Here is a 104,073-nt window from a genome sequence, read left to right as displayed (position 1 = left end):
GTTCTACCATTCTGCCACTCATTCAGATAGCTAGCTTCCTCAGTGAGCAATTACAAGCAATAGCCTCTACCTATTGTGCAGATATTGCGGCAAGCATTGTTGTGAACCTTTTGGCTTCACCGAGACCTATAGTCCGACTGGCAGTTACCTTCGGCCGGCGAACCCTTTCAGAGGCAGGACTGCCTATGGTTTCGTCACAATACTCTATAATAAGTCTTACTATAAAGGTGCCATAGCCGAAGATATCTGTCATAGTTAGTATGCTTGGTATTATAAAGTTCTTCTCATCTATAATGTTTCGAAGTAGTCCGCTCCTTCTATTGAAGATAGAGAAGTCCCGATCGAGCCCTATATCTAGGATAGCAACTCGAACAGGGGTTATAATTAGATATACATATTATTTATACTCTACCTATAACGTATCTTATAAGCGAGCCGGCCACTTTACCCGCGACGCGTCACTTCCGCGCTTAAAACTAGATTTCTTTTACAATCTAACATGTCTTCTTCGTACAAGGCTAGGATAAACCTAGCCCTCAAAGCGATATAAAAAGACCAAAAACTAAGCATAAGGGCTGTAGCGAAGTACTACGACGTTCGACGAACAACCTTGCAAGACCGACTAGTGGGCCGGCCTGCACGACGCGACACTACGCCCAACTCGCGCCGGCTCACCGATTCCGAAGAGAAGGCTCTTGTTCAGTATATAATTGAGCTATCTAAGCGAGCTTTTCCGCCGAGACTGCGTGGTATAGAAGATATGGCCAACTAACTGCTACGTGTACGCGACGCGCCCTCTGTCGGCAAGGTCTGGGCGTATAACTTTGTCAAATGCCAGCTAGAGCTCCGGACGCGTTATACGTATAGATACGACTACCAGAGGGCTAAGTTCGAGGATCCGAAGGTTATTGGCGAATGGTTTGCCCTTGTACGGAATATTAAGGCCAAGTATAGCATTATAGATAATGATATCTACAACTTCGATAAGACTGGGTTTATAATAGGCATTATCTTTTCAGGTATAGTAGTTACAACCTCGGATGGCCGTGGCAAGGCGAAGCTAGCCTAGCTTAGCAACTGCAAATCGGCGACAGTGATCTAAGGCGTCAATGCCCTTGGCTAGGCTATCCCTCTGCTTATTATCTTAGCGGCGCAGTACTACCTTGCCAACTGGTATCAAGAGTACAACCTCCTGGCCGACTGGCGTATTGTAATCACCGAGAATGTCTGGACTACTAATGCGGTAGGCCTTGATTGGATCAAGCACTTCGACTACTATATAGCGCCTTAGACAAAGGGTAAATACCGGTTATTGATCCTTAATAGCTACGAAAGCTACCACTCGACCGAGTTCGAGCTCTATTGCCAGTAGAATAACATTATCACGCTCTATATGCCTCTATATTCCTCCTACCTCCTCTAGCCACTTGATGTTAGCTGCTTTGGGCTGTTAAAGCAGGTATACGGTCGCTAGATCAAGGACTTGGTATATGCGTATATCAACTATATAAGCAAGCTCGAGTTCCTTTATGCCTTTCGTATGGCCTGCTTTGCCTCTATTACTAAGAGGAATATATAGGGCAGTTCTATAGGGGCTGGCCTTATGCTATAGGATCTAGAGAGGGTGCCTTCGAAGCTAGATATCAAGCTTCATATACTAATACCCCTAACCTTATAGCTGGGCACTATATAATCTTGGGTCTTCTAGACACTATATAACTCTCGAGAAGCCGAGTCATAGTCAACGCTTATTAAGACTCGCATTGCCAACTATCAAAATAGCTCCTCGACTTCAATGTTGGCTGCTATAGACTAGCTTACCAAGGGTACGATGGCTATAATGCACCAGGTGGCCCTCCTTTAGGCAGAGGTATCTTCGCTCCGTAAGGCTAACAAGGCGCTAAGCAAGCGCCGGAGAGCCAAAAAATACATATACGGCTTGGAGGATCATTTACTGTGCAGGAGGCACAGGAGATGGTAAGCCAGGGGGCTATAGATGGGGAGGAAATGCAAGAAATACAGCTGGATGGTAGTGGTACTAGGGGAGGTCATACGAAGGTTCGGTGCTATAGTGTGTGCGGCAAGCCTGGCCATAATGCCCGCACTTGCTAGGCGGTTGCAGAAGGGTTAGATTCATCTATTTCTGATGTAATTATTGTTAGTTCCTAGTATTGTTGTTTTGTGATTGAGGATATTATTGGTAGTGTAGTGGAGAGTGGCCGGCTCGCTTATAAGATACGTTATATTTATTTTCTTTAGGTCTATAAGCTATATATTGGGAATAATAACGCTATAAAATAATGCTTCTAGCTATAGTTGCTATGATTTATTAGATACTCTAATCGGTAGAAAAGTATCTAGCTTCTTCTTAATATAGATATTAGTCCTAGCTTATGCTCTAAAGCCCCTTTTTGCAAGCTATATAAATAGGCAGACTATATTCTTATAGAGTGTTACGAATTAAGCTAATAGGACAGCTACAGGTGGGACAACCCGACGGGTGGCGTAGGGTGCACCCGAACTAATCATTTAGGACCAATAAGAAGGAGCTCTAAGGTGCTCTAGAGAGCAGACGAGAGCTTCGGGAGCTAAGCCAATCAATGCGAGGAAATAGAAGCTCTTGATGGAGTCAATAGAGCACTGAGCTCTAGGGAGCTCTATAGAGCATATGAGAGCACTCAAAGATAGCCAGTATATAGTCACTCGTTCTGGAGGACTCTGGGAGTTCTCCAGTGAGCAATTCAAGCAATAGTCCTTATCTATTGTGCAGACATTGCGGCAAGCATTGTTATGAACCTTTTGGCTTCACCGAGACCTACAGTCTGACCAGCAGATACCTTCGACCGGCGAACCCTTCAAGAGGCAGGACTGCCTATGGTTTCATCACAATATATTATATACAATACTAAAAGAAGAACTCGAATTCGTTAGGCTTAGGATAAAGGAGTACTACGACAAATATCGGCTCGAGGGACCTTGCCTTAAAAAGGGAGATATAGTCTACCTTATTTCCCGGAATTTAAGAACAAAACGACTAAGCTAGAAACTCGACTTTAGGAAGATTAGACCGTTTAAGATTAACATAAAAATCTCGACATCCAACTACCAACTTTCGTTACTATTAACAATAAAGCTATATATTAATATCTTCTATATCTTACTTCTCGAACCAGCATCTAAAAATATATGGCTTATAAAGGATATCGAAGCCAAGGACAAAAAGAAAAATAGGACGTTAAAAAGGTCTTAGATTCGCAAATAGCTAATAGAAGGCTAGAATACTTAATTAAATAGCTCGACTTCGGGCCGGAAGACAACTTGTAGGAACCGGCAGAATACCTTAACTATATAGAAAAATTAGGGGAATTTCACTAGCAGAACCTAGACCGGCCAGGAGAAAGGCATAAAAATCTCCGTATAAGTTGCTTTACCCTATAGTAAAGCCACTTATATGGAGACAAGGCGCAGGTAGGATTTAAACCTATAATCTCCTAGAGCATTCACTCGGATATAATAACTAAGCTATACCATTGAGCCATTTTATTTATTGGGAAAATAGGTAATAAGAACTAGATTGAGAACCCTAGAAAGGAAAGAGCAGCTACAGGTAGTAACGCTATAGACAATACATACTACGGCAGGCGCGACTAAGACCTGACTACCACCAGCTACGAACCCCTACTACCTTGAGAAACCGGAGGGCTTCCACTGCCAGAGCCCTATATGGCCAAGAAAGAAGGACCTTCCCTAACAGCACCTAAATCTATAGGAGCATCCAACTAGTCGAACCCCGCGAAAGGATCCAGTATAAGAGGCGTTGGCAAAGCAGGTGCAGGAGTAGCTACGCGCTTCTCACGCTCCTCACACTCCTTATGCTCTAAGTCCGAGATATCCTGAAGTTTCCGAGACACCACCTTCCTTACCCTCTCCTCCAAGGCACGCTTCTATTTACAGAGGCGAAGCAACTTTACTAAAATCTCCTCCTCCTTACGCTCAAGCTTATCCTTCTTGGAGATAAAAGAATGAACTAGTATTGTTAGTACTAACGATAGATGGCAGCAAAAATAAACTTATATATCCCTAGATCGATGCCCTAGATATTATAGGACAGGCAATTTATATAGTTGTAAGAACCGTAATGTTTAGAGGTGCTAGACACCTGATAATCGAGCCTATGCTTGTAGTATTAGGAACACTTGGGCATTAGGAAATCCAGAAGATATAGTAAAATCGGCGAGATAAGACCGGCGCTAAGTACTCGACCCGGCTTGAGTTTTTCGCTTTCGTATATAGTCAGCTATAACTAGCGAGGATAGGAGGATATAGAAGGAAAAACACTTATAGCTAAGGACTATTAGTGCTATTTCAGAATATAGGAAGAATAAGGTCGCCGAGGCGTCGACCTCAGAGAGGGGATATCGTATTACGAATTAAGCTAACAGGATAGCTGCAGGTAGGACAACCTAATGGGTAGCGTAGGGTATACCCGAACTAATCATTTAAGACCAATAAAAAGGAGCTCTAAGGTGCTCTAGAGAGTAGATAAAAGCTTCGGGAGCTAAGCCAATCAACGCGAGGAAATAGAAGCTCTCGATAGAGTCAATAGAGCACCGAGCTCTAGGGAGCTCTATAGAGCATATAAGAGCACCCAAAGATAGCCAGTATATAGTCACTCGTTCTAGAGGACTCTGGGAGTTCTCCAGTGAACAATTCAAGCAATAGTCCTTACCTATTGTGCAGACATTGCGGCAAGCATTGTTGTGAACCTTTTGGCTTCACTGAGACCTATAGTCCGACTAGCAGATACCTTCGACCGGCGAACCCTTTCAAAGGCAGGACTGCCTGTGGTTTCGTCACATAGAGAATCTTCCTCTATGTCGGAATACCTACCTGCTAGTCTAGAGCTACCGCTAGCCTAGTAGATAGCAGGGTCCCCTATCGAGTAGGCTTTGGTTGCTTTGATAGAAGGATAAAGTTATTACTATTAAGATAAAACTTTGCGGCCCTATTAAAATACTTCTTATGGTTTATAAAGCCATTTTAATTCGTCTTTTCTAGCTCGAATAACTTATTAGTCGCGATCTTATAGTCGAGATTTGACTATACGACTCTATCCTGACATTTACTAGTCTAAAAGGGCTTGCTAAAACCGATTTCGAGGAGCAATACGACTATATTAAAAATCCAAGGACATCAGTAGTTTAGCAGGTTTCCATCTAGGATATCTAGCATAATACTATTATAGGCGTTAAAAGGGAATAATAGGTAGATATATAGGGGTAGTTAGCTAGGTAGTTAGCCTTTATATTCGATAATTACCCTTCTTAGGTATAAACTAGATTATGCTACTTATCTACTTAGTTCGTATTAATTCTAAGTTATAGTACTATCAGTAACGTATCTTATCAGCGAGCGCCGCATATCACCGAGCGCCGCACTCCCTACTACCCTACGAACACCATCTTCAATTACAATACAACAACACTAGCAACCAACTATAATTACATCAGAAACAGATAAATCAGATCCTTCTACATCCTCCTGGCAAGTGCGGGCATTATGGCCAGGCTTGCCGCACACACCACAGCACCGAACCTTCGTACGACCTACCCCGGCACCACCACTATCTAGCTGTGTTTCTTGCATTGCCTCCCCACCTATAGCCCCCTGACTTACCACCTCTTGTACCTCCTGTATAGTAAGTGATCCTCTAAGCTGCACGCGTGTTCTTTTAGCTCTCCGGCGCTTGCTTAGTGCCTCGTTGGCCTTGCGGAGCGAAGCGTTCTCTGCCTAAAGGAGGGCCACCTGGTGCATCATAGCTGTTGTGCTTTTAGCAAGCTGGTCCACAACAGCCAACATTGAAGTCGGGGAGCTATTTTGATGGTTGGCAATGCGAGTCTTGATGAGGGTTGACTGCGATTCGGCTTCCCGAGGGTTGTATAGTGTCTGGAACACCTAAGGTTATGCAGTGCCAGGCCGGGAGGTTGGGGGTGTTGGCGTACGAAGCTTTACATCCAGCTTGGAAAGCACCCTCTCTGGATCATACGGCACAAGGCCAGCCCCTGCAAAGCCGCCCTGGATATTCCTCTTGGTGATGGAGGCAAAGAAGGCCTTGTAAAAGGCGCAAAGGAACTCGAGCTTGCTTACGTGGTTGATATATATACGTATTAAGTCCTCGATCTGGCGACCGTATACCTGCTTCAATGGCCCAAAGCAGCCAGTATCAAGTGGCTGGAGGAGGTAGGACGAATATAGAGGTATATAGAGTATAATAATATTATTCTGCTGGTAATAGAGCTCGAATTTAGTCGAGTAGTGGCTTTTATAGCCGTCGAGGATTAACAACCGGTATTTGCCTTTTATACAAGGTGCTATATAGAAGTTAAAGTGCTTGATCCAATCTAGGCCTACTTCATTGGTAGTCTAGCCATTGTCAGTAGTTGCAATACGCCAGTCGGCCGGGAGGTTATACTCAGTATACTAGTTGGCAAGGTAGTATTGTACGGCCAAGATGATAAACGGAGGGATGGCCCAGCCAAGGGCATTGACTCCCTGGATCAACATTACCTACTTACGGTTGCTAGGCTAGGCCAGCTTTGCCTTGCTACGACCATCCGAGGTTATAACCACTATACCTATAAAGATAATACCCATTATAAACCTAGTCTCGTCAAAGTTATAGATATCGTCATCTATAATACCATACTTGGCCTTGACATTCCATACAAGGGCAAAACCACTCGCCAATAACTTTTGGATCCTCGCACTTCGCCCTCTGGTAGTTATATCTACATATATAACGCGTTCGGAGCTCTGGCTGGCGTTTGACAAACCAATGCACCCAGAGCTTGCCAATAGGCGGCGCGTCACGTTCGCGTAGCAGATGGTTGGCCATATCTTCTATACCACTCAATCTAGGTGGGAATGCGCGTATAGAGAGGTCAATCACATACTGTACTATTGCCCTCTCTTCTAGATCGGTGAGCTTACGCGAGTTGGCTAGAAGATCGCGTCTTGCAATACGGCCGGCAAGTCGACGGCGGATAGTTCGGTCGGCAACGTTATAGATCTTTGCTACGGCGCGTATACTTAGTTCCGGGTTCTTCTGAATAGCCTCAATGGCCAAGATTACCCTAGCTTCATTTGAAGTAGGAGGCATATTGGGTTGATGAAAAAATTGGTGTTAAGTGCAGAGGTGACATGTAGTATAGAAAGGTGCGGCGCTCGGTGATATGCGGCGCTCGCTGATAATATACGTTATATTATAATATATAAGAGTATTACCTTATCTTTCACTATAAGGTTATAGTTATAGAGGACGCTTGCAAGAGATATTACGTATCTGGCTTATAGGATCCGCTCTAGAACTTAGCATTTATTAAGCTACTAGAAAAGACCTTAGTCTGGCTTAAATAAGAGAAATAGACGGGTAGCGAGGTTCCTTTCTAAGATCTTGTAGAAATCTCCTCGATTAAGGAGCTACTAATTACCGTTTATAGAGCTCCCTAGTTGACTAGACCCTCAGTTGTTAGCGACTATACGCTAGAGTAAGTTAACTAAGGTGATAATCAACTCTCGGGCGGTCCGGCTTATCGGAGGTTCACTACTAAGTGACCTTTAACTAAGCGGGGTAGCGGAGATAACGACTAGCCTTGTGATGACTAGATGCAATTGAACAGGGTCAAGCCGGCTGTTGTTGTCATTCTATTTCGTGAATCTAAGGTTGAGGAAAGGAAAGAGAAGTTCTGAGTCGGTGGCTCAGAACATTACAAGAAGATATTCCTGATTTGTGGGTCATGTGACCGGTGCTCCACAACAGCCGTCAATCAGGGAGGTTGTGGGTTCGACCCCCGCCTAGGGCGACACCCATACCGACCGTGACAAGCCTCTAGAGGGGGTTACCCAGAGTTATAATCATTACATTTGTTATCTAATTATAACGTACATGATAAGCGAATGACACAGACAAGCGAATGACATACAAAATCGAACCTTCGCAACCAAAACTCTATCTATCCCACCACAATAGCTCAAAACAATTGAAACTACTTAGTCTCATCTTCTTCAGATATTTCTACAACTATCTGACAGGTGCGCGCATTGTGGCCGGGCTCCCTGCAGTTGCCATAACGCCGCGCACGCGTCTCGGTCCTCGGCTTCCGACTACTACCCGCCTGTGTTTCCTCCTTGATCTATACCTCTATCTCTCTCTGGCCCTGTAAATCCTATATATCCTATACACTAAGCGATCTTCCTTGCCGAAGACGTTGTTTCTTTACCCTCCGGCGCTTGCTTAGCGTCTTATTTGCTACTCGAAGGCTCTGGTTCTCTGCCTTTAACAATGCCAACTGATGTATTATCTTGGACGTCCCTTTCGCAAGGACATCAATAGCTCTAAGAATCTTAGTCGGCGAACTATTCTAATGCCAGGTAATTTGATTTCTAATGAGATTGGTCTATAAGAAGGCTTTAGTCAGGTTGTTTGGCGTTTTAAAGACCTAGGTGTAGGTACTGCTAGGCCGAGAATTCGAGGGTGATAGCGTCTTAAGCCGGATGTCGAGCTGGGAGATTACCTTGTCGGGGTCAAAAGGAATAAGTCCGGCGCCTTGGAAACCTCCTTGAATGTTTTTACGTGTTATTGCCGCCTAGTAAGCTGCGAAGAAGGCGGGAAAGAAGTCCTCCTTAGTAATATAGGTTATACCGGCCTGTATTATCTCCTTAACCTGCTTTCTATATACTACTTTAAATAGGCTAAAATACCTAATATTAGCTAGCTAGAGGATATAAGATGAGTGGGGAGGTATATAGAGAGTAATAATGTTATTCTCTTTACAATAGACCTCGAAGTCGGTCGAGTAGTAGCTATTATGGCCGTCGAGGATAAGGAGGCGATAAACCCTAGCTGTTCGAGCTCTAATATACTTATCGAAGTATTAAATCTATTTAAGGCCTCTCTTATTGGTCGTCCAACCATTCTTAGATATTGCGATAACCTAGTCCTTTGGCAATGAGCTATTCTTATACCAAGAGGAGAGGTAATATTTGCCCTGGACGATAATAAATAATAAGACCACCTAGCCAGTTGTATTAATGCCCTAGATTACTATTGCCTATTCCCGATTGTTAGGCTGCTTTGACTTTACCCTGCTATACCGTTTGGAGCTTATAACAACCATTGCGGTTAAGATAATACCTATCTAAAACCCGGTCTTGTCAAAGTTATAGATATCTGCCTCCTAGATACTATACTTTGTGATTATATTCCGTATAAGTATAAACCAGCTATAAATAGTTTCTAGATCTTTATATTTGGCCCTCTAATAATTATATTACCAATTAAAACGTATAATAAGTTATAATTGCCGTTTGACGAAGTTATAAGCCTAATGTATCCCGACGTATCCTATATCGCGTTCGGCAAGTAGTCGGTTGGCTATATCTTCTATACTAGACAAGCAGGGAGGAAATCCTTTCGTATCTAGGTCGAGGATATATTAAACAATTATTGATTCTTCCAAATCAGTCAACTTCCGCGAGTTGGTGGGAATATCGCGTCGTGATTTCATGCCGTGTTTGCGACGACTTATTTTTTGGTGATCTACATTGTAGATCTTGCCAGCAGCTTGAGCGCTTAGATTCGGGTCATTTTGCATTGCCTGAATGGCTAAGATCAACTGGGCATCATCGTTTTTGTAATGCATGTTTGTATTGTAAAGAGAATCAAGGAAGAAGCTGAGAGATATATAAGTCCGATGTCGTGTGTCATTCGCTTGTCTGTGTCATTCACTTGTCTGTGTCATTCGCTTGTCTGTGTCATTCGCTTATCATGTACGTTAGTTATAACTAAAGTATAAAATATACCTACGTCCTTAAGCAGAACCTTTACCAAAGGGCTATGTCTATGGCTAAAACGAGCACTAGGATGGCATATAAGGCCAAGTTTTGGTTGTTCTTAAGCTCGTACAGACATAACCAAGCTAGGTGCCGTAACATTTAGGAATCCCGTTCTCTAGCTATCATTGTACCATTGGTTTTATATAATGCTAGGTTGCATTCAGCGATTAACTAATGGGTATTGAAAAGGCTGTTATTGACGTCACCCGAAGTAACAGGGGTGTTAAGGTGCTGGAGCATAGAATTAGGTAGTCCCTCCGCGTCGTTTTTGTCCTTGGTCAACTTATTAAGAAGGTTGTCGCAAGCGCCTTTGATTCTTTGAACGTTTTCCGCTTGTACCTTGAAGAAGGTTACAAGGCATGTTTCTGGGTCTAAAAGGTCATTCCCGTTGCGTAGAAACACAAAATGGAACAAGGGTCTAAGGAGAGCTGGGCTTGTCGGCCCTCTCGTTGGCTGGGTGATAGCATCCAAGTCTCGCAAAACGAAGAAGAGCTTTCTGTTCCTGCCAGTCAATACTTGATCCACGCCCAGGTCGTACTTTCCGTAAACGGATGGAAGCACTAACGCCAGCTTCCATGCAGAACGACATCTTTTTGAGACAATCTGGACGCGGATGCTGACCTAGGCCCGTTTGGCTACAACCTTCGCATCAAGATTATCATCAACCTCGGTGACCAAGCGCTTGATGCAGGGTCGACACTGTGCAACCCCCACGCCAAGTATGGCATACCAATTGCGCAAGACGGTGCGGTGCTGTATGTGCTGTGTGCTGCATGCTCCCAGGCTGGTTATGTAGTGTCACTACCCGTTTGCAACCAGAAACACACCCTTGGTTGGAGGGGTGCCATTGCGAAACCCTGGATCACGCCGATGGCGTTATCCATCGGGGCGATGAGCAACTGCTGCGGCGCGCTAGAACCTGCCCGAGTTGGCAGTCAACCCAACGAATCTGTCTCGCCATGTAGTGCGAATGGTAGGCCAGCCGGAAAGAACCCAGACACCCAGCCCCCGACGGGGGGACACGGTGAGGGGGCCATGTTCAAGTTCAGCTACTGATAAGGGGGCGGGCATTTCAGAGTCTAGACCTTCCTAGTCGGAGAACACCGTGGGGAGGGATGTCATGCCGCGAAACATCGATCGCATCATTGAGCTTCTCAAATAAAAAATGCGGGTGTTGTCAACGATATAGATAAGGCTTGCCCGCTGGCCCCGGACCCAGCGATCTGGTCCGCGCTCCCCTTCAGACCAGACCGACTCGAGGACGTTGCAACCCCTACGGATTACGAGAACTACTTACTTGAAAACCACCACTATGCCGCTCAACCTACCAACCTGGCGCCGACCCTTCCGCAGCAGTACCACTACTAGTAGTCCTAACGATGATGACAACCCAGGATACCCCGAAAGCCAAGGCCAAGGCGAGAGCGACGAAGATGTGAAAAGCGACGGCACCCTCCAATACACGCTCGCGAAGGGCGGCAATGACTCGCTGCCATCGTACCAGGAAGCGTCGGGGGCGCCGGTCGAGAGCCGGTCGCCGCTGGGGTATGCGGTTGGCCCTGCGACCATTGTGTTCCTGAATGTCAGCAAGATGATTGGCACCGGGGTGTACTCGACTCGTGAGTCCTTTGCATTTCTATTCTTTCTCGTCTTTTCTTCGTTCGAAAGGAAACAGTTAGCCCTCTCTAGTTTCCCATCTAGCTTCCTGTCTCCTGAGCTCCTCCCCTTAAGATGCGGTCTCAGTCAAGGAGTTGCAGATGGGAGGTGGCTAAAAGGAGGGTCCCAAATTATGTGCATAGAGAAGCCTGGCCCGGTGTCAGTCCGTTCACGGCGTATCGCTGACGGTCAAGCGCATCTGCTTCACAGCATCGGCTATCCTCAACGGCACCGGCTCGGTGGGCCTGTCGATGGTCTACTGGGCGCTGGGCTTCTTCACGTCGCTGGCCAGCCTGTCGGTGTATCTCGAGTACGCGTCGTACTTCCCCAACCGGTCCGGATCCGAGGTTGTGTACCTCGAGCAGGCATATCCGCGGCCCCGGTGGCTGGTCCCGACCGCGTTTGCCTTCGTGTCGGCCGTGCTGTCCTTCACCAGCGGAAATGCTATTGGTAGGTACTAGTACTCCAGATGGGGATATGTCCCTCAAAGCAATAGCACGGCTGACCGGCATGGCAGTGCTTGCCCAGTACCTGTTTCGCATTAGTGGGCATGTGCCGGGGGACTGGGAGCTGAAGGGCGTTGCCATTGCCGGATACACGGCGGCGATATTGGGTATGATCCCGGGATCCGTTCATAGCACCCTGCCACACTACGTGTAATACTCACACCCTCTAGTCGTGATCTTCCATACCCGCTTCTCGTACTGGGTCTCCAACGCCATCGGCGCCGTCAAGGTGCTCACGCTCGTCTTCATCTCGATCACGGGCCTCGTGGTGCTCGGCGGTCATGTCTCGCGCGTCCCCAATCCGCACGCCAACTTCGTCGACGCCTTCAAGGGCCACGCGACGCCCTACGGCCTGACCAACGCCCTGTACCGCATCATCTTCTCCTACGCCGGCTACGAGAACGCATTCAACGTCGTGAATGAGGTCAAGGTGTGTGCTTGAACTTCTTCGCCCACTCGCTCTTCCCTCATCCCGCTATCTAACCCTGAGGGGCCCTTGCAACCAGAACCCAGTCAAGCAACTCCGCCGAAACGGCTTCCTCTCCCTGGCCATCGTGGCGGTGCTGTACATCCTGGTGAACCTGGCCTACTTCGCCGCCATCCCGCAGGCCGACCTGCGCCAGGCCCGGGAGATCGCCGCCTCCCTGTTCTTCACCAACGTGTTCGGCCCCAGCAACGCCATCCGCGGCCTCAACTTTCTGATCGCGCTCAGCTCGTTCGGCAACCTGCTCGCCGTGGCGCTGGGCCAGTCACGGATGCTTCGCGAGTGCGGTCGGTACGTCGTCCCCCTCCACCCTTTTCTTTTCAATTTTCTTTTTTTTTTATTTTTTGTATTTTGTTTTATTTGCTACCAGCACCCTAACGGTCCCCTCTCCAAAAAATCAGACAAGGCGTCCTGCCCTTCCCGCGCTTCTGGGCCTCGACGCGACCCTTCGGCACGCCCCTCGGCCCGTACGCGCTCAAGTACGCGCTGACGGTGCTCATGATCGCCGCGCCGCCCGCCGGCGACGCCTTCAACTTCATCAGCGACCTGCAGGTCTACCCGTCGGCCTTCTTCAACGTCTTGATGGCCGTGGGCTTGTATGTGTTGCGCTACCGCCGCCGCCGCCTCTTCGGCCCCTCTTCGTCGTCGTCGGGAGCTGGGGGGTTCCGCGCCTGGAATGCGGTGATCGTGTTCAATCTGTGTGTGCAGGTCTACCTGCTCGTCATGCCGTGGTATCCGCCTGCGGGAGGCGCCTATAAGGGTGATGTGAGCTTCTGGTATGCGACGTATGTGGTTACGGGGATTGGGATGTAAGTTTTTCTTTCCTCTTCTGTTTTTTCTTTCTTTTGTTCTTATGATATTTATGTTCTACCCTCCCCGCGCCCCCTAAATCATCTTTATTTCCAAGCTGTGCAGGCAACTGACCCAGAGTCAAACCCCCGACCAGTCTCATCGGATGTGTCGTCTACTATTTTGTCTGGACCCGCGTCCTTCCCAGGCTCCGTGGCTACCGCATCCGGCAGGAGACGATCGTGTTCGAGGACGGCGCGCAGAGTCACAGGCTCGTCAAGGTGCCCGTGGACGAGCTTGCGCACTGGGATGCGACGCACGACGCGGCGGGGAGGCCGCTGGGGCTGCAGCGCGGGAGAGAAGAGTCGTCGTGGGAAGTCGGCAAGAATGTGGTCAACGAGAAGGTCGGGAGTGAGTAGTAGTAGTATAGTTGACTGTTGCGTCAAAGCAGCACAGAACAGGCCGCCCCGGCTGGGGAGTGGTTCTTTGTTGGGCCACTTGACCTGGCTTCAAAACGGTGCTGGGTTCATCATTTATGAGATAATCGTTGATCGCAAACTAGTAGGCCCCCCTTCCCTCATTCTTTTACCGAAACGTGACAACCTTCCCAAATGTATCGCCCATGCCCCAAATCCCCTCCCTCAGGCAGCTAAGCTGCACAATCTGCGAGTGGTCCACAAACAGATTCACATCCGCCCCAAACTCCCGCACATACCAGTTAAACACCTGGGGGTCCGCCGCCTCAAACATGACCTTCTCCATCGGCAGGCCCCGCAGGATCGTCTGGATGGCATCCGTCCTCCAGCTCTTCACATTCTCGGTGATCCCCTCGCTCTCGATCATGATCCGCTCGACGCCCGCCTCCTCGATGAAGCGCCTCCCCAGGTTCACCACCTTGCTCGGGTCCGAGGTCCCCCCGCCGCCGCCGAGGGCCTCGAGCTCGGCGGCCGCCGTGTCGCCGCCCGCGCCGAACTGGATGCCGATCTCGGGCTTGGCCGTCAGGCCCTCGGCGTGCACGCGCTCGACCAGCCGCAGCCAGTCGTCCGGCGGCAGTGACAGGAAGCCGCACGAGATCTCGACCACGTCGAAGTGCAGCGCCTTGCACTTGCGCAGGTAGCGGGACACGGCCGCTTGCGCGTCGGATTGTGTGAGGATGTGCTCGATCCAGCCGCCCTGTTTTACACATAGGGAAGATTTGTTAGTTGCTGTAGCGGGGAGAATTAGAGGCACAGCGGGAAAGGGGGTGAGGGGGTGAGAGAGAGTTACGGTGGACACGTAGACGCCATGCTCGTGCGCCAGGTCGATTAGCTCGCGCAGCTTGTCCTCGGGGAAGAGAGAGAAAGAGCCGCCCGCGAACTTGAGGCCGTCGATGTGGTGGCCCATTCTGCGGCGAGTTTCTCATCCATTAGAAGGTGTTCAGATAGAGAAACAGAGAGAGAAACTGAGAGAGAACTGAGAGAGCAATCGCGGGGGCCATAGCCTATAGGACAACTCACGTGTCGAGCACGTCCTTCAGATAGTGCTTGCCCATGACCGAATAGTACGGGCCCCGGATCTCGGTGACGCCCACTTTGCGCGGCTTGGGCGGGCGCGTGTTGTGTCGGACGAAGCCGAAGCCGTGCTGGTCCTCCAGCAGTGTCTTGGACTGCTCGGTCGGGGCGGGATGCTGCGAGCCTTTGGCGAGTAGACTCACTGTGGTCGAGATCGATCTGGCTGCAGGGTGTGTAATGAATGCAGGTGCCGAGCTCACGATGCCCGATTGCAGCAGGCTAGTGAGACGCCGAGATGCCATGATGATGGATTGTCGTCGTTGCCCCTTTTCTTTACTATCAGTACTTCGACGGAACTTCAAGGAATTGTCATCCGCGGTGTCAAAGCCGTTGGTCGTGGTACAAAGGGCTGCGGAATTCCTCGCGGCATGGACGAGGTTTCTGAATCCTCTGTCGGCGGTTGTCTTGTTCAGATCATATGTTACTGTTGAGAGCAGTTAATAAGTGTGGTGGTGTGTTGAGGTGTGGTGCTATGTGACATCACCACCCGCCTTGCTGTTACTTGTTTCGTCAAGATCAACGTTGCCAAAGGAGGGTCGATCCTTTGCACTTCCAACTTCTCAGAACCTTCAATTGCGTTTGAATCATTTGAACGAATGAATTTGTTCGGGAGACTTGGCACTCAAGCAGGAAGTTAGGATTGGATGACTACTAGTATGAATTAATCGCTGTTTACCGAGTTTGCAACACGCGAATTAGTCTGAGAGTAAATCCAGCCTGGCTCACTATTTGAACACCATATTACGGCAGTCTCCCGGAGAAGAGGGACATTCCGCGTGGGTTGTCACGGAAATCATAAGCCAATTAGCAGTCACAGCTCACTATTTATCGCTAAGTAGATATTGTACAGGTGTATACCACGGCATCATCTCGGTCCATTTCCCTCCAACCCCAAAGAAGATGCAGCTCATAGCTCGTCCTTGCCGGCACTATTGGTGTCCCTTGATGAACTCGCCTTCTCATCCGCTTGCACCTCCTCGACATTTTGAGTCTCCTCGGCCTTCTGAACTGCCTCCACACCCTCGGCATCCTCACCCTCCTTCAGCTTCAGCACCTGAGCCTTGACCGTGAACTCCATATCCCGCATGTTCTGCGACCGCTTGGGGAGGCTGTGGTGAACGGGGTACGCCACGACGCCGCCGTCGACCAGCTCGGCGCTATACCTAGAGAGATCGAGGAGCGCTTCTACGCTTCAACGTCAGCCAGCCGAAGCAAAAGAACACTTCACATTACCTCAACCACCATGGAAAAGGACGAAAAAGGACAAATGAAACATACCCTCGCAGCCACTCCCCTCGGCCACCCAAAGCGGCAGCGCCTCATGCAGCGCCCCCGGCGCAAAGATAGCGATGCGCCCCTCGTCCCGGGCCCGCCACTCCTCGCTCACGGGCGTCTCGGCGGGGACCTTGACGGTATCCAACACCCTGGTGCCGGAGAGGGGAACCTGGTAGACGGCAAAGAGCCCCTTCCCCGGCCCGTCGCGCCGCTCCTGCTCCTCGATCCACTCGCGCACCCGGAGCGGCACGTCGGCGTAGCGCATCGCCAGCAGGTTGCGGTCGTAGCCGTGCGGGTCGATGCCGTCCCAGCTGCCCGGGTACTCGCGCGCCGAGAAGACGTCCCGCAGCGCGTCGCGGTACGGCAGCAGGCCCGCGGGCGGGTTCTCGGCGAGGTCGTCGAGCAGAAATTCCCGCGCCGCGAAGGTGCGCTCGACGTCGCAGGCCGCGGCGAATTTCTTTTCTTGTTGTTGTTGTTGCTTCTCTTGGTGCGCGAACGGGTTGGGCCAGCGCCAGTTGTCCATCTTGGCCGGGTGGCCCTTGAGGCGTGGCGGCGACTTGGGCGACGCCGGCCCGATGGCTGTCGCCGTGCACGCGAGCCAGGCCCCTGCCGCGAAGACGGTTTCGAACTTCATGGCTGCCGCTGCGCTACAGTACAATGTCTGGCAGCGGGGGCCCTGGTGGTGGGTGTATACAGGATCCGTGAGCGACAGCAAGCAAATCTATGTTCAGGGGTCTGTTACGACTTACGAGGATTGTGGGAGGAAAGGGAGGAAGTGCTACCGAGGGAAAAAGGGGTGCTAGAAAATTGGACTCCGTCGACAAACGATTCGGCCGCGGCCACCGATTTTATAACTCATTGATGCCAGTCCGTCGTAAGAAAGTGCTGTGCTGTCCTCCGGAGTGCTGTTCCGAGTTTCCGGATCGGGCGAATCCATACGACGGGAGACGCCCGCCAGCCTGCGGAGATCACACCGCAGATGCAGGGGTGCGCGCGGTGCAACTCGTGGTACAGATTATTCAGTGCACACTCTCGCGCGCTGGATTGTGTGTCTACTTGGTGCGTCAAGCTGCGTAAAGTCGGGTGGGAGATAGATGCCAGGCTAATAGACGAGGGAGCACGATCTCGAGATTCTGTGAAGGCTGCTCGAGTCGGGCGCTGGCGGCGCGACGGTCAAGAAGGATAGATCTTGATAAACATGCTTCGCCCGGTCTGGCCACATACTGTATGCGATTGATACTTCTTCGATTCTCGAAAGAGTGCTTCAGTAGAAGTTACTAAGTGCTAAGCAATCTTTGCGTCCGCCGACTGTGATCCACACTTCTTCAAATGAGCGTGATGGTCTTGATCTCCAACCCATGAAAGCCGTCGAAGCCACCACCCGGCCTTCTTTCCTTTGGGTCAGCACCACCTCCCTCGACCCGGACAATCCCGAGGCGCTCATAGAGCTGCTCGCCCTCATCCACGCATTGGAGTACGAGGCCCACGTCAAAATGTTGGGTCTTTGTTGCGTCAAAGCCGATCGCGAGGCAGAAGACCTGCTGGCCATCCGGAGGGAAAGGCGTGTTAAATGGAATGTCCGGGCTGTAAAATGCTCTCCTTCCTCTTCGACTGAAACTACCGCATGCGAAGGACCTGCGCAGCCAGGTGTGTCCCGGCGTTGGTCCCTTTCCCGAAATGTCCTGATCATTCATTGTAGTATCCGAGGTGCCCGTAAAAACCCTTCCCCTCAGGGTAATGGCACCAAGTGACTTCTTGCTATTGGTATGCTGTGTGTGCGGTTTGCTGGCGGGCGGAGCTGGGGACTCAATGACGACTACCTCGACGGCGCCATCGACCCATGAGGGTGAGTAGTAACACGGGAAACTGATTGATGTCCAGGACCATGTTGGTCGACACCGGCTGCTGCTGCTGCTGCTGAACCTTCCATGGTACTTATCAACATACCACGCGAGATCAGCGGGCAGGTTATCCTCCCAGACTCCCGCCATGTAAAGCCCTTTCCGAAGGGGCTCCATCTCCCTTGCTAAACCCAGGATAGCAGCTGGCCGATCCGTAGCGTACGTGAGCTGGAGATGCGTGTAGAAGTCGACAATCTCGTGCCAGATTCGCCACTGGGACTTCAATGTCGAGTCCGCCGCGTCAGGGTTGGATTGCCTGTAGCGAATCGACTTAATGGGTAGCGTCAAATTGATGTCATATACGTCCTCAGGATCACACTGACAGCTGGTGCTTTCCATGCACTCCCAGAACACTTCATCGAAGCCAAAGTGCACTACTCTCCTGGAAAGCAAGCGCTCCTGGAAGATCCACGCTCGCTCTAGAAACGAATAGGCCGATTCCGTGCCCCAGTGACGAAGGTGAGGACATGCCACGCGGAGAACGACTTCCAGGGGGTTTCCCTTCTCGTCGGTCCCGCACAGGCGCTGATCGAGAGTAGGAAGGAGGCGATCGTGACAACCCTCGCATCTCGTGGCGGCGATGGTCAGGAAGGCGCCGCGGTAGATGGCGCACATGGCTGGCGCCTGCTCGGCCCAGTCTTTGTGGTCGTCCTGAATGATACAGAGACTGTCGATCCAAAGAAAACGTACTCCGAGCTTTCTGGTGATGGTAACGACGTCCTGGAAGGACGGAGGAATCGTATCCCAAGGGATGGCGCGTTTCCGGCTCTCGAGTGTTGAGCGACTTGTTGTGAGCGGCTGGGAATCGCCCCAGCAATGACTGAGGCAGATGTAACGCCCGGTGCTGGTAGTGCCCTGTGGCTCGTGGAGGCGTATCTCTCCATCGGGGGACGAGATGTCAAGCACGCGCTTTGGCAGTGGTGTTGCCTGTTCCCTAGAGTCATCACCGTCGCCAAGACGGCAGTGGACGTGGCTCTTGCGGCACTGCTGAAGCCACTTGTCAATCTGGGCAAGTTTTGCGGCGGTCGAAGTGCTGAAGGGCGGTGGTCTAAGCGGCCAGTCACACAAGTTGACATCCTCAGGAGCGTGGAGCTCGACCGTGGCGCCCGGCTTGGAGCTCCAGTCACCGAAAGCCTGGACTGTAAGCCGGAACGAGTGGAATGATCGTCGGGGCGCCCAATTAACGCGGATGCTCTCGGGGGGTTTCCAGCCGTTTCTGTGTCGAGAGAAATGAAGGACAGCCTCTAAGAAGATGCGACAGGTCGGACAACCACCTCGGATCGACTCCTCAATGTCTTCGCGGCCGTAAAAGACATCAGCAAGATTGCCGTTTATGTTGACTTTACGCCTGGGCCCGGCCGGCCGACGTATGACACGGATCAGAGCCTCGCATTGCTGGCAACATTGGCCCGAGCGATGGCCAGCCTGCGTTGCGGAGGAGGGAGGTGTGGTTGCGCGGCTCGCTTGCGGGTCTGGTTCACAACTTGAAATCTGCAACTTTGCCAAAGAGGTTGATGCTTTGCTGTCCATGGCGGCGAGGTGCGAGAGTGAGCCGCATAAAGGTTAACAACAGAAGACAGCCTGAGGTGGTGGCTCTAGGTGGAAATGGCACAGTGCTGCCTGGCGCTGCCTGGCGCCGCCCGAGAGATTGGTCCACGCCTCTTATGCTGTGTGACGGGAAACACGTGAGCGGATTCCAGGATCAAAACAGTACAGCAATGCTCCCAAAACCGTGGATATCATCTGGAGCCCTCGCAATCGATGGTCACGGCGGTCCCACGCTTCCGGTGCATTATATTTCCCAGCAATGGATTTGTGTGCGTGAAGACGGGCTTGTATCCCTTCACGGCCGTGCATGTGACGGTTAAAATGGAGTTCTAGGTGCAAATAAGCCAGCATGTATTGTACCTATCTTCAACACTATTGTCTATGCACTCACAAACTAGCACCCTTCATCCAAAAAGAACGATCCAAGCTCAGCCCTTCCTCTGACAAAAACACTCATACTTTCCAACCCCTCGACTACTAGTAATATCCCCCTCCTCAGTACTAACTAGTCTCCAAATCTCCCCTCAAGGAAGACGGCCGCACAGACGGTTGGCGACGTCGCTGACATAGCTGGCAGTAGCGCCGAGGCCATCGCTCAGGTTGCTCGGGTTGACGGAGCCCGAGTTGTAGGCGCGCAGGGCCTTATAGATGGTATCGGCGTTATCGGCGTCGCCGAACTGCTGCAGGTTCTGCTTGAAGTGCTGGGTGCCGGCGCGGACCATGCCGGTGATCTGGTCCTGCGAGAGGCCGTGCTGGCCTGGGTAGCCGGGGCTGCCGTCGCACTGCATCAGGCCGGCCGTGGCGTGGCCGTCGCCGTTGTAGGTCGTCTGCACGCCCACGTTTCCCGTGCTCTCCTGCATGATAATGGCGAAGATGACACGCTCTTCGACGCCCAGCTTGGCGCACTCGAGCACCGCGTTCCAGATCCGGCCCACGTCCTCGCCCGTGTCGCCCGTCGCGAACATCTGCGGCTTGTTGAGGTTGAAGATCTCCTCGAACGACTTCCACTGGCTCATGGGCGGGAAGTTGGACGAGGGGCCGGAGTAGTAGGTGAAGCCCATTTTGAGAGGATGACAAGAAGAGTCTTGGTCTGAGAAGAGTGGTGGTTGATTTGTGATTTGGTGGTTGTGATGTTTTGTTAGGTGAGTGCTGCGAGTGCTGGATGATGGATGCTGGTCGAAGGGAGAGATACCGTTGGATTTATATCCCTCTTGTCGTCCTCCTTGACACAGACTTATGAAAGGTGGCGTGAAGCTCATGGCCTCAGCCGCCCGTTGTACAGTGATGGCGATTACACATCGTCGTTGCTAGTGCTGAGCCGACGTTCTCATGACATCCAGGTCTGCATCGTCTGGAACTTCCTCTTTCAGCCTTGCTGTCCTCAACTACTAGTACTACTAGTAGTATCTGACCTCAGCTCGGTCCCGTCGCTTTCTGTGTGTGTCGCTGCCTCTCAGCTCCTCGGGATCATTCCCATTACTGAGCGAGAACACCTTGCAGCTGACGAGCCTCACCGGGTAGCCAGCCTCGATTACTCGGCCCATGTCAGGGCACAGGCCCGACTGGACTCTGCGTATATCCCTCACGGTGTCTGACCGTCAGAGCAGTCTATCAATATCCAGGCAGCGATCATTCCGGGGGTATTTTGGAGCGCCTCACGCCCACCCAAAGCGGTAATAACGGCGACGTCAGCAACGAAGTCACATTGGACTAGTCAGCGCCCACACGCCACAAACCATTAGGAGTTCACCGCCGGGATTTTGCGCGAGCGTCACGGTCAAAATTTTAACAAATAATGATTCGCCCTATAGAATACTGATTCCAGGCAGACAGCAGACAACGCGCCACCAGGCATACAGCCATACTAAGCAGCTCTCATCCCTCCGTCAACCAATAACTACCTGTAACTTAGTAGTGAAGTCCTTACAACCTTACCCTGTCACCAAACGTACTCCCAATCTCCCCCCACCGCAAATTCCTAAACGTCACCTCCGGCCCGGGCTCGACCTTTGTGATATTCGCCGGGTTGCCCTCCCAGGGATCGCACGGCCCGGCCTCGCCCGAGTCGAGCCAGTTCATGTTGCCGCCCTCGTCCCACCAGATGCTCATGGCCAGCACCATCCCCCTTTCGAGCGCCTCGCCTATCCCCCGCGTACCGCCCAGCGCCAGGTACTTGGCGGCGCCCGTGGCCCCGCAGAACTCGTCCGTCAGCGAGTCCGTCTTGGGCAGGCCTGGCGCGTCGACCGTGTAGGATTCGATGACTTTGTCGTCTTGCACGTAGAGCCGGTGAATTTTGGTCAGTTCCTTTTTTTTGTTATGACCCTTTCCGTTTTGGGGGGGGTTTGGAGTGCTGGTGAGGAACTGGGTGACAACGGTGAAGGGCCGCGTGGTGTCGACGCGGAAGCGCGCCGAGGCGCCGTAGTAGTCGGTCACGTTGACGCGGTACGGGTTCCACGCGCAGCCGTCTTTGTCGCACACGCCGTCGTCGCCGCACTCGTCGTCGCCCGAGCAGAGGTACAGCCCGGGCTTGTTGCACGGGTGCGGCGCCAGGTGCGTTGCGCGCGCGTTGGCTTCCCAGATGTCCATCTCGTTGCAGCACGAGCCGTGGCCTTCGATGTTGCCCTGTTGTTGTTTTGTACTCTTATTAGAATTTCTTCTTTCGTTGTTGGGTGGGGGCCGGGGGGTGAGGGATAAAGGGGAGAGGGATAAAACGTACAACGCCGTTGATGAAGGGCGTCACAAAGCACTGGGCGTCGCAGTAGCCCGTCCCGTAGTAGGCGCCGCCCGGGTTGAGCTTGCTGCGGGCGCCGGTGGGGTGCATCTCGGACAGATACAGGGCGCTGTTCATGCCGCAGGGCAGCTTGGCGGCGTCGACCTCGAAGGCGAACTCGGCGCCGGCGAGGTGCATCATCTCGTAGCGCTGCTCGCTCTTGTCGAGCAGGTACACGCGCGGCGTGACCAGCCGCCCGTCGAGCAGCTGCTGCAGCCGCAGCGCCGTGCCCTGGGTGGTCACGCCGTACTGGCTGTAGTCTGGGATGCCCTCCATGATGCAGTTCTTGGCGCACGACTCCTTGTCCGGGCAGGCCGTCGCGTTAGGCTTGCTGCCCCAGTCGCCGCAGTTGTTGGCGAGCGATGTCGCCTGGTGGATCGGGTGCGCCAGCGAGTCCAGCACGATGTAGTTGGTCTGCGCCTTGCACCCGCCCCGGTTGGAGCACCGGTACGTCGTGATCTTGGGGTGCACCTCCTTCGCCGACCCGGGTTTCTGCCCGTGGGCCACGCCGAGGAGTGCCGACGCGAGGCTGAGGAGAGCGATGCCACGAGCCATTATGCCGGTTCTTTGGTCGCGCCGTTGCCGTGGCTGGGAAGGGAGACAGCAACGAGACTGGAGGACTAAGGAAAAATACTTGGGAGGAGATCCCGTCCGGTATTAATAAGGTATGTCTATCCATTGCCCCGGACTCTTCCCGCTCCCCATTTTCTCCTCAAGACCCACGGCGCCGCGGAATGCAACCTCGAAGTGGCATCGACGGAAAATCAGAGATCTGCATACACGTTGTTGTGCCTTTTGTCGCCGCTTGCTCGGGTCGCGCTAGGACGGACGCTGAGCCGGAAGACGGACAGCGGGCCCGGGGTTCCGGCTCGGCGCGACCTGGCATCCCCGGTGCCAAGCAGGAATTAGGCTGGAACGGAGGCTAGGAAGCATGGCGTGCCAAGCCAGCCAAGAGTTCGCCCACGGACATTGACCTGCCGAGATGCCAGATACGGAATGAGCTGAGAGCGTGCGGGGATAGAATACCCGGTCGGGGCAAATGGTGGGTTCCGGGACAGCAGCTAGACGCTTTGCTGAAGGAACTAGTACAGGTCGTTCATCGCTCGGGCTGATGTGCGTCAAAGGCACATCCCTGCGGCTGTGGCGAGAGATATATTGTAAGTGGATTCAACGAGGCAACTGCTTAGAGGTCATACCAGAAGTCAATTGCAGGCCGGCAGAATGGTGTGCTCAGGGCCAGGGAGAGGGACATTCATAGACATGTACAGGACTACAGGTAGAATCGATGATTATTATCACGGCGTCGAACAAAACAAGGCACAAGACCACAGGGACAAGAATAGCTCATGACTCCATCAGATTTATGTGCTAAGTAAGTGTCCGGCTAGTGCTAACGAGCGTGTGGTCCCCGAAGAGTAGGCCATCCGGTTGATGTTGAATCTTCCTGTCATATCGCCCTCTTCTCGAACTCCCAATTTTCGCACTGGCCCCCTATCCTGCCAACTAGTAGACGTCAGCTTTATTCCCCTGAGGATGCATCTATGACGGGAAGTAAGGGTCATCATACCAAATCAGATGGCAGGTCTCACCATATGGTGTATGCTACCCGCTCGGAATCTAGCACACAGCACCACCATCGTTGCCGCCATGGCAAGTTCCAGAGCCGCAGTCTCGGATCTCGGTCCACTTGCCGCCGCGGCACTGGACCTGTTTTCAGGAAGTGACAACGCATTAGTATCCATACCATACCATCCAAGGAATTTTGAATTTTCTTTTTGGTGGGGGTTTGAATTGCCCACTCACCACACCGGTCCTGTCGCAGCCGCAGAAGTTGCGGTCCCCGTTGGAAGCCGCGCAGGGGCTGTTGGTGCGCCGCTGGTCGCCGCCGTAGCCGGGGCCGCAGACGTCGCGAGCCTCGATCTCGGGCACGGCCGAGGCAGTGACGGCAACGGCGGCCATGAGGGTGCAGAGGATAGCGGTGACCTTCATTTTTTGAGAGGTGGGATTGTTGGGCTTGTTGTAAGTTGGGTGATGGTTGAACAAGTGTGAGGATGGGGCTGATGGCTGGGTGTCTTTCCGTTGTTTCGAAGGAGATGTCTTCAGATATTTATGTTCTTGTGTACTAGAGCAAGTTCGACTCTTCTGTCCAGCACTCCCGGTTCCCCTTCCGGACTCCCGTCTCGGACTCCCTTCACGCTTCGGCTATGGCGGCACGGCGGTGAAGCTGCGAGAATGGATGGTTCACAGTTCATACCGGTGTCAATCTGGCTGACGGACAGACACGAGATCCTTCTTGTGCAACCAGAAGGAGGAGAACGATGTGTCCCGTTGTACTGAAGGATCCATATTCGCCTACGCATGATGACCCGTATGACATAGAGACTCTGATGAATCAACGCAAGTCAACCCAACCCTAACTGACCTAGGTACGTTACCTAATATCAACTTCTTGCCGCTGCGGCAAATGATATGCGTGGATTGGTATGGCAGCCAGCGGCTTCACCTCGCGAATGGTAGGCATGATCACCAGCTTTCCTTGTTGGGCGGATGTAGAACTGTTGTGTCACCAAGTTCAGCCTGCGATACAACCTGAGCTCGCCTACCACAGAAGGCTGACGGCCACTGTAGAGAATGGCGGTCAAAAAGGGGACCACATTCCAAGTCCATGCGACATGACACTCTCTCAGACTCGCTGACATCAGATTTACGATGGTCTACGTAAGGTACCTGAGAGGATCGGTCCTGGACCTGTCGACATGTGACGGATGCTTTCCGTGAAGGCGTAGCGGACATCTTCCTGTAGATGTTTGGGGACTGACAAGATGATATCGACGCAGGGACATCGACGTCCTAGCTGTCGTTCTAGATCAGCCCTACCCCATCCCATGAATGTATACTGTAGTCTCACTATACTACTATAGCCGGTAACCTGATGGTCTGTTTCTCTACCAAACTATCAGGCACGAAGCTAAGAGCCATATCCAAGCTCGCCTGCAAGTTAGGCTTGGCCCCCATGGCGGAATTAGACGTAGGGCCGATTAGGTTGTACTGCCACACAGTGAGCCCGTCAGCTGCAGAACCTTCCTCCCTCTTGATGTGACTACTACTAGCAGGTACGTATAAGGAAGCAGGTGCCACAAGTGACGTCGTGGCAGCCCGATCTGATACGGGGTGCGGGAAAAATGTGACCCCCCTTTCCGACTGCGACTTTCCATAAGGCATAATGTACCCCCTGATTACCCGACAGTCCTCCTCTAAATTCCGAGCCACTTCGGCATCTATCCAGCAAGGTGCGGGACGGGGAGGATGCCTTTGCATTAGCGCTTACGGGCTCACGCGATTCCGCAGCTGCCCATCCTTTCGTGTAGCACAGTACCGCACCGGCGCAAAACGCGGCGGAGGGCGTGCGGACGGCGTGCGGCCGGGGATCTGCGGGTTACGTACCGTATTAGAACGACCGACCTAGACATGTCCACCGGAAGTATGCTGCATCAAAGCCTGCAACACATCACTGAGCTCCTCGCCCAGCATCCCCCTAGATTCTCTTATGTCTCGGTGGACGCTGTGACGGCGTGGCGTCCATACATGAACAGCTTCGCATTGGGACCTCGGACTCTGAACATGAGCTATGGAGCTGCAAGAAGAATGCCTCGCTCGTGGGTCGTCGAGTTCGTCGCCAACTACTTGCCACGACGTTCGTGCCTGGCTTCTCCCTGTACTCCCATCAAGTAATCACCGCCGCCTGTCGACAAACGGGACGCACTGGCTCCGTGAGGTCCCGGTGACTGCCCAAGTCAGGTCAGCGCATTATCTTCTGGGGGTCAGAGATGCCGTCTAGCAAGCATGCCTGACAGCCACCTATTCTGAACAAACCTCCGTGTTAGCTACTGAGAACTATCTGATACTTCTCTGAGTTGTATGTCTTAGTAATACTTGATATCGGTTGGCAACTCCTAACTTGACCTACATCATCATCACCTACTACGATTGTGCTAGCGTTCCTTGACGCTTCAGCCTAAATCACTCTTCTATTGTTGTATCATTCAACGCTACCTCACCAAGCGTTTCCCCAAGAGTCTCCCCAAGCTTCACCAGCGTGTTCTCGTACACCCGCGCAACGTCCATGAACAACAAGTCTTCCTCCTCCTCATCCTCCTCGAACAGCTCGGCATCTGACTCCACCTGTGTCTCAACGCCACTTGCGTCCTCATCGGCGGTCTGCTCCTCTTCCCCGTCGCCGTCGGCCTCGCGCTCCCGGCTCATGACCTCCACGACCAAGACCCGCGCCTCCTCGACCACGCTCCTGCAGCGCACCATGTCCGTCTTGCTCATCCCCGCCCGGCGACCGCTGTCAAACCCCGGAAGCGGCTCGTGCGTCTCTATGTCCTCGCCAGACAGCAAACTGGCAAAGCAGTGGTCGAGTTTGCGGAGCGTGGCAAACGTGGCGGCGGGGGACGGTGGCAGACCAGCCAGCCATGTGTTGAACTCGCCGGCAATGTGTAGGAGCAGCGGGATTTGCAGGTTAGCTTATACTGCGGATTAGTACGGTTGCCCCTTCTCTGACAGCGAGTCGAGGACAGCATGGGACATACGGGTGCCAGACAGCCAGACAATGTTGATGACGCCCTCGAGGTCCTTGCACAGATCTCGCATCGAGTTGTAGCCCTCCACCTCGCTGCCGGGCGGGGCCTTGCCGGTCCGCTTGAGGAAGCGGCGGGTGATGTGGTTCAGGCGCTCTGATACGAAATGCCGCACCTGGTCTTCCTTTGCGGAACCGGGCCGCAGGGCATGGGTGCGGGGCCGGGGCAGGCCGCTCACGGATTTGATTGTCGATGTGGTGCTCGGCGCCGGGGACGGCATGGAGGGCACGGTAAAACCCCCGGCGCCGGCAAACGGAGAATTTTGGTTTTCAGCCATTTTCGATTCGAGATACGCGAGAGATGTTGGACGGGTCAGGCAGGCATGGCATCGTCGTCTTTGTAGGAATTGGACAGAAGAGAGCTCCAATGGGTCAGATCGTGAACAGAGGAACTCGCCAAGTTCGTCGTTCGCCGGGCCCGATTCGAAGCGCACATCCGGCGGGGTGACGAGCGCCAAGACGCTGCTGACTCCGCGGCGCATGGGCCCACCTATCCGAAAGGGTCCGTGCGTTAGCCAAAAAATCGGCTTGCCTCTACATCAAGACCTTCAACAGACGTGCGTCTATCGCAACCGTCCACCAAGATAAGACAACCACCACCACGATCGCCATGCCTCCCAAGCGTATCAGCGGCTCGCGCCGATCTTACAACCCGATTACTGGGGCGTACAACGCGTTGTTCGTCTCGGAGAACGCCCCCATCGTCCGAAGCGTTGCCGCATTCGGCGTACGTTTCACCGTTTCGCTTCATCAGTGTCTCCCTGCTGACAGACCATCAGGTCGCCGTTACCTTCCTTGCCAGCGGCTGGGCCGGCGCTATTCTCTGGTGGGTACGCCTTCTTCCTAGGCGCGGCGCGCAAGCTGACTCCCTCCAGCCCCGAGTGATCAAACAACGACTCTACGATTTTCGGAGACCAAGGAAGGATGCCAGTGTCGGGACGGACACTTGTGCTTGGGTAAAAGGATGCTGTACGATACGTATTAGACGGCTACTCGGATGCCGGGTCAGGCTGACGAGCTCATGGGCGGCGTTTGGTGGGTGCAATACGATACTTAATACCCGACCAACCTCGTCCGATATGGGCACAAGTCGTTTCCAGCCAAGGATCCATGCCCACTGGCCTCCTCAGTCAGAAGAGTCGCACGCGAGCTCCTTGAGGATCTCTCGCAGGTGCCGATGCGACGGGCGACCAGTATACACAGCCGTCAGGGTCGTGGCTAGACGCAGCTGCCGCCTGTTGGTCGCCGTGATCCTCCTTGACCTCAGAGGAAACACCCAGAGCGTTGGGCAATGTCCAGCAAGAATTAGGAAACAATGTCTATCGTCTTCTAAAGTTGTACAAAGGCAAGCTTGGTCAGCTGGGATTGTGTTTCTTTCAACTTAGGGCTTGGGCCACCGGTTCTTTGAACAAGGACGGACAACAGGGATTGAGCTGAAGCATCCTGAACCTTCGCACTCATTGTTCACTCACTTGAATGGGCATTGTATCTGGACACGAGCGGCCTGTCAAGAGATATAAACCAGAGCACTCGAGCCTCTTCCCATTACCCCCTTCGCGGCACCACAGGCATTAGCCACTACCACGACACTAGCCAAGCGGCAACTAACATTCTCCTAATAACTCTGCCGGACAACTCCATGCCTTCTAACCAAAGCCAAAGCCTCCCTCATCCTCCCCCGTCCCCCGTCCCACCCCCTTCCTCAGTGTACTCACGACAGGGCAGCACAGCTTCCCTCCCCGTCTCCCAGGCCTCTCATGCAATCCCCAGCCACCGCCCGGCAACAACAACCCGAGCCGCCGCAGATTCAGGCCATCCCCGTCCTACTTCCTCCTCGTTCTTCCGCCCAATGCAGCCCTACTCCGACGTGGCGGTCAACCCCTTCGCGGGGTACAACAACAACCACGATAACAACAGTGTCGGTGAGTACCAGGACAGCAATCCCAACCAAGAACAGCAGCTAGGGCGCGGCGGCGATGGTGGTAGTAAGAGCAGCAAGAAGAAGAAAACCAAGGTGACCAAAAGCAGCTGTCTCAAGGTCGTTCCGCCGGAGCAGATGTCTGAACTCACGAAGCTGGGGCTGTACCTGTCGGGGACGACGCCGGAGAAGATGTACAAGAGAGCGATGGAGGACAAGGAGAAGCGGGAGCGGAGGAGGGAGTGGAAGAAGGCGAGGCGCGATGCCGCTTCTGCGGGCGAAGACGCTGGTGAGAGGGGTGATGATGAGTAATGTGGTGGATATGTAGTACGACGGGACGGGAGTTGCTGGTATGAGGTAAGTCAAGTTGTAGTTACACGTAGAGGTGAGTATCAGATAGGAATCCAGTACTTTCCAGGTGTATCATTTTCCTCTTACGTACCAGACTTCGCAGCCTGACGGACGGTTTACCTATCAATGGCCATGTTCGCCTGATGTTTCCTAACGTGTACCTTTCCACTAGCATGGATCTCGCCACATATAGCAAGCAGCAAGGAGGCCAGCAAGCAAGGGCCAGCAGGTGTGAGCAATGCATACACTGCGTTCTACCCTGAACGCTGTATTCTAGCCGCTGATGCCTCTGAATGCAATCATCAAAGCCGCAACGCCCGCCGCAGTCGCTAATTCTGCTTAGTAATTACAAATGCCGCCCACATCCTCATCCATCGTCCACGTCCCCGCCAGCCCCGGCAGCTCGACCTCCTCCGTCGGCGCCTGAACCTGCAGGCCAGCGCCTTCGTCGGGCTTACCAGCGAAGAAATCTCCTTGGCCCTCTGTCTTGACCACCCTGCTCATGAACCGCTTCGTCCACTCCTCCACCGCCGGCTCGCCCGTCTCGTCGCGGGCCTGCTTCAGGAACGAAATAAGCGCTGTGCCGCCCGTGCCCTTGAGGTTCCCGCCCTTCTTGCCAGCAGCAGCCTCCTGTTCGGCGGCAGCACCGCGCGCGTCGTAGGCAATGCCCTGCGGCTGTTGGCGCGAGGCGGTGGCCAGGTTGAGCCTGCGGCGCGTGGCCTCGGGGCTGCGGCTGCGGGCGCGGACTTCGCGGCTCGGCACGACGATGTAGCGCGTGACGATGGCGATGTGCTTGTCGCGGAGGTGGCGCAGCATCGAGAGACAAGCGTCGTAAGCGATGCACAGCGGGCGGTCGTCCTGGTTGCGCTCGACAAAGTCGCGGATGTTGGCAACGACCTGCACGTCGTTGAGGAAGCGAGCGTGCGGGCCTGGCATGTACCGGCGCATCTCCATGATGAAGTTGTGCTTGGGCGGCGGAGCCCGGCCTTCGCGGTCGTCGTCGTTGCGGCTGGGCTTCTTCTCGCCCGTGGGGCGGTGCTCAATGCCCAGGACGATGTCGAAGAACTGGATCAGGCTGCTCTGGGCGTTGCTGCCGCCGGCGTATTGGCGGTACGTCTCGCTGCCGGATCCGTCCTCGTAGAGCACGCCGTTCGGCAGGCCCGCCTCGGCCATGTTCTTACTCCCGGCCAGGAAGGGGCGGATCCGATGATAGAAGATGTGCGGATCGCAGCTCTCGTGCATGCGCTGGAGCAGCGTGGTAAGGTCGTCGAGGCGCTCCGCAAAGGTATGAAGGCAGCGTGTCACGGCTGCCGCGTCGTTCTCCCGCGCCGCGGCGATGGCTGTCAGCATCAGGGGAATGATGGGCGCTCCGCGTGCCTCCATCGCCACCGACACCAGGTAGAACCACGACTCGTCGATGGCGCCGGTGAAGGTGGTCAGGGAGGCGAGATTCTCGAGATTATCGATGTTCTCGTCCATGAAGAGCGGCTTGAAGTTCCAGAGACAGACCGCTGCGTAGGTGGCGACGGGCGGCACCTCGAGGTGTTCGGACACCTTCAGCAGCGGGATCGAGATGGAGGGTGGCAGGCGCTCGCTGGGACTGTCACCGCCCCAGATGTAGCCGTGGGCCATGAAGCATAGCAGCATGTAGGCTCGGCGCCATTCTGCGTCGTGTTCCAGACCGATGGTGGAGAGCACGGGCAGGCGATCGACAACTCCGCGCAGCCGCTTGCTGAGAATGAGAGCTTGGAGATTGGCGACAACGGCTTCCCACTTGTTATAGTAGGGATCCGGGAGTCTCGTCAACGGCAGGACATCCGGCAGGAAGCCATGGGTTGGAGAGATTCCATAGTCGGCCAAGACGGGGATCGGAGGAAGCATACTTCTTTTGGCGCTGACAAGGTGACAGTGGTAAAGACAGTTAAACGCTGAAGAAGCCAAACGGCGCGAGATATTGTAGGATATGATAGGTTGGATGTCAAACTAAGAATAAGTCCTGACGCAAGGAGTATACAGAAGATGGTCTGTAATACTCCTCAGCCGTGCGAGAACTCGTTGTGCGCTGACCATGTGGGAGGAGAGGTTGAAGGAGGAAAGTCCAACACACAATTGGAAACGTGACAACCTTGATGAGTCTCGCCCATCGCGTCTCCGGGGTGTCCGTGGGATGGCTGGTGTTTTGTAATCAGCCCACAAAACGATGATGACAAGTTCGCCCCCCTTCTGTTTCAACAGGACCCTCGGTTTACTGTTCGCCAAGCAGCTAACGTGAGTCTGCGGCATCGGGGTTTGATACTATTGGAGTCGTTAGAATAAAGACCCGATCTTCCAGTTTTGGGCCCTGGTGGGGAACCGGGAAAATCTCGCACTACAGTCACAAAGGTCACCGTTGGCCCGTTCCATGGACCCTGGAGTGCGCCTTCCGATTGCGGCGACGGTGCAGGCTCCTCTCCTGGCGACCAGCAGACAAACCTGTTTGTGGTAGGCTTCTTACCGTCACGGTGTCACCCAAGTCAACACGACGGTGGTGCCGTCATTCAAATCCCAGCATTCGGGGTCGGGATGCGTCCATTCAATTGTGCGGCGACATAGCATGTGCCTCCAACTGGAGCGGAGCTTTCCGAGCGATCCCGGCTGACGCAAGATCGACCCCGCGATTAGCCGAGCCCACGCACCCTTGTGGCTGCGGGGCCGCACGGAGCTTGGGCCACCATTCGCTTCGACGCCAAGCAACTCGGGCGCCAAGACACGCGATTGCACGTCACTTGGCATCTGGGAGTTTCCGCGACAAGCAACGACAGTTGACCCAAGCGATATCATGTGATGATCAGACCGGAATGCGCCAGCGCCAACCAGTACAATGGTCCAACAACATGTCTTGAATTGGCTCTACAGCGTTCTGACAAGTGTCCGTCCCGCCGTAAACTAGGCACATCCCGACACATGACCCCGCCGACGCAGCAGGATGAAACTGACCTCTCTGTCACGCGTCCCAGGAATATCACGATGTCAACCGAACCTACAACGATGTCGCTCAGGCTCTGTCGCAGTATCCGTCTCTGTCGCCCAGGACCGACGTCCACAGTGCGCAACCCCTTTTTTCTCTTCGGCTGAGCCTGGCTGACGAACGGCGCCCCCAGCGTTTCCGAACGGCGTCTCTGCCTTGCTCCTCCATCTGTCAGGGACAATACCGGTGCGGTTCCGCGGCACGACCTACCGCTTCCCCATATCCCTCTGGGTGCCCCACGCCTACCCTCGGGAGCCCCCTCTGATCTACGTAACGCCGACCGAGACCATGGTGGTGCGTCCGGGTCAGCACGTCGACCCACAGGGTTTGGTCTATCACCCCTATCTTGCCGGATGGTCGACGTTCTGGGATGTAAGCCAGGGTGGTGTCTCATGCAAACAGAGCAAAGCTGATTCACAGCTCCAGAAATCCACGATCCTCGACTTTCTCAGGATCCTGCAAGACGTCTTTGCGAAGGAGCCGCCCGTGGTCGCGCGCCAGCAAGGGCCACCCCCTCCGATGCAACACGCGCCGACTCCCCCTCCTGTCCCGCCGCTACCGCCCGACCTCGCCCCGAGACCTGCCAGCCGAGTGCAGTCGGAGGCCCCTGCAGAAGCCCGGCCGCCGCCGCCTCCGCCTAAACCTGGAACACAGGCCCACCCCCGAGCGCGGCCCTCGCCGGCGCCGCCACAAGCGACAGATCCCGGTGTCCCTTCACCTCCACCGAAAATCGGCGGTCCTGCAGCTCAGTCACTCGGGGACGGACCTCCGGGGCCGCAGCAGCATTCGCCGATGCCCGGGCATTCGCGCTACGAGACGGCGCCACCGCTGCCGCCTCAAGCAGCACTTGCTTCACCTGAGCCGAGAGGACCGCCATGGGCTGCACCTGCGCAGCAACCGCCTCCGTCCAACGTCGCGCAATATCAGGGACATCCGCAGGCACCCGGATTCCAGCCAGGCCCTCCTCAGCCTCCCTTCTCACCCGCTGATCCCCGGAGAACGTCGACCTTCGTGCAACCCCAACCATACAACACACCACCGCCGCCCTGGCAACAGGCCCCACCACCTCCTGCCCAGGTCCAGCCAAAGCCGAAGCCACCCCCTCCGCCCGACCTGATGGATGACGACCTAACCCTCCCAATCCCCTCGCCATCCTCCGTCCCGCCGCCGCCGATCCCTCCCAACCCCGAGAAGGACCTGCTGCTGCACCGCCTCGCGCAAACGCTGCACTCGCACCGCCAAAAGGCCCGCGCGCAGAACGATGCCTCGCTGCAAGGCCTCCGGGCGCAGCGCGTCGCCATGCTGCAGGCCACGACAGCCCTGCAGGCCGAGTCGGCGCAGCTCGCCCAGCTCTCGGCGCTGCTCACGTCCAACACGGCCATCCTGCAGGACAGCCTGCGCCAGGCGGATGCGGTGATCGAGTCGTCGGCGAGCCACCCGGAGCCGGACATTGACGAGCTGCTGGTGGCGCCGACCGTGGTGGGGAACCAGCTATACGAGCTCGTCGCCGAGGAGCGGGCGCTGGCGGACGCTATCTTCATGCTCGGCCGGGCGGTCGAGAGGGGCCGGATTGCGCCACAGACGTTTGCCAAGATGACCAGGGGGCTGGCGAGGGAGTGGTATTTGAAGAAGGCGCTTGTGAAGAAGATTGGGAAGGGGATGGGGTTGGCGGGGTAAAAGGATCCCATCCGGAGAGGGCAGGACGATACCTAATTCAACCAGTTGGTACGAATACGATGGGGTAACGTTTGGCTGCGGTGTCATCAGCTGGAGATATAGATACCATACCAGTAGAGCTGCAACAGTCCTACCGCAGCCACCATGCTACCAACACTCGGCAGTCCCTCAAGCTGCGCACTCTCCCAGAAGCTATGGTCTCGTTCCTGGGAGAGCGGGAACTGGTACTCCCTCTGTAGTTCCAACATGCCTATCGTTACTATTATGTCGCAAGTACCAACGGCCTCGACAGGGAGCACCACGATACGAGCCGAGCAGCAAAGCTAAAGAAAATGTATGGGCGGGTTTAACATGTACAGCAAAATGCATCCCGGCAGCCTGCAAAAATGATACACTTAAAACCCCTTGCCTCCTAATCATCCGTCCCAGGCATTCCATTCCATTCCTAAACATCTATCCATAACGTGTTTGATACGACCCAAAGCCCTTCCTTCCTCACTTCCCGCAGCTCTTGTACAATACCCCTGAGCAGGCGCATAGACACTCACTAGGTACTACCTAGCCTCCTGCTCCGCCCTCAATACACGAAGCCACCACCCCCAGCATCAAGATTAAGACCGTGAGAGAGACTGCCCTTCGTCCTCAGCAAAGTCGTCAACCTCGCCGACGACGACGACACAGACGAAGCGCTCGTCTTCCGCGCAACACCGCCATTGAACCGCCGCCGTCCGATATCAAACGCCGCCGCGGCTGCGCGTCGGCCCCAGCTCTGACTGATACTGCTGCCGCCACTGCCACTGCCCTGGGTGTTGGGCTGCGATGCGTGGTTGGCGTTGGCGTTGGCGATAGTAGTCAGATCGCGCGCCTGCGCGGGCGCCGGGCTGAGGACGGGCTTGGCCGCGGCAGTCTTTTCCTTCCATGATGAGCGGGATGCGAGCGAGCGGGTGATGGAGGGGCAGTTTTCCTTTCCCCCCTGGGTGAGTGCGCTGTAGCTTTTGGGTTTTGTGAGGATTGCTCCCGGTTGGTTGGTTCCGGTTCCGGTGAGACGGAGGGGTCCCGGGGCAAGCATGGCCGTCTTGTTCAGGACCTCGACGGACGGGAGTGTCTTGAGGGCAGCTAACGCTGCCGCCGCCGCCGATTCCTCTCTTCTGTGCTTCGAGCTGGAGATCTTCCTGAGGGTGGCCTTGATGGAGGTGCTCAGCTTGCGTTGAACTTGAGGGCCGGGATGAGGATGATGTTCTGCCGTGTGCGGTCCGTCGAAGTTGGAGGCGCTGAACCTGCCGAGAAATGAGATCGAGCTCTTGCGCTTGCCGTACCCTTGGAACACCTCGTCGTCGCCGTTCGACGTCGACCCCTTGCGACGGCTGAAGGAGAGCGCTCGTAACCCTTCCGACCCGCGTCTCAGTCCCCAAGTCGAGGGTGCCTTTGCGTATGGCCGTTTGATGGAACTGCTCGGTGACTCGGGCGTGTTGTCACGTAACTGGTGCGGATCTGCCTCGCGGCCTGTGGGGTGGCTGATTTGTTCAAACTGATGAATTCTATCTCTCACTGGCGAGACAGCGCCTGCAGCTGAGCTATTCGAAAGTGCCTTCATCTTCGGCGGCGTATGGGTCCGTCTGCGTCGTTTGTGTCTGTGTCGCGTCTTGCGTATCTTGTTGGGGCCGGCCAGCAAGATGAAGGAAGGCGGGATATGGCGGAGCTCTTTGCGTGCAGCATCCGGCATTGCGGTGAAAACAATGTTGGGCAAGCTGGGACTGGACTTCATCGCAACAGCATCATTCACCGCTTGCCAATACTGCAGATAAGGAGAAGAAGACGACTCGGGCAGGGAATTGTGGGAACCGGCGACTTCCTTAGGTGTCTCATTGGCCGCGTGCCTTTGATCGGACTGCCTTTGAGCGCTCTCAATGCCTCCGGGGCTCTGGGGTTGAGTCTCGGGTAAGGAAGCCCTGGGAAGCAGCAGTAGCTGCGGCTTGGTCAATTCGCGACCTGACGTCTTCACTGGGGATTCATCGGTCATATCAGCATTACTAAGTGACTCTCTCGCTCTGTGCTTGATCGTCCGAGACAGCTCTTCAACCAGAGCTGCTCTGAGCGCCTTGCCTTCCACCCGCCGAACGGTAGGGGTCCTCGGACATTGGACGACGGGGAGAGGAGGGCGAGTGGGCGTCGGCTCGGAGTCCCTCGCCCCGCGGTCCAACCAGTTGATGTCCGCCTGAAATGGATGTATGCTGTCGGCGGCTTGCCTGTCCCGCGTATCAGACTTCACAGACCTTGCTCGTTCAAGCGTGTTGGGGAGCGAGGTGGTGGAGAAACGACAGCTGCTGGCTTGAAGCTCCCGCTCGAACACTTTGCACATATCTGCGACGCTGTGACTCTTGCCCGGGATGATCCCATGCTGTTGGTGATCCAAGAACAACCGAAGATTGTTGTCGCGTGGGATAGAACGAGGACAGGTTGACGGGGTTCGAGGTGCAGGTGTGCGTACCGGCGGAGAGACCGCCGGGCGAGCGCTGGCGTCTGTATCGATGGCTTTGGAAGCCCGAGGCGCGGACACTGAATGGCCCTGTTGTACCGGCAACGGCGCGGTGACGGCCCTCGTGGCATGGGTGACAACAGGTGACGCGACTGCCTCGTTCCCTTTGTTTGTTGATTAGCCGCGGACGCAACCCTCAGGGATACAGGTCTGACGACTCTCGACAGACTCACCAGACAACCGCTCAAACAGCTTCCTTTTCTCAGAGACCGTGCTCGAACTCAAGAGGCCTCTCATCTTTGCTCCGGGCTCAGCGCGGTTTTCAGGGGTCACGGATTGCCCTCGCGCCTCTCTGGCGGTGGGAGACGGCTGAGGCTTCGTGGGGGACGCCTAGTCCTCTCTATTGCCTCGGTTCTCCCAGCCATGGGCTGCTTCACAGTTGGCTCCCTCACCGCTCGCTTTACTGCTATCAGAGTCTGTGTCTCTGGCCTCTTGGACGTGGTGTCTGGAAACGGTTGAAGGGACTGCCGGCCCAGTCGCAGGGATGTCAGCGTGGGTCGAGCGGTTCTTGTCCAGCGGAAGGACCGTAAGCCGGTGGCAGCTGGCCTGAGGTCTAGTCAGGCCCTGCAAGTTAACAGACGTAGTTGACGGGCGCTTCCCCGAGGACCAGAACGAAGCGGACTCAGAGAGCCGCCGAGAGGGCCTGGACTCTTCCTTGATAACAGCATCGAGCATTTCGAACTTGGACACCAGGGCGGCCAGACCCGGCGAGGCAGTACGGAGGGGCGGTGCTGGCATGCAAAGGGAAGCTGTCCTCTCACGCCGGGCAGCCATGTGCTGACGCGGGAGTTGTGCCGCTGCTTCTCGAATGCGGACAAACTTGGGCGAGCCGGTGCCAGATTGGCCTTTGCGCGCGAGGAGCAACGCCTCTGGCGTGGCCAGCAATTTCGGGGAGGCTTCCGGTGACGGGCGGCTCGGGGGATCCATGACGGTTAATCCAATGCAAAAGACGCAAGGCAATAATCTTTTACCCACGGCGGTAACTACTAGGACACGAAATGACAACCACAGCCGCCGCTCGATGTGACGAGGGAGCACAGAAGAGAGGCTACGACAGCACACTCATTGCGCAGGAGAGCCCGTGTGGGATGCATCAGCTCCGTAGGCTCGACTCTTGGGGAAGGAGTGATATCCATGCCTGGTGGAAAAGGCAGGAACAAACCTAGTCCAGGTGCGGATCATCGATACTGTCCAGGTCCCGTCTTCCAACCTCAAGATCAACCTCTGCCCTGATGGCTCGTTATTCTCTCAGGGAAACGGATAAAGTCATGGCCTTGAAGCCTGGCTGTATCGAATGAAGGGACGCAATACACGAGACCAGCCCAGAAGTAGTTACACAAACCACGCACCAGTCGCAGCGATACAGACAAATGAAAGCAGCGACCAACCCGGCCCAACGAATTCAACGGAACAAGAAACAAGCCTAAACGCAAGCTGCATGGCCATTCACACCAAGAATCCAAAACTGTGTCCGCAAAACGCGATCTGCCCCCCCCTTCCCCGCCTTCATCACCCAACCAAGCAACACCCCCTAGACAGTCGCGGCTCAGACAACCTCCCCGCCTTCCACGGCGCAGTCAAACGCAAACAGTAGCTCACCCTAGGAGCTACCGCTCGGCACGCGCTCCTCCCGCCGCTCGATGCCATAATTCACCCTGACACCACCACCGCCGCCGTTGCCGCGCTCCAGGTCCGCCAGCCCCGCGTCCACCGGCGAGGTAACATCCCCATGCCGATGACGATGATGAACGTGATGATGATGGTCCACCCTCCCCTTCTCGGAAGACTCGGTCGACCCATCGCTGGCGATATGCGTGACCACCGCGCCGCCGTCGCCGCCGCGATGCACGCCGCTGGTGTTGTTGTTGTGCATACTCCACAGCAGCGGCCGCTTGGTGGTGGTGGTCGTGGCAGTGGACAGGCCCGAGCGCGCGTTCGAGATGGTGGTGGACGACATGTCGCCCGTGCGGTGGTGGTGGTGGTTGTGACTGTGGCCGCTGGCGTCTTCCGAGCCCGGGCCGGTGCCGAACGCGGCCGGGTTGGCGAGGCGCTGGGCGACGAGCGTTCCCAGAGGGAGCACGATGATCACCGAGGTCTGGGTGAGCGAGGCGGCTTCGAAGCGGGAGAATTGCACGAATTCCAGCGCGGAGAAGACCACTGCACACCCCGAAAACAGTCAGTCCCCGAAAAGGGGGATGGGACAGTGGTGAGGGGGAAACAAACATACCGGGAACGAACATCAAGATGCCATTGGTGATGACCAGCACGTCCATGGCTTTCAGCCCCTGCAGAGACGGCAGCACGCTGCGGTTGACCCACATGTGCATGACCAGCCGGATGTTGAACAGGAAGCAGAACCAGCAGATGGACGCGGTGATCAGCCCGAGGTAGGCCTGGCGCACCCAGTTCTTCAGGTACGACATGTCGGCGTAGAGGGTGGCCTGGGTCTGGAAGATGGTTGTCGCAAAGTTGAACCCCACCGTCGTCAGCACCAGCGCCAGCGACATGGCCGTGGTCGGCACCCGGTACTTGGCCGGCCACAGCCGCATCATGGACCACGCCTGCACCACCAGCGCCGCCAGGATAAGGATGGTGACGGGGACACTGAGGGCGGTGGTGGCCGCGCTCGTGTTGTAATCGGCGCGGGGGATGGGGCTGGCATCGCCCGAGACGACGGTGTAGAAGTTCACCCAGGTGGAGGTGAAGAATAGGGCAAGGAGGAGCATGCGTATCAGGTTCAGCGTCAGAGCCGCGACGCTGATGAGGGTGGGCGTGCGCTTGAACCGCGCTCTGGGCGTCATGGCGAGCACCACGGCGAGCATGACGATGCAGGCGCCGATCTGTGTGCCGTAGAGGATGGATAGCGAGGTGGCATTGGTGTAGACGAGGGTGATCATGGCCGTGTTGAACGGGACCTGCGTCTGGCCGTCTGCATAGAGGATGAAGGAGGTTTGCCGCGTCGGGTCGAACGGGGGTGTTGAACTGTTGGACGCCATCTCTCCCAGATTTCAAGGACAAGAGGTAGTCCGGGTGTTGATACGAAGATCAGATAAAACGTCTCAGCCCGTGTAGTCCGCGGCGGTGTCAGTCCGATATCTCTCGACACATGCAACAGCGAGTGCGGATGTTAAGTCAGTTGAAACTTAAATGCTCGACGGGAGCAAGCAATATGAGACGCTCAGGCCCATGTGCTGAGTGACAATAGTACGAGAGATTAGACGTCGAATCGACTGTTCTGGGCGTGTCGGAGTGGCTCGCGTAGCCAGCCCCTATTCTGGCTGTCAAAGAACAATCCTAGGAGGAGAGGCCATTTCCCCTTGGCCTAATCCCCCCTCAGATTTCGGGGTGGATGTCTTCAAAGAATACCATCACGCTGTATGCGAGCGTATTGCAAGGGACAATGAGATGTGGTACGTCGCCCAGCCATTCAGGTGCGTAAGCGCGTTCCGCGATAGTCGCTTTCCTTAGGATTGTTCTCCCGGGCCCCCCTTAGTATTGTTCTCAACGCCCGACCCACAATTCGCTGCGTTGCCGATCTCGAAGCAACTGACAAGTCGAATGACGACCGGTGTATCCCGAAGGCCAAGAGGATGCTATATGATAGGAAAATGAAAAGAGACTCCCCCATGTGCCTGGGAGAGTACTGGCTGCCGAGGTTGTGCAACCGCAGCCGACAAGTTCCGACGCTACGTCCGCGACAGGTTTCAGTTGAAATCATGTTCATGGCTACCTAGGTGTATCACTTTCATCAACCGATGACGACATGAGCCTTGACTGTCCGTTTGATGTTGCAGTCATTGAGTGCACCCGGGCTCATTTTCGGGTGGTTGGAATGTGGTTGGATACGCCCTCCGCGAAGTGTGAATCAGCATTCGGTGCATCCTAACCTGCAACGATGGTGTTCAGCTCGGCCCCTGCAGTTCCCTCTGATGGTCAAAAGATGAGGGCTTCACGCTTGGGACGTGGCTACTCCCAGGCCAGGTCGGACGTTCTACCATTGGCATCTCCAGACTGTCGAACAACCGGTGTGGTGCATCGAATGCAGAGGCAGGTGTTGGCCGCAATCGACCCAGAGCTTCACGGCACAACTCCAGGAGTAGCGTCTGTGCCGGACCTGCAGCTTGCATCTCGGGCTATCCAGTGACGACTTTCATCACGACCTAGTCCACGTGTTGAACGAACTCTGCAGCACCGTAGCCGCGCAGGCGCGGGTGCTCAGCGAGGGAGGCGGCAAGCAGCCAATCGGCATCGTTGCCTGTGTGCGTGTCGATCGGCGGCTGCAGCATCTCGGATCTTGCTTGGGCTTGCCCGAAGTCGGTGAGCCAGAGTACCTGAGTACCCGAGAGCCCCCGGCGTTCTGAGACAACGGTGTGACCGGCTGTCAAGTGAGCTGTGGCGGCAGCCAGGCAAACCTACTCTGTGAGCGCAGTCCTGCGGCAATAAATTGTCTGAGCAGGACCGTGATGAGATCGTGTAGCGACCGACAAGGTAACGGCTGCCAGGCTTCGCAAGAGCCCCCAGTGCGAACCATATGATGAAACTTGAATGGTTGAGGACCTGAGGTGTAGGAGATTGAGCCCCACTGCAGTGGTGATGGTAGGGTTAAGGTACGAGTTAGTTTCCGTAGTGCATGTGCGGGGCCTTCAAACCGTTCCTTCCCAATGCTCCAGCACAGGAATCTTTGAAGCATCGCATTTATTAACAGAATCGACCAAGCGTTGGTAACTGGAGCATATTTACAGATAAAGCATTCCGTAGCCTCCGGTGTGTTAGGCAGGATGGCGCGCGTTGTACGTATCTGCCGGCTCCTCCGGATCGCGGTTTGCTTCGCGCAATGCCACCGTCCCCGGCGACCCTGCAGCTGACCGTGTGCCCCTGGCTTATGAGAGCAGGCTGTCGGGCAGTTGACATCAACGGCCAGCATGGCGCACAACCTCGCCCAGTGCCGCCTCCTCATTAAGAAAGCAAGCCAGGCCGGCGCCAGAGTAGCTCATCCTCCCGAACCCCTGGATTTATTTTCCACGCTGAACCTCAATGGCAGGCCCTTTTCCTGCCCGAAGCAAGCGACTACATCGCCGGCTCTGGAGAGGAGACCGTCCGGCTCGTCAAGCCAGTCCATGAAAGCGAGTTTGTCCTGGGCTTGCGTGAAGAAGCCCGGCGCGAGAGGTTGTCGATCCATGTCGGTGTGCACGAGCCAGGGCTCGACACCCAGCGAGTGAAGAACACCGTGTTGTGGATTGACGACCGCGGCGAAATCGTGCACCGTTACCAGAAGATTCACCTGTTTGACGTCGACATCAAGGACGGCCCGGTGCTGAAGGAGAGCAAGTGAGCAGCCCCTGCGACCTCGGGGGGCCAGATCGTGTCTGATTGTCATCGCTTCAGCTCCGTCGAGCCAGGTGCCGAGATTGTGCCTCCGTTCGATACTGCGGTTGGGAAAGTCGGTTCTACGATATGCTTTGATGTTAGATTCTGTCCGTTTCCACGGTGATTTCCTACGCTGACAGTATCCAGCTTCGGTTCCCCGAGATCATTCTCCGCTTGAAGCGCCTTGGAGCTGATATCATCACCTTCCCTTCCGCATTTACAGTCCCAACAGGAAAGGCCCATTGGGAAGTCCTGTTGAGAGCACGGGCGATCGAGACACAATGTTATGTCATTGCCGCCGCGCAGGTGTGTGCAGATGTCCATTGGGGCTACCTTGACCGAGATGTGGCTGACAAGCGACGGCAGGTCGGAAGGCACAACGAGAAGCGTGTGAGCTACGGCCACAGCATGATTGTCGATCCGTGGGGTACCGTGATAGCCGCGCTTGGGGGGGCAGGCGAAGAGCCCGAGATTGCTACTGCCGAGATTGACCATGGCCTTCTACGCAAGGTCAGGATGGAGATGCCGCTCCGACGACGGACGTATGTGCTGCCGCAACACCTGTCTCATACATGCTTCTGTTCTGACGTTTGCGCAGCGATGTGTATCCGGAGATTTAGCGTTGCATTACCTCATCTAATGCCGTCAATGCCTTGCAAGCTTGGGCATTCCTCTCCGAGACATCTACAGTTCTGATGATCACCTGGTGCCCAGTATCGAAGCTACCTGACTCGGCGTTCCTCAAGCAATTCTCGCCCCGCTTCTCCGTGAAGGAAACACCGGCGTCCTTCTGGTTGGCCTAAACCTAAATTACAATAAGGTCCCAATGATTATGCCGCACTGAAATCTCACAACAGAGGTGTCTTGTCAAGCGTTTATGAAGGTTCGTAGAACAACAGTTTCTAGGCAACTTGGCCGAGTGGTCTAAGGCGATGCACTCAAGGAAATCCTTGCCCCTAAAACGGGCAGTATTGCATTCTCGCAAGAGGCGTGAGTTCGAATCTCACAGTTGTCAGCAGGGAGGCCCTTCCAAGGCCGTTCTTCTTTTCTCGTTTTTGCTCTGCAGCTCGATACACCAGCTTCAGTGGGCGTCTCCATGAGTCCAGTAACTGCGCATTCGAATTTCTGCGCACGCACGGCCTCGTCCCAATGTGCTCTCCGCATCTGCTTCCCGTGACAGACATCCGAAGACCCAAGCTTCAGGATAAATTGGGCTGCATTGATTCAGGCTGCTTAGCTAGTCCACACTGCAAATTGCTATGCTTCCAGACAAAACCAATGGAAGCTCCGCTGGACCATAATTCGGGGGTGAAGACTCGACACTTCCGAACCCGAAACGGAGTTGCCGCCTTCGCGACCTCGAGGACGTTGTCAGCACCAGCTTCTCACTCCCCTATGCCCGGACTGGGAACATTGGCTTCACGCTCGATATATACGGATAGTTACGCAGAATGTCGTCTCCACGGTCTCCTGCAGCGTTGCTTTCGGGTCTTCTGGAAGCGCTCCCATCACACCCTAAGGTGCCTATATATTTACACTCGGCCGGATAAATAACACGGAGACCGTGGAAGGGATCTCGATCTCACTCTCTCGCAACCCTGATGAACGGGATAAGAAGCTTGCCGGCCCCGTGCCGACGAAGACTGTAAACCACCAGCATAGTCAGCAAGTCCAGGACGGATAGCAGCCGCAGACATGCACATCTCAACCATCCTCTCAAGCCTGAGCCTGGCCAGCCTGGCCGTGGCAGGACCAGTGCAGCTTGCCGATCGCCAGGCTCAGAAACTCCGAATCAGTTAAGGCCACCCTCTCGCACACCCAGTCAGAGACCAACTACCCGCTAATACCCCGCACAGTGCCGCTCGGCGACAGCATCACCGAGATCACCTGCTGGCGCGCCCTGGTCTGGGACCAGCTCGCGGCGGCCGGATACGCCGACAGGGTGCAGTATGTGGGCTCGCAGAACAGCAACCCGCAGAACTGCCGGCCGAGCACGGCCAACTGGGACCAGCACCACGAGGGGCACTCGGGCTGGCTGGCCATCGACATCGCCAACAGCTACCTGGCCAACTGGCTGCAGAAGACGCCCGCCGACATCGTCATGTTCATGCTCGGCACCAACGACGTGACCCGCGGGCGCAGCACCAACGATATCATTGCCGCGTATACCAAGATGGTCGGTATCATGCGGGCGGCGAATCCGAGGATGAAGATCATCGTACGTTCTTTGTCTTTCTTCTACGTACACCAGACAGAACATCCGACTGACATGTTGAGTTCTCTGAGTCAAGGTCGACCTAGTCATCCCCCTCTCGTACTCCAACGCGCAGATCCAGGCGATCAACGCGCGCATCCCGGACTGGGCGCGGGGCCTCAACTCAACCGACTCGCCCATCGTCATCGCCGACTGCTACAATGGGTTCTCGACGTCGTATCTGCGCGACGGGGTACACCCCAACCTAGAGGGCGATAGGCTCATGGCGTCGCGGATTGGGCCGCTGCTGTTGAATTATGTGAATGCGTCGCTGGCTGTGTAAGGGGGGGCAGGGGGCGTGTTGGTGGTTGGGTGAAGGTTAGGTAAGGGTCTAAGGGATACTTGGCCGCCAGGTGCGAACTTTCAGTGCAGACGGCTTCGTGCCGGCAGCGGTGCTTTGAGCTCCTCGATACTCCCATCATCTGGTCCTCATGATAATCGTCCCACTCCTCGTGGATGACTTGATCGACACACTTCAGCAATCAAACCTCCTGCGTCCTTTCGCTGCTATGTTCTGCAATCAGATCGGTATTCCTGGTAGCCAGGGGCCCAGCTGGAGGGGGTTCCGTGCTGGCATGCCCCTCCTTCTTCTCTTTTTGGGCTTTGCGGCAGCTGTGGTTTCTCTCCCGGTTTCTCTCCGGTTTTGGCCCCCATCTCTTCTCAGCTAGCTTCGTAGGTTTCACAGGCTTCTTTTCGTCCGGGCCCCGGGCTCCGAGTTCAAACTTACCTAGTTCTTCAGCGCCTCATCGTCCTTCTGCTAATCTCCATAATGATGCATATGAGCGGCACATTGGAGAGTGAGGTTAGATTTAGGATAGCAAAGCGAGATGTAACTAGGTCGCTACGCGGGAGATTGAGCTACTGACGGTAGAATCGAGGTTGAAGCAACTAGGAACTACGAGTATGCCCGGTAAAACTATTGGCGCGCCCGCCCTAGAGTACCAAAATATCAAGATTCAATGCCTACCTAGAAACTAGTTGTACTCAAAAAGAGTCACCCTATATTGTCCCTTTAGATGCCCTAACCCTAATTAGGGAGAGTTATCAAAAACTTACAAAAACACCGGTACGGGGAATCGAACCCCGAGCTTCGCGGTGAAAACGCGATATGTTAACCGTTACACTATACCGGTACCAGGTATTGTTGAACTTTGGAAGCCGCGACCAGCTCTTCAGCATCGCCGGGAAGGGAAGGAGCGACCAGTTCAGTTCCTTCCTCAAGGTTCCCTAGATCCCAAACACCGAGCTTGTGCTTCGTGCCTTCGATCTTGGAAGTGCCATGCCTTGACCACCATGTTCTCAATTGAATCAAGCTTAATCTGGGATCATTCTACGTGTCCGTGTCCGGCGTTGGAGCTGCAACTGTGATGAGGTAGGCTAAGTCGGCATTATCAATTCCCAACTATAGATGCTACAAGCAGTCACCGACACAAGATCATCATGGATGTCGTATGTCGGAGAAAGGGTCTTTATACTTGGCAGTTACAACCAGGTACGCCCACTCCTACTTTGTACAGCGTCTAGATCAATTGATGACCTTCACGACAGCACAACGATTCCGGTCGAAGATCCATGAGCGTGCGTGTACAGTGGACACGACAATCATACATACAAGTCGCAGAATTTGGGGAAACCTTAGCGCAAATCCGCTACGTAGCTCAAAGAAATCTTGCCAGCAGTCAACGGCAAGACAAAACCAGAACCTCAACAACCCACAATGCTTCGCCCCGGGATCCAGCCGGCATACAATCTCAGAATCAGACACAAGACGCGATCACGAACTCCTAGCCAACGACATCACCGCTTCCATATCCGGCCCTCCCTCCCTATCAGCAGTCGCCCAGCGCTGCATCCTCCAAAAAATGGTCTGCAACGCCCGCCACCCCTCCAGCATCTCCCTCTCCTCCACCGTCTCGACTCCGGCCCGATCGGGACCAGCAGCTCCCCAGGGGACTTCATCAACGCCACATCGCGTCCACTCCCCTTTGAACTCCTCCTTACCGTCGACCCTTGGAGGCGGCGGGACCTTGCCGGTTGTAAAATACTCCCGCAGCACCTTCGCCATGCATCGCGAGACCGTCGAGATGGTGCAGTGTCCGAGCGACTGCTGTTCCACCAGGCCGGCATCCTTGAACTGCAGCGCCGTCTTGACTGCCGCGCGGAGAGGGGTGACGGGGTCGTAGGTGTTGGAGAGGAGGAGGATTGGGTGGGTCGTTTCGATTTGTTTATTGGTCTTTGAAAGTTCGGTAGCGGGGAGAGGGTGGGATGGGTAGATATCCCAGCCGTTGCACTTCAGCATCAGCTCCATCCAGATGTCCCCGAACTGGGAGGTGGCCGCCAGGGCTTCGTGGCCGGAGCGTATCTCGGGGAGGGTCATATTCACCTGTCGTGGCTTAGCGAGGACGGGGAGAAGTGTGGTTTTCCTGGATGGGGATCACTTACTGACTGCGTCTTGTCGCCGCACATGATGGCGCGCTGGGCGTCGGTCATCGTGCCTGTGACGAGCGGGTTTCCCGCTACCGTGCAGAGCAGCTGCGCGTCCTGGAAGAGCGCGCCCAGCAGCTCGTACTTGCCCTCGTAGATGATGTTCAGCACGGTGGCCAGCCCAGGGAACCCCTTCACCGGCGAATACAGGGTCGTGAAGACGAGCTGCTTGACGAAGTTGTTGCGGAGGAAGACCGGGTAGAAGTGCTCCGGGTGGGTAAAGGTGACGGGGCTCGTCTCCAGACGGTCCATGACCTCATCATATCGCCGCTTGACATCCTGCGCGGTATCCCCGTTCCGATACAGATCGCACTTCCTCCCCGCCTCGACACAGTATCGGAACAGCTCCCCCAGCACTTTATCCGCATCCACCAGACTCTCCCTCCACAGGGGAGTCTCGTACAGCTCCCCATCCACGACACCATCCAACACCACCCTCCCGACCCGCTCGGGAAACATCCTCGCAAACGTGGCACCAAGATACGTGCCGTACGAAAACCCCCAGTAAACCAACTTTCCCTTCAGGCCCTCCTCAGCATCTTCCCCAGCCCCGTGTTTACCAACCCACCTCTCCCACGCATCAACAATCCCCTTCATATCCCGCGCCACATGCTGCGTGCTGGCATGGCCCAGTATACTACTACTCCCGCCCTCCTCCTTCAGCCGACGATCCTTCTCCCCACACAGCCGATTCACCCCGCGATGACCCGCATCGATCAGCCTCGTGGCCACATCGCTCTCGTTCAGCCCGCCAAAGTCCCGCGTCATGGACTCCCACTGCAAGCGGCGCAGCATCCCGCCGGCGACATCTTCCTCGCAATCACCACCACCGTCACGAGTACGGTGACGGTGGTGGTGGTGGTGGTGCTGCTTGCAGGAGGGCGGAGGAGGGGCAGCCCAGCAATCGGCCCTGGGGACAGTGAAGCCCACGCCGCGGGGGTCGAAGCCCAGAATGGGTTGGTCTGGCCCCAGGACCTTCTGCAGCGCCGGGCCGCCGAGCAGGGCCAGTGCCACGCCTGACCCGCCGGGTCCGCCGGGGTTGAGTAACAGTGGCTGCTTCAACTTGCTCGTGGGCGATGAGTGGGTTTGGGTGTGGTTGTGGGTTTGGGAGGGGAGCAGGAGGAGGGCGATGTGCACTTTGCCAGCGGAGGCTGAGTTGTTGTTGGCAGAAGAAGAGGAGGAGGTGTAGTCCATGGGAACGGTGAAGCGGGCGCAGAGGAAGGAGGGGTTGATGGAGGTGTAGCAGGGATGCCATTCGAGCTCTGGGCTGGGTGTGATCTGTGGCTGGGTTTAGATGGGTCCGTCGAGGGAAGGGGGGGGACAACTGACGGATTCCCAGGGATTCAAGTGGTCGCCCTGCACAGAGTGCGGCTCTTCACTAACGGGGCTGCGCAGACGATAGCTGAAGAGACGGAGGTTTGTCAGGCAGCCGAGGACCACGATGCCCGCGAGCAGGGCGGCAACTCGGAAGCGACGCCGCGATCCACGGCATCGTGTTGTATCTGGCTGTGGAGGCAGCGGCAATGTGATGCCGGATCCCTTCTCCATTTTCTCACCAGTCCTGGGGGATAGTGGGAAGATGCTTCTGCGGAGTTAAGGGCCAAGAAGTGAAGTTGAGGTTCTTGGAGATGGGCAAATACCCGCGGGATTGACGCACCCCGCATGCGAGTTAGGCATCCTTACCGGACTGAGCCGGATGCTGACCCGTTACCGCGACCCGGATGACCCAGAGAAAATGCCCGGTCAACCATTGGAAGGTCGTAATGCTGTTGCTCCTTCCGTACCACGGGTTGTTTTGAGGCGCAAGGTGGGTGGGGGGCGAAACATTGATAACCCCGACAAGGTATCATGCCTATATTACTGCATTTTCAATCGATATACCATAAAATGAGAATACATCGCGCCTGCGCCTCACATAGGATATCAAAAGTTACTTTTTCCATTCCCACCCAGTCCTAACTCCAGCCCTGACCTTCCCATCAACTCAAAAACTTAGATTCCCCCTGCTGAAACAGCCAGTCCCGGTTCGCATCCACCATGAAATCTGTAATGTTAAACTCGCCCGGCACCGTCCCGTTCGCGCTACCCGCGTCCAGCCCGTTCCCGTTCCCATCCGCGGCTGCGCCCGTGCCGGGACCCACCGGCAGTCGTGGCACGTTAAAGAAGTCGAAGACGTCCAGATACTCCAGGTCGTTGGGCGCCGGCGTCCTCGACGCAGGCGTGACGCTCGCAAACCGGCTCTGCCACCCTCCGTTCCCCCCGCCATTGCTGCCTCCATTGCCCCCATTCAACCCCGCGCCGAGGAGGGGCGGCACATGCCGCGGCTGGCGACTGATCAGGAAGTCCAGATCGAACGCCGTGCGCCGCATGTCGGCCAGGATCCGGACGCTGTTAGGCGTCTGGCCGCCGCCCTGCTGCTCGCTGTCGCGGTGCTCGTCCAGCACGCGGCTCAGCAGGCTGCAGTAGCGCGCCGCGACCGGCCAGTACCGGCCCATCTCGCGCAGCGTGTCGACGAAGGGGCCGATCTGCGGGCTGAGCTTGCGCTCGACGGTGCTGCCGTGCACGAGCAGCACGCGGGCGGCGACCCAGAGGGTGAAAGCGAACGGCGGGCCGAGCTTGCAGAGGAGGTTGTTGTTGACGACGAACTCGCACAGCGCCGAGATGTTCTCGACGGCGGCGTGGCAGCGCTGCGAGGCCGAGTAGCTCGGCGTGAAGATCGGGGAGCGGGTGGTCGGGTACGCGGCGGACGAGTGCAACCGGATGACGGCCGTGTGGTACGTCGCGTGCAGCATCACCCAGCCGCAGTTGATGGTTTTGGCCGAGGCGGGCTGGAAGAGTTTGGCCATGTTGCCGTATTCGCCCGGCAGGCCGAATTTCCAGGCCGCCAGCATGTTGTCAAGCTCCTTGTAGCGCATCTGCCAGGTCTCGACGTCCGACAGCGCGCTGATGTCGACGGGTTCTTTCAGGAACTTGTGGATTTTGGACAGTATGCCGAGGATCTCGATGTAGTAACTAAATGTACCCAGGTTCTCGGGCTTGTCGACTTCGTGCTCGGACCCGTTGCCGCAGAGGTTGTCGTGCTTGACATCGGCAGCCCGGAACCAGCGCGTCTCGACTTTCTGGTTCTTCATCCAAAGGTCGTCGCGGCACGGCAGCGTGCGGTCGATCTCGCGGTCGTCGATGCCAAACTCGAAGGCCGTCGCGATGGTGGCATATCGGTCGAGTAAGTACACCATCCAAAAGAGCCGTCGTCGCGACTCCTCCTCGATGAAGTCGCGGGGCTCGGGCAGGATCATGGCGCGCAGCGTGTAGATCGACGTGAAGTTCGGGGCAACCGAGAAGGAGTTGCTCTCGACCGTCAGCCCCAGCTGCACCACGGCTCGTGTGATGAGCGCCATGATATTCCAGCCCGGCGGCCCGTTGCTGCTGCCACAGAGGTCCAGGGCAAGGATCACCAGTGCTTGCAGCGACTTGACCGACAGATGCTCCATGCCGTAGAGCAGCACGCGCTGCTTAGACGCATCATGGTATCGCTGCCGGCTCTCCTCGGTGAGCCGCACGTCGGTCGAGTACCGCATCGCGGTCGCGACGATGGCATGCAGCAGGATCTTATCCTCCTCGCCAATCATGGACGGGCCGAACAGAGAGTCCAACGTGGTCTTGCGGTGCAGGATCGGGCACCAAGTGTTGACGTGTTTGAAGTACAGGTCTGCCAAGGCGTACAGCAAGTCATACGGCGGGAGTTCCTGCTCCGATGCCATCTGGCCCGAGTGGTGCGTGGTCGCAGACGGTGACTGCAGATGCTGGGCGGGTCCAGTCCCATAGTACTCCTGCGCTGCGGCGCTCGGCGCCATGGCCGTCTGCATGTGGCTTCGCGGCGAGATGCCAGAGACGGCGTGGAAGCCGTCGTGTCCCGACGCGGCCGACAGTCCAAAGTCGACAGATGTCGACGGCTTTTGGAGGAAGAGCGCCGTCTCCGCCTGCGGGGTTCGGATAGTGTCGTGGCCCGGCCGTGAAAACACGGGCGGCATGGCTTCGCGAGGGGTGCCATGGTCGCTCGGCAGGCTCTGGTTGCTGCCCCTGACGCTCGCGGCGGCGGCGTGCTGTGCCAGGTTGGTGCCACCGCTCCCGGGCCCGCTCCCTGGACTATTGTTCGATGTCAACGACTGGAGAATCTCGGAGTGTAGCCGTAGCCTTTCCTCGAGCTTGTCCAGACGCTGCTCCAACTCGCGGCCATAGCCCGCCCGCAGTCCTGGCTTTTTTCTCTCCTTGTACTCGCAGAGCGCGCCGTTGCGGCTGCACCACCCGCAGGACGGCTGGCCACGGTCGCATTTCACCTGTACCGGTCAGCAGGCTGTCGGTCGGCGATGATGTAGTCTCAAGCACGGTAGGGAGGGGGCATACTTTCCGCTGCTTGCAGAGCTCACACCTAGGGTGGCATCAGCATCGAGTTGCCGACGGGGACGATGGTCTGGCGGCTGTAGCGGCGGACACGGCTACTTACGAGACGGATATGGGTCGCTTGCGCTTTCCAAGGCGAGCGCCTTCGTGCTGGTCGTCGTCGTGGTCGAGGTCATCGCTCTGCTGGCCGCCATCGTCGCTCTCCGGGGGATCCTGGTGCGCATGCCGCCCTGGATGGGAAGACTGCGGCGACGACTGCAGTTGCAGGCCGTTGTATCGGGGAGCCTGGTGCTGCATCATGCCGAGCGCCCACGGCGAGCGATCGCCGCCCGCGACGGCAGTCACCACGCGAAAGCGGGACTCGGGCGTTGGAGGGGGAAGTGGAGCGAGAGACCTGCCGAACCCCAGTGTACGGCGCAGCGATGCTCAGGGTTTGAGACCAATTGACCCGTGCGACACGATACGGTCACGCTGTATGCACAAACGCGGTATCTCCTAATCGCCACCAATAATCAGAGCCAGTCCGATGGCCGATGTTCCATGGAACGGTTCGGTGTAATGTTGTGTAGAGGAGCGAGACGGACAGTGGAGAGACCTCGGACGTTTTATCGCGGTGCAAGTGCACCCGATGCGCCGAATTCCGACCAGGGCTTGGGACCCATCAGGCGCGTGCATGGATTGTGGGGAAGCGAAATTGGCTGCTGATGATTCCGGGGTGAGGTCCAAGCTCCGAGCTGCACAGCCAGCTGCCCTCGGCTCCAAGCCTACAACACGACGTCAACAACTTGTAACGATGTCCCAAGGTCGCTTTCAACGAGCCTCTGAAGGTAATGATTCTCCCAGGTGTAACTAGGACGCTCAGTCCTTCTCGCCATCCACGTATTATGGGGATGGTCTCCGAAGTGCCGAGCATGGGGCGTTGGGTGACCTGCAGCAGCCCGCATGGGAATTCAGCCCGTCATGCCGACGGCAGGGTCCAGGTCCGTCTTCCAGCCTCAAGGGCCCAAACGGAATGCGGGAACGTCCGGCCCCGGTGCCGTCCCTTGGGTAACTTGGGTTGTCTCTGGCATAGGTTTGGGTTGGTTCCGTTGTACTGTTTCACCCCGTAGGGCCGGCGGGCGCTGCCGCTCTCGTGGAAGCCGAAGGCCTTGGGGCACCTGACATCTGACCCGGCTCACGCATTCCACTGTCCAATCTGGATGGGGCGCCGGGCAGGGGGACTGCTACGAAGCCGAGTGGACGACGCCTCAACCCCAAGAGGTCTCCATCGTCGGGATATCACCGCCCGACTGCAGGCCCCACCATCTCACGTTGCAGAACTGCCCCAAGAAAAGGGCTGCCCCCGCGTTGATGAAGTCAATTGTCGTCTCTCCTGCCAAGACTACGATCTGTGGAAGCTGACAAACACCAACACCAAATCCTGGGCCCATACACTCCGAAGTCGTGCCCTATTCCTCGCGGGACTGATCGCAACCTCTTGGCTCCGACTAGCAGGCTCTCGAGATGGCCGCGGCTCGAGAATTCCCGACCATCAAGGCCATAAGGTCCTATGTCATTGGCGGTGTTGGGTCAGGTGCGTGAGAGATTTCCGTGGATCGTCAAGAGCTGGTGGCTAACATGCCGAAGGCGGCGATTACCACAACGTCAAGGGGGGACACTGGTAGGGGTTCCATGCAGCTGCTGTAGGAATAGCCGCTGACTAACCCGCACAGGCTGATCGACTCGCCCATCTCAACACCATGCTCGAAATGGGAGAAATACAGAGCCTCGCGCACAAGCTGGGGCATCAACGTGCTCGGCTCCTTCTTCGTTGAGATCGAGGCTACCGACGGCACCGTCGGCTTCGCAACCGGCTTCGGCGGTAAGCACCGAGTGTTAGTTGCTGGTCACCACGTCCCAGGCTAACATGGGCAGGCCCGCCGGCATGCTGGCTTGTCCACCAGCACTTTGAGCGCTTCCTGATCGGTGCCGACCCTCGCAACACGAACCATCTCTTCGAGCAGATGTACCGCGCATCCATGTTCTACGGCCGCAAGGGCCTGCCGGTCGCCGTCATCTCCGTCATCGACCTGGCCTTGTGGGACCTGCTGGGCAAGATCCGCGGGGAGCCCGTGTACAAGCTGATCGGCGGCAACACCAAGGACCGCATCGACTTCTACTGCACCGGCCCCGACCCGCCGGCCGCCAAGGCCATGGGCTTCTGGGGCGCCAAGGTGCCGCTGCCGTACTGCCCCGAGGAGGGCCACGCCGGGCTCAAGAAGAACGTCGAGTTCCTGCGCAAACACCGCGAGTCGGTCGGGCCCGACTTCCCGCTCATGGTCGACTGCTACATGTCGCTGAACGTGCCATACACGATCGAGATCGCCAAGGCGTGCGAGGAGCTCAACATCAACTGGTGGGAGGAGTGTCTCAGCCCCGACGACACCGACGGCTTCGAGCAGATCAAGCGGGCGCACCCGACCATCAAGTTCACGACGGGCGAGCACGAGTACTCGCGCTACGGCTTCCGCAAGCTCATCGAGGGCCGCAACCTCGACATCATCCAGCCGGACGTCATGTGGCTCGGCGGTATGACCGAGCTGCTCAAGGTCGCTGCCATGGCGGCCGCCTACGACATCCCGGTGGTGCCGCACGCGAGCGGGCCCTACAGCTACCACTTCGTCATCAGCCAGCCCAACACGCCGTTCCAGGAGTACCTGGCCAACTCGGCCGACGGGAAGAGTGTGTTGCCGGTGTTTGGTGACCTGTTCATGGACGAGCCCATTCCGACGAAGGGCTTCCTCACGACGGCCGACTTGGATAAGCCAGGCTTTGGGTTGGCCGTGAACCCCGCGGCAAGGTCCAAGCTGATTCCCAGCACCTACCTGTTGGCATTGCCGCAGTCTCTCGGCCCGCCGAATGGCAATCCGGAGGAAACGGCGCAGGCGCAGAACGGGACCGCGTAGGGTATCAAGGTCGAACCACCAACCATATTGGATGCCGTGTTGCCATCAGACCATAATAGCTTCTTGCATATTGACAGAATTCAAGGAGTCGTCTTTGGTCTTACCAGAATGCCTCTTGGACGAGTCGCGGGACGACTGACGTCATGCGATCTCTCGTGAAGTTGAGTGGCCGGGTCGGCTATTTCCTTTCTTCTATGGGTGGAAAGTTTGGGAACCTGCCTGTGAGTTACAGTTGCTTAGAGTCGACCTCTCTGGAATGCCCTCGTAGCACCCCATCTCTTGAAAAGGCGAACTGTTGGCAGGGAGGAGACTTGGCCTTGCTTGCCTCGCTGTCATTTAACCCGAGGTGTGGGCCCGAGGCACTAAAGCGGTGGGTCTGCGGGGAAGTCAAGGGGTCGTCCCCGCCGGGGTTCGACCTCGACTTGACTTCCCAAATGAGCTTGAGCCCAGATGCAGCACACAGAATCGTCTGCAGGAGAGGTAATGGCAAGCAGAACGATGGGTCAACTGAAATATCCGAGAAATGGCCCGCGTCAAATTGACACCCCGGCGGGTGCGGAATGCGGATCCCCATGGTATTAACCCCGCGAACCGGCCCCTCATAGATCTCATGGGGATTCAACATCAACACCACCCGGTCCAGCCTAGACTACACTCGATCCTCATACGCTCCTATCGACATATTGAAAACCATCTATGCCCTACACCCAAACCTAAGCGCCGTAGTATAGCACAGTAAACCCGCCAAGCCATGCCCCCAACCAACCTCCTCCTTGGCGCTACCGCCATCATCACAGGCGGCACAACCGGCATCGGCCGCGCCATCGCCCTCGCCTTCCTCGCACAGGGCTGCAACGTAGCCGTGAACCACCTCGACCTGGAAAAGGACAAGCCCCACCTCGACTCCCTCCTCTCCGAAGCCGCGGCCCTGCACGAAGCCAGCCCAACCACCGCCGGGAAGCTCGCCCACCTGCCAGGCGACGTGCGCGACCCGGCCACCGGCCCGGCGCTCGTCTCCTTCGCCCTGTCCCAATTCAACACCACCCGCCTGGACATCTGCGTCGCCAACGCGGGGATCTGCACCTTCGCGCCCTTCCTCGACCTCTCCCCGGACCTGTTCTCCAACACGGTGCGCACCAACCTCGACGGCGCCTTCTACATGGTCCAGGCCGCGGCGCGGCACATGGCCCGCGTGAATTCCCCTCCGGGGGGGTCGATCATCGCCATCAGCTCCATCTCGGCGCTCGTCGGCGGCGCGCAGCAGACGCATTACACGCCCACCAAGGCGGGCGTGCTCAGTCTGATGCAGAGCACGGCCTGTGCGCTGGGGCAGTATAACATCCGGTGTAACGCGCTGCTGCCGGGCACGATTCGTACGCAGTTGAACGAGGAGGATCTGAAGGATGACGGGAAGCGGGGGTACATGGAGGGAAGGATACCGCTGGGCAGGACGGGCGTGCCGGGGGATTTGGCCGGGCCGGCAGTGTTTTTGGCGTGTGAGGAGCTGAGTGGGTACGTGACCGGCGCGCAGCTGCTGGTGGATGGGGGGTTATTTGTGAATTTGCAGTAAGGGGTAGTGTGCGGTTGTTGTAGGTTGTGATTTTATCTTTCGAGGAGTATAATTCTATCTTTTGAGGAAGTATACTACTATGTACGTAGTCCGGGGCCTTTTTTTTGGGTGGGGGGGTGAGTGGGGAGTGCAGGGCGGCTCATACTAAGACCACCCGCGCTCTAAGTAATGGTAACTACATGAACCAAGTCACTATCCTGGGATTCTCAAAGTCGAGTTCCGGTTTGACGAACTCAAATATCTTCCTCTTGTTCACGTACTCCTCACTCTCCTGCAGATCAACGATCTCATAATCAAAGCCTGCCAAGTAACATACCGAAGAGAGGGGCAACGCTTCCGGTGCGTGCTGTTCCCCTAGACACCCATCTGTGAACGTATACGAACTTGCCCGCCCTCCTGTAGACACGCCAGGCCTGATAGCGCTAACAGCTTGTCAGATAGATATGTTAACTTGCCAGCTGAATATATCCCGACTATCCGGTTCCATTCTTTCCGAAGGTCCACCCCGGCACGAGAATCGAGGCTCGGATTCGCCGGTTTTAGACTGCTGGGAATGCCCGGCGCGTCACGATGGTTGCGGGGTTCAATGAAAACTATCTCAAAAAGACCGAGGAAGAGTGAGGACAGGAGGAGGAGGATAGTGATGTGGACGATAATAGTGACGATGATAGTGATGATGATAAGGATGAGGAAGAGGATGAGGAAGAGGACGATGATGACAAGAGGACCGTGTTATGTAGGGACGGCAATTACGGCAGCGCTCCAACGGTTGGGGCCTAATCATGTTTCGCATTTGAGGGGAAGGTGTAACCCGGCACGGCTGCATAAGGTATAGTTGGTTGGTAGATCACTGAGCGCTGCAGTGGCGTTCTGGTCACTGTTGGCTGCACCGTGGCAATCACCTCTACCTAATCACCTCCATTCGAGATTGAAATCGGAGCGGCCACGACCCAGTAGAGCATGCCGCGGCATAGCGTAGACTCAGGTGCTTTGTTTTATTATCGCTGAGTTTGAACATTCCAAGTAGACCGCACCCTGCCAACGCCTCCAGCCCAGTCCAAAATGGTAAAAGAGAGCATCCAAGATGGTATTCTATCCAAGCCCGGCCCATCATCCGTCTGTCACTCCGAAACGCCGTCGAGAAGTTCCTCTGCATCGAGAGACAACGCGTTTGGAAGCGGGATCGCGGACCGGCGGTACAGCCAGGGGCCGCCGCCACTTGGCGTGACCTAATCAACAAGCGCCTAAGCGCCCTGATGCCTTGCGCGATGAGGCTCAAGCTGAGGCGGGTACGGACGCCGATCGCCATAGCGACCACGAAGCCATCTTGCGAGTGCCCGAATAGATCGGCCGATATCGACGGTAGCCTCGGTATGTGTTCGAAGACAATGCGCCGCATATCCTAGGAACAAGATCGCTAAGGCTGAAAGAGGCAGTGTGAGCAACGTGTCAGCCAACACCCACTCCATAAAGAGCCAGCACTGAAGTCTTGCGATGTGGTCCGCACAGCCCTTGAGCGCGATGCGCAGCAGCGATACTGTGGGCGCCATCGACATCAAAGAGAAGCGAGAAGCGGCTTTGACCGCCGCCAAAACGACCAAGCGTCGCGAGAGCGGCAAAGGCATGGGCGATGGACGAAGCAAAGGTGAAAACGGGCATGAGGAGAAACTGAGGCGCGACTCGCGTCAAGCACAAAACCGCGTCGGAAAGAGGTACCGGGACAAGCTTGGTGCGGAGTTTCAGAGCTTGCAGGCGGCGCTGCGCCTCGGGTGCTACGAAGATAACGACACACAACCGAAGCGAGCGTCGACTGACGTCAACCACCAGGTGCAGTTGCTCGGGCAACCCATGGAGGCGTGTGGCAACAGACCCGGCAGCACTGTCAATAAGGCCAAGATCCTGGCACTGGCATGTGAACGCATCAGCGAGCTGCTTCAGCAGTGGGAGTCAACAAATGCGGAAAGGGACGCGTTGCGGCAGGAAAAGGTCTTGGCGGGTTGGTGATGGCGGCTGTCTTGCTCTCGGCATGTACGGCACATAGTGTTATAGTTGAGTTCAGGATTGGTATGGCTTTTTAGGTCAAAGTGGGATTGATCACTAAGTCACACATGCCCCTGAAAAAAGGGGTGCTTGATCCACAACCTTGATGCGGGATCCGAGTTCGTATGCCGCAGCAGCATTCCATCCATCTGCATGCCCCTGTAGTTGTTGATTTGTCGTTGCCAGTGCCAGTATGTCAGAGTGCGTCCCGTGACCCTTGGGCCTCATGGTTGTGTTGATCACGAGGCCACAAGTGCCTTCTCTGTGTCCTCCATCTACCGACCCCCCAACTTACGTTTGGCTTCTCACCTTCCTTCATCCCACGAATCTGGAACTTTCACCAAATCGTAAACCTCGCTCCAATTTGAGGAATCTGACTGCCATCTTTCTGATCTTGACCAAATCTACACGACCATAACGTCCGACGAGAACGCCAATTACCTTCTTCATCACCGCACCAACTTACGACCATGATGCCTCGTCTCTCCTTCTTCCTCGGTCTCATGACCATCGCCGCTGCCGCCCCGATCACCGAGGACTCTGAAGTCCGCGCTGCTCAGCGCATCACCGAGTTTTCGAAGCAGTACCAGCAAAACACCATATCTGCCATCAGCAACAGCACGAATGGATGCACCCCTGAGAACATCCGCCGCCGCAAGGAATGGTAAGCATTCAACCCCCTTTCTCTCGACCCTGCTGCCTTGGTCAGACCTAGCGAGAAGCTAACACCCCACCAGGCCGGCCCTCACCGACGACGAGAGAAGATCTTTCATCGCCTCCCTCCACTGCATCAACACCCTCCCCGCCAAGACGTCGCCCTACCACGCCCCCGGCGCCCGCACGCGCTACGACGACTACATCATCACCCACATCGACGCGACCGACTTCGTGCACGCCTCGGGCCTCTTCCTGCCCTTCCACCGCCACCTGCTGCACCTCTTCGAGCACGACCTGCGCTCGCTCTGCGGCTACGCGGGCCCCATGCCCTACTGGGACTGGACCAAGTCCTACCTGGACCCGCGCAAGGCCGAGGTGTTTGACGGCTCCGACTTGAGCCTGGGCGGCAACGGGCTCTACATCCCCGGACGGAAGGCGACCACGATCGAGCTGCCCGGCGGCTTCTCCCTGGACATCCCGCCTGCCACGGGCGGCGGCTGCGTGACCGCCGGTCCATTTGCGGCGGGCAAGTGGGAGATTAGGCTCGGCCCTGTGGGCTTCCATCCGCAGGGGCCGAATGGTGGGCGGGGGTACAACCCGCGCTGTCTGACGCGTGATCTCAGTCCGAGCTTCAGCAGGGGCACGCGGCCCTCGGCGGTTACCGAGCTGATGGACGTGTGCGGCGATGATCTGGGCTGTGTCAACATGGAGATGGACGCCCCCGGCGGCGTGCCCGGCGGCATCCATGCGAGCGGGCACTGGCAGATCGGGCTCGACGGGCTGGATGTCTACGCCAGCCCCAGCGATCCCGCCTTCTGGCTGCACCATGCGCAGCTCGACCGCGTGTGGACCATGTGGCAGGGTCAGAATCTCACCAAGAGGACGTACCAGGTTTGGGGAACGATGACGGCCGCGAATGGTATGCCAACTCTCCAAAGCTTTTCCGTGTGAGTCCACAGCTAACTCTGCTACAGTTCCTGCTAGTCCTAACGTCACCCTCGACACGATGGTGGAGTTTGGCATTCTCGATTCACCGAAGCCGATTCGGGAGCTTGTCTCGCCCGTCGGAGGGAAGTATTGCTATATCTACGAGTGAAGGAAATTCTGATTTGCGGCGTTTTGACGCAAGGAAAAGGGACTAGATGGTGGCGACATGTGGAAAGATGAATGGATGGACAGAACGGTGGATTTACACGGAGATGAATGCGCATTGAGCGAACAGGCGGCCGAAGGGGTTGGGCTTCTATACTATTTGCTAGTCTCGGAGTTTAGCTAAAGATCGGAGTCATTCAATCCTGCGCTCCATCATCGTTCCTTGAATACCTCGAGGATATATCTTGGTTATCCTCGTGGATGACGGCATTAGTATTGCATGTTCCAACCGGAGTGTGACAGTAACTGGCCTTGCACTACAGCACTGGGAAATCGACAGTATCGACTTTATCAGGTGCCGAACGCAGATTGCGCGTTCTGTTTCCGCAAAGAACACAGGATATCTAGTAAGGGAAAGGAGAGGAAAAGGAGGGGGAGAAACCTCTCGGTCATCAGGTACTTTTAGTCCCCTCTGCAGGTTTCGAGGCAGTCGGCTCCGAGAAGGACCGGCAGCCTGGTGTTGCATTGGAGCAGATTCGAACAGCAGACCTTTGATCCCACATTCCTTTCGGGAAAGATCGTGTACCTCAGACCTCTCCGCTCGGTCGGATACCGGTTATAAGCCGGGCAGTGGCCTGAGATTTGTACAGACAAATGCTCGCATAGGACTGGCATGACCGAATCAGATGGGGGGTCACGCAAATCCGCCGTTCTCGGTGCCGGAAGGACCCACCTGATCCTGCCAGCCCCGTTCCGCGCCGCCCCACAATGCCGGACACCGCCGTTAGCGGGCAGCCATGCCCACAACGCATGTTACGGATTCAAGCATGAGACCACAGAGAAGCAGCCGTAGACGTTTCATAGCTTCACTCGGTGGAGATCTGGCCACTTCTGTCCTCAGCTTAGCTCTCAAGCTCACAATCAGCTTCGAAGCTGGTCACTGGGATATGACCGCCCAAACTTAAGCTCAGACTCACAGAATATTCCCACCACCATCACTCCTAATTATCGCCCTGTCCAAATAATCCCATGAATCAACTGACACGCTCTCCGCTACCTCCTCAAATATTTTTAGCGTCCTAGTCGCCGTCCTTGTGCTAATTTTCTTTTCAAAACCGATCCTTCTCTACATTGGTGACGCTCCATGTCTTCCCGTATCGCGTGCCGTCGCCGCTCACTTTCAATCGATGACAATTCTACCGTCGGAAAGTCAATTGCCGACCCCTCGGCTCTCCTCTGCTAGAACCATACAAGAAGCGTCCCCCCAGCCTCCCGGCTGGGGTAAGAGTGCTCCTCCCGTAAAGTCCCGTTCCGTCATCGCCTCGCTGGCACCCGTCGCGTTACTTGCCACCACCCGAGGGCTTCGCTATTAGCGCCTTCGCGATTGACCCCTTCGCGATTTGCTCCGCCTCTCCGGGTTGGAGATAAACTACCGGCTGGAACGGGGTGGAAAGTCACGTAGCACTTAGCTGTACCCTACAGGAGATGATTCATCGAGTATTAAAGTGTATTAACGTATCTTATAACGTACATGATAAGCGAGTGACCCAGACAAGCGAATGACCCACTTCCTACACGACGCGACATCTTTGCACTCAACAACAAAATTTCCTCTACCATCCAAAATGCCCTCTACTTCAAAAGAAGGCCAGATAATCTTGGCTCTCCAAGCTCTTCAAAACGACAAGAATCTAAGCGAACGAGCCGCAGCTAAGATCTATGGGGTTGACCGTAGGACCCTGGGGCGCCGACGCGCCGGCAAGCCTGCACGATACGATCTTCCAGCCAACTCGCGCAAGCTCATAGATCTAGAAGAGAAGGCGATAGTTCAATATGTCAATGAGCTATCTGCACATGCATTCCCGCCTAGGTTGTGTGGTGTGGAAGATATGGCCAACCAACTATTGCGCGAATGCGACGCGCCCCCTATTGGCAAACGCCGGGCTTATAACTTCGTCAAACGCCGGCCAGAGCTCCGTATACGATATACATGTAGATACGACTACTAGAGGGCTAGATGTGAAGATCCAGATGTTATTTGCGAGTGGTTTAGGCTTGTATAGAATACTAAGGCCAAGTATAGTATTGTAGATGACGATATCTATAACTTTGACGAGACCGGGTTTATAATGGGCATTATTTTTACAGGTATGGTTGTTACGACCTTAGATGGCCGGAGCAAGGCTAAGCTAGCCTAGCCTGGCAATTGCAAGTAGGCAATAGTAATCTAGGGAGTCAATACTCTCGGCTAGGCTATCCCTCTATTCATCATCTTGGCCGCGTAATACCACCTCGTCAACTGGTACACCGAGTACAACCTCCCGGCCGACTGGCGTTTCGCAACCACCGAGAACGGCTAGACTACCAACGTAGTAGGCCTTGATTGGACCAAGCACTTCAACTACTATATAGCACCTCGGACAAAGGGCAAATACCGGTTGTTGATCCTCGATGGCCACGAAAGCTACTACTCGACCGAGTTCGAGCTCTACTACCAGTAGAATAATATTATCACGCTCTGCATACCTCCATATTCCTCCCACCTCCTCCAGCTACTTGATGTTGGCTGCTTTGGGCTGTTGAAGCAGGTATATGGTCGCTAGATCAAGGACTTAATACGCGCGTATATCAGCCATGTAAGCAAGCTCGAGTTCCTTTATACCTTTCGTATAGCCTTCTTTGCCTCTATTACCAAGAGGAATATACAGGGCGGTTTTATAGGGGCTGGCCTTATGCTATACAATCTAGAGAGGGTGCTTTCAAAGCTAGATATCAAGCTTCGTATATCAACATCCCTAACCTTACGGCTAGGCACTATATAATCTTGGGTCTTCCAGATACTATACAACTCTCGAGAAGCCGAGTTATAGTCAACGCTTATTAAGACTTATATTGCCAACTATCAAAATAGCTCCCCGACTTCAATGTTGGCTGCTATGGACCAGCTTACCAAGGGTACGATGGCTATAATACACTAGGTAGCCCTCCTTCAGGTAGAGGTGTCTTCGCTCTGCAAGGCTAACGAGGCGCTAAGCAAGCGCCGGAGAGCCAAAAAAACACGTGTACGGCTTGGAGGATCACTTACTGTGCAGGAGGTATAGGAGGTGGTAAGCTAGGGGGCTATAGGTGGGGAGGCAATATAAGAAACACAGCTGGATGGTAGTAGTGCTAGTGGGGGTTGTACGAAGGTTCGGTGCTGTGGTGTATGCGGCAAGCCTGGTTATAATGCCCGCACTTGCCAGGAGGTTGCAGAAGCATCTGATTCAGCCGTTTCTGATGTAATTGTAGTTAGTTGATAGTTTTGTTGTTTTATAATTGAGGATAATGTTTATAGGGTAGTGGAGAGTAGGTCATTCGCTTGTCTAGGTCACTCGCTTATCATGTATGTTAAGCGAGATGAACATATAAGCGAATTGAACACTTGCCACTATACTATAACAGTCAACTACAATTACAACACAACAACATTATGAACCTACTATAATTACATCAGAAACAGCTGAATCAGATGCTTCTGCAACCTCCTGACAAGTGCGGGCATTATGACCAGGCTTGCCGCATATACCACAGCACCGAACCTTTGTACAAGCCCCCCCTGCACCACCACCATCCGGCTGCATTTCTTATGCCACCTCCCCAACCACAGCCTTTTGGTCTAGTAGATCCTTTGCATCTTATACTGCAAGCGATCCTCTAAGCTATACACGCGTTCTTTTGGCTCTTCGGCGCTTGCTTAGCGCCTCGTTGGCCTTGCAGAGCGAAGACACCTCTGCCTGAAGGAGGGCCACCTGGTGCATTATAGCCATCATACCCTTGGTAAGCTAGTCCATAGCAGCCAACATCGAAGTCGGGGAGCTATTTTGATGGTTGGCAATGCGAGTCTTGATGAGCGTTGACTGTGAGTTGGCTTCTTGGGGGTTGTATAGTGTCTGGAAGACCTAAGATTGTATAGTGCCTGGCTATAAGGTTAGGGGTGTTGGTATACGAAGCTTGATATTTAGCTTCGAAAGTACCCTCTCTGGATCGTATGGTATAAGGCCAGCCCCTATAAAACCGCCCTATATATTCCTCTTGGTAATAGAGGCAAAGAAGGCTATACGAAAGGTATAAAGGAACTCGAGCTTGCTTACATGGCTGATATACGCGCGTATTAAGTCCTTGATCTAGCGACCATATACCTGCTTCAACAGCCCAAAGCAGCCAACATCAAGTGGCTGGAGGAGGTGGGAGGAATATAGAGGCATATAGAGCGTGATAATATTATTCTGCTGGTAGTAGAGCTTGAACTCGGTCGAGTAGTAGCTTTTATGGCCATCAAGGATCAATAACCGGTATTTACCCTTTATCCGAGGTGCTATATGGTAGTCGAAGTGCTTGATCCAATCAAGGCCTATTACATTAGTAGTCCAGCCATTGTCGGTGGTTGTAATACGCCAGTCGGCCGGGAGGTTGCACTCGGTATACCAGTTGGCGAGGTGGTATTGCGCCGCTAAGATGATGAATGGAGGGATAGCCCAGCTAAGGGCATTGACGCCTTAGATTATAGTCGCCCATTCGCGGTTGCCAGGCTGGGCTAGCTTTGCCTTGCCATGGCCATCTGAGGTTGTTACCACTATGCCTGGGAAGATAATGCCCATTATAAACCTAGTCTCGTCGAAGTTGCAGATATCGTCATCTACGATACTGTACTTGGCCTTAACGTTCCGTATAAGGGTAAACCATTCGCCAATGACCTTTGGATCCTTATATTTGGCCCTCTGGTAGTCATATCTACGCGTATAACGCGTCCGGAGCTCTGGCTGGCGTTTGACGAAGTTATACGCCCAGAGCTTGCCGATAGGGGGCGCGTCGCATACGTATAGTAGTTGGTTGGCCATATCTTCCACACTACGTAGTCTTGGGGGAAAGGCTCGCTCAGATAGCTCAATTATATACTGAACAAGAGCCTTCTCTTCAGAATCGGTAAGCCGGCGCGAGTTGGGCGTAGTATCGCGTCGTACAGGCTTGCCGTCGCGTCGGTTTCGGATAGTATTGACTATGACGTTATAGATCTTTGCTGCGGCGCAAAGACTAAGTTTTAGGTTCTTTTGAATAGCTTTAAGGGCTAAGATTACCCTAGACTCTCTTGAAGCCGAAGACATCGTTGGGTGTAGAGGATTTTGGTTGTGGTATGGAGAGAAGGCGCGTCGCGGTCAAAGTGTTCAATTCGCTTATATGTTCATCTCGCTTAACGTATCTTATCAGCGAGCCGATCATATCAGCGAGCCGATCAATTTCCACTACACCAAAACATCTATCCTCAATTACAATATACTAACACTAGGAACCAACTATAATTACATTAGAAATAGCTGAATCAGACCCTTCTGCAACCTCCTGGCACGTACGTACATTATAGCCAGGCTTGCCGCACACACTATAGCACCGAACCTTCGTACGACCCCCCCCTGTACCACCACCGTCCGGCTGCGTTTCTTGTACTACCTCCCCAACCACGGCCTTCTGGTCTAGTAGATCCTTTGCATCCTATACTGCAAGTGATCCTCTAAGCTGCACGCGTGTTCTTTTGGCTCTCCGGCGCTTGCTTAGTGCCTCGTTGGCCTTACGGAGCGAAGAGACCTCTGACCGAAGAAGGGCCACCTGGTGCATTATAGCCATTGTACCCTTAGTAAGTTGATCCACAGCATCTAATATTAAAGTTGGAGAGCTGTTTTGATGGTTGGCAATGCGAGTCTTGATAAGTGTTGACTGCGATTCGGCTTCTCGGGGGTTGTATAGTGTCTGGAAGACCCAAGATTATACAGTGCTAGGTCGTGAGGTTGGAGGTATCGGTATACAAAGCTTTACGTCTAGCGTAGAAAGGACCCTCTCTGGATCGTATAGTACTAGGCCAGCCCCTGCAAAGCCACCTTGTATATTCTTCTCCGTTATAGAAGCAAAGAAGGCCTCGCGAAAGCCGCAGAGGAACTCGAGCTTGCTAATGTAGTTGATATATACGCGTATTAAGTCCTTAATCTGGCGACCGTATAACTGTTTCAACGGCCTAAAGCAGCTAACATCGAGTGGCTAGAGCTTATAGGAGGAATGCGGAGGTATACAGAGCGTGATAATATTATTCTCCTGGTAGTAGAGCTCGAACTCGGTCGAGTAGTAGCTTTCGTGGCCGTCGAGGATCAACAACCGCTTTTTGCCCTTTATACAAGATGCTGTATAGAAGTCGAAATGCTTGATCTAATCTAGGCCTACCGTATTGGTAGTCCAGCCGTTGTCGGTAGTTACAATACGCCAGTTTGCTAGGAGGTTGCACTCGGTATACCAGTTGGCGAGGTGGTATTATACAGCCAAGATAATAAAGGGCGGGATAGCCTAGCCAAGCACATTGACTCCCTGGATTACCGTTGCCCATTTGCGGTTACTAGGCTAGGCTAGTTTTACCCTACTATAGCCATCCGAGGTCGTAACTACTATGCCCGGGCAGATCATACCCATCATAAACCCGGTCTCGTCAAAGTTATAGATATCATCATCCACGATACCATACTTGGCCTTAGTATTTCGTACGAGCGCAAACCACTCCCCAATAATCCTTGGATCCTCGCACTTAGCCCTCTGGTAATCGTATCGACGGGCATAACGCGTATAGAGCTCTGGCTGGCGTTTAACAAACCGATATGCCCAGAGCTTGCCAACAGGGGGCGCGCCGCGTTCGCGTAACAGATGGTTGGCCATATCTTCCACCCCACTTAGTCTAGGTGGGAATACGCGTATAGATAGCTCAATCACATACTGAACTATCGCCTTCTCTTCTAGATTGGTGAGCTTACGCGAGTTGGCTGGAAGATCGCGTCGTGTAAGCCGGCCAGTAGATCGGTCATGGAGGGTTGTATAGGGTACGTCGTAGAGCTTAGCTGCGGCTCGGAGGCTTAGTTTTTTGTTGTTTTGACAAGCTTCAAGTGCCAGGATTACCCTGGCTTCTTTTGAAGGAGAAGGCATGTTAGGTTGTAGAGAAAATTGATGTTGGGTGTGAAAATGACGCGTTGCGGCAAAAAGTGATCGGCTCGCTGATATGATCGGCTCGCTGATAAGATACGTTATAAGATACGTTATATTTTCATATCCCCTGCCGAGTCTGTCCCAACGCAGACATCACACACTACATCAACAGGCCGCCGCCGTCCGTCCTGATGATCGCGCCATCCATATTGTAGTCCCTAATGCACGCGACATAGCTCTCCGCAACGTCCTCCGGCCTCCCCGTCCTCCCCGTCGCCATCCGCTTGCCGTACTGCTCCATCAGCCGGTCCTTCTCCTCCTTGGGCACCCTCCAGAGCTCCGTATCCACCGGCCCGGGACTGACACCGTTGACCCTGATCGGCCGCAGGTCCAGGGCCAGGTTCCGGACCATGGAGTGGTGCCCGCCGGCAAACGAGCCGATGACGCTCCAGTCCGGCATGGGCCGCTCGCTGATGCTGCCCGTGGTGATGGTGTAGCTGCTCTCGCGCGACGGCCGCACGTAGCGCGGGATGAACTTGGCCGCCAGCAGCGGCGCGAAGAAGCGGATCTGGCCGGCCTGCAGGATGGCCTCCATCGTCATGTCGGCCAGCTTCATGGTCGCCAGCGCGTCGCCGGCCGTGAAGACGACGTGGTCCAGGAGCTCGCTGCCGCCCATGGCCTGCGCGGCCCGCTCGAAGAGGGACTGCAGCTCGGACTCGAGCGTGTCCGGCTTGGAGAGGTCGACGGTGAGGCCGTGCACGTTGGCCTTGGCGGACGGGTAGGACGCCTGTAGCCTGGCGACGGCGGCCTCGACTTTCGCCGGGTTGGAGGAAGCCACCGTCACGAGGGCGCCGTATTCGACACACGCTTCCGCAGTGCAGAAGCCGATGCCGGAGGACCCGCCGATGACAAGGACGCGTGCGCCGTGGAGCTTGTTGGCGTACTTCTTCTGGTCGGACATCTTGCAGCAGCGTGGACTCAGACTGGGATGTTGGACGTCAGGGGTGGTGATATGCAAGGTTCACTTGCGCCGCTCGAAGTTGGCGTGTCTGGTATGCAGATCCTTTGAGCACAGGGAATACAGAATCGCAGGTGTACACTGATCCGGGCTGTGAATAGGCTATGATGTCGTCACCTTCTTTATACGAAAGGCTTCATACGGAGTTAGCACGGCGCCATGGCGTGAGTACTGGTGGGTCCGGTGTTATGGTTTACTCCGTCCGGAGACATGATTTGGTCCGTCCGGCATTGCGATTCGGGATATTTGGGTTGCTGGCAGCTCGATTTTTGTTGGTCCAGGTCATTATCCACAGGCACGAGAATTTTCTACGTACGGAAGTATTCCGAGTAAGTCAGCAGCATACAAAAGTGGCTACACAGTAGTCTTGTGGCATGACTCATGCCGTTGTACCGGTACCACACAAGATGAGAGATATCTCCTGGATTCGGCCGCTTTGGAAGGCCCAGCGAGTATGGTTCGGCTTATGCGATTGGTCTGCACGGGCATTACGGACTCCTACCGTGTACTTCGTACGTCCGATGCTCCCATTCATCATTGCCCGCCAAAGGGGGAGAGGGGGTCGCCAGATGTATTGCAACCACGGTAGCCGTGCAGCGCAGATATCACTGCAATAGCATGCTGCATCTCGCCACAGCTACACACTGGACCTTGATCTCGGGTTGCCACGTCAACGTCTCTAGCTTAGTAAGGTCATTTTGTACGATCGACCCAGGAATGTCTAAATGGTCCGGATGCATCACATCAGCTCGTCGTGTGACAAAGCGCGGTAAATTCCGTAAGCGGACTTAGGCACGGAAATAGGGGTGTGGTTCGATGGTATGCTGTGATGCTAACGTTGTCTGTAGGGGGCTGGAGAGCTTGTGAATTGTGATGCTGGCGAGAAGGGCCATGTTATCGCGTATTTGGATTCCTGTCGCATTGGAGGCTGCCCAGCGAAATAGCAATAGGTATTTGCTTCCGAAGGAGCATCACGCTGGCACCTTTTATGGAAAGAGTGAGCGGTAGGTACTATTGTACAAGTTAGGTCGTTCTCGGCCAACTGCATCCAATTTACTACCAGTAAGTCGGTCTCAGACCATAGACATTTCAACTGTAACCTACAAACACCCCTCCAACCTCAACCCCCAACGGTCCAGCAGTACCAGCTCAAGGTAACCTCATTCGAAAGGCGAGAATAATCGGGAGCTGAGTGAAGTTGCTGGTCGACTCGATCCTCTCCTCGCCATCGTCCTCGCTGAAGGCCAGCTCCTCCATGGCATCCATGACCAGTCCGTGTCGGAAGAAGGTGGCGAAGAGCTCGTGCATCGGCCGGTGGAAGTAGAGCTGCGCTGGTGTTCAGCCTTGTGCACAACCACGCACTGGGCCTGCAAGCCAGGGTAGGGGGACACTCACCTGCTTCGCCGGCTGCCCGTCCACCGCGATGCCCTTTGCCGGCGGCACATCCATGTACTCGGTGATGACCCTGGACCGGGTGATCTCCTCCTCGCCGGTGGCGGGGTTGAATCTCCTTTGGATGTTGATCGCCGCCCCGGAGGTGCTGAACACCGGGTGCAGTAACGTCGCGACGAACCTGTGCGCCTCTCTCAGCCAGCTGTTGCATGTGACACAGCTTTGGAAACTTACACCCCATCCTTTGCAAGCAACCCTTTACCCAGCGCGCCGGCAAGCGGCTCCAAGTCAGCCACATCCATGGCGGCCATGTTCATCAACACGATATCAAACCCGAAATCCCCATCATCATTCTGCTCCAGTCGCGCAAAGTCGGCCGCGCTGGTGACATCGAGCTTTTGCAGCCTCACCTTCGACTTCCACGGCTCCTCCTCCGTCTGCCGATGCGCATCCGCCAACCGCAGCATCTCGTCGGTGCCGTCCGTGGCCAGCACGGAATGTGCACCGTTGCGCGCGAGCCAGCGGGCGCACAGGCCGTTGCCGGTCGCGAGGTCGAGGGCCTTGCAGCCGGGTCTCTGGAGGGCTGGGCCCAGCAGGCGGGCCAGGCACGGTTCCTGCAGTCGCCGCCAGTACTTGTTGCCGTGTTTGGTGATGGTGGCATCCCAGTACTGCGCGATGGTTTCCCATGCGTGAATCGCGTCGGCTGATAACGAGGCAGTGGGCTGACTGGGGGCCATCGCAGAACGTATGGAGGGGTGAGCTTGTCAGGTGTCAGGATGGGTTGGAGAAAGGAGACTGGATGACAAGTATAAGATCGAGGTGAAGTGAAGATTGTCTGATCGGACGCTGTCCAGTAAACAAACCGTGCAGGTTTCCTTTGCACCCCGGGTGACTCAGTCGGGGTGCAGAAACTTGCATGAGCTGATGCATGTGGGCGGCCAAAAATAAGCTAGCGTTGAAACCTAGGGTGCTGTGGTGGGCTAACAGTTGATCATTCGGACAAACTACGTCCCCTATCTATCGTTAGATGGATGTGAGGGATAGCAATGGTATCCTAGAACTCGCAGTGTTCATCGAGAAATCAGTCCAGCATGGACGTATGCATCCGCCTAAGTCAGCCCTACTGACACTGATCTTCCGAGCCGAATTCCCATCCTGATCCACCACGCTTCACCGTACTGCCCAAACAACCTTTCTCTCTCTCTCATCAACACATCAAATCCCAGTCCAACTGCCCGTCCTACACATCCCATCCCATCCCCCAAGTTCCAAAACCCCCAGGTATTGTATTCAAGCCAGTACAACCCGCCAATCCACAAACCCCATCCCCCGCCCGGTATCACACCAGACCGTACTGCTCACGCCAACCCTCCCCTCAACCACCTGCCCCTGCGGCGCCCGTTCCACATATGCACGGATATAAAACCGCAAATCATTCGTCCCGAACTTATACTCCCCCACACCCTCCCCATTCTCATTCCAGCGCACCTCAAAGGCGCACGACCCGCTCTGCCCCAGCCTCACCCACCCGTCCTCGCCGCCCTTCGCTGCTGTTGAGATGGTCCAGTACCCCGGCCCCGGGTTGGCGTTGTACAGCGCCACACAGTCCGCCGCGAGCGGGGAGGAAGAGGAAGAGGTGGTGGTGGTGGTGGTGTAGGACGGTTTGGCTTCGCCGCAGTAGTCGTCTTTGATGTATGTGCCGTCTGGCGAGGAGGAGGAGGCCTGGGTGAAGACGACGGCGCGGTGGGAAAGGAGGTTCCTGGTGGTAAGGGAGGAGGGGGTGGTGGGTGCTGCGAGGGTGGTTGGTGTCAGGGATAGGGTGAGGAGGAGGCGGAGGAGTGTTCTCGTGAGGGAGGGCATTTTGATGGGTGATGGTTTTCAATGACCACCGATATCAAGGTTGAGATTTGAGAGAGGGGTGGTATAGTAGGTCCTCAGCAACAAATCCGAGAGAGATGGTGCCCGTGAGCACGTTGCTGAGGGAAGCAAAGTGCCGTCGGAAGCTATATATCATCTCGCCCTAATTTAAGCTGGCATAACACTGCCCTCTGAGAAGATAAACCTAAACACCTGCTGTTGGTTCACCCTCACGGCGACCCCCGAACTCTCCAGGCCCCGTCTCACCACTCCGCATATCAGAAGGATCATCACATCACAGACACAATACATTGCACTTGTAGAAAGTGACGATCCCTGCCCGACCCAAATTGAGCCCGATCAGGCCATGATCCATCCGGATTTCCGGAATGGGGAGCCCAAAGACAATCATCACATCACGCCCGCCGTACAGTAGACAACAGTGATTTGCAGATGCGCAATCATCCACCCCCTGGCGTCACTGGGTCGGCGGTTACACCAACCAATTGCAACGGCCCAGCCCATATGCGGGGTTGGTGCCGGGTGCACAACAAGCATGTTGGGTTGGTGACAAAAGTCGAGCCAAGCATTGTGCTGATCACAAACCTTGGCCGCTTGGAGTGACCGTGATGCACTATGCCAGGGACGCGGCACCGAGTTGGCCGGTTGCGGTGCGGTGTGGCCTACTTCGGCAGGTCGGGTTGGTCTGTGATTCAGGGGTTCACTCCAATCTGGATGCATGCCATTCACGGGACGCGAGTCAGCGTTGCACAGCCAGGATTTTGACTCCTTAGTATGTAAATTGTGTGATAACCTCCAATTTTCCTATCCTAGACATGTTGCACAATCCCACGGTGCAGAAACCGAAGGGATTAATACGCCCATAGGCATTTCTGGCGATGCCGAAGGATACACAAACCTCGTCAAACCACCCGGGTAGAACCTGCAACTTCGATCTCCTAAGAATCGCTGCACCAGTTGGTTATTGATGTCATGTCGCGATCGAATTAACCATGCTATACTTCCCAATAGCTGCCGTGGTACCAAGATATGTGTGGCATTCCGTCGAACTGCAAAGAGTATCGGTGCTTATGAGTGCTGACCGTAGTTCATGTAGTGAGCTCGGGCTGTTGGCCGCACCTGGTTAGCGAAGTTGCGCAATAATCGAATTCATGCAGATGTCAAAGCGCCGTATGTGCCGGTGACGAGTCATCATGTTGCATCTTGTCGCCAGCGGAGAACAGACTTCATTCAACGAGGCCTATCAAGGCCAACTCTGTGGTTCCTCAGCGAACACATCACTGATGGTCCTCGGCTGCCTCCCGCCCACTCTGCCGCCGCTGCACGGTACGGACGGTAAACTGCTTCACCACCCAGTTGGGAGGCGGGACAAAGAACGGCCAGATCGGCACCTCCTTCTCCACGTCCGAACCCCACAGCATCGGCGGAATGTATATGCTCTTGAGCCACTCCGACGACGTGACCAGCCGCTCGGAGCACTGCTCGCCCATGCAGAAGATGACAACGATCGTGTCTTCGACTTCCGCCGGGCCGTCGCCATGCACCTGGCGAGGCAGCGTCATGGTGAGCTCGCCCGTCCTCTGCTGCTTGGGCGGGATCTGCACATGCCAGAGCAGCGTTCCGACCGTCCATGACGCGTTGAGGCTGAACATGTGGACGTAGACGGGATGGCTGTCGGCGCGGTTGGAGATGACATACCGCAGACAATCCCCGTGGAAGAGCTCGAGCTTGTTGGAGGCGTAGTCCGCTGGCATGTTCTTGTTGTACAGCCGGATCGAGAACCAATCCCGCGGCACGGGGGAGTAGTACTGGTATTCCGTCAGGGAACGGACCGTCTGGGAGGCGGCCAAGAGACGCAGCGCCTTGCCGAGGTCCTCCAACGCGTCTGCAGCGTCGATGGGAATGCGGCGAACCCGGGGAACTGGCGACCCCTTCCAATCGGCAATCACGAGATGTCCGTCGCTGCTCTCCACAACTCTCAAGGCCTGGCCCTGCTAAGGCTCAATGACGAAGCAGTCGGTGTACCAAGGTACCGTGCCGGCTTCGGTGGCGAGAGTGTTGTCGAGCACAGCCCGGTTGACCGCGCTCCAAGGCGAGCTAAGCCGCACGGAGGTCAGCATGTGCTGGTACCAGGGGCGCAGCATCTTCATGAGGTCGAGGAGCCTCGCGGCGTTTGATCGGGCTCCCAGCATCCCCTGTACATGGCTGTGCCAGAAGAGGTGCGCATAGCTGGCGAAGCCGAGCTCGGTTGCGTCCCAGAGGTGGTACTCGTCTGTGTCCGCCGCCGCGGTGTCTTCTCCCTTGAACTTGGAGGGCACGCGCAAAGGCAGCGAAAGGTACAGGATGCAGGTCTCCGCAAGGGCACTGTGGCAGGTCTCCAGTGTGAAATCCCCCAGCCAGGGGGGCTTTCGGTGGCCGTTCTCTCCCGGGCCGGCCAGGAGGAAGTCTTTGGCTGTCTGGTGGATGAAGTAGACCCGGCCGTTGTAGACGTCCAGGAAGTATCGGCAGGCATCCAAGATCCAGTTGCGGAAGCAAGTCTCGTCCTGCAGGCCCAGGCCGAACCTGCTTCCGTTAGGGAGATCATGGATGTTGAGGGCAATGTTAACCTCCGGCAGGGTAAGCGGCCTTGCCGCTGCCAGGATAATCTGGAACAGCCTTCTCACGTCGTCCCGTTGGTTCTCGCGGACGCGGTTGAGGAAGCCGAGGTAGGCCTCTTTGACGTTAGCGGGAAGCGTCTTGAAGATGTCGATCCACCCTCGAGGCACCCGCGGCACGCCGTCACGCATCTTCATCTCGAGGTAGTCGAACAACAACTTGACGTACAGATACGTTCTCTCCTCCTTCGGCCGAACCAGGTCGAGCAGTTCTCGTCTCAGCGCCGTGTCTTGGATGCACTTCGTCGCAAAGCCGTCGAAACGGGCCATGACAACGCTCTCTATGTCCCTGCTGATGTGCTTGAGGCAGTGCGGATCCTCCTCGAGTTTCAGGGCGACCACGTGGGCCGACTTGATCAGCTGAGGCACGGACACCACCGGGCGCGTCGTGATGAAGAACTTCAGGGGCGGGTTGGAATGCGCGAGGTACTCGGCCAGCCGCTTGCACAGCTTGCCGGCCGAGTCCGGCTCACACTCATCGAACCCGTCGAGGACCACGGTGACGCTCCCCGGCTCGCAGTCCCGGGTCGCCTCGTCGAGGACGTTCCAGAGCAGGTCAAAATTGCAACGCACCTCCTCCGGCAGGAGTTGGTCAATCTTGGCGCTGATGACGTCGACAAGGTGCGGCTGTCTCCTGAAGAGCTCGTCCAGGACCCTGCAGAGAGCGGTGGTGGCAGCATTCTGGCCCTTTCCGTTGTCCTTGAAGAAGAAGGAGCAAACCGTGGTGGCCCTCCACTCGGACAGTTCCGTCAAGAGGGCTTTGGCGAGAACCGACTTCCCCGATCCTGGAATCCCTTCCAGCACGAAGACGCCCGAATCGGCTGACACCCACCTGACGAAGTCGGGATGCGTAAGGACTCCGGCACCGGTTCCGTCCTGCGGAGAGTCGATGCTGTCCAGATAGGCCTGGTAGACGGAATAGGGGAGGTCATCGGGGAACTTGAACTTGAGTATCCTTTCAAACCTCTGCTTGTGGAGAGCATCCTCGGACAGCGTGTGGAGTTTGTCCAGAAGGTGCTGCTCATAGTTGAGGCTCATGTACTCTTCCAGGCGCTTCTCGCTCTCCTTGATCCCCGACAGCATGCAGTTCCAATCGTCCAGCTTCAGAATATCGCGCGATATCGTGGTCAGAGGACGGCAGTACGTGTAGTATGCTCGCAAGTGATACTCGATCAGGAGTTTGTAGAGCGAGACGATCTCGTCGTGTATGGCATGGCGCAGCGCCGAGAAGCTGTGCGGGCTCTTCCAGTATTCTCGGTTCAGAAGGTCGAGGACCTGACCGTACCACGTAAAGCGCGACATCACGTAGGCGAAGCCTGCCTCTCTCGCGGCGATCTGCTCGGCGTGGTTGACGATGATCTGCCGGGTTGTCAGGTCTGCGGGACCAGCGAGTCTTCCGAGGAATGACTTACCGGCAAAATGATGGTGCACACACCCGTCCAGGCCAACGATGCAGGCGGCGAACAAGCGAGCGCAAGACCAATAGCGTCTTTGGTTCGTTGGACGAACTGCACAGCGGCAGAGACGATGCTTTGGCTTGCAGTGTCTCGCTTCGCCAGGTCCACGTACTCTTGAGCGAACCTTGTGAAAGACTCCTCGGCGAGGAGTGTATTGTCTTCGTCATCGGTTTGGGCCTCTCTTCGCACGCCCGAGGGTCGGCGGAAGGCCAAGGGTCCCCTGCTCGTGACGGCGCTGTACAGCTCCTCGTAGTTCCTCACGAGAGGCTTGAGCTCTTCGTCGCGGCTGATTTCGCTGTACGCTTCTTCCCAGATTTCGCAGGCAACTAGTGCAGCGTCCTGCCGGTTGGCGAGCCGAGGGCTGCTTCGTCCTATGGGCGCGGTCTCAAATGACGAGTACTGCGATGTGTCGCGTGCGAGGTAGCGAGGCCCCGGTGCGAGACTCGACGAAGGGCGGCGGAATGGTGGGCAGCTGGCAAGGCGGCGCTCAGGGGATGCTCTGGGCGACGTCATGACGGTCGATGATGCGAATGGAGACGGTACGAGTGGACATGGCGACGGCGGAGGCGATGACGGGAGTGGGAACCTCGGCTGGACAGGTCGCCCCCGAGTCGGCAACGGTTGGTCGTCCGGGCGCTCCCGTCGCCGATGAGGGAAAGGACAGCAAAGAACCAAAGGCATGGAATCGTCCCTCCAATGCGCAATCAATGGCGCGCAATATCGTGTGGTTCGTGTTTATGCGATGCTGGAACGAGGCAATGCAAACATAGTAGGCGAGCACGGAGAGGGAGCCCATGACTCACGAGGGTCCAGGCCATAGGCATGATCCTCGTGTGTGTAGATGGAAGCTTTCTAGGCAGCGGCAACTCGTGGTGGTGACTCGCATCCCCGGAGCGCCTGCCATCTCAACTTGTCATCTAAACACCGAGTCGCACTTGCCGATGCAGTTCAACGACGGGCATGACTGACATGCGGGCCGGTTGTGTTTTCGAGGCCGTTGCACTTGGTCTCAGACATCAACTTGACGATCTCCTGCGCCGCTATGCCCTTCGTTGGATTCATTGTCCTGCCAAACAACTTCCAGAGCATTAGCCAAGGCGGCATCACCGATATCAGAAAGAAGGCCGCATAGTTACTAAGTTCTTACCCTGAGGTGCGTACGGTGAGCCGACTATCAGTAACATCGAGGGGATCCTTTTTCGGTTAGACGGAGGGGGTTCTACCTTCTTCGCCTCAGACGTATCTCAGTGACAAACTGAGCCGCATCATACTCACCCATCGACAATTCGATGCACCCAAGGCATACCGATATCCATACCGCATACAAGATGAAGGACACCGCAGCCCTCATAGTCATGATCGGCATCGCCAGCGCCGTCCTGGTTGGCGTGGCGGATTGCACGGATAACACATCCGAATCGTGCAACGGCCTGGACACCGTTTCCGTGACGCTTGACCCACTCGATAATTTGGATCAGGACGTGCAGAAGCGCGACCCTAAGAATGTCCACAGGCTATTTTCTGAAAGCCGCCCCGGGTCCCGTCCTCTCAACCGCATTGGCAAGAGCTTCGGGCAAGACGATGCCGCCGACACCGAGCAAGTACGCAGCCAGCGCGATCTCAACGACGACCTCGACAAGCGAGGTTTTGATAAGCAAGGGTAAAGGCGTCCTGAAGAACCTCCCAGGCAACAAACCGGACGACAAGAGGCCTGAGGAGAAGTAGCCTGAGGAGAAGAGGCCGGAAGAGAAGCCGGAGGAAAAGAAGCCGGAGGAGAAAAAAAAAACCAGATGACAAGAAGCCAGACGACAAGAAGCAGGAGGACTCTAACAAGTCGATTCCGAACACGGGTAGCAAGGACAAGGGCGGCCCCGGAAAGAAGCTTCAAAACGCCATCTGGAAGGACACCAAGAAATCGGCTGCGAACATGGCGGTGGCCCAGTCGGGCATGCAGGGTTATCTGTCGGTTGGCTTGGCTGTGATTGTGGTTGTTGCTGGTCTCGATGTCGTCGCGTTCTAGATCACGCGTTCTGGTCATGGTGGGTACTGAGGTCCCAGCATCTTCGGTGGGCTGCGGCCGCCCCGGGCGGGGAGCCGGGTTCGTCACTTTGCCACGCACTTGTATGACAAGGAGAGCAGAGAGTAGTAGAGTTCCTGCTCAGGTAGCGCAGTACATTGAGTTGTGTCCATCATGAACCAAAGGGCAAGAGAATCGACACATGACCGAGATCTTACTGTCGGTGACATGGTCCTGCGGACTTGCCGTGCTATGCCTCGTGGTGACAGGCAGGCGTCGAAGATGTCACTCTCTCGGATCGTGCTTCTCAGACTTCGACGGCGTAATCGGAAGCTCTCATTGACCGTCCTCAACACCAGGAATTTGTACCACCTCTCGAACGTCCATGTCGATCGAGTCTGCCGGGCGTCGACCACCCGTCCACCACCAGCCAAGATAGACTCGTGGCCTGTGCGTAGTGGGCCCTTGTGGCGTGGGGCACTGGAACGCGATGTGCCGCTCACCCACAGTGCCCACGTTGGTGGGCCACGGGTATGCGGTTCACACAGCGTGCAGGAGGCCTGCAGCGGGCCGCGCTTGTTTCCTGTTGGGCAATTCTGTCAACCACTCCTTTTCTGCCTGCTCTGACTTCCGCCGTCTTCGATGTGCGACCACGCGCATCTCGTCATGCGTCGCTCAACCCGTCGGACTCTCAATCACTTGAAGGTGAATGGTCCGGAACCCGATCGTCGATGCGGACCCGGCTGGTTGGCGCTCGGGCGGTGAGACTCGAGCCCCACGTCGCCTCGTCTTGATCGGCCATCAACCAGCCAACTCCACCTCCCGTTCCTTTGTTCAACTACACAGGAGCGCAAATCGTCTGCGCTGTCCGGCGAGAGACGACGCCGGTTTCACCTATAACCAAGCCAATTGAAACCATTGCCCTGCACCTCCGTCAACAGAGAACGAAGCGGCCCGCGCGTCTCGACGTCTCACAGTCCTCCATCGATATCGCCGGAACCGTCCCGGAGTTGTGCGACTATGCCAGTGCGCTTGTCCGGATTCCAGATTGACCTTCGCCCCCCCCTGCACCTGGGATGGCAGACGCCTTGAGTCCAGATGGCGGCCCAGCGCAAGACGCCATGGGGGCTATCGATACCACCGGCAGCCAGCCCGGCGATCTCCGGTGCTGCTGTGGAAGGGAGGACTGCGTCTTTCTGAGACATAACTGCTCCGTGCTGTCGAGCGTCGAGCGGGATGTCCACACAGCGGCGCGAATGGGGCAGGTCAGTTCATCACGCCGCATTCCTTGATGCCACGTTCTTTGACCGAGTTCCGCGTCGTTCTTTGTCTACTTGTCTCCTTAACAAACCCCATGTCGCCCGGCGGGAGAATGCAGCCTTGTGTAGTGCTACCTGTAGCCTTAGGCCATGTAGTGTACGAATGGCTCAACAAGCCGAGACATTCTGGCGATCGCGCCGGGCAAAGCCCGAGGATGGCGTTCCCTCGCTGACATTCACGCTGCAGACACTGCTTGCCCGCCATGAAGCCTACATGGCCTCCGCCGAACGCGATCGACTCGAGCTCACTGCGCGCATCGAGCAGCTGGAACAGGAGAACGCCGAACTCGAAGCCAAGAACAGGTCCATCACGGACGAGAACCAGGGCCTACGCGATGAGCTAGAACAGCTCAACGACAGTGTGAAGGAAGCAGAGACCAAGATCGAGCTGCTCGAGGTCTCCCTGCGCGACTCGCAGAGGGAGGTGCGGAGGCTGGAGATTGCGGCTGACAGGGCACTCAGCCTTGAGCGGCAAATCGCTATACTGGAAGAGGAGCAGGTCGTGCTGCGGACCACCATCGCCCGCACAGAAGAGGAGGCTCGAACAACCATGTACCGGTGGCGGCAGGCTGAAAAGGGCCTGAACGACCTGCAGGAGCAGCTTGAGCGCATGGAGAAGGAGGCGAGGGAGGAGCGCGAGCGCCACGTCGAGGTCGTCAGCCGCATGGAGCGCCAGCGCGCCATGGAGAAGGAGCTTAACACGGCCGCGGGTAGGCTTAAGGGGGCCGCCGCCGTCAAGTCGTTAACAGACAGCAGGAACAGCGGCAACGTGGTGTCGCATTTCGTTCGTGACCTTTTGCAGGACAACGCAAACCTCCAGCTGGGCATGGCCGAGCTGCGCGAGATGCTGCTCAACTCAAACGACGAGATTCAGATGCTGCGTGAGCAGCTGATGTACCATCAGCCCGCCGCCGGCTACGAGCCGAGCTCCCCAACTACGCTGCAGGCGGAGCTAGAAAAGAAGGAGCCGCCAACGCCGCCGCCGCGCGTATCGCAAGAACTTCACATCCACCACCATTACCATGTTACGCACAAGCCAGAGGCTAGGAAACCTAAGAGGCGGAGGCAAGGGCTCAACCCAGCGATCTTCACCCCGCCCCGGTCGTCCGCGCCAGGCTCGCCGGTTATTTCCCCTGCTCGCTGGCAGCGTGATGCCCTGCCTGCACCTTTGTCATCACCACTCGCGAACGACGGTGCCATGGCCTGCGCCCGCTGGTCTCTCCAATCGGAGAGCCAGCCTGAGTTCGCGCCGTCCTCCGCCCCCAGCTCTCCGCGGTCCGGAAACCGGGACTCGGTGTTCGACAGAGCCCCGAACATGCCGACTCCTGCTTCACCCACGACGAGCGTAGACCCAACATCGCCGCACTGGCACACATCCCACAGGCCGAGGGTCTCTGAACTCTCGCTCAAGAGCATCTCCGAGACCGCCAGGTTCGGAGCAGACACAGCAGCCAAGACGCCTGGACATTCACAGCGACCACATCCCTTGGCGCGCTTCCTTATGAACGACCCTCTTTCCGCTGCCATAACCTCACCGTATACAACAGACGATGTACCGAGCGTCACTTCACCGTCTCTGGTCGACTACACCAACTATGAGAGCACTACAGTATCCCCGACGTCCACGCAGTTCGACCCAACGGCAGAACAGTGCCCACGCGCTCTCCGACGCATCGTCTCGCACGAGTCCATCATGTCCCTCTCCAACGGACTGGACGTCCACACGCTCAAGGCCAGGCCTAGCCAGCTAACGCTCAAACCACTAGGCCTCACCGCTGCCGGCACGAATCTGAGTGATGTAACGGCAAGACCCACTCTCTCGAGCGGAAGCCGGGAAGGCAAGCGCGGAAGCGTCATCCTCCGGGACAGCATCGCCCAGTCGCTGCCTGTGTCCAAAACGAGGCAGACTGGGCCGAGGAAAGTATCGGCTCCTATCCGGGGGAGAGGCAGGGAGAGGGAAGGAGGGCGCAGCTCGACAAGGGCGCCGTCGACGCTCGGCAAGCTGGTGTCATGGCGGCCTTGGGGGGGGGCCAATACTCACGGGACGGCCGGGGCGGCCACCTTGCCGGAAACGAGTCCCTCGTCGACGTCTGTGCCTGCGCCGTCCGCGTCTGCTACTCCGTCACGGGCGATCCCGGAACTCTCACTCCCGGCTGGTGTGGGTGGCAGCTCGGCGGCGAGCACCAGCACGGGCAAGTCACCGCAGGAGAGTCTGCTATCGACAGCGATATCTGCGAGTGTACCTACGACGGCAACTGCGAGTATGAATGCGGTCTTCCGTGCGCCGGGAATTAACCAGCCGGGGCCAATACCAGGGTTCCAGGAGTACTTCGCGGCGCATAAGCGGAGGGCGCCGCCCAGCAAGGTGTCCGTTGGAGACGTCGCCGAAGTTCAGGAGGCCTTGAGGGAGGTACTCGAGGAGAGTTAACAGCGCCAATCCTGCGTGGATTCCAGTTGGGTAAGAAAGTCGACTTGGCCTTTTGCATAGATGGTATTTTGGCTCGCTGCTTTGCGGATTTTCAGATTGCGACGGTTTGGCATTGTTGTTTGATTGCGGGGAATAAGACGGATGAGATGAGCTCCCGGAGGGCTCGCTCCAGATACCCTGCTATAGGCACCATTCCGGTTTATTGGTCTCAGCGCTCGAACACAGGTGGGATCGATGCAGGCCTGACCTGCCCTGGAAGGGAACACTAACCTAGGTCGTACGAAGTACTGGTAGTAGTAATGAACATAATAGCCATCATCAACATCATTCGTTCAGTGCAGGGTTAATAAGCGAGACGTCGAAGAAGCCATCATCCGTCATAGGCAGACCGGGCTCGAGCCGACGATCCGAGTGTACCCACACTCTTCTGCAGAAGCAGGCACACTAGGTACTCTGCGTGAGACTCTCCTGCGTTACCTTGTGACACTCGAACTGCCACGCTCGAATTCCCAAGCATCACCACATACGCCGGCTGTTTACCCCTACCAGCAGCCCCCACCCTAGATCCATCGGCTCACTGCCCCGGCAGATTGTACGAACCCCCAATATCCAGCAAGTAAGCCAGCGAGTTGAACTCGACATCGACGCTCTCGATCTGCCAGAATCCCTCCTCCTTGGTCACGCCCAGGATGGTGACGCCCCGCACCTGCTTCTGCGCCACGCCGAAGGTGGCCTGCCAGATCAGGGCGATCTCGTTGCAGGAGTAGGGCGTCGTGTGGGTCATTGTTAGGGGGAGGTTATCTGGCTGTATCCCTCCCCCACCCCGCGAATACATTAGCTCCCTTTCTGGTAGGAAGGAAGTGGGAGAGGAGGAGGCAAGACGTGCCTGAACATGCTGGTGCTCGATGAAGGCCTCCTTGGAGGGAAACGTCGGACTGCCCAGCGGAATACCCGCCAAGATGTTGATGCTGTCGGATGTGTCGACGAATGTGTCGGCCAGGTACTTGGCGTCGGCGTCGTTCCAGCCCGAGAGCATGCGTCGGTACGCGTCGACCAACGTGTCGACGTCTCCTTGGTGCAGGCAGGTGCCGGGCTTGGGTTTGTCTCTGCCGTTGCTGGATTTGCCGTGGCCTCGGCGGTTGAGACCTCCCAGTACATCGTGTACGTCGGAGCCCGCTTCGTCCTGGCGGCGGGTGATTGCCTCGCTCGTGGGGGTGGCGAGACCGAGGCCTGCCGCGGAGAGGAGGGTGAGGGAAGGAAGGAACCGCATTGTTTTGGCCTGTTCGAGGGCTCAAGTTGAACGCTCAACTCGGGTTGTCAGGTGACTGATGTTGAGGTGTGTGCGCGGTGTTTGGGTCGCTCCTTCCAACTTGAAGCTCCACCCGATGCCAACCCTTTTATCTCAATGTCGACCTCTCTAGGAAGTCCTGACATGCCACGCAACAAGCTGTGTTGGCCGGACGCCGGTCTTCCCCAAGCGTGGCTTCCGGCTGGCCTCCGGTTGGCCGCATGACTGGAATGAGAGGTTGGCGGAGATGTCTAATTGCCCATGCAACCTTTCAATAATCAAAGCTGCTTGACTCGGCTAGCAGTAGCTAGCTGAATGCGGAGGCAGCTGCATTATTTTTGCCTGAAAGTTTGTTGAGGCTTGCGGACGGCCCTCGGTCGCGGCTGGCAACCACCCCAAGCACGCGTCTGAGGCTGACGGTGCAAGCCATGGTATTGGTCTTTAACAGTGGTGAGTGCCGGTTGACTGGCCCCGCGGTCCCGAGCCGCAATTTGATGCCCGAACCTTCCCTGGACCATCGTTGGGTGGGCTCGTCCTTAAGAGCCTCCGTCCAAAGTCGGCATCCATTGTCAAGCGCAGCTGCTTCCGCCCCCATTTGCCGTGATCTGGCGGTGGCTGACCTGCAGGAGTGTTCACCGAGCGAATCGCGGCCTCTTACTTGCCGGTAGAGCCTCCTGCTTCCTGCGAGGGACTGGTCTGGTGCCATGTTCCACCGCAGCTCGTGTCCATTCCGAATGCCGCCGGGCTTGGATAGAATACCATCTTGGATGCTCTATTTACCATTTGGATTGGGCTGGATGCGTTAGCAGGGTGCGGTCTACTTGGAATGTTTAAACTCAGCGATAATAAAAACAAAGCTACCTAGGTCTACGCCCATGCCGCGGCCTGCTCTAGTGGGTTGTGGCCGCTCCGATTTCAATCTCGAATGGAGGTGATCGCCACGATGCAGTCAACCGTGACCAGAGCAGCCGTGCTGGGTTACACCTTCCTGTCAAATGCAATACGTGGTTGGGCCCCAACCGTTGGGGCGCTGCCGTAATTGCCGTCCCTGCACAACACGGTCCTCTTGTCATCATCGTCCTTATCCTCTTCCTCATCCTTATTATTATCACTATCATCGTCACTATTATCGTCCTCCTTATTACTATGCTCCTCCCCTCTCCTCACTCTTCCTCTTGCTTTCTAGACAGTTTCCATTGAACCCCGCAACCAGCGTGACGCGCCGGGCATTTCCAGCAGTTGCACGGCACTTTGCGGCGCTCTTGACTCGCAGCCTAGCAATCTAGCTGCCGCATTCCGCCACCCGCACGCGACCGGTCGAGCGCCGAGGTTCATACCGAGGTGCGCAAGGCGTTGAAAGAACAGGGTAAGCTCCCCCGCCCCCGATATCCTCCTTGTTCCGCGAGATGGAGAAGAGCATCTTGTGGATGTGGACGAGGTCAACATGGACAAATGGAACGAGGCCTCGGCCAAACTACGGGCGATGGGCATGCTCGAGAACGACGAAAACTCGGCGTGCGAAGACCCGGCGTGGTCCTTGAGATGCACACAGCTGGGACACGATATCGTCACAAACCTTTGTGACTTCACGGACTGGCGCGTAGCTTGCTTTGCCGCCCACATCCGCCCCTCCTCATCCACCCTCGAGAAGCGCGTGTTTGTGCGGCTTTCAGCCATTATGAGCATGGCGTGCCCATCGACGTGGGAACGATGTCGCGGCGTGTCATGAAGGATCTCGAGCAAGCGGCCTGCGGTCCAGCCATGCGTATACTCGGTTTCGTTACGCTATAGATTACGCTGTCGATCTGGGAGAAGTGTAGACGGGACAAGGACGATTTTGCCGACGTAAAGGAGGAGCCGATGACTATGTGTAGCGTCACTATCGATTCCATAGTCGCTATCTATAAATGTATGAACGCGCTGGAGCGACGCTTCAACCTTGCACCGGCCACGCGTAAGGAGATAGACTAGCGGCTTGATAACGAGTAGCTGGCATGGATCTTATACGCCCTGGTGGATGGATGGCTGACAAACCTAATCCGGCTCCCCACTGGCTTCTCCCAGTATAAAGAGGGCGCGCCTTACGAGGGCTAGAACCTATCTTGACGAGGTTTTGATCAACCCGTCAGAGACACCATTGTTCGAGGCCTAAGTGAGTCATAGGGGTAAATGGGCTATGGCACTATAGATTATGTCTGACATGGTGACGTACAATGTTATCCTCGTTAGTGCGTATAATATACGCATAGTGACGACTAGGATGGGTTGCGCTTCGATCGTGCTTGCTATTTCAAGCAGGTATGCCCATGGCGGTGAGGAGGTCTGTCACTCCGTCTAGAGTCAGAGGAAGATAGTGTATAGTATGGGAATTGAATTTATATTATTGCAGTGCAATGACATATGTACGATAGGGTGATTACAGTGGTCGAGAGATGTGGCAATGATGCCGAGGAGTAGATGGCAGTAGTAGGTCTTCGCATTGCTTAACTCCTAAGCCTTAGTCTCCTCCTTCTCGGGGGCGTTTTACCCTAGGATAGAGCGGACAGATCTACGGCTTTAGCTCTAGGGAAGTATATAAGCCTGTATAGGCGCAGCCCGTATATAACTCCACTTTGTTTTATAGATGTACAAGCTTGAAACCTGGCCTTGCAAAGACGCGCAATATTGTGCACTTGCTACCCATCTGTTTTCCCATCTTGTTCCTTACATGGTCAAACCTGAATTTTGGCCTTGTAAAGTTATACGTCTGCATAATATGATACGTCAATACCCGCCGTAGGGCTCGCTCACCCGCTTACGGCTCCAGAGCAACAAGCCGCGGCCGGTGGTTCTCCACGGTCACCGTATGCAAGTATATAGAACAATATGCTACCAATTGGTGGATACAAGCACTAGCACCGGGAAGCCGAGACCGCGGTACAATGGTGGGAACGAACCTTACTTGACTGATTTCAACCCAAAGCGTTGCTTCCGCTACTCACCCGTCTAACCTTCGTTGCTGCACCAGAGTCACTTGACTGTAGCGAGACAGCTGGACGCTTTCTTTGACCCGTTCGAGACGGCGGGCAAGCCTCAGCCGCATGCTGACCTGCTTCCGCGCCGCCGGCAGAGATGTCCAGCCCTTTACTCGATTGCGGTTCGCTTGAAATCGACTGGAAGCTTCCGTCACGATGGAGAAACGTGACGTTGTTTCCCAAGCCGTACAAGTGATGTGAAGAAGACGGCGCTGGTCCAGAGTCCGATGATTCGACACTCTCCCCAATGCCGCTGTCGGACATCGAACGAGAAACCTCATCTACCGAGGCCGGCTCTGGCTCGCCTGGTACCGGCGGGACGTCCTTTGTCAGGCTCCAACGCAGCGGATATTTCCAGCAGTGGCCGAACACCACCGCGCCCTCTGGGACGATGCGTGTTGGGCTTCGTAACCCTCTGCCATACAGTCCGGGAAACGAGGTGGGTAGGAGAACCTGTACCATGTCGGAGATACCCGGCTTAACCCGCCCGTCGCCTTCATTAGGTCTCCTGAAAAGCCCTCTCAGCCACTTCTTTTGCGGTGTGCGTTCTGTATCGACATCATCCTTCTTACCCTCGGAGCCGTCTAGTTGTTTCCCGGGGTGCGCTTTGCACTTGCAGGCGTGGAATGCCACACCGTCGGGCGAGTGCCAATGCACATCGCCCGCCAGTCGCCACGGATTTCTGCGCTTGGTCCCGGTCCGTAACATCTCGTGAAGGTCTGCTCCGTATACGGCAAGAAGGCCCTGCCCCGTGGGCACTGATGATGTTGCACTGCAGCATGCTTGCGCCTGGCCTTTGCCGCGCACCGGCTGCAACAGTTCGCCGAAGCCGGCACCGAACAGCGTCACGGCGCGTAGCGACCGCACGAGGTGGACCCAGCCCACGCTCATGCTCTGTATGGTGGCCACCTTCGGCACCAGCGTCTCCTGTCTGGTAGCTACGTCCATGAACCTGATGAAGACAAAGTCAGTGGATCTTGAATCGGGAAAAGGGGGACGGACCGCGGGACGCACTCAAACCCAACAATCTGATGCCGCGGCAAGGATTTAATGCGCAACCCAAAGCCGTCCCGCGAGTTCATATCGTCGTGGTATGCGGTGGCTTGCAGCAGCACAAAGCAGATCTGTTCGACCCGGTCTTTGAGCGTGAAATTGGAACTCGTTGTCTTGAAGGTCGTGGAGTCGGCAGCGTCCAGCGCCTTTCCGAGTCTCGTCGTCCTTTCCTCTGTCTCCACGGAGCCTTTTGGGTACAGCGGCAGCCTTTGGTTCCTGGGGTTAGTTAGGATGTCAAAGGCGGCTCTGGCCCCGGTGTATTCCACGCCAGGCCCGGCTTCTGTGAGATCGCCATCGCTGTACATGAAGTAGCTGCTGACGATACGGTCCTCAACATAGAACTTGAGGTAGGCGCGCAGAAGATGGAGAACGGCACTTGCTCCGTCGACAAGCCAGGCACGCTTTTCCTCACTGTCGTAAAAGACAAAATATCGCTTGACGATGGCCATGAGTGTCCCCAGGTAGTCGTCACCACTGCCGAAGCCGATATGGAGCGGCTTGTCTTTGACCCCGACAAGGAAGCTCCCGCCTGGTGTGATGAACGGAACTGAACCGGAAAGGGTGACCTTTTCGAGTACGTAACTGGAACTAGGCTCCTGGAGCTCGGTCCATTCGATGTCATAGTTCGCGTCGGGGGCACCTGAGAAATGTTAGGAGGAATGGCGAGGAAATGGTAGAGGTATTCTTACCGACATGGTTCCTAACATGGTTACTCCAACCAACAATATGGCGAGCCTTAACCAGGGTCCCGAGAGGCAGAGTCTCATCCCCCCTCGAGGCGCGGGAATCCTCGTAAGAAATGTACTCCCCGCCAGGGTTGTAGCAGAGGTGCCAAAGCACCTCGTCGCCAACCACCCGGACAGCAGTTAGCGTGGCTGAAAACCCCTTGAGAAATGTCGTGCCGGCGAAATTCACAACCCGCTGGCATTTTGTCAGCGCAGCCACCATGTCTAGCGGGATCTCAAGGCCTGTGTCCGGCTCGGCCCGGCGTCGAATCGGATATCCCCTGACGATGACCGGATTCCCAAACATGCCACGCCAGCACCTTCCTGCCGTGGCGAGATCCGTGTCTTGCAGGATCTCGGTTTTAAACTCGATGTTGCAGCAGCCAACAGTGATGATCCTGTCAGCGCTCTCGATTGTGGTACCGATACTAAAGTCAAGACCGGTGACGTGCGCGGTGCTATATGCGGCGGCGGTATCGGCGGGCGAGGAGCGGAGGGCAGCCCCTATCCAGGCGACTTGCTCGGCGACTTCGGCGACAGAAAAGGTGTTGCCAGCGACACTGAGACTTAGTTTGTGGTTATTGAAGCAGGCAACTAGGCGTGTTCTGTCTGGCAAAAGTGCTGATTTGGAGGGGTTAGTACGCACCGTTCACCACGCAGTTGAGCTGGGCGTCCTTCTACTACTCACAACTACAAACATCTGTTTCACGCTCGACCGCAGTCTGAAGGAGGGAGAGAATCTTCAGGCCTGACTCGGGCCACGTCTGCTGTAGGTAGCTCTCACATGTCGCAGCTTGCAGGTTGTTACCGTGCCCGGTCAAGGTAATGGCCTGTGCTAACACGCATCTCAGCGGTGCATCATATTGCTGCTCTTGCGCGAAGAGAATTGGATCCCAATCAACTGTGAAGTGCATCACGAGGTCTTGGGTCCGTTTCCGACTGAAGTTTCCGATACGGCTGGTGGCAGCCCTTATAATCTCGGCCCCCAAATGGTGATACCCAATGTGCGTGTTTGCCTCAGGGTCCTCCAGGGACCCTCTAACCCGGAGAGAGGACTGGAGCCACTGGTATGCCGAGGCCCCCCGTAGGATTTCACGATATCTGGCCAGTTCTGGGAATTCGAAGTCATCGAAGCCATCGAGATTGTCAACGTCGCCAAGGGTGTCTAGGGTCGCATGGTCGATATCTCGACCTTCGCAATCATCGGCAGAGTGGTTGTTGGAGCCATCGGACTCCTTCTCCCACATCATGATCTTCTCATTCAATGTCATGCCGGGCTCGGTGCTAAGGGAAGAGTCTCGGACGCCGCCGGTTCCGGAAGTTGATTCAAGCTCAGGATTGTCTTGGGTGCGGAGATGACGCTTGAGGCGTCTGACAATTTCACTGCAGTAAAGTGAATGGATGTTAGATCTCTCAAAGAATGGTTTATAGAAACTCTCCAGGTAGTAGTTACTGACCTCCGAAACCTATAGACAAGATACATCAACTGCCGCTGGGGGCGACCAGGGCTCTCATGGCCGAGTCTGACAGCAAAGGACTTAAGAAGGTGGTCCAGTGTTGACGGAACTGCATCCAAGTAGTTGTTATAAAGCTCTGGCGGTATGGACGTTGCGAGCTCCTTGGCAAACGCAGAGATATACTTGTCAACGTCCGGGTGTTGAAGGAGGCTCGCAGCGTCGGAGAATACTGTCCCTGTCTCCTGGCCTTCTTCTGGATTCATTGCAGTTTGCGCCTGCTCCGTCTCTTCCTGGACATAGTGGAAGTCCAGGCGTTTGGGAGCAACTGATTGCGTCCCCAGGGAGCCGTATCCAGAGTCACCGCACATGGTAGGAGGGTGACGCGACGTGGCGCTGATGCTCTGGTTGATAGGACGATCGCCGAAGGAGGTATCAAGCATTTCTTTGGGAGGAGGAATAACTGCTGAGATCCGCCGATCATAATCATCACGCATCGACAACAATTCTCCAATCTCGCGGCCAGGAAAAGAGGAGTCGTCCCGTTCCAGACATTCGCTAAGATATGAGAGGTCATCCCGGGCTCTAGGGTTCTTCTCGTAAACCTTCTTGATTACTCCCCACTCCTTGTGAGTCATGACATGGGCCTGGGGAAGAAGGAAGTGTACTGTTGGGCTAGTCATGAGATTACCCAGAATGTCGCGGGCCATAGCCACGCCCTGTCGTTGCCGCTCATCTATGCTCGGCGCTGGTCTCGTGGATTGCGGTCCTGGGGCCTGCAGCGGCTGAGGTTGCTGAGTCGGAGTGACTGCCCTAGGGACCTGCTGAAGTGGCCCGTGGGGAGACGCGGAGGAGGAGGAGGAGGAGGAGGAGGAGGAGGAGGAGGAGGAGGCTGGGGCTGAGACTGACTTCTGCTCTGGTGGGAGGTCTAAGTCTTCAACTAAAGAACTGTGAAGTGTCGGATTGGCAATATCGTCGTCTTGGAGCACAGGGTCGCGGTCCGGTCCTAGAACTAAGGAGCGAGATCTGTCAGCCAGACACCGTACGGCAGGGGGGTCGGTAAGATGAAGGTGGGCTTACAGGGTGATGGAACGGTCTCTCCCGGGAAGAGGATCTGATAGACGTCTCGCCACTTCTCTCCCTCCGAACGAGGATACTTGACCCGCGCGCGAATTCGCTTTTCTTGCTCCTCAGTGCACGTACCGTCTGGCGGGGAAGTCCCAATTTGGCAAACCGGGAGAGCCCGCCGATGTTTGTCGAGGTCTGTGGTTGTAGAGAAGCTTTTGAAACAGCGGGGACAGGCATTTCGTAGGCAATGGCGACGGTAGATGTGCTCTCTAGCATGGAGATGTCAACGTAGGAGCTACGAGGGCGAAAATGAAGATGGAGTGGTCTTCATATCGATCATAACAATCTTACTTGACGCGATGCATTTCCCTCCAGCCAGGCCCAGCACAGGCTTTGATCGTTCCGTACTTCTTCGGGTCGCGCCGGGCGAATGGGCAATGGAGGAGCCAGGTTTCGTCATCCGTAGGGCGCTTGCTTATCCGGGATGAAGCCATGATGTGACTGGGTGTTAACGGAGGTCTGCAAGATCTCCCTTTTTTCCACTGTTTCAAGCGCGATACTGACCGGAAGGAAAAAGTGAAGAGTCGGAGGAGGGATGGTGACCCCCCTCATCGGGCCTATGCAGGTATATGTACAATATCGTACACAGCCACGAAGTACGCCCGCGCCGCCAGCCGGCTTCTGGGTGAACTACGGAGGTATCGCGCGCCAGAGAGATGCGCCATTGGCCGGGTATGGTAACACACACGTTATAGCTGCATTGCGCCAATTTCCGGCTTCCGCTTCAAGGCGCTGCGGGTGCTGAGACCTAGATACTGTAGTCATAGGCCTCACTGCCACGAGCCTGTTCTCCGAAACCTTAGTTGCGACTCCGATTGCCGCCGGTCGAGCTCGGTATGATTGAGTTACCTACCACATCTCAGATATTCAAGCGAGGCTCCGAGGCCTGGCCCTAATTTCAGATGGGAGCTCGTCCTGAACTAGCTGCCGATGCCGATTCTACGACAGCTGCAGCCTGCGCCACAACGCTGCGCCGACCGACATACTTCATCCGAAGCCGACTGGCGCGAAATTGTCGGGGGGCTTCAACGCGCTTGTCAGGACTTTCGGCCCTTGTATCCGAACAGCTTGCCTACAACAAGTCACAGCACCTTCAATATGAACAAGTTGGCTGTAGATTAAGTAAGCTAGGGATCATTACCAAAGATCAGATTAACTACCTACGTAATCTAGGCATAGGGCACAAGACCTTTTAGCTTAGGTTCTAGTATACAAGTCTATAGAGATACAAGTAGAGTAATAATAGCACTTTTTACTACACCTGCACCAAGCAATGTTTTTGGCTGCCTGTGACTGTTTAAGCTCGTGCGGCTCCTTGGTATATGCAAGGGCAAGCTAAGTGCTTTTGTTGAGCCCCCTATCAGTACATGACATGTCCCTATTTCACCTCTAGCCTGAGCGTATCATACTGCACATACACGCTCCTAGGCAGCAGCGTACTCTCGTAGTTAGTCGCATTATAGGGCAAACTCAAGATTTTCTCGTTGGTAGTGTTCCCACTCGTCATGGCTCGTCGGGAAGGTGAACTTGTGCGAGAGCTGGTAGCAGACCACGCCGCTGCGGACGCCGCATGACGAGGAGTGGTAGTATCTGCGCGTGAAGGAAGACGTTGGTTATTAAGGTGCTAACGCCCTCGACAGAGATAAGTGGGCAGTTATTACGTACGGGATAATCCACGGTTCCAGTTGCATCTGTTCGGGCCGGCGAAAGTTGGCATAGCCGCCAAAGACAGACCAGTGGATGTAGGTTAAGTCCTTGGACTCGTCGCTGGCGCCCACATGGAAGTGCACACCCTTGGTGGAAGTCATCAATGAAGTCGTACGCGCCCCAATAGATGCGGTGCTCGGGTGGATAGAGCGGGTGGCCCGCGTCGCGGGCGGTGCCGGGGTGCCACTCGCCGGCCGACTTGTCCGGGACGCCGATGCGCCAGAGCTCGGGGTCAGGGGTAAACCACCAAAACCAGTTGCACGCGATACCACCAGCAGAGGCCTCTGGCCCTCATGAGTATGCCTCCGAGCTTCTCACCACCATCACTCTTCTGCTCTACCTGCCTGGACCCACCACAATGGGGGTGACGTTGCGCCGTTGAAATGGATTTGGCTGGAGTTGGAACTAGCGGCTCAGCTGAAAACGGGATGCGGGGGAGGCCGGGGGCAGGGTCGGCACGACGGCAGCTTCAGCTTCTGTTTTGGTCCGGCTCATGTCGATTCTCGCCCAGATTTCGCAACGGCCACGCGTAGACAGATACGGAGATATCCATCTATCACCAGGTACCAGTATCTCATGGCTGCAGTGGAAGCGGAGGACGACGCAATTCCGACGGTTCCCGTCGTGACTCTGCATCCGGAAGCTACCGATAGTAACGGCGCCGGAAGATGGGCCATCGCCCTGACGACCGTTTTCACGCCCCCGGCAGGGTGCGTCTGGCCCATCATCCCCGACATCAACCGCCCAGCGACTTGTAACCCGCCCTACTTTCAGCATGCAGGCCCCCAATGGCTAGGCTACTACTCCCCTGGCATCTGTCCCTCGGGATACACCGTCGGGTGTATCCCCGACAGCTCCGTAGAGACGTTCAACGATGAGCGAATAAAGCCTGGCGAGACCGTCGGCGTCTGCGTTCCGGTGTAGGACACTTCAACGAAAGATAACGCGCCGTGGACCGGAGCGATTTGCTAACGTGTGACGCTACAGGTCATACGCATGCCCTACGGACAGTGACAGACTGCCTCTCACATCGGGTGTCATGGCAGTTTCCTATTACACCACGGAAACGACCCAGACATACTCAGAGGCGCGCATCGTCCATATCCGCTGGCAGTCCTCGGATCTCTCGCTTTTCGAGACGCCTCCGCTGCCCGGACTCACAGTCAGCAGAACCAGCACTCCGCCCCAGTCTGCAACCGGTCGCTCCGAGACGGAGACATCGACTGCTAATACCACGACAGGGCAGCCGGGCGCTGTCTCATCGACTGCCCCTGCGGTCCCAGGCTCAAGCAGTGCGGCCCTTTCCAGCGGGGCCATCGCGGGGATTGTGACCGGCGTGGGGCTGGCGGCTATCTTGGGTGCTCTGGTCGCCTTCTTCGTCATGCGGACGCGTCTGAAGGCTGCGAGGGCGTCTTCTCGGGTCGCTACTGATTTCCGCTTGGGAGAAACGGCCGAGCTGGAGGATACTACGATGCGAGTAAGCCCGGGGATTACAGCTACTAGGATGACAAACGGCCACACGGAGGGCGGTGCTGTCGAGCTGAGCGGTGAGCCGCAGCCAACCCGGGAGCTCCCTGGGTAACTGGTTTAGAGGCCTGTATAGCTGGGAGAGAACTAGATGCTAGATAGTCGTGATGAACACTTCGATGTCACATTGGAGTGCTAAAGGCTACAGAAGTCTCGTCGTATTTGTACTAGAGCCGGGCTACCAACGGAGGTGGAGGTCGGTTAATAGTATCAATAGACTAGGCACTACCTAAGAAGGTACTCCAGCGGCTTCTGAATGATGGATTATGCAAGGGTATGTGTAGCTTAGCTGCACAAGCTTGAGCGTACTTTCCACATGTCGGAAAGAAGCTTCTTGTGCACCGAGTACAAACACCAATTTTCGCTGTGGAAAAGGGGCGCAATATTGTCCAAGGTTTTTAAGTAGAGAAAGGCAGTTTGCCCAGCGCCTACACAACCACAAGCTTTCGCTGCGCGTCCTCGGACAGGCCTACCACGTGAAAACCATATACACCGTGGCAGCAATTCAACATCAGTTTAGTGAAAGCCTCTAAAGTCACGAGAAAGCCTGACATTATAAGCCCGTTCAAACCACGCCTGGTTCAGTTTATTTTCCAGCATATCTATACCCCAACACTACATCATCCTCATTCTCTTCCTCTGTCTTTCCCCCTTCTTCCTCCTCCTTCTCCTCCAAGATCTCCTCCTGCTGACGCCCAGCCAGATCGCGCCCAACAACAACCTCTTCCCCATTGGGATCAGGATGGAAGTGAAACACATACTCATCCTCCAATGGGAGCAGGTCAGGGCCTTCCAGCATCACAGTATCCGGCGAGAGCTCGGTGTCGCCCTGCCGCATCCCGTCCACGCCGCTACCTGCAATAGCAGGGGATGGCGTACCTCCGTGCGGAGGCCGCTCAGCGAAGGGATCAGCACTCCGCTGAATCGCGGGGCCCTCACTGCCGGTAACAGCAGGCAGAGGCGGCGCAGGCAGTGCGCTCGACGGAGGCGGCAGCCGTCGCTCAGCCAAGATCTTGGCCTGCAGAGAGCGCTTATGGGCACGCTCCATGGCCTCGATCACACCTTCCCAGCCCTTCGGCGGGTCGTGGGAGTGAATGTTCGATTGTACCCATTTGTAGTTGAGCTCTGCCGGTACACCAAACGCCGGGGCACCGCGAATGTGGAGCTCATTCAGGGCATGGATGGCTGCCTTGACATCGGCCAACGCTACCGGATACGGAGCGAAGGAGTCAGAGGAGGCAGCGGACGGAGTGGCCGAGACTCGGATGTTCTTCTCCATCTCGCGCAACAAGGTGGATATGGGGGGCAGGAGCTTCCCCTGTTCTCTCAACGCCTTGCGCACCTCGGTATGAACCTAGGCACTCGACCGGGTCTGGCGTGGGTGGCGGAATGCAGCGGCTAGATCGTCTAGGAACCTGCCGTCCGTCGGATTCTCAACTGGCCATCGGCGATGGTCGTTGGTCCGCAGCTTGGCCGCGTACTGCAGGACGACAGCGAGCAGCGCGGGCGATCCCTGGAAGAAGGGATGGACGACGAGCAGGAGCAGCTGCCTGCAGAAAGTCTTGCCTCAGATGGATCTGGGCATATCAACCCCGCCGATGGTCACGAACGGGTTGCCGCTCGAGTCGTACTCGAGGTTCCGGTCTTCGAACAGCGCAGGTGGCAGGCAGCGCATAAACCGCGGCACAAGACGCCACATGGTCTCCAATTCCGGTTGACGCCTGTGGCCAGCAAGGAATTGGACGTAGGCGTTCGCCTGCTGGTCTAGCTGGGCAGTATCATCTGCCTGCCAGAGCGGGTCGCTCACCAGCTCTGTCACCCTAGCGTATTCCCCTGCATTGAGCTCCTTGGGGAGTCTCTTGGATGAGAGGGAATGACGCTCTCGGATGTTCCTGAGCCACTCCTCGAGCGCTGAGCACACGGCTGAGGGCAGCTCGGGCACGCGCCTTGGGCCCGGGAGACTGGGCAACGTGAATTCGTCATCGTTGCCCGCATCAGCACCGCTCTCCTCAACGACGCTCTCCTCAGCGCCGCTCTCCTCGCTGCCATCCTCGCTGCCATCCTCGCTGCCGCTCTCATCTCTGATCTCGCGGCGGCAACCCGTGGCAACTGGCCTCGCTCTCGCCTGACGACGAGATGTGGTTTCGCGAGCGTGCCTCTGCGCGCGACTCGCAACGCCCTTCCTCCCCTTGCCCTTTTGCTGTGTGCGTGGCATTTTGGGAGGTTTGGTCTGATGAGGATGGTAGAGGTGGGAAGCTTTTTTTTCTTCTTTTCTTTTTTTTTCTCGCGATGGGCTTTCTGCGAGGTTTGGCTACAGGTGGGCAAAGAAAGAAATAAATCGGCTTTCCAAGTTTTGAGAGTCGGTCAAATTCAAGTACAGAATAAGTCGGTCGAATTCACGATAATAATCTGCCGTGTAGATTTGCTTTCATCACATTAGGTACTTGAGATTTTCCCCCATAGAACTCACTTTGTGCCTGCCTACCAACTTCATTTCCAAATCCTAACTTTTCTTTCTCACACTTGCAACTCGAAGTTACAACGCGTTTCTGGGCTGCAACAAACGAAAAAAAGAAAACGAACAAAAGCTCTTGCATCAAAAGGGACAGAAGTCTACACGCGTTTTCTCTGTCTACTCTGGAGCCGACATAAAGATGAACGGATCTTCGAGCTCTGTTGCTACGGGCGGCGCCGGAAACATCGGCGTTGTTGGCAGTGCAGCAGCCGCCGGTGTTGGTGGTGGTGGTGGAGGCGGCGATGACAATCGTGGTCGCCAGTCCCCGGGGTTAGCGGATGGATATTACCGAGCGGAGACTTCTAACGCCAGCTTCGCCGTATTCAACTACGATTATCGTACGCCTCAAAGCCTTCTCCACGCGCAAGCCAATCTCAAGTGTGAATCAGCTGTTTGTACCGGCGGGGTCCGCGACTGCCGCCTAGCACCGACCGTGGCATGACAATAGATGACAGATCATGATGTGGGAGGAAGATACCTACCAGCGCTACGCCGACAGTTACGAATGTCGAGATACGAAATCTTTGGCTCTGGACACCATCGAACCTCCAGAGCTGGCCAGATGCCGTGAGATCCAGGCGGACGCCTCGGCATACCAGTCGCTCCAGTCCTCTCTCCAGGTCATGGGCTCGTTGGTCCTGAGTCGAACGCCACATTGCGTATCACGATATCGTGTTTACCCGACCGAACCAGCTCAACTGCCCGCTCCATAGAACCTGGCCAAAGTGTGGTAGTAAGTGTAAGTATAACCGAGCCTCTCGTATTGTCTACTACCTCTAGAAACATCAGGTGTAGGCTATGACTTTCAACCCCCGACCCAAGCACAGACGCCACAAAACGAATAAACCAAACCCGACCATCAATACCGACCCAAGCAAACTCGACCTAAGCACAGACGCCACAGGGTCAAAAGACCAAACCCAACAATCAATATCCCAACCCAAAAAGCGAAACCGGAGAGACGAGACGAACGAAGAGACGAGACGGAGAAAAGAGTCCAGAGGAGGGAGTTCGAAAAAGCGAGACCGGGAGACCGAGAGCCGGGAGGGACGACGAGCGAGAGAGCGAAAGCGACCGGCGACCGAAACTCACGACCCTGGGGCGCTGGGGTCCGCTTCGTACATCAGAAGCCGGCCCAAGGCAAACCAGTAAAACAACGCCGCAAGGTGGTCCTCGCCCTGGCAAGCCTCCGCATAGGCGGCCTCGATGTCCGCCCGCAATCGCCGGTTGTCGTACCGGTGCTGGGCGGAGTCCAGGGCCCCGAACGTCAGGGTGGCCACGTGCTCCCAGAGGAGCCGGTCCGTCGGGTCGTCGCCGGCGGCACGAACCAGACGTCTGCGCATCTCGGCGCAGAAGACGATGGACCGGGGCGCACCGGCCAACGACGATGATGCGGGGGGTAGGGGGAGCCTCAGGGGCAGCAACGGGGGGCCGCGAAGGGCGGGCGGAGGCGGAAGCGACAGGGCGCGAAGAAGACAAAGCGTCGTTAGCCATTTTGATTTATTTTTTCTTTTGACTTTTCGTCTTTTTTCCTCGAAGTCGAAGTGTGGTGAAGGAGGAAGAAAGAAAAGCAAAGCACTTGGGAGCTGGCCCGGTATTTATTAGGGAGGACAGGCGATGGAACAACCAGGATGTGTTTCTGCTCCCTCTGAGATCGTCTGATGATAGATGCTGAGTGGCGTCAAGCAGCGCTCGTGAGTTCAGACGGATACAGTCTCGACGTTGAATAGGTGGGATGGGTAGGCTATTACGAAGTAGAGCCCGTTCAGGAGAGATACAGACGCAAGTCATGGTGATGTACTATAACCATCCATGTACCTGAGAGTTCGAACTTCGCACACCCAAAATCTCAAGGAGAACCCAGCTATATAAGGCATCACATAAGTAGCATAGACGATTTTTTTTAAAAAAGGCGAGAAACTGAAATATAGGAATTCGTGAGAGGTTTTGCCCTAGCTATCTTGTTTATATTCTTACACGGCTGGTAGAAATGGGCTCTAGGTGTTGCTAATAAGCGTAGCATCGTCCCTCTGCAATTGCGATACAAATACCGGTTTTCTATTTTCAGTCCTGGTGCCCGGGATGTAAACTTCGATTTGGTCGCGGCAACACGACACTTTGTTACGCCGGTCCGTCGTTACGACCATCTAGCGACCAAAAGGGGTAAGTAAACAAAACAAATCCCGGAGGGTTATGTCACGTGCGTACCTTAGACCACCCACCATTACCTGAGGGTATCCACCAACCACTCACCCCCAACCAACGCGAAAATGACCACCCCGCCACACAACAGCTACGCGCCCGGCCACGACGCGTCCCAAGTAAAGCACCACGAATGGCGCACGGCCGAGAATAGCGCGGCCTACCTGCTGCCACACCTCCAGCGCGCCGTGCAGGCCAAGCCCGACTTGCAACTGCTCGACGTCGGCGCAGGGTCCGGCACCATCTCGGCCTCCCTCGCTAAGTACCTCCTGCCCCGCGGTCACGTGCTGGCGACAGACATATCGGACTCGATCCTCGCCCGCGCCAAAGCGCATGCTGAGGCCCAGGGGCTGGGCGCACAGAATATTTCTTTCCAGAAAGCGGACGTGTTCCACCTCCCCTTCGCGGACGGCGCGTTTGACGTCGTGCATGCGCACCAGGTGCTGTGTCATCTGTCCGATCCGGTGGATGCCATCCGTGAGATGCTCCGGGTCACGAGGCCCCGGGGCGGGCTGCTTGCGCTGCGCGAGTCGGACATGCGCATGTGGTGCGTCTGGCCTGAGATTCTGGCCTTGCTGAAGTTTCATGAGGTGATGGTGGGCACGCTCGTGGCGAATGGCGGGCAGGAGAAGGGCGGGAGGCAGTTGGTTAGTTGGGTTTTGCAGGCTGGGAAAGAGGTAGGGGTTAAGCGGGGGGATGTGGAGGTGAGTTTTGGGGCGTGGTGTTATAGCGATGCTGGGGATCGGAGGGCTTGGGGTGGGTGCGTTCTAGTATTCTCTCGCACCTCATGGTCTGAAAACGGTGAGGTGGATAATGCTGACTGATTGTAGGTGAGGCCATGATCGAGAGGCTGCGCACCGGACAGATGCGAGATAAGGCGCTCGAAATGAGCATTGCTACGGAGGAGGAGATTGAGGGGATGATGAGGGGCTGGGAGGAGTGGATTGAGACGGATGATGCCACGCTGGGCATCATGAATGGGGAGGTCGTGGTAAGGAGGCCATAGCCGGCTGGTCTACACTTGGACGAAGTGGCCGTCGTAGCGGTCATGGTGATTTACTGTCGACTGAACTCACCTTCGCTTTCACCCGGACGGACTCCATGGACTTGCAGTATTCATTATGAAATCCTAGAAAGATGCAACGGATGTCGGCAGGGATGATAGCTGTTGAGAACACAGACAATGGTCAGCATTCCGTCATCAGCACCTTATCCAAGCATTGGCATCGAGATTACTGGCCCGTGACCGACCTACGTCGCCACGCATCCGTCCCCTCATAAAAGCACGACACCAGAAGCCGTTGCTCAGGTTGTCGTCGCTCTTTCAGTTCGTAGTCATCGGCAGCTCGCCTACCAAAACACACCTGAATGCACAAAAGCCGATTTTGACAGCACCATGTGTGTCACATCACCGACCGCGGATCCCCATCCAGTAACGACGAACGTGGGCGTCGGGCAGTGCGCAGGAACAGCAGCGGGAGGGGCCGAGATCCGTATGTCTCCAACCGCGTCTTCTACCATCTCTAACAGTAGCAATCTCCATCCATCAACTAATAACACCAACTTCCCCCCGAACAGATGGCCACGCCCCGCATAAGACTCTCGTCCCGGCCGCGATCGCAGCGGCAGCAGAGGGCGGCGACGACCCCACCGCGTCCTTCGACCTGCTCTTTGCCACGGGCAGCGGCGACTACAAGCCGTGCGAGGATATGCAGATGGTGATGCAGGAGTTTGTGGCGGACCCGGAGCGGCGGGGGTCCGTGGCGCATTTACGGGAGGAATAGGGGGACGACCGTGGTAGTCAAGGACTCGCTGAGTATGAATTCATGACAGAGCATTGCACGAGGGAGGAAGCCGGATTAATTAAGCAGAGCAGAGAAGGGCGTCGCACAGGTCCCTCGCTCGGTCTTTCTGAACTCCGGGATAAGTATATACCTGGCCTACCATAGTTATTTTGCACCGACTCCCAAAAAAGAAATACATACACCACCCGAACCGATACAGCCTTCCCCAAGTCTGTATAATACCTGCGCACAACTAACGCAACCATGCCGAGGGGTATTCATAGTGCCTAGTGCCTAAACCTCAGCCCGCGATTCCCTTCCGGCACACCTGTCCGTGAGTGGTATCATACATACACATCCGATAGTAAGCCCAGTAGTAGTAGTACTAGCAATGAGACGACCGCATGTTTCCCGTCCTTATTGTTCCCTCTCACACCTCTGTGTGTCTGGGATCCCCTAATCCGTCTTGCTCTGATTTCCATATTGGTTGTTCTCCATGTCCGCGTCCTGGCCAGTAGCATCTCTGCTAGGGGCACCGCTACCCCCGCCGCCCAAGAACATCTTTTTGAAATCCGCATTGCTCTTGCCCTTCCCGTCCGCTGCCGCGCCATTAACAGCAGTAGCGGTCTCATCAGACCTCCTCACGAAACCAGGGAGTTTTTTCGGCCCCGACCTGGCGCCAGTTCCCGGGCGTTTGATCAGCAAGGGTGGGGGCGGCATCAGCTCAGCCGCACTCGCACCAGACTTGGCACCCTCAGCCTTCTTGCCGTACGTCCCTGCGGGTCCGGGCGGCCCGGGCTTGTCGATGCGGTCGACCCTCTTCTCCCCCTTGGACTTGAACAGCTCAGCCACCGTGCCGGTACGCAACTTCCGCCTCCCCAACCCGCCGCCGACATCCACCTCAACCCCGTCGATGGCCAGCGCAGCCTTGCCCGCGGCAGTAGCGTTGGCAAACTCGAGCACGGCCCCGCCGTGGGTCGGGTGCAGCACCAGCTTCACAACGTCCCTGTCCACGCCGGCCGTGGAGGCGAGGGCGCTGCGCAGCCGGGCGTCGTTCATCGTGTCGGGCACGTTCAGCACGGCGATGCTGCGGGCGGCAATCTCGGCTCGCGAGGGATTCGAGCTCGAGTTGGACTCCGAAGGCGCCGGGGATGATCCGGCCTCGGACGGCGTGGAGGCCCCGTCAGCGGTCCGGATGGTGGCGGTGACTTTGTGCGACGGGGGCCGCGAGAGCTCGACCTTGATCGGGTGGTTGCCGAAGATGAGCTTGTCGAGGGTCCGGATGGCTTCCTGTGCGCCGTCCTTGGTCTCCATCACCACAAACGCCGTGCCGTGGGACACGCCGGCCATGTTGCGCGGCACGCGGACGCTCACGACACGGCCAGCCTTGGCGAAGAGATCGCGCACGTCGTCCTCGGAGGTCCCTCGTGGCAGGTTGAGGACGTGCAGCTCGCGCTCCTCGGCTTGCGCACCGTGGCGCTGCTGGCGGGCCATCGGGTCGGAGAACTTGGCTTGGAGCTTAAACTTGCCGTACTCGAGCGGCTTGCCGTCGAGCTTGGTGGCGGCGGCGGCACCGGCGCGGTCGCGGAAGGTCACGTAGCAGAACCGGCGCTTGGTGTTGTACTTGAGGCTGGGAAAGCGGATGCTGTAGATCTCGCCGCAGTTCTTGAACAGGTCCCGGAGATACTGCTCGTCCGCCTCGGGCGGGTAGTTCGTGACAAAGAGCGTGCAGTCGGTGGCGGCAGCGACCTGGACGACATGGTCGCCGAAATACTTGCCGTCGCGCAGCAGTGCCGATCGGGCGTCGTCCGGCGTGCGAAACTCGACCAGTGCAATCGCCGCATCGTCCCGTTTCTGCAGGTCGATGTTGTTGATGTGCCCGTACTCGCGGAAGAACTGCTTCAGCTTGGTCTGCGTCGCATCTTTGGGCAGGCTGGTCACCCACACCGACGTGTTCTCCCGGTCCCGCTTCAACTCGTCGCTGTGCGTCTCGCTCTTAGCGCGTTTGCTGTTGCCGCTATCGTCGTCGCCCGGTGTCTCCGAGCGCTTTCGCTTCGACCCGGGCGAGGAGTTTGCATCGGGCGCGTCCGGCATGGACTGGTCCACCACGGTCGCCGCCTGTGCCTGAGCCTGCTGAGCCTGCTGAGCCTGCTGAGCCGCCACCTGCGCCGCCTGCGCAGCTTCCCGCTCACGGCGCTTGGCCACGCCCTTGCGGGTTTTGTAGATGGTGTCCTGAGCCTCGCGCAGCGTCTCCGCCAGCTCGTAGTCGTTGCAGTGCTTGAGATAGACCTCCATGAGGCGCTCCGGCCAATCCACGGTGCGGATCTTGAGCGCGCGGGTGAACACCTGCGTGGCAAATGTCGGCACGCGCAAGCCCTGCGTGAGGGTGGCCGGTGTCGGGCTCCGCGTCTTGCTTCTTACCGTGGCGAAGACCATCATCTCCCACAGGTACCAATTAAGCCAGAAGTCGTAGCTGTTCGCGTGCAGATCCACACGGGATAGCTGCTCCCACACGGCGCGCGCACCCTCGATATCGTCCTTCTTCTCCGTCAGAAACTGGATCAAAATCTTCTCAAGCCGGTAGTCGGGGTCACCCTGGTACGCCTCGCCGTACTTGCGCTTGCCCCAGTGCTTAACATCCTCTAGCGCCGACGGCAGGCCGACCTCGGCCACGTCCACAGCCTCCTCGGTCGCATTGGGGTTCATAGCCGAGCGCTTCAGGTAGCTGCACCAGGCCGAGTACATGTCGAGCACGCTGGCCATGCCGTTCTTGTCCAGCTGCGCGCTGTCGGTGGCGGCGTGCTTGATGCGCTCGATGTCGGTGAACGACAGGCCGGCTTCTTCGGCCGTCAGGATGTACCTCGCCCAGAGGACGCCGGACCACGGGATGTGGCGCACGGCGCGCTGGAGCGTGTCGAGCATGTTGGGCACCAAGCGGGCGGGGATAACGGACCGGCCGGCCTTGATGTCTGTGTGACTCGTGGAGATCAGCACGATGAAGTTGAGCCAGGTGTCCTCGTCCGAGGCCAGCACGCCGGTCAGGGCGCGCGAGAACAGGCCGAGGCAGATCTGGTAGTTGACCAGGACGTCCCGCGCGTCCTTTTTTGACTTGACGAGGCGGATCTCGAAATCCATGTACTCGGACATGATCGCGCGCACCGCGCCGGCATCGCGCGCCCGAGCCGCGTGGGCGAGCTTCGTCTCCCACGGGTCGCGCAGGTCGTAGAGCCGCCTCGCGTCCCGCGCGTTCTTCGTCACCTGCTGCATCTCGCTCTCGTAGGCATACCGGTTGTATTCGGACAGGAAGCTCGAGAACATCTGCGACGTGGTCTTCCAGGTCGCGTGGGGCACGGCGAGCCGGTTCTTGAAGAGATGCGTGATCCGACGCACGCCGGCCTCGGTCGCGGTGCGCCGCAGCAGCTCCATCTCGAGCGACACCCAGCGGTTCCACAGCTCATGGCTGTCCGAGAGGCGGTACTGCACAGCCTCGTAGCCGGTCTGCCAGAGGTTGAGGGCCGCATCGAGCGTGAAGGTCTCGCGGCCAATGTGCTGCTCGTCGTGGGGCCAGCCGGCGTCGCTGCCGGGCTGGCAGTCGATGTAGAGCGACCAGAAGTACTCGCAGTACGCCATCCACACCTTGAGGCTGCCGGGCTCGGCGAGCGTGGCGCGTCGGAACGTCTCGACGACGCGCACGCGGGCTTCGAGGTCGGTGGCCTCGCGGAGCTGGTGGTCGACATACTCGACCCAATTGTCCTCCCCCACCGGGTTCGCCATTTTCCCAGCGTCGTATGTCAGTGGCGTCGAGGCATCGGATGTCGACGGCGATGTCGATTGTTGCTTGTGCTGCCGATGTCGGTCGTCGATGTCGAAGTATGCACAAAACTCGCAACGACACAACTAGCGCAGATGGATCGGTAGGAAAGACGTGAGGGTGTCACCTGGTCTGGAACGTGGACTGCAGGTGACGAGAGCTCGGAGCAGCAGCTGCGAAATAGCCGAGTCTGGAACTTTTCGCTTGGCTGGGCGTATGCCTTACCTTACCTAAGGCTGAGCGGGGTGTGCTGCCGCCCACCTTGATCCAGCGTGACCAGAACGCCTGTCGGCCCGCGACGCTTTTTCTAGGTTGCGGGTGGTTGTTGGGCGACCCCGGCCGGGCAACTGCTAGAAATACGAAATCCGTGACCCCGTGAGATTCGGCACGTTAAAACTCCGCTTTATACTGCCGTGTACCAAGCGCAGGCCTTTTAGGTTACCGAAGAAGCAGGAATTTGTCGTATACTCGACGCAAAGCAGCTATCTTGTGTCGACAGGAAGCATTCAGTCTTCCGTCACTATTTCCGGTGGGTGCGCTTGTCATGGATTGTCTCAGGTTCTGATTGCCGCAGCCCTCGTTCTCCGTTCGTCTTTCCTCGCTCGGCCTGTCAATCTTCCAAAACCACCCGTAGAAGGCGCTCTATTGTTGATCAGCGTCGCGCGATTGGGGAAAGAACTGCAGACAGGCGGGCAGGTTGATTACCAAACCTTCGGTGCTGGCTCGATTCCTCTCCTTTCCGTCCCGCCGTGATGTCCTCCCAGGATCTGTCTTTTGGTAGTGGAACCCCGTGCCAGAGGCTTGAGAAATCGCCAAGCCCTGGCTCTGCCGATCCCACTGATCTTCCAACCGTCAGCCAATAGCAGCCGGGGCTCCCTCATTCCCGCAGGACCCTGACCACAGCGCGAAACGACGCTGCCTTGACGGCGTCGCTCGATTTTGACTCAAAATCGCCAGCGCGCACACCCACCTCGGCGCGGAAAATTCTCGCTTGGATCCCATCCCATTCTTCGCCCAAAACAACGACGCCCAACCACGCCTCACCGCGGGTTTGGCCTAGAGGTGACCGATGACGTAGTGGTGCATCCCACGGCAGCGGTGGAATGCCGTCATATCCGATGACTGGCGGGCCTAGGCCCAGCCTCCCCACCTTCGAGAGCGCTTTGGCGAATGTCGCGTCACCTCATCCCGGTGAAGGAAGGTGGATCAGCACGGGATAGCGACTCCTTGTCGCGATTCAGATGCAACGTGACCGACGCACCGCTCATCCCCGTCGCTACAAAACCTACCAGCTTATAGGGTTCACCACAGCAGCTTCGCGCATATAGTTCTGGCCTATGCTAACCCTCCATCTTGAATCTAACTCAACTAGTCGCTCTTTCGCCATCTGTACATTAC

General features: G+C 56.2%; 37 protein-coding genes and 2 non-coding genes across 39 annotated transcripts; 17 read left to right on the top strand and 22 right to left on the bottom strand.

Moving 5' to 3' along the window:
* Positions 1-11,206: 11,206 nt before the first annotated feature.
* B0T15DRAFT_555142 (amino acid permease-domain-containing protein) lies at positions 11,207-13,762 on the top strand (the record flags this gene model as incomplete). Its single annotated transcript, XM_062870380.1, has 7 exons — positions 11,207-11,513; positions 11,761-12,000; positions 12,068-12,163; positions 12,227-12,486; positions 12,563-12,831; positions 12,942-13,349; positions 13,487-13,762. The coding sequence occupies 7 exons, from the start codon at positions 11,207-11,209 to the stop codon at positions 13,746-13,748; spliced, it is 1,842 nt and encodes a 613-aa protein (XP_062720991.1). The 3' UTR covers positions 13,749-13,762.
* A 113-nt stretch (positions 13,763-13,875) lies between these two features.
* B0T15DRAFT_433863 (uncharacterized protein) lies at positions 13,876-15,457 on the bottom strand. Its single transcript, XM_062865785.1, has 3 exons — positions 14,826-15,457; positions 14,596-14,713; positions 13,876-14,502 (listed from the first exon to the last, which is right to left on the bottom strand). The coding sequence occupies exons 1-3, from the start codon at positions 15,119-15,121 to the stop codon at positions 13,915-13,917; spliced, it is 1,002 nt and encodes a 333-aa protein (XP_062720990.1). The 5' UTR covers positions 15,122-15,457; the 3' UTR covers positions 13,876-13,914.
* A 150-nt stretch (positions 15,458-15,607) lies between these two features.
* B0T15DRAFT_191318 (uncharacterized protein) lies at positions 15,608-17,044 on the bottom strand. The gene is made up of 2 exons (XM_062862444.1): positions 16,158-17,044; positions 15,608-16,064 (listed from the first exon to the last, which is right to left on the bottom strand). Exons 1-2 carry the CDS (start codon positions 16,786-16,788, stop codon positions 15,787-15,789), a joined length of 909 nt encoding a protein of 302 aa, XP_062720989.1. The 5' UTR covers positions 16,789-17,044; the 3' UTR covers positions 15,608-15,786.
* A 338-nt stretch (positions 17,045-17,382) lies between these two features.
* Positions 17,383-19,645, bottom strand: B0T15DRAFT_531637 (heterokaryon incompatibility protein-domain-containing protein). Its single transcript, XM_062869265.1, has one exon. It carries the CDS (start codon positions 19,583-19,585, stop codon positions 17,480-17,482), a length of 2,106 nt encoding a protein of 701 aa, XP_062720988.1. The 5' UTR covers positions 19,586-19,645; the 3' UTR covers positions 17,383-17,479.
* A 290-nt stretch (positions 19,646-19,935) lies between these two features.
* On the bottom strand, positions 19,936-20,880 carry B0T15DRAFT_531636 (uncharacterized protein). The gene has a single exon (XM_062869264.1). It carries the CDS (start codon positions 20,860-20,862, stop codon positions 20,128-20,130), a length of 735 nt encoding a protein of 244 aa, XP_062720987.1. The 5' UTR covers positions 20,863-20,880; the 3' UTR covers positions 19,936-20,127.
* Positions 20,881-21,381: 501 nt separating this feature from the next.
* On the bottom strand, positions 21,382-23,339 carry B0T15DRAFT_433852 (cellulase). The gene is made up of 2 exons (XM_062865784.1): positions 22,320-23,339; positions 21,382-22,225 (listed from the first exon to the last, which is right to left on the bottom strand). The coding sequence occupies exons 1-2, from the start codon at positions 22,926-22,928 to the stop codon at positions 21,527-21,529; spliced, it is 1,308 nt and encodes a 435-aa protein (XP_062720986.1). The 5' UTR covers positions 22,929-23,339; the 3' UTR covers positions 21,382-21,526.
* A 354-nt stretch (positions 23,340-23,693) lies between these two features.
* On the bottom strand, positions 23,694-24,755 carry B0T15DRAFT_531631 (uncharacterized protein). Its single transcript, XM_062869263.1, has 3 exons — positions 24,177-24,755; positions 23,941-24,080; positions 23,694-23,876 (listed from the first exon to the last, which is right to left on the bottom strand). The coding sequence occupies exons 1-2, from the start codon at positions 24,360-24,362 to the stop codon at positions 23,991-23,993; spliced, it is 276 nt and encodes a 91-aa protein (XP_062720985.1). The 5' UTR covers positions 24,363-24,755; the 3' UTR covers positions 23,694-23,876; positions 23,941-23,990.
* A 1,476-nt stretch (positions 24,756-26,231) lies between these two features.
* On the bottom strand, positions 26,232-27,290 carry B0T15DRAFT_484896 (uncharacterized protein; the record flags this gene model as incomplete). Its single annotated transcript, XM_062866254.1, has 3 exons — positions 26,232-26,257; positions 26,432-26,899; positions 26,966-27,290. 3 exons carry the CDS (start codon positions 27,288-27,290, stop codon positions 26,232-26,234), a joined length of 819 nt encoding a protein of 272 aa, XP_062720984.1.
* Positions 27,291-27,622: 332 nt separating this feature from the next.
* On the top strand, positions 27,623-27,836 carry B0T15DRAFT_367549 (uncharacterized protein; the record flags this gene model as incomplete). Its single annotated transcript, XM_062864179.1, has 2 exons — positions 27,623-27,739; positions 27,792-27,836. Coding segments are annotated over 2 exons (162 nt in total), but the record flags the coding sequence as incomplete, so codon positions are not given.
* Positions 27,837-29,263: 1,427 nt separating this feature from the next.
* B0T15DRAFT_531626 (Indoleamine 2,3-dioxygenase-domain-containing protein) lies at positions 29,264-31,576 on the bottom strand. Its single transcript, XM_062869261.1, has 2 exons — positions 31,389-31,576; positions 29,264-31,175 (listed from the first exon to the last, which is right to left on the bottom strand). The coding sequence occupies exons 1-2, from the start codon at positions 31,562-31,564 to the stop codon at positions 29,621-29,623; spliced, it is 1,731 nt and encodes a 576-aa protein (XP_062720982.1). The 5' UTR covers positions 31,565-31,576; the 3' UTR covers positions 29,264-29,620.
* A 76-nt stretch (positions 31,577-31,652) lies between these two features.
* Positions 31,653-34,061, top strand: B0T15DRAFT_191188 (UEV domain-containing protein). The gene is made up of 4 exons (XM_062862443.1): positions 31,653-32,189; positions 32,278-32,365; positions 32,422-32,660; positions 32,715-34,061. Exons 1-4 carry the CDS (start codon positions 32,142-32,144, stop codon positions 33,963-33,965), a joined length of 1,626 nt encoding a protein of 541 aa, XP_062720981.1. The 5' UTR covers positions 31,653-32,141; the 3' UTR covers positions 33,966-34,061.
* Positions 34,062-34,540: 479 nt separating this feature from the next.
* On the bottom strand, positions 34,541-36,738 carry B0T15DRAFT_555133 (uncharacterized protein; the record flags this gene model as incomplete). Its single annotated transcript, XM_062870379.1, has 3 exons — positions 34,541-36,363; positions 36,454-36,605; positions 36,675-36,738. The coding sequence occupies 3 exons, from the start codon at positions 36,736-36,738 to the stop codon at positions 34,543-34,545; spliced, it is 2,037 nt and encodes a 678-aa protein (XP_062720980.1).
* A 1,780-nt stretch (positions 36,739-38,518) lies between these two features.
* B0T15DRAFT_371443 (GPCR fungal pheromone mating factor) lies at positions 38,519-39,470 on the bottom strand (the record flags this gene model as incomplete). Its single annotated transcript, XM_062864203.1, has 2 exons — positions 38,519-38,658; positions 38,729-39,470. Coding segments are annotated over 2 exons (882 nt in total), but the record flags the coding sequence as incomplete, so codon positions are not given.
* A 1,809-nt stretch (positions 39,471-41,279) lies between these two features.
* Positions 41,280-42,488, top strand: B0T15DRAFT_484892 (carbon-nitrogen hydrolase; the record flags this gene model as incomplete). The annotated part of the gene is made up of 7 exons (XM_062866253.1): positions 41,280-41,291; positions 41,394-41,486; positions 41,543-41,829; positions 41,887-41,965; positions 42,016-42,174; positions 42,235-42,431; positions 42,467-42,488. 7 exons carry the CDS (start codon positions 41,280-41,282, stop codon positions 42,486-42,488), a joined length of 849 nt encoding a protein of 282 aa, XP_062720978.1.
* A 285-nt stretch (positions 42,489-42,773) lies between these two features.
* B0T15DRAFT_t147 lies at positions 42,774-42,883 on the top strand. Its single transcript has one exon. It is a non-coding gene; the product is annotated as a tRNA-Leu (tRNA).
* A 415-nt stretch (positions 42,884-43,298) lies between these two features.
* Positions 43,299-44,786, top strand: B0T15DRAFT_191122 (carbohydrate esterase family 3 protein). Its single transcript, XM_062862442.1, has 3 exons — positions 43,299-43,663; positions 43,725-44,086; positions 44,160-44,786. The coding sequence occupies exons 1-3, from the start codon at positions 43,564-43,566 to the stop codon at positions 44,403-44,405; spliced, it is 708 nt and encodes a 235-aa protein (XP_062720977.1). The 5' UTR covers positions 43,299-43,563; the 3' UTR covers positions 44,406-44,786.
* Positions 44,787-45,183: 397 nt separating this feature from the next.
* On the bottom strand, positions 45,184-45,255 carry B0T15DRAFT_t112. Its single transcript has one exon. It is a non-coding gene; the product is annotated as a tRNA-Glu (tRNA).
* A 196-nt stretch (positions 45,256-45,451) lies between these two features.
* Positions 45,452-48,407, bottom strand: B0T15DRAFT_531604 (TAP-like protein-domain-containing protein). Its single transcript, XM_062869260.1, has 3 exons — positions 47,936-48,407; positions 46,565-47,884; positions 45,452-46,505 (listed from the first exon to the last, which is right to left on the bottom strand). The coding sequence occupies exons 1-3, from the start codon at positions 48,152-48,154 to the stop codon at positions 45,897-45,899; spliced, it is 2,148 nt and encodes a 715-aa protein (XP_062720976.1). The 5' UTR covers positions 48,155-48,407; the 3' UTR covers positions 45,452-45,896.
* Positions 48,408-48,420: 13 nt separating this feature from the next.
* Positions 48,421-51,131, bottom strand: B0T15DRAFT_531603 (fungal-specific transcription factor domain-containing protein). The gene has a single exon (XM_062869259.1). The coding sequence runs from the start codon at positions 50,635-50,637 to the stop codon at positions 48,586-48,588; it is 2,052 nt and encodes a 683-aa protein (XP_062720975.1). The 5' UTR covers positions 50,638-51,131; the 3' UTR covers positions 48,421-48,585.
* Positions 50,582-51,672, top strand: B0T15DRAFT_190948 (uncharacterized protein). Its single transcript, XM_062862440.1, has one exon. The coding sequence runs from the start codon at positions 50,763-50,765 to the stop codon at positions 51,504-51,506; it is 744 nt and encodes a 247-aa protein (XP_062720974.1). The 5' UTR covers positions 50,582-50,762; the 3' UTR covers positions 51,507-51,672.
* Positions 51,673-52,313: 641 nt separating this feature from the next.
* On the top strand, positions 52,314-54,328 carry B0T15DRAFT_190901 (enolase C-terminal domain-like protein). The gene is made up of 4 exons (XM_062862439.1): positions 52,314-52,580; positions 52,634-52,667; positions 52,720-52,868; positions 52,922-54,328. The coding sequence occupies exons 1-4, from the start codon at positions 52,511-52,513 to the stop codon at positions 53,950-53,952; spliced, it is 1,284 nt and encodes a 427-aa protein (XP_062720973.1). The 5' UTR covers positions 52,314-52,510; the 3' UTR covers positions 53,953-54,328.
* B0T15DRAFT_191008 (uncharacterized protein) lies at positions 54,329-55,799 on the top strand. Its single transcript, XM_062862441.1, has one exon. It carries the CDS (start codon positions 54,704-54,706, stop codon positions 55,520-55,522), a length of 819 nt encoding a protein of 272 aa, XP_062720972.1. The 5' UTR covers positions 54,329-54,703; the 3' UTR covers positions 55,523-55,799.
* Positions 55,800-57,199: 1,400 nt separating this feature from the next.
* Positions 57,200-57,526, top strand: B0T15DRAFT_370052 (uncharacterized protein; the record flags this gene model as incomplete). Its single annotated transcript, XM_062864194.1, has 1 exon — positions 57,200-57,526. A coding segment is annotated over one exon (327 nt), but the record flags the coding sequence as incomplete, so codon positions are not given.
* Positions 57,527-58,032: 506 nt separating this feature from the next.
* On the top strand, positions 58,033-59,410 carry B0T15DRAFT_555122 (uncharacterized protein; the record flags this gene model as incomplete). The annotated part of the gene is made up of 3 exons (XM_062870378.1): positions 58,033-58,226; positions 58,300-59,138; positions 59,194-59,410. 3 exons carry the CDS (start codon positions 58,033-58,035, stop codon positions 59,313-59,315), a joined length of 1,155 nt encoding a protein of 384 aa, XP_062720970.1. The 3' UTR covers positions 59,316-59,410.
* Positions 59,411-66,334: 6,924 nt separating this feature from the next.
* B0T15DRAFT_531575 (uncharacterized protein) lies at positions 66,335-67,650 on the bottom strand. Its single transcript, XM_062869258.1, has one exon. It carries the CDS (start codon positions 67,263-67,265, stop codon positions 66,465-66,467), a length of 801 nt encoding a protein of 266 aa, XP_062720969.1. The 5' UTR covers positions 67,266-67,650; the 3' UTR covers positions 66,335-66,464.
* A 574-nt stretch (positions 67,651-68,224) lies between these two features.
* B0T15DRAFT_415463 (S-adenosyl-L-methionine-dependent methyltransferase) lies at positions 68,225-69,645 on the bottom strand. The gene is made up of 3 exons (XM_062865461.1): positions 68,949-69,645; positions 68,718-68,895; positions 68,225-68,648 (listed from the first exon to the last, which is right to left on the bottom strand). Exons 1-3 carry the CDS (start codon positions 69,449-69,451, stop codon positions 68,472-68,474), a joined length of 858 nt encoding a protein of 285 aa, XP_062720968.1. The 5' UTR covers positions 69,452-69,645; the 3' UTR covers positions 68,225-68,471.
* Positions 69,630-70,985, bottom strand: B0T15DRAFT_531572 (uncharacterized protein). The gene has a single exon (XM_062869257.1). The coding sequence runs from the start codon at positions 70,572-70,574 to the stop codon at positions 70,005-70,007; it is 570 nt and encodes a 189-aa protein (XP_062720967.1). The 5' UTR covers positions 70,575-70,985; the 3' UTR covers positions 69,630-70,004.
* An 884-nt stretch (positions 70,986-71,869) lies between these two features.
* On the bottom strand, positions 71,870-75,384 carry B0T15DRAFT_484882 (uncharacterized protein; the record flags this gene model as incomplete). The annotated part of the gene is made up of 3 exons (XM_062866252.1): positions 71,870-72,554; positions 72,723-74,605; positions 74,659-75,384. The coding sequence occupies 3 exons, from the start codon at positions 75,382-75,384 to the stop codon at positions 71,870-71,872; spliced, it is 3,294 nt and encodes a 1,097-aa protein (XP_062720966.1).
* A 647-nt stretch (positions 75,385-76,031) lies between these two features.
* Positions 76,032-76,723, top strand: B0T15DRAFT_493368 (uncharacterized protein; the record flags this gene model as incomplete). Its single annotated transcript, XM_062866941.1, has 2 exons — positions 76,032-76,347; positions 76,494-76,723. 2 exons carry the CDS (start codon positions 76,032-76,034, stop codon positions 76,721-76,723), a joined length of 546 nt encoding a protein of 181 aa, XP_062720965.1.
* A 601-nt stretch (positions 76,724-77,324) lies between these two features.
* B0T15DRAFT_531561 (uncharacterized protein) lies at positions 77,325-80,784 on the top strand. Its single transcript, XM_062869256.1, has 2 exons — positions 77,325-77,985; positions 78,227-80,784. The coding sequence occupies exons 1-2, from the start codon at positions 77,797-77,799 to the stop codon at positions 80,465-80,467; spliced, it is 2,430 nt and encodes an 809-aa protein (XP_062720964.1). The 5' UTR covers positions 77,325-77,796; the 3' UTR covers positions 80,468-80,784.
* Positions 80,785-81,041: 257 nt separating this feature from the next.
* B0T15DRAFT_484880 (uncharacterized protein) lies at positions 81,042-81,737 on the bottom strand (the record flags this gene model as incomplete). The annotated part of the gene is made up of 2 exons (XM_062866251.1): positions 81,042-81,272; positions 81,354-81,737. 2 exons carry the CDS (start codon positions 81,735-81,737, stop codon positions 81,042-81,044), a joined length of 615 nt encoding a protein of 204 aa, XP_062720963.1.
* A 2,490-nt stretch (positions 81,738-84,227) lies between these two features.
* On the bottom strand, positions 84,228-88,933 carry B0T15DRAFT_531556 (uncharacterized protein). The gene is made up of 5 exons (XM_062869255.1): positions 88,005-88,933; positions 87,236-87,930; positions 86,512-87,168; positions 85,784-86,462; positions 84,228-85,721 (listed from the first exon to the last, which is right to left on the bottom strand). Exons 1-5 carry the CDS (start codon positions 88,709-88,711, stop codon positions 84,707-84,709), a joined length of 3,753 nt encoding a protein of 1,250 aa, XP_062720962.1. The 5' UTR covers positions 88,712-88,933; the 3' UTR covers positions 84,228-84,706.
* Positions 88,934-90,387: 1,454 nt separating this feature from the next.
* Positions 90,388-91,332, bottom strand: B0T15DRAFT_531552 (uncharacterized protein). The gene is made up of 2 exons (XM_062869254.1): positions 90,795-91,332; positions 90,388-90,719 (listed from the first exon to the last, which is right to left on the bottom strand). Exons 1-2 carry the CDS (start codon positions 90,935-90,937, stop codon positions 90,587-90,589), a joined length of 276 nt encoding a protein of 91 aa, XP_062720961.1. The 5' UTR covers positions 90,938-91,332; the 3' UTR covers positions 90,388-90,586.
* B0T15DRAFT_190683 (uncharacterized protein) lies at positions 91,279-92,576 on the top strand. The gene is made up of 2 exons (XM_062862438.1): positions 91,279-91,756; positions 91,824-92,576. Exons 1-2 carry the CDS (start codon positions 91,413-91,415, stop codon positions 92,416-92,418), a joined length of 939 nt encoding a protein of 312 aa, XP_062720960.1. The 5' UTR covers positions 91,279-91,412; the 3' UTR covers positions 92,419-92,576.
* Positions 92,577-92,949: 373 nt separating this feature from the next.
* B0T15DRAFT_511126 (uncharacterized protein) lies at positions 92,950-94,578 on the bottom strand (the record flags this gene model as incomplete). Its single annotated transcript, XM_062867895.1, has 3 exons — positions 92,950-93,717; positions 93,802-93,913; positions 93,974-94,578. 3 exons carry the CDS (start codon positions 94,576-94,578, stop codon positions 92,950-92,952), a joined length of 1,485 nt encoding a protein of 494 aa, XP_062720959.1.
* Positions 94,579-95,017: 439 nt separating this feature from the next.
* On the top strand, positions 95,018-96,269 carry B0T15DRAFT_511125 (uncharacterized protein; the record flags this gene model as incomplete). Its single annotated transcript, XM_062867894.1, has 4 exons — positions 95,018-95,269; positions 95,334-95,509; positions 95,592-95,617; positions 95,827-96,269. 4 exons carry the CDS (start codon positions 95,018-95,020, stop codon positions 96,267-96,269), a joined length of 897 nt encoding a protein of 298 aa, XP_062720958.1.
* Positions 96,270-97,131: 862 nt separating this feature from the next.
* B0T15DRAFT_190636 (S-adenosyl-L-methionine-dependent methyltransferase) lies at positions 97,132-98,281 on the top strand. Its single transcript, XM_062862436.1, has 2 exons — positions 97,132-97,836; positions 97,911-98,281. The coding sequence occupies exons 1-2, from the start codon at positions 97,149-97,151 to the stop codon at positions 98,084-98,086; spliced, it is 864 nt and encodes a 287-aa protein (XP_062720957.1). The 5' UTR covers positions 97,132-97,148; the 3' UTR covers positions 98,087-98,281.
* B0T15DRAFT_190649 (uncharacterized protein) lies at positions 98,200-98,873 on the top strand. The gene is made up of 2 exons (XM_062862437.1): positions 98,200-98,573; positions 98,659-98,873. The coding sequence occupies exons 1-2, from the start codon at positions 98,477-98,479 to the stop codon at positions 98,862-98,864; spliced, it is 303 nt and encodes a 100-aa protein (XP_062720956.1). The 5' UTR covers positions 98,200-98,476; the 3' UTR covers positions 98,865-98,873.
* Positions 98,874-99,320: 447 nt separating this feature from the next.
* Positions 99,321-102,638, bottom strand: B0T15DRAFT_397009 (uncharacterized protein; the record flags this gene model as incomplete). The annotated part of the gene is made up of 1 exon (XM_062864877.1): positions 99,321-102,638. The coding sequence occupies one exon, from the start codon at positions 102,636-102,638 to the stop codon at positions 99,321-99,323; it is 3,318 nt and encodes a 1,105-aa protein (XP_062720955.1).
* Between the last annotated feature and the right edge of the window lie 1,435 nt (positions 102,639-104,073).

Source organism: Chaetomium strumarium (assembly GCF_033439665.1).
Source record: "Chaetomium strumarium strain CBS 333.67 chromosome Unknown B0T15scaffold_4, whole genome shotgun sequence".
Classification (NCBI taxonomy): Eukaryota; Fungi; Ascomycota; class Sordariomycetes; order Sordariales; family Chaetomiaceae; genus Chaetomium; species Chaetomium strumarium.
The sequence above is the reverse complement of the archived record's forward strand: the minus strand, read 5'-3'. Positions and strand labels throughout refer to the sequence as shown.

Bases quoted from the DNA above. Each gene is read 5' to 3' on its own strand.
- B0T15DRAFT_531636 (XM_062869264.1), bottom strand. From the start codon at position 20,862: ATGAGCTTCACGCCACCTTTCATAAGTCTGTGTCAAGGAGGACGACAA.
- B0T15DRAFT_433852 (XM_062865784.1), bottom strand. From the start codon at position 22,928: ATGGCTCGTGGCATCGCTCTCCTCAGCCTCGCGTCGGCACTCCTCGGC. The intron at 22,226-22,319 runs GTACGTTTTATC...AAACAACAACAG, and splicing joins CGCCCTTCATCAACGGCGTT to GGCAACATCGAAGGCCACGG.
- B0T15DRAFT_191188 (XM_062862443.1), top strand. From the start codon at position 32,142: ATGGTCCAACAACATGTCTTGAATTGGCTCTACAGCGTTCTGACAAGT. The intron at 32,190-32,277 runs GTCCGTCCCGCC...CACGCGTCCCAG, and splicing joins TCTACAGCGTTCTGACAAGT to GAATATCACGATGTCAACCG. The intron at 32,661-32,714 runs GTAAGCCAGGGT...TCACAGCTCCAG, and splicing joins GATGGTCGACGTTCTGGGAT to AAATCCACGATCCTCGACTT.
- B0T15DRAFT_531631 (XM_062869263.1), bottom strand. From the start codon at position 24,362: ATGAAGGTCACCGCTATCCTCTGCACCCTCATGGCCGCCGTTGCCGTC. The intron at 24,081-24,176 runs GTGAGTGGGCAA...TCCTGAAAACAG, and splicing joins GCTGCGACAGGACCGGTGTG to GTCCAGTGCCGCGGCGGCAA.
- B0T15DRAFT_190948 (XM_062862440.1), top strand. From the start codon at position 50,763: ATGTCAACGACTGGAGAATCTCGGAGTGTAGCCGTAGCCTTTCCTCGA.
- B0T15DRAFT_190649 (XM_062862437.1), top strand. From the start codon at position 98,477: ATGTGTGTCACATCACCGACCGCGGATCCCCATCCAGTAACGACGAAC. The intron at 98,574-98,658 runs GTATGTCTCCAA...CCCCCCGAACAG, and splicing joins AGCGGGAGGGGCCGAGATCC to ATGGCCACGCCCCGCATAAG.
- B0T15DRAFT_415463 (XM_062865461.1), bottom strand. From the start codon at position 69,451: ATGGCCCCCAGTCAGCCCACTGCCTCGTTATCAGCCGACGCGATTCAC. The intron at 68,896-68,948 runs GTAAGTTTCCAA...AGAGGCGCACAG, and splicing joins TTGCTTGCAAAGGATGGGGT to GTTCGTCGCGACGTTACTGC. The intron at 68,649-68,717 runs GTGAGTGTCCCC...ACACCAGCGCAG, and splicing joins ACGGGCAGCCGGCGAAGCAG to CTCTACTTCCACCGGCCGAT.
- B0T15DRAFT_531626 (XM_062869261.1), bottom strand. From the start codon at position 31,564: ATGCCGCAGACTCACGTTAGCTGCTTGGCGAACAGTAAACCGAGGGTC. The intron at 31,176-31,388 runs GTGTGTTGGACT...TCACCTTGTCAG, and splicing joins AGGTTGTCACGTTTCCAATT to CGCCAAAAGAAGTATGCTTC.
- B0T15DRAFT_531552 (XM_062869254.1), bottom strand. From the start codon at position 90,937: ATGACTTCCACCAAGGGTGTGCACTTCCATGTGGGCGCCAGCGACGAG. The intron at 90,720-90,794 runs GTACGTAATAAC...CTTCACGCGCAG, and splicing joins CTGGAACCGTGGATTATCCC to ATACTACCACTCCTCGTCAT.
- B0T15DRAFT_190636 (XM_062862436.1), top strand. From the start codon at position 97,149: ATGACCACCCCGCCACACAACAGCTACGCGCCCGGCCACGACGCGTCC. The intron at 97,837-97,910 runs GTGGGTGCGTTC...GACTGATTGTAG, and splicing joins TGGGGATCGGAGGGCTTGGG to GTGAGGCCATGATCGAGAGG.
- B0T15DRAFT_531603 (XM_062869259.1), bottom strand. From the start codon at position 50,637: ATGCCGCCCGTGTTTTCACGGCCGGGCCACGACACTATCCGAACCCCG.
- B0T15DRAFT_531556 (XM_062869255.1), bottom strand. From the start codon at position 88,711: ATGGCCCGCGACATTCTGGGTAATCTCATGACTAGCCCAACAGTACAC. The intron at 86,463-86,511 runs GTAAGAATACCT...AACATTTCTCAG, and splicing joins CCATGTTAGGAACCATGTCG to GTGCCCCCGACGCGAACTAT. The intron at 85,722-85,783 runs GTGCGTCCCGCG...TGTCTTCATCAG, and splicing joins CATCAGATTGTTGGGTTTGA to GTTCATGGACGTAGCTACCA.
- B0T15DRAFT_433863 (XM_062865785.1), bottom strand. From the start codon at position 15,121: ATGGCATCTCGGCGTCTCACTAGCCTGCTGCAATCGGGCATCGTGAGC. The intron at 14,714-14,825 runs GTGAGTTGTCCT...AACTCGCCGCAG, and splicing joins CTGAAGGACGTGCTCGACAC to AATGGGCCACCACATCGACG. The intron at 14,503-14,595 runs GTAACTCTCTCT...TGTGTAAAACAG, and splicing joins ATGGCGTCTACGTGTCCACC to GGCGGCTGGATCGAGCACAT.
- B0T15DRAFT_531637 (XM_062869265.1), bottom strand. From the start codon at position 19,585: ATGGACAGCAAAGCATCAACCTCTTTGGCAAAGTTGCAGATTTCAAGT.
- B0T15DRAFT_191122 (XM_062862442.1), top strand. From the start codon at position 43,564: ATGCACATCTCAACCATCCTCTCAAGCCTGAGCCTGGCCAGCCTGGCC. The intron at 43,664-43,724 runs GTTAAGGCCACC...TACCCCGCACAG, and splicing joins GGCTCAGAAACTCCGAATCA to TGCCGCTCGGCGACAGCATC. The intron at 44,087-44,159 runs GTACGTTCTTTG...CTCTGAGTCAAG, and splicing joins ATCCGAGGATGAAGATCATC to GTCGACCTAGTCATCCCCCT.
- B0T15DRAFT_531575 (XM_062869258.1), bottom strand. From the start codon at position 67,265: ATGTCCGACCAGAAGAAGTACGCCAACAAGCTCCACGGCGCACGCGTC.
- B0T15DRAFT_531572 (XM_062869257.1), bottom strand. From the start codon at position 70,574: ATGCCCTCCCTCACGAGAACACTCCTCCGCCTCCTCCTCACCCTATCC.
- B0T15DRAFT_191318 (XM_062862444.1), bottom strand. From the start codon at position 16,788: ATGAAGTTCGAAACCGTCTTCGCGGCAGGGGCCTGGCTCGCGTGCACG. The intron at 16,065-16,157 runs GTATGTTTCATT...GTTGAAGCGTAG, and splicing joins CGAGGGGAGTGGCTGCGAGG to AAGCGCTCCTCGATCTCTCT.
- B0T15DRAFT_191008 (XM_062862441.1), top strand. From the start codon at position 54,704: ATGCCCCCAACCAACCTCCTCCTTGGCGCTACCGCCATCATCACAGGC.
- B0T15DRAFT_531604 (XM_062869260.1), bottom strand. From the start codon at position 48,154: ATGGAGAAGGGATCCGGCATCACATTGCCGCTGCCTCCACAGCCAGAT. The intron at 47,885-47,935 runs GTCAGTTGTCCC...ACCCAGCCACAG, and splicing joins ACTTGAATCCCTGGGAATCC to ATCACACCCAGCCCAGAGCT. The intron at 46,506-46,564 runs GTAAGTGATCCC...AAGCCACGACAG, and splicing joins GCGGCGACAAGACGCAGTCA to GTGAATATGACCCTCCCCGA.
- B0T15DRAFT_190901 (XM_062862439.1), top strand. From the start codon at position 52,511: ATGGCCGCGGCTCGAGAATTCCCGACCATCAAGGCCATAAGGTCCTAT. The intron at 52,581-52,633 runs GTGCGTGAGAGA...AACATGCCGAAG, and splicing joins CATTGGCGGTGTTGGGTCAG to GCGGCGATTACCACAACGTC. The intron at 52,869-52,921 runs GTAAGCACCGAG...TAACATGGGCAG, and splicing joins CTTCGCAACCGGCTTCGGCG to GCCCGCCGGCATGCTGGCTT.
- B0T15DRAFT_531561 (XM_062869256.1), top strand. From the start codon at position 77,797: ATGGCAGACGCCTTGAGTCCAGATGGCGGCCCAGCGCAAGACGCCATG. The intron at 77,986-78,226 runs GTCAGTTCATCA...TTCACGCTGCAG, and splicing joins CAGCGGCGCGAATGGGGCAG to ACACTGCTTGCCCGCCATGA.
- B0T15DRAFT_190683 (XM_062862438.1), top strand. From the start codon at position 91,413: ATGGCTGCAGTGGAAGCGGAGGACGACGCAATTCCGACGGTTCCCGTC. The intron at 91,757-91,823 runs GTAGGACACTTC...GTGACGCTACAG, and splicing joins GTCGGCGTCTGCGTTCCGGT to GTCATACGCATGCCCTACGG.